This window comes from Chelmon rostratus, chromosome 19 (genome assembly GCF_017976325.1).
Source record: "Chelmon rostratus isolate fCheRos1 chromosome 19, fCheRos1.pri, whole genome shotgun sequence".
NCBI lineage: Eukaryota > Metazoa > Chordata > Actinopteri > Chaetodontiformes > Chaetodontidae > Chelmon > Chelmon rostratus.
Window position 1 is genome coordinate 6,269,308 of NC_055676.1, and position 144,179 is coordinate 6,413,486.

At 42.7% G+C, this 144,179-nt stretch overlaps 1 protein-coding gene across 1 annotated transcript; it reads right to left on the reverse strand.

Moving 5' to 3' along the window:
* Positions 1–16,710: 16,710 nt before the first annotated feature.
* Positions 16,711–109,390, reverse strand: LOC121623392 (leucine-rich repeat transmembrane neuronal protein 4). Its single transcript, XM_041960664.1, has 3 exons — positions 109,336–109,390; positions 107,089–108,650; positions 16,711–17,034 (listed from the first exon to the last, which is right to left on the reverse strand). Exons 1-3 carry the CDS (start codon positions 109,388–109,390, stop codon positions 16,711–16,713), a joined length of 1,941 nt encoding a protein of 646 aa, XP_041816598.1.
* Positions 109,391–144,179: the final 34,789 nt, after the last annotated feature.

Genomic DNA, 144,179 nt, shown 5'->3' on the forward strand with positions numbered 1-144,179 from the left:
AATACGGGAGGGAAGAAGCCGAACCCAACGGCTTCAAAAGACCCAGTGACATACTTTCAATCGTCTGTCAAAGGGAAAGAGACAAATATTAAGGACACGTCTAAATGCACCACTTCCTCCCTTTCTACAGACGTATTCTGAATGCAATTCTTGTGCCGAGCTGACTGTCTCTGGTAAGAGTGAATACAGGGATTCGGTCTGAACTCTGCAAAAGTCAACAGGTCAGGAGCTATGCAGGTTCCTTGTGGTCTTTTTTGATGATTTTCTCCCATCCGGCTATTAGACCCCCACCAGCACAGTCCCTGCCCTGCAGAGACCAACGTGCCTTCATAAATCTTGCCTATTATGCAGATAAATTTGTAGCCTGTTGCAGCTCTGCACTGCACTATTTTGCTGGCAGCTGAGAGCAAGATGTCTGTCATCACCCTGCCTGAATGCCATTTTATAAGCCTATCGTCTCTTCACGTAGTGAAAAAAAAAAAAAAAACAAGATCAACAACAAAAAACAAAACAAGTGACAATGGAAATGACAAAGCTGCAGGTAAATTAGACTGACCCTCAGGATTGTGTGCAGACGTTGTATTTAACCGCACTGTACGTATGAGAGTGTGCAAAGATTTGCACTTTGTATGTGTTCATTATCGGACTTGTTCACAGCGTCATAGCTCAGTGTTCCAGCTTGATTACTATTCAAGACTGCTGTGCTGTTTGTGAGATTCATTCACTCATCTTCGTACTTGGCTTTTACCCAGCAGAGCCTATCTTTATTGGCCCTTTGAGAAAAATAAGATTGTGTGATAGTGTCTGCGATAGAAATGAAACATACAGTAAATAGAGCATAAATAAGGATTTCCTGTTTTAGTGGGGTGTTTTGCTGCTATTCAATATTCAGTATTTATCACATTATGCTTACAAATTGCTCACACAGGGCTACAGTCCATAATATTCCAACAGATATTATTCCTCCAGGAAATAAACAAATACACCGCTTGGCTCCCGTAGAAGTATTTTTGTCTGTCACAACGCCACTGTTTTGCACTCGTGCACATTTGTTAAATTTTGCAGCTGCAAATGTGCATGGGAGGGTGCAGCTCGGGTTTTGGGGCTAAACCCTGAGCTCTCTTTAAGGGTAACGCTGCAGCGACAGAGCCCTCTGGCTGCCATAAGAATCATGATGGGAGCAGAGGAGGAAGTCAAGTGATGTTACTGCAGAGCAACAAAGTCCACATGGGGAGATGGGAACGCCTTTATTCATTTTTCAACGTGTAGGGTAGTCGGCAATAACTAGCAAAAACAAAACAAAGCTTGACTATACAAATTATAATAAAAGGAAAACTCACAAGGAACACGGCACGGACATGAACACAGACAAACCAAGGGACAACTCAGACATGAACCGAAACACGGACATGAACAAAGACAAAGTAACAAAAAACACTTACTGAAGGACTATGACAATGACTATGAAAAGGGAATGCAGACAGCAAGGAAACACAGACACGGACATGAACAAAGGTAACGCAGCAAGAGACACTTACATGAAACACGACAAACACTCACTAAGGGGGCTAAGGCTAGGACTATGACTGTGACTGTGACTAACGGCAAGGGAACTTACAGACAAGGTAACGCAGACAACACTAAGGACGGTGGAACACTAGATAAAACAAGACAGGAACATGAACAAAGACAGGAACAGGACAATAAACACACTTACTAGAACTGTGGCAAATAAAAGACAAAGACGAACCAAGGAGACAATCACATAAATCACGGCGTGGACGTGAACAAAGAAAACACAACAAAGAACACTCACTTACAGGACTATGGCTATGGCTATGACTGTGGCAAGGGAACGTGGGACAAGGAATCACCGATAACAAGGTAGCGCAGACAACGACCCAACAAGGACAGGGGGGAAGACACAGACTTAAATACATAAGGAGGGATCGCTAATGACTCACATGTGGAAACAATCAGACAATCACACGGGAGGGAAAACACAGGAAGTAAAGTAAACCAAAGACACATAACATGAACCTTCAAAATAAAACAGGATGTGACAAAACCTAGACAAAGACAACACACAATGGGAAACTTAACAAATTTCAGTCAAAATTTTTAAAAAAGAGTCAAATTTTCATGCCCATGCAGAACCTTAGCAGAAGACAGGTCAAGGCCAAATGTTCCAACATCAAATACCTGAGAACAAGACAGGGAGGGTAGAACTACAAAGTCGAAGGCATTGTGTGTTGCTGAGCATTATATGGAGAAAAAAAAAAAGTCCCATTCACACACAATTCCTTGTAGGCCTATTAAAATCCATAATTGCACTTTACCAAACTTGAAAAGACTGGTTTAGGTGCATCTCTGGACTGTGGCGTTCAGGGAAAAGCCAACCCACACATGTTGTTGCACAAGAGGCACTTAATGCCAAGGATAAAACTGAAATCTGAATACAAACACCAGATAGGCCTCTCATTAAATTCCCAAACTGAGGACCCAACTGAACTCTGCAATGCAGCTTTAAAATATTCACCCCTCTCTTGGCAGCGCAGATAATTTAGTTTAAAACCAAGGTCATACATTTATCAAAAAGCCACATCGAAGTCTATCAAGTTGGGACTATCTGTGCCTTTGACCTCAATCATTTTACAATCTATAATGCAAGTCAAGTGCCCTGAAGACAACTTTAAACAAAGAGATTAGAATAGAGGCAATAGATATACAACAACACATTTAAATAAGCTCATGTTCTGGGCACACAACCGATTCAAATGACTCTTTTCAATTGTACTCTCATTTCCCATCACTTCCTTCTTCTTCTCTACTGCCTGTCCTAACCAGCACAGCCTGAGCTATGAAAGGTGAAAGCTCGGCACGCCAACAGTTTCGGACTGCAATTCACTCATACACCAAAAGCCGTGTTTCCTTCTATCGTCAAGCGGATTTTAGGGAAAATGTTGCAGAGAATAAACAAAGAAAAAGTGAATTAGGTGCATTTCCATAAACTGGTTTGGAGCGAATGAACCTGTCAGAAAATGGCAGAATAAACTATGTTATGCATGGCTATAATAAACAGAGTAGAAGAGTGTTGAAAAGCACAAACAACATGAGTTGCCTCAGCCTCCTGGGAGAATCTGCAAGAATTTGTTTCATTTGGTCAAGCAGTAATTGTTCTTTCATGTCAGCTAGTATTGGCCAGGTTTCATGCTGTCCTCCTGTCCTCTCTGTGGCATTTTGCAAGCCAGCAGTAAATTTTGACCCGTAAGTCATCCAGCGCCAGTTCAGTTGGACATTCGACTGTGTTATGTTAGCAACGGTTAATGTGCTTTGAGCTGCGAGCCTGCAGCAGGGATGAGGAGTGGGTTTCAGAGGTCTGGTCAGCTCACTTGTTTCTAACTCCACAACCCACTTTTTTAATTTTTATTTTCAAACGATTTCAACCTCAACCGATGCTGACTCAAAGTGACATCACTTAATAATAAGTAATTTGTCAGATTTTGAAGAGCTCTCGCTTGAACCACAAAAGGTTGAATGTAATTTACTACAATTACACTCTTATTTACTTAATAACAAGATATTTGGTTTAGTGCTGTCAATGGTTGGTCTAAGTTGAAGACTGCTTATGCCAATCCCCCAGTTTCTTCATCTAATTCATTTGTGACATGAATCAACATGTACAACTCACAGATTATGTGTTGAGGACAAAAGGGATTAAAGTTTTTAAGAAATGATTTAAAGAATGATTTAAACATTGGGGGAATTGGTTCCCTGATTGGATATGTACAATTACCTTGTGTTATCAGCTATTAAATTTGATTCAGGTTGGTAAATGGTTTTTCGTTGGTTGCTTCTGAAAAATGTGTTGAAATCACTTAAAATAGGAAAAAAGCTTTGTGTTATTATAGTTAAAGCCTCATGCATCAACCCAACCTCTTACACCCATTTACCCCACATTAGAAGGGTCTGATGATATACCATGTTTACACTTGGAAGATGCGCTGTTCATATTATCAGTACAAATTAAAAATTTCTTGCTGTTTTGGGGCTTCAGTGAAATCACTTACCACCTCACTCTTCTCTGATCTGCTCCACTTTGCTTTGTTACACTATAAATGAAGCCCATGCCTCCCTTTCAGTACTATGAAGGCCTTGCCCGGTGGTGGGTTTTAGTGCAGCCCTCCCTCAGAAAATTTTCAAATAATGCGCAAGTTGTGTGTGTATGTGTGTCCTGCCCTGAGAGGCTCCGCGTCAGGAAGAAGCACCAATTTAGACAAAAGTGCTCTGAGTCAGGTAAAAGAGGTTGGATTCTGTAGAGTGATTGCACCCCATGAGAGAGACTAAAACCTCCACGCGAGGGAGTTCAAGATGGTTTGTGGTGAAAAAAGCAAAAAGGCAGGCTGAAAACCCAGACATTGAAACCTCAGGTGAAATATCCAACTTGTTCACAGAGCAGCTGAAATGAAACCGTGGTTGGATCTCACTAGATTCCTGACGGCGTTTTGGTTGGAATTTGTCTTACATGGCAAAGATGAAGCTCAGTCTCCTGGATGAAAGTGTGCTTTTCCCATCCAACCACTTTCCTCCACAGGTGGACCTTTCTCGCTCTTTACACTACATCATTTAATGTGTTGGGAGTGAGAATGGACTGTCTGTAGAAATGTACCAGACTACCCTACACGTTGAAAAATGAATAAAGGCGTTCCCAGTGTCTTAAAAAGTTGCACCAAGGGGTCCTGACCAAGCTTCTGTACGTTACTGCAGTGAAGGCCTTCGTCCTCAGACACAAGAAAGCACTTGAGGATAGGATATCCTATATATCTGATAGTGAAGGCCAAGTCTCCGTACTTGCAGGTGGAGAAACTGCACCAGAGTCTTACCAAGCTGGACAGCACCATCGCTGCTGTCGGCCAGGTGCTAGATGGCCAGGGAGCGAATGCTCACTTTACAAGTTGGGAGTAAGAGCAGGTTGGCCAAATGACAGTTGAGTTTAAATCACTGCTGTACTGGAATACATTCCAAAAAAAAAAAAAAAAAAAAAAAGCATGGCCAAGGAGAGATAATCAAAGATTTGGTGAGGAGATGGACCTACAAATGATGGGCACAGTAGTTTTCCCTGTTTAGTCTGGATTTGAGGGCAAAAATCCATAAAAAGGAGAAAGGAAAGGAAGATGGAACCAAAGTGAATGAAGTTGTTATAATAGATTAGGGCTTTGGTTCTCAATGCAGTTTGGACAAACCTCATACACTGTAAAGATGCCAACTTATTATAGTTGGCATAAAAAAAATAGTGAAAATGTGTCAGAGCTTAGATACCTAGACGATAAACACTGTAAAAAATGTAAGCATGCAGCATTATATTAATATATAAATGAGGTAAACAAAAAAAAAACTTGAAACTTGACTTGACTTGACTTTGATATCATGTCACTCGAAGTTGGAGTGAGTTAACAAATGTAAAAACTCTAAGACGGATAAACTCAGTCTCAACTTTTTCCATTTGAATGAAGTTTGTTACCTCCGACGCATTTTCAGGGTAAGACACCTTCCCCCATCCTGTCATACAGAGACACCAGGCAAGTGATGGTTTTCATTACAGTTCCTCATGTCACAGCGTGCTCAAAGTATAGTGCCGCTTCCAGCAGTTGTGACTCCATCTTTTAATCTGTGCTTTTTCAGAGGGAGGGCTGTTGTCTTACTTTTCAAGCACAGAGCACTTTTTGCACATCAGTCATCCTCATTTCACAGCTTTTCATGAAGCCAAGCTATGAAGTCCGAGCTGACCTTGAGGTCAGTAGCTCTCGTCTGCACGCCGTGCAAGCTTTGTTCATCATGCAAAAAGCGTTCAATACCAACAGCGTCTTCGATGGAGCCTTCTGAGTTTCGGCATCTTCAACCGTCTTCTCTCTCACTATGTGACACTGTCGGCTGTTGATTAAGTGTAAGCTCATTGCCCTTCCATCAGGGGGCTGGGTGGCGTCCCTGCTTTCCCTCTACTGCACCCCGCTGCTCCAGCTTTCTGGTGGAAATAAACATCTGTTTGGTCAAAGCTGTCAGATTTTGTCCAGGAAACCCTGGTGATCCCGAATGTGCATCTTCAAATCTATCTGTGCCTGACACCCAGCAGCCAAGCTTTACCCTCCGCTGTCACGCGAGGGTGGACTCTCCTGTAACAGTGGGTTGCTGTGGTGGAAAAACCCCGCTTTAAGCTTCCCTGCCGGCGTCTAACACGCCGCTGTTGCTCCCCTCTCTGTTTGAAAAGAAAACCTTGAGTTACAACAACAAAGTGGGAAAGATGTTGTCTCAGCGCTCTTTAGTTACGAAGGAATTTGTGAAAACTGTGATTATGTTTGAAATTTGAACATGAATGCATAATCACGACTCTTTATTTTTCATGTTGGACGGATAATTCTGCATTCATTTGTAATCTGTTGTTGTACTTTTAATAATTATGTGGTTGTACTAATGCCATTTCAAAAGAGGTTACTCAGACTTCATTAGTACAATTTGGAGCTGTTCATAACATTTAAAATAAATATTGTTTTTGTCCTGAAATCCATTTACTATTTAACGTTTTTATACTGTCACAATTCTTCATTTTCCCCTGCCTGGTCGTTGATGTTTTCTGGACAATCTGTTGTATAAAGAGCATCTAAAAGAAAAGATATTGGGAAACATGCAAAGAAAAGACTGCGTGAAAGCAAAAGCCTAAAAGAGAGCAAATAGAGCAAAATGCAAACTATTTTTAAATGTTGGCTGCTCATTTCAGGTCAAGGGGAAGACACGGTACAGTGTGTAAAAGGAAAATGCCAAAGGGAACGGGGAAAGGGCTCTCTCTGGCTTTCCATGGAGGGCAACAATTGTGGATGAAATCTACTTAAGGTGGCTCCAGACTGTGGCCGTTGCTGAAAGCCAGTGCAGGTTGTGTGAGGACAAGACATTTTACATCCCCTAGGAGCTCCATTACTTACAGTGGATGTAGCGATACCAGTGCCATAGAAATAAAAAAAAAAAAGAGAAATATCGAGAGAGAGAGTTTGAGTTGCAAAACATTGAGAAACAACCTCAGAGTGTCTCAGACCCATGAATTTTCCACTCCCTTCCGGTCGAGAATTTCAGCCCAACACCACCATCACACTGCTTTAAAGGTCACTGAGACTCAGACACTGCGTACTTACCAAGCCACCTGACCTGGCCAATCAACCACCAGCCATGGGCTTTTTCACACAGCCTGAGATGCGGTGAGCTGTGTGCAATCAGCTGAAAGAGGCTGACCCCTCAGCCATGTCAGACCTTTTTTTTTAACCTTTCGGATAAGATGTGTATGCGGAGGAAAAGCTGGTACCCTTCCAAAGCATGGCAATTTGGTGTATTTTGATATGATGCTGCTCACAGCATTTCAGTATGTCTTGCACAGTGTCTTGTAATGGCTTCGATAAATATCCACACTGGGTTACGATAACCAGCGCTGAATTGAAACAGCCACTAACAGGATCCATCGGCAGTGAGCAAAAGGGTCGTGACCATTGTGTCACCTGACTGATACCTGGTACCTAGCATCAGGTTTAAACGTCTGATGAATAAGTACTAGGTAATTTCTTGACAATTGTGTTGCTGTTGCACCAGAGGATGTGTGATCGTCGGAGGAGAAAAGTGAAAGATAGCAGGACCTCATGTCCTGAAAACCGCTGTGAGCCGGACTGCGAGCGGGCCTGTCTTGTTCGCCCAAGGCGGTGAAGGCATGACGTGTGTATCTAAAGTGACAGCAGGCTGAGGCAGACGGATCCCCCATCTCTGTGACGCTGACGGTACTCTTTCGCTCAGGGTATTTGGTTCGCTCAGAACAAGTCAGCTGCATTCGTCGAGTTTACTTCCTGAGTGCTTGTATGACAGCGCAGTCTCCCGAAAGTTTGCCAAATGAACACAAACTCTGAAATGTAGGTTATGTGGCAGCTGCCTTTGCATCTTCTTCAGGTTTTTCTCCGTGCGTGTGCCTGTTCAGTATTTTGGTGACTTATCGTGCTCTTCAGATGGAGGAGATGCATGTTCAGCTGTAGTCGTAAGATCGACTGCATTTTGCGTCATCAATCCACTTTCTATTTGGGCATCTTAAAGCAGAACTGCACCGATTTTACACATCAAACTGTTTATAGGTCTTCAGGAGTGCGACTGCATCTGTGAAAAAAAGTTGCATCAAGCCTTTTGTTTCTCCAGACTCATAAATTGCCTCAAGTGATGTCACATGAGGCAGCGTTGGTTGGAACTGAAGACCGCAAGTTTGGAAATCTGTAAAACCTCTGTAGCCTGCTCCACATCTCTGCTTCAACAGTAACACACCCAAATCTCCAACTCAATTGTCGATGGTTGGGTTGCATTGTGGGTAGCGTAGGTATATGCCTGTGTCTGCTGCCTTAAAAAACAACAGACTGAAAATCCCTGTTTCATTGCCCTCTCTGAAAGTTTCACCCTTGCTGGTGCTGAGTTTCTTCTCTACGATGTGTTTTATTTTTCAGTCAATTTTGGATAAAAAATTTGAAATCGAGGCGGGTATGATTTGTGCATCATGGGGCTCATGAGTCCTGCGGTATTGAGAGCCATGCCAAACTGATGAGTGTGTACGACCCAGGTGGGGTGCACGTCTGCAGCTAAAAAAATCAAAATGAGGTTTACCAGATCTTTTTACTACTTGTGTGTAAAAAGATGTGGTAAATCCAGAGGACTGCAGAAAGGTTGAAGATGTTTTGTCCTTCTGGGTTTGTGACATTGTGGTGAGGAATAAAGGCCTCTCTACTGGTCCAACTGAAAAGCTTTGTTTCTTGTTCTCATATGTGCTCCTCACTGCACTTAACAGCATACACACTACAGCTCAGATGCGGTTTTGGGACTGAGACCATTGAAGAGCCTGAAGCACTGCTTCAGCCTGGTAGCAGGTTTCAAAAACACCAGCATGTTATGAGGAACTTCTGAGAAACTCAATCCACAAGGGAGGACAATCTTCCTCTCAGGGAATTGTCACAGTGTGATCACAGATCACAATGTGGCTCACATCGTGGTCTGTGTTTCTTGTTGTTTTGCTGCTCTTTGTGGATTGTGTTGCTATTTTGAGGAAACATCAGTGAGGCTAACCACAGGCTGCCAAAGCCTGCTGAGTGTGATTGTGTTCCCTCTCTTTGGACTCTGTGATTGCAGTCCTGCAGGTGGTGAAAGGTCCAGATTACACTCATTACTGTGAATTTGTTTAGATGTTTGGATGAGTGTTGAAATGTCTTTAACCTGTCAGCTACAGTCCAGCCCAGCAGAACTTGCATGTATTTTTGGACAAATTACCCTGACTAAAACAAATCTTCCCAGACACACTTGAGCCAATGAAATCCTTACATTAAAGCAAGGAATTGAGAAAACAATGAAGAAGCTCACAGATCCGCCTCAGCCATTACACATCTAAAACAGAGCCTTACCCCCAAACAGCCAGAGTCGGACTCTCTGTTAAAAAAAACAAAAAACACAGAGCTCGTAAAATCTTGCGCAACGGCGCAGAAACAACTGCAGGATGAGACAAGTTTATTTTACCATGAGTGTTTTCAGGGTAAATCATCAACAGCTTGCACCGAGAGCTGCCATTGTCAAGTACCTGGAGACACAGTGCAGAGGATAAAAAATGTAATTAAGCATGACTTATTCTGGTGGATTTTGCTTACCTTTCTTTGGACTTTTTCTTTATTTCTTCTTGCAAGCTTCTGCTCAGTGACATACTGCCATCAGGAATCATAATCACCATCCCAGTGGGTAGGGGGAAACAGCTATTCTGTCTCCTCCTTGAATCATTCTCATACAAATCATTGTCAAAGGTCATCTGTGTGAAATATCAAACGCGATTGAATGAAGTGAATAAGTCAATTATGATTCTCGCAGGACCGCTTGTATCTGGTTGTCTTGTCCATGTAATCCTTGTATTGAGGAACCATACGTCACGCTTCCAGCGCGATGCCGTGAATTGCGGAGGGTCAGCTGATTTTCAGACAACAACACAGATGGCAGAGTTGTGGATGGTTGCATCAGTCACTGTTAGCCCGCAAAAATCTCCCATTTGAAATGTGGGACAACTAGAATTCTTGTTGTGTTTGATGCTTGAGAATCTTGTTACCTATCTCCAATTGTGTTTTGGTATTGTCACGGTCAGAGGTTGTCATTTGTCAGTTTTGACAGGTTGCCAAGCTTTATATAGATAGTAGCCATTCTAAGGGAGGATGCCAGAAGGAGGAGAGTAGAGATGAATGCGTGAGAGTTGCTGATGATTGCAAGGAGCAACTTTTTAGCTAATACTGCAATAGACAACGAATGATACCCTCTTTCTGTTTGTGTCTATTTTTTTAACCCTAAATTAGCTCAACGGCGAGGTATGTGCAAGTTGCAAGAACAGGATGCCATGTTCGCCTCTCACCAGCCAGGTTAGTGATCGATGCTGCAGGGGATGAGTGAAGTGGCAGCAGAGAGCAAGCAGACCTCACAGGGGTACAGTAAGGGCCGTATTCATTTTTGGTGCAGCCAAAGGCATTTAGAGTATGTTGGATACTACCACTATTAATGTAGGGGATTCAATAACCCCAAAGCCTTTTGGCAATTGAATCCCCTTGACCAAGCATCAGCTCATTTTGCTAGTGCTACCTGCACTGTGACAGTACCCACCAATTCAGCACTGTGATGACCCTTCCACATGACACTGAGTTTGATTGCAAAATCATAAATACACTTTCATGAAGGTGAAAAGAATGACAATGCAGCAGAGGACGACATATACAAAGACACTGGATCTCACACTTCCCATATTGCCACTTGATAATGTGGCAATATGTCCTTAAAAAGTTTAACATGTACAGTCGTGTTTCCAGAAAAGTTGGGACACTGTCTGCAACAAACGAACAGGATGTGATAACTTGCTACTCCTTTTTGACGATATACTCAATGTTCTACCTCAACAACTTAATTGATTTTTGTAAATATCTGCTGATTGTGAATTTGACATGTTTCAAACTAGTTGGGACAGGAGCAACAAGAGACTGGGAAAGTTGTGGTACGCTCAAAAACACCTGTTTGGAACATTCCACGGGTAAACAGGTTGAATGGTAACAGGTGATAAAGGAGCATCCTGGAAAGCAAGGATGAGGGGAGGTTCACCACTTTTCCTCATAAGCAGAGAAAACATTGACAGTATAACTGTGTTGATCGCAGCTAGTCAACTATTGTTGACGTTTAAAATTGGTAGAATTGCCCCTTAAAATACAGTATATTCAGGTAAACAAGACACCACTACTCCCATCTTTAGATGTTTATTTCTGATATCATCATCAAAATTTTTACAAAACATTTTCTGACAATAATATACTCAAAGAAGAGCCATATTTTTGCGCTTGGACCAGGTCTCCACAAAAATGCTTTAGGTCTGAATACAGTAAAAAGAACAAAAAACAAAAAAAAAAAAAAAAAAAAAAAAAAAAAAATCAACAACAAACCAACTACCAAAGAAAACAATGCAGCGCATATTTACACCCTACAGAAGTCAGTGCCCTCTGCAGGAAATGGATGAGAAGGAGAAGGACAGCGGGGATCCCCTGGTTTATGTGGAAAGCGTTTAAGAGGCAGCAATTTGATTTGAGCCTACAAGGAACCAAAGACTAATTCTGATATTGCTTTCTATCAGTCCCTCTTTGCTTTCTCTCGCACTGCATGCTCGAGTCGACTGCAGGAGCAGAATGCAGGCCGTTTAAAATAAAAAAAACCTTCCTTTCTTCAGTGCTCACATTAAATCCAATTAGGGGCGTAAACGGGCTTTGTCAGACAAACGAAAAAGTGTGTTTCCCTGACAGAGGTTAATGATCATGCCTTCCCTTTTTGTGTCCCCTCTGACATGAGCAATGGCAGAAAAACAGAGTCAGGACAATGCCGGTCAGAGGTTAAAGACTTCCTGCTAATGTGAAACAGCATGGAACAATAACAATCAATGGGGACCGGGCTGGCCTGAACATCAGTAATGGTGACGTTGGTTCAGAGGAGGTAGAGGAGTAGGTGCTGCTATAGACACACACACACACACACACACACACACTCGCAATCACACACACACAGGCCATCTGGGTACATGCAGGGTAGCTAACTCACTAGCAATGCTTCCAGTCTGTCTTTATGCCTTGCATGACAAAGTTATTAATTCTTACCACTTTGCAGTCTGCACACACACTAATGACACACTAACGAAAATAGAAACTCAAATTTGGAGTCTGGAAGTGGCAGATGGGGAGCTTGCTTCTTCTTTTTTTTTTTTTTTTTCTTTTTTCTGCTCAGCCCCCTTATCTGTGTGTATACATACTGACTCTCCGGAGTCATGACTTTGTACTGTGTGTATGGCGGAGGAACAAATGCTGCAACTCCTCGTCCACCTCAGAATTCATTTTTCAAATCTATTTATCAGGTAATGGATTAGAGCCCACTGAACCGTCACCGATGGCCTTGGGTGAACTGCAATGGATGGGAGCGTCAAAAGCTGGAGTACTTCATTATCATTTATCAAGGCGTGTGCGTTCCCCGTGTTCGTGTATTTTTTTTTTCCACTCATATATGTGTATTTATGCGTAGATTGTTCTACAGTTAAACACAGACACGTTCAAATGGATTCTTAATGGAAATTATTAATGCAATTCAAATAGCATATGAGTGTGTTTATCGTCGTATGTGAGCATGCATAATACATACAGTTTAGAAGATGCGACTTGATTCGAGCGCGCCTCTTGTTTTGCCTGTGTGTGTCATATGTAACTCTACAGAGCACTCGCGTGTGACTTGCGCGTGTTTGAGCTTGCGGCTGAAGCAGTTTGTGTCATTTCGTACGGTGGCAATAAAGCTGACTGGGGCATTCAGAAACATCACAAAGCTTTCACTGTAACTGAATAAAATGTCCTTGCGCTTACCCATTTGTCCCTCTGTATCCTCCCTATTGTACAGCATCTCTGCCCCCCCACATCTCCTCTGCCCTCCCCCCCTTCCCGAGGAGATTTGCATTTAGCTTTTCTTCTGCGCATTAGCGCTGAAATATGAAAGTTTTCACTGCAGTTCTTCAGACCTTTATTCACCCCACCCAAAGCAAAAAGGAAAAACAGGGAGGGGGGGAGAAATGTTCCCAGTGGGGATGTGAGCCCAAACTCAAAGAGTGAAGGGGGGGGGGTTGGGGAGCTCAGGGTGTACAAAACCATAAACAAACAAAGCAGAAGAGAAAATAAAGCCTGTTGGCATTGCGGGGCTGGCGCAGACGGTCCTGGAGTTCAGCTCAAACATGCATCATTAGCATGCAGCGCCTGTGCTTCCAGCTCTCTAATGGCAAAGGAAACGGACAAAAGACTCAATAATTACTGGCAGCAGGATTCGAACATTCCGCTGAACATATCGGATTTTATCAGGGAGGTAGTCATGATTAATCAATCGCTTATTAGTAGCTGATTTAATTGTGAACATACAAAGATTTTATTAGCACTTTTCTAATTACACATGAAGGGCGAAGTAGCTTTGATCATTGTGTTAAGACTGAATTGAACCATTATCACTGTTCAGAAAACTGAAGTAATTACAACATATGGGGTACTGGGCCTCAGCAGGAGACTATTAAAGGGAAAGTCTGTCCCAGGAGTGAGTGCCCAACACAGGCCTATTCCTCTGTTTAACGGCCTGTGCAGTGCCAGGGAATTCTACCTTGGGCGAGACGGGGGCAGGAATGGGTCAGCAAACAAGTTGCTTTAAAAACAGTGAAGCTGTCCATGACACGTGCTGCTGGTTCTAGGGCACTCCACACAGAAAATGTCTCCCGCACTGTTTGTCTCTGGTTCAGCGCTCCTCCCTAACTGGGCATACTTTCCCAAAATATCGGCATGCGGACAGAAATAGAACATCATTAAACAGGTTCACCCGAGTCACCAAGAGGCAGACATGAAATTCAGGCCAAGGAGTTAGCAGGGGTGATATAGAGCAAGGCAAGACAATACATGGATAGAATCGAGAGAGCTCCCATTATAAAGACATTGGCACAGCTGCTATTACAAAGTAAACTCCACCAGCACTATTAAGCAACCGTACTGAGCGAATCAACTGCTTTTTATGCATTGTCCTGTACACGAAGGGGACCGAACCCTTCTTAGTCATGAAACCATGGAGACTTTTGGGTCGCTTGTTGTTTTGGGGCTGGTTTTTGGTAAAACATTTAACAAAATAATGGCACATCATAAAGAACATCCTTCACAAGTTAAACTCTTGGTATAAAGAATAGCGCACTTCTTCTCCCCGAGTAGACCTTGAAATGGCAGATGGTGTTCTCAAACAAGAGGAGCGGATTGGGTTGTCACTAGCGACGCATCGTGCGACCACCTCCTGCAAGATGGAACATGTCTGGAGTCAAAACAGAAAATATGGATCTCTATGAGGTTTTGACGCTTGAAGTGCATCACAACAACAGGGCTCCCAATCTTCCCTTCACCACGTGACTGAGTGAAATGATTGGATTTGAGAAATAACCCCAGTAAAGTAATTTGTGTTTAATGGTAGAGTAGTGAAGGGAGCAGATAGAAAAATATTTATCATTGAAACAACAGGAGCATTTCAGTAGGAACCTCTTCACCGAGTCATCTTGGTAACAGATTCCCACTGGAAAGTGAATAAGGCTCCTCTTCTGTTCACAAGCAGTTTGTGTTTCAGAAGAAGTCAAGTTCATACTTTTTTTTTCATCTTTAAAGATTCACTATTTACACGATAAATAAGTTCTATTCGATTTTGTCCTTTGATTAGTCTTATAGAATTTCTTGACATCATCTTTGAACACCTCAAAAACTGTCTCTTATTCTCCAAGCCAAAACAACAAAATAACAAAACAAAACAAACAAAAATTCCCTATTTTTTTTCTCTTAGCTTGAGGATACACCCACTTTCGTGGGAAATTTTGGCCCCTCGCAGTTTCATCTGTTAATCAATCAGCTGTGCTGCGGGCGGACCCAGCACAGTTTCCACAACTCCCGAGAGTATGACCACTGACATGTAGAACACAACCCCGGTGCACTGCTTGGATTAAGCCGGAGATGATATTTGAAAGGCCATCCCAGCCGTATTCCGTAGTCCTCATCAGCTCCTTGAGTCAGTGAGTAGCAGTGCTAGACACGGTGGCCAATGCAGTGCAATAAAGTCCTGCACTGCAGACACGCTTTCTGGAAAAAGAATGGAGATGTCAGGCAATATTTCCAGTACAGCCCATGGGTTCATACGCAGGTGAAAGAGAAGTCAACGTGCTGGTCCAACATGTCCCCACTAGGCACTGTTGTTCTCTGTGGTGGAGAAGAAACGGGAGCACATGGCCAGAGCTTTGCCAACCCAGCAAGATGGTGCTATCCAAATTGTCCAGAGTGATAAAAGTCAAACATTGGCTCAACAATGTTTCATATGACTGATTGGGGCAGTGAGAGTGGTTCGACCTTCCGTAAAGTGGAGACCTTTTTTTAAGAATATGTACAATACTTTGCATTTAAACGTACTTATTTTACCACATAAATTCCCCATGGTTACCTCTTTAAAGCATAGTGAGTCATTCAGCTGGGATATGATCATATACAAAGACCTGCCATTCTGCTGTGAAAAGGGCCCCTGCATGTTCAAGAAATGTGTGGAACATATCGCATCTCCTTTAAAGTGTTTCTGTGTTGCCGTTCATCGGATGAGTTCTCCGCTGACGACTGAACTGACGTCAGGCGGACCGGGTAAAATACATCGTCATGATAAATATCTTTAAAATTTCAGTCTCGCTGCTTCACACATACGCATCGCGTGGTTACTCTGCTAATCTGTAAAGACAAGCCCAGTTCATCTGGAACCATCAGGGGATTTGGTTGTATTTGTGAATGTGAGCTCGCAGAGGCTAGTTTAGTAGACCAACTGGCATTTTAAGAATGCCCTCAGCTAAAGCAGCTTATGTGCATTAACAGAAAAAAAAAATATATAACTCTTTGGTTTGACATGCACATTAATGGGAATCAGCAAGAGATCCCACATCTAAAGAAAGTGAAACAAAAGAATGAGAAATTCGATATAATTACTTGTATTGAGAAAATGACTCATCGTTATGAAATGATGGTATGGATTTGCTTTTGTTAACAACTGCAGACTAGATATTTTAATAATAATCACAGTAAGAAGCCAATTGCTCTTCGCACAATGTTCAGCCCCGTCTCTTAAATCTTTTTTGTTACTGCTCTTGCTTTCTGTGATTGAGAACTCGTGTTTTTTGCACTTTCCCTTTCACTCCTGTCTCAGCGCAAGTGGACTGCTGTCATGCTGTGAGCAGGCGCCCCATGGTGTTGTCGTGGGATATGGCAAAGACCAGATTTGGGAACATGGTAGTGCTTTTTGTCATATGCTGGATTACCTCCCATGATTCAGTAGTGAGGAGGTGCTTCGGAAAAAGAAATGAAAACGATCTGCAAGGATGTCTCCCCATTTATACAGGTGAGACTGTGTGTTTCAGACGCCAAATCCCTTCAGGCAGAATTAGAAAATTTTTATCCTCTGGTTCACATACTCATGTTCTGAAAACAAGGCCCCACTGAATAACCAGCTCACCTGCCCCTTCATTTCAAAGTCACGGTGAATCTGAGGCCCTTGCCCCACTTCCAACAACCAGGCCTGCTAGCGTCCAAATTTGAGTGTGCCGGTGCGCTCGGCGGGAGGAAAAGGACCGCCGCTGGGACCGTCAGGCGGTGGTCTGAGGGTTGCAGGAGGAGAGCGAGGCCCTGGCACAGGGGCACCTATGCTGGCAGCTGAGGGCACGGCAGGCAGCGCCACTGTCTGTATAGTGCCCCTATCACACGGCCCCAGGTCCTCCAGGCCCTCCAGGCCCTGTGGGGGTCCCTCATAGCCCATGTTGAGCCGCAGGGGCTGATGGGCCTGGCAGTAGTCTACGATAGGCTGTTCATAGCGGTAGAAGGTCAGCGCACCCAACTGGTGGGGGACCTGTTTAGACAGACAGAGTATAGAGGAAAAGACAGATGGAGAATGTGACGGAGAGGATAACGTTGGGGTAGATGACACATGGGCAGGATTGGACAAGAGTGAAGAAAACAGAGAAAAGAGAGGAGGGGACAAAAGGCAACAGAGAGAAAAAAAAACATTAGCAACAGAAATTCTCAGCAAACTGTGTCCATCAGATATACCAAAAACAGATTGTTAGAGATCAATTGATGTCCCCACACACCCAAAAGATGCTGTTTCCTTCCACAAGAGGATGCTGAACAACAATTTGCAGCAAACAAGGGCCTCTTGCAGAGAGGAAAGCTCAGAAATGTTGGTGTCTGATCAGTTCAAAGTGAAGTCAGTGTTTCAGTAACAGCATGCTTCATGCTACATTGTGAAGGCATTTTCAAAATCTGATTGTCACCCCAATTTCTGCATTTTTTTTTTTTTCAGTCATGAGTCACAAAAAAGATTTTCTACTTTCCCCCTGATTCAATTAAGGTATTTAATTTGTGGTTGCCATTGCATCGACAAATTGGATTAGAGAAGCTGGACTGCAAAACGTCCACCAGAAACCAGAAACAGTGTCTTATAATAAGCCAACAGTCCTGTATTTCAGTTTTTATTGGGACCATTACTTGGAGTGCAGTTCCTGTTGCTGTTATTTATTATGTGATCTTGGTGGACCGCCCTTTTCAGATAAAGAATAACTAATTGCTGGGTTAAAAAAAACAAAAAACAAAAAAACAAGCCCTGCATAAACTGCAGCTCAGACAGCCACAGCTGTTCACTTTTCAAATAAATAAAACATACTTTTGAATTATGTTTCGTTTTTCCAATGCACTTCATTTGTCACACAACATTTCATTGTGCCCGTGTGACTCCAAGCCTACAGCACAGTTACTTTGGCAGCTCACTGCTGGCCCTCTGTAATCATCCTCACATGGTGACCACCTGAGCCTCCAGCTTCCCAAAACCCATTTGCTGCAAACACCCTCCGAAATGTGTGCCGCCGAGCATCTGCGGCGACTGCTTTTTACAGATGTGTGAAGCATTTAATGCAGTCTGAGCTCGCTCCCTGCCTGCCGCTTGTACTGCGATGCTGAGCATGACTGTCAGAAGAACAAGAAGATGTGCATTTGCATGTTTAGATAGGCATGACACACAAACCACGCGACATATGACAAAACCACAGAGGCTTTTGTGCTCAACCTTTGGTATAAGAGCTGGAGCAAACAGGCCGCCTCTTCTGTGCCATGTCACATACGATGTCTGCTGTGTCACAGCCAGGAGCACACATCACATCTGGCTATGTGTCTGGTCTTGCGCTGCCTCCCCCAAACCTCAAAACGGCGCCAAACAAACAGATGAGCCTCTCGTGACACCCTGTCTCCCTAACTTTAAATCACACACTTATTCGCCTTAAAAAGGAGGCCAATTAAGAGATTTCTAACAGGCCGTGAAAACAGCAGGATAAGATGGCAGCTGACCTGGATTAAACACCGCAGCCTGGCAGAGCGACAGATCATCAGATCAGTACACACAGGCGATGAGAAACACACAACAACAGCAGGAGCTATGACACCAACACGGGAGGCATGAATAATACAACCCCTGACTCTTGAGGAGGCGTTGGGAGCAGAGCAAGTGTCACGACCGCACCATCTTTCATGCACATCCCTGACACTTTATTTTTAAACATAGCTGATGACGGAAACCAGATCTTGAGAGCGAGATCATAAGCGCTCAACAAAATGCAATAGAGCTCCGCTTCTGCAGAAAATCCCCCAGAATCAGTTCATTCAGTTTACATAAGGACGTATTTTTCCCACCTATCCATGTAGGTATCCGGCCATGTATCGGACATATCTTCCTTCCTTCCTTCATCTGTTGTGCTTTCCCTCCCATGCAATTATGATGAATTTCATTCATGGTTCCCCAAAGCATTCAAAAGAAACACGTTTAAAAAGCAGAACACCTCACCAGAAACAGCGTTCTAGTTGATTTGGAGAAATTTTTCTGTTCAATGACCCTTGAAGTGGAAATGCAAGGAAAGGGAAGCCAATGATATTCTATGAGTGATCCTCAATAAACAAAGTGGATTCAGAAATAAGAGAGTCCTCAGTACGAGTAACCAAAAAAACGTGTCCTCCAAATGTCCTTGTACATTTATTAAAATGATCAGATACAGTAATTCTGACTGGATGAATCATATATGAGGGAACAGATTTTTATAAAGAGGACCATCTATGTCAATGGAATGCAGATATATTCTGGCTGGGAAGGGGGACTGGGGTGTGTTTGTGAGTGTGTGTGTGTGTGTGTGTGTGTCTGTGAGCACAGATTTCAAAGTCAAATGGAAACAGTCCGGGCTAACGCAGCTTGGCAGTTCAAGAATTATCTTGAACCACGGGGCGAAGATAAAGCCACTCTGAAAGCATTAACACCAGTTCTGTTTTAGATAAAAATAGTCTCATTTGTAGCCTCGAGCTTCACTGTAACACACTTCCATGATGCAGTGCAACATTTAGCAACTGCACAAAGTTGTAGTCAGGTATTCGTGTAAAGCAGCTGCTGAAAGCATGTTTGTCTGGTGTTAATGCAGGTAGCAGCGTTTTCAGAAAATCCCCCCTCAGTCCTCCAGCCGAGCCTTTTTTTCAGCTACATTTATGCACCTCCAGACCACCACCTTCTTTCTCTCCATACCTCCTTCCTCCTCAAATAGACTCCATTAAGAGAGGCTGACTCATTACATTATAGGCACTCAGTGGATTACTCCCCTCATTCCCCTTTCAGTTTAAACCCTTCACCAACCCCGATGCTGCTGCCGCCACACCACCACCACCACCACCACCTCATCTCCTGACACCCACCCCGGTCCACCTCAGCTCTGCTCACAGCTCCCTGCCCAGGTCCAATGAATTAATTAACTGATAATAAGTCTGAAGCATTTCAGTGGATTCTGTCAAATTGTCAGGGCATAAATCTGGCCTCATGCAGAGTGCGGGTGAATGTGTGTCTTGTATTTGTGCACGTTTGCCTGTCTGTGAATGCACTCGACAGAAGAAGGGACGGAAAAACAGAGAAAATGCCAAAGACACAGCAAGATACGATTTCGTTTATACGAGTTTGACATTCTGCCTAAAAAATTCAGCAACATGCAATTCTGAAAGATGCAGAAATATCAGAGAGCCTGACTTGGCTTGTTGGACAAAGTCGTTGACCCCAAACGCTCTTTACATCAGTTTCCGTGAACAAAAGGTGCTATTGATATTCACCGGCCATCCGTGCAGTTGCAAGGTACAGCTCGCTCATTAGGAATGCTTTCCGCCTCTCTTTGTGCCCCTCAGCATTAGGAAATTATTAATTCCTCACACTGAATAGTCTGTTGACAGTGGAGACAGCCAAATATGTAAATGGATAACATCTGGTCAGAGTAACAAAAATACAAAATAGACACTTCAATTTATTTTCCAAATGCTCTAAAATATATGTGGTTTGGGTAGGAATGAATAATGTTAAGTTGGGGATCATCTAACAGGCCAAAACACTGCGGGGAAGTGAACACATCACAGGGCCAATTCTTTCGGTTTGTGGCCTCTCCACTACGAATCAAATAAAACACTTGAAATCAAATCTTGAATGTTTTGATCCTTTACCCACCAATGAAATCCTCCTCCTGCCTTTAACTTTAGTGCTTACCCCGTAAAAAACAAAAGAAACAAACAAAAAAAATAATCCTAAATTCAGGCTAAACTGTATACAGCAGCTGGTTTCTGCAGAAATTTGAGGAGAGATTCTGTCATCTGAGTTTTGAGAAGCGGCGCGTCATGAATGACTGCAAAGCTTCTCACCAGAACGTTTCACATCATTCAGCATCTTTGCACTGCATAGCTACACATTAGCACTGAGTTGGATATTTTGGTGATCAGCAACCAGGAAAGCCTTTGTTTGGACAAATTTTATTTCATTCCTTCTTCCTTTTTCAATCTTGCACTGATAAGCCCCTGTGAGTGGGACCCTCAGACATTCAGTTGCTATACAAGCATGTTCAGCTCTGAACGGGCATCCAATGAAGTTGTCACTATGTGCAAAAAGTAGCTCTGTCATAGTATTTTACTGGTGCTTGACAGTTACCACTGGCTGTCATGTTTTTTAAGCTGCTGTACCTTTACTTTGCAACATCCAACATTACTTAAACAGATGTGCGTAAGGGCTGCGCTTACCGCAAGGTGGAGCACAGAGTGCAGCACAGAGAGTCATGTCACGAAGGTAGCAGGTAGCAGGAAAGCAGGAAAGCACCGGGACATTTGAAAGGCAAAACAATGATCCAGTCTGGATGAATTATGTATTTCAGTTTAAGACAAAAGAAGGTCCTGGCAATTATCCTCCTTCTGAGGAGGGGACAGGTAAGAACCCGGCGCTGAAGAACAGTTCTTTATGGATATATTTAGGTCACGCCATGGACAGCTGGCATCTCGAGGGTACATTGAAAGGTCACCAACAAACAAGGTTAGAGTTGAAATTGATTGAACTCACAATCTGAGCAAGGTGCAATACCCAATGTCACACTACCCCCAGATTTGTCATCTCCTTTGGAAACCAATGGCTCACACACAAAGCAGCTCTGTTGCTGTCCATGTGCATCGGGCGTGACAGCCTTAATTGGTGCAGATGCATCCCATATTTTATGTCACAGTATAGAATTTTGTTATCATTGTACACTGCAGCTTCTACCTGTCAGAACGCATTTGCATCAAGAAAACAACACTCTCTAAACTCCCCAAGCTGCACTGCTGGATCAGTTTTTGCTCCTTTGGATCTCAGCCACGGGTACCTGCATGTGCTTCAAGTGACAATGACTGGCATCCTGCCTCTTCCTGGACCTTTATCTCTGTAAGCATGAGCACACAAGGGTGGCCAAAGCTTTGAAACAACCTGCCAAAGGACATTAAGCCAATCAAGCCAGAGTAGTGTTGGGCAAGTTACTTTGAACTTTATTTTCCTTTTAAAGTAATAAGTTACTTTCCAGTATCAACAATAACACCATCGCTACTATACCTGGTCTCTATGACAAGGTTAGCTTGCCTGGTGCTTTTGACAGGTACACTGCTGACGAGCTTTATCGGAAACTGCGACAGATAAGCTCTCATTTTAATCCATGCAGCCGTCTGCACCGGCTCCATGCAGGCTCATGTTTCTGCTCCGTCTCACGGGCGTAACCGCAACCCGTTTATTTACGCTTCAAGTCTACTTTTTCGACCAACGTGCACAGGCGCTAGGTTGATGCCCAATAAAAAGGCACTGAATAAATATATTTATCTCCATTTTGCATCCTGGGAGGGGCAGAGTGTGCTGCTCTCTGCACAGATTTACTGTAATAACATGACAGAAATCTTGTTAGTAATGCAGTATTACTTTGTTACAGCAATAGAGTCATGAATTACTGTAGCATCGTACTTTTGTAATGCGATTCCCCAGCACTGAGCCAGAGTTATCTTTGAAATCTTTGCTTTACCTGTCTCTTATCTCAGGCACTTTTGCTGCTTTTTATTTTGTGACTTTCATTTTTTGCATGTTTCAATATCAGCTGTTACATTTTGTTGTCAGGAAAATTTGATGATGATAAATTAAGTTATTGTTATACTACTGTTAGCATGTTTTTTTTTTTTTGTTAAATGACACCTCTGTGTGAACCACTGTGCACAAACACTCTAATCACCAGTGATTGTAAAAACCAGATCAGAGAATCACAAAACATTTCCTTCATCTGTCTGTGGATACTTAGTTTCAACACTACCTCCTCGCAACAGCTCTAATTTGTTAGAGGAGTACCTTAAAAAGCCCCAGATCCCATAAATTCATTTTTACGGTATTCCAGTGGGGCTCAGAAGTTGTGTTTCTTTTTGCATTCACGCTTTTATGAGCAGCTAAGGAGGCAGTAACTGTGCCACAGGCAGACAATGTTAATGCCTCCCTGGGCTTTAGGAGTATTATGGTTCAAAAGTCTGCTGCTCTCCCAGCCAAACATTTTGATCCTCTCAAGTCACCATATTGTGGCACACACAAGCATAACAACATGAAGAGGAGGTGCAATGGACCTTCTCTGAAACGTTGCCTAGGCTGTCACTTTTCTTATATTTTCATTAATGTTTCGTTTTTATGTCTGTGAAGTCATGAGTTATGTTGGCTATTACATCATATTGTTTTTTGTCTCCCATTGTGGATATCAGATAACAGATCTTAGTTCTTTTTCATTCGTTATGAAATAATCCTCCTGACAGCCAGCCTGGAATATTTTCATATGTGTTTGTCTATACTGTGCTATTACTCTCACTAAAAACGATTTGAAACAAACTCCGGCCGAGTTACTGAAAATAACTGTTTAATTACTCTATTCTTTGCCTATTCCATATCCCTCTAGTCCTCTTTGCAGAAGTCTAGAGATAAATTACCATAATTCATTTTGGTCCATCTATATTTAAAGCGGGCTGTGATACATATTTGATGTAAAGGTCCAGTGTTTATGCTGTTGAAACTCTTTCAGTATAACCACGTCCCACGGTTCTGTGTTGTTGTACAAAGTACTTAATGCCACTGAGAATAAATCGCAGCTTCGAGAAAGCTCTGTGTTTTGTGTTTGGTACTTTTGCCACCCACTACAACATTGTTTCCTTTGCCATTATATTAGATTTGATTTGATTAGTAATGAAACAATGAAAAGCATCTAAGCAAAAAAAGCAGTAAAGTGCAGAGCAACGTACATGGGGATATATAAATAGCAGTGAGGCGTATATGTGAATACGCTTAGACAGATACAATATTAACATTATTATTAGTTAATATTAGCATTAACAGTGTGAAAGATACAGCAGTGCAGCAGTTACAGCAGGTAATCACTTAAGTGTTAGCAGGTCCCTGATGAAGCTGCACGCCTCAATGGTGGCTTATCTTTTCACTGGCATGTAGCTTAAAGCTGCAGAAGGCAACAATTGAACCACTTGTCGATACAAGCGCCATAGTATCGAACATAATGAGCCTAAAGCTCTGTGTGGAGCCGGTACACCCGTGTTTTGTTCTGCACGCCGTAGTCTGGAAAGGAGCTGTTGGGAATTTATCACAAGTTGCAGGATTCTCTGCCGTTGAATCATTCTTTTACTTTCACCCTCTCCAGGGCTGGCACGGCACTTTAACTACGTGCGGAGATATGTCTGGCGAGGCGAGACTCTTGCTTTCGCCATCTGAAGGGACGTGCACGCGCATCTGCACTTATAGGACAGCCAATAGAAAATCTCCCTGTCTGAAATCACCTGTGATTGGCCAAAGCCTCCTGGCACAGGCTGGATTTTCAAAAGCCTGAATACAGAGACAAGAGTAGGTAGAAGACTTTCTCTCACACCACTTGAATTTCAATATGCGAAAAGGTCATTATGGAAGTTTTGCCTAATGATGCTTAAAATAAACTGCCTACCACAGCTTTAATGACAAAGCAAGTACGTACTCACATTTGGTAATACATTTCCCATGAATTCACTGTGAACTGAACGTGTGATCAGAAGGTAGTGGTACAGACTAAAAATATTATGAAGACTGGAGTAATGAGTTACCCTGTTTTACTACTCTAAAGTCATCTAATGTAATTAACTTGACACAACTTTCTGTTCTAGAAGTTGTAGTAGTAGGGGTGGATGTGGTAGAGAAGCTAAAGCATTTTGCAAGTAGGATACAATCAAGTATAGCTTATTTGCTGGGACATACACAAACTCGACTGGCAAAATTTAGAAATATTAAGCACAAAATGAAAATGTTACCATGTCAAAAAGGGATTCCAGAAAAAGGCATTGCTCAGTTCCTGTGTCAGCAGGCTGCACTTCAGTAAAGCAGGAGATCAAACATGCAAAACAACAACAGTTCACAAAACACTGTAGTGTTAGCAGCACATTTGCAAGGCATGTAAATATGTACATACAGTCGGTGTATTAATCAGCCCACGGGGAGCCATCTATATACAGACATCACTCGCTCATCGGTGTTTTGTTATGTGCTGGAGCATGTGAAAGTGTGAACCATAAACCAAACAAATTAACTCTAAAAACCCTCCATTAATTCAAACAGCTAAACCGTAATCATGCGCCCTCTGCAAACTGTGACTCCTCGACACGTGCACGCCGGCGTGCCCGCGCAGGGCCGCCTGTGCTGTTCGCACATGTGTGCTCGCGCGTGTCTGCGCATCCCCGCGTGGGCGAGTGTTGTCTTTCAAATGCATGCCGCTCCAGCACGCGGGGGTAGTCGGCACAGATGTTGCTAGGCGGGCATCAATGACACGGAGCCCACCAGTCGGGTTTTCAGCAGAGCGGCGTGCATTGACGTGTCTGAGAGGGTGTGAAGCTAAACACCATCAGTTTGTTTTCAGACAGCACATCCCGAGAGGAAGACTTCCCAGCTGCACGGGTAAGTGTGTGTAATAGACTTATGCGTGTGTAGTGGCACACATCTGTCTGTGTGTTAACATCTGTGGTAATTAACATAATCGAAGGCTGCATGAAAGACTGCTGGCGCTCGGAAATGAGCATTTCCTCACAAAAGCATCCTCTTTTCAGATGAAGTGAAGTTAGAGGATACCAAGGAATCACTGTTGTTCTCCGCAGACACCCTGCCGACAAAATGACGCCCACTTTAAAGAGGTCAAATCAAGCCTGTTTAAATCTTTCCTGGAACTATACCCTACCATTATGTTCCATTTCACTTGGTATTTTGTCACATTACATAAGCTAAAGATGCCTTGACTGCTGTTTTACTGTGCCTTTAAGACCAACTCCCATTGACTGGGATGAAAGAGGCCTCCCAGGACTGTTTTAGTGGTAGAGTCATAAAGGGTCAGTTAACTTCAGAGGCAGAATGTACAACCTTGACATCCCCTCGTAGTGCCGTGTGTGAAAATGAGCCCACATGTCCACATTTTAAACTAATTGATTCTCTAAACAAGCCGTTAGCCTCCCACTAATTCCTTAATGACTGGAGGTCCCTTTATGTGCAGTGACTCTTGATTACAGGTCTCTGGCACAACACACACACTCACACACACAGAGATAGATACACCCTTACAAATACACGCAGAACTCAGTTCGGAAAGCCGGTTTGAACCGAGGAAAAGCGAGAGAGGAAACAGGGGAAAGACAGAGAAGGAGAGAACGGGATCGAGGCCCCCTGCACGCAACAATGAGTGCCCACCATCGGCTCTTCACAGCCTCCTCCCACTCTACGGTATGTACAGTAAAGGAGCTTCTGCAGACCACAGCAAATGGGCCATGAAATGTTACTCAATGCTCAACACATTCCTCAGCCCGGTTTGCTTTCACACACACACACGCACACACACACATCCAGCACAACATGCAATTACCACAGCTAATGAAGGCGGCGGCTGAGAATCTGCGGAACAACGGAAATGAGACAGAAAGCTTGCAGTGTACAGTCTGTGCTCACTGCTGTAAAGGTTTGTTTCAGAGCCTCACGTTGTCTCACTTCTGTCAGCGCAGATTAGGGCTGCAGCTCATGATTATCATCGTCGTTCATTATTTTTTTTCATCAGTTGTTTGTTTCACAAAATGTCAGAAAGCCGCGGAAAAATGCCACCACAATATCTGACAGCCTCAGGTCTTCAAACTCCAGTTCAAAACCCAAAGATATTCAATTTGTGATATAAACCAGCAAAGAAAATCAGCAAATTCTCATGCTGGAGAAGCTGGAAACAGGAAATGTCTGGCATTATTTTGTTTTGCATTGGAGATTAAATCAACCGATTAATTAACTAAATGAGTACTCAGGCAATCGTTTGAGCCAAGGGGGTTAGGACTTTTATTGCCCCGGGCTTTACCTCCCAGGCTACATACAGTATAATAATATGTACTGTATTCCTGCAGACATGCAGTAGCTTTTAATTCAAACCTAATCCGAACACCTATCAGTAAATGTGGGCGGTACAGTTACACAGTGACTTGCCCGCCTAAAACCATATAAAGTAGGTCCTTTTGTTTTTAGGACGTCTATATACATACAAATGATCAACGTCAGGGCACGCTGATGTTATTTAATGGCCTAACAAACAAAGTTAAATTGCCTCCAGCTCCGCTAACACAGTAAATCACCTGCACCCGTTGCCGAGTGCCCAAATGCATATTAAGAAGGCGGAATGACGGGTTGTGTCAAAGGAGAACAATTTGTGGTTTCATTTCTGCCGTCCTATATTGAATTCAAAGTTCCCAAATCTCTTGGCTGGCGATGTCTTGCATTATGTGCTGCTTCCAGTCATGGCGGCACTGGCAGTGTGTCTGAGTAATGAGCATGACCCAACATAAACGCTGCGCGGCCAACTTGGCTCAACACTGGGAGCGTCAGTCGCACTTTAATCAGGGATATTGGGGAGGAGTGTGCCTGGGAAGGCAGGCCGAGGCTTTTAAAGACCCGACTAATAAGACATGTCAAAGGGAGCTGGGCCGCGGCCAGAACTGATATGCAGACCTTCTCCCTATCTGCCTCCCATCCTGACTCACCATGCGCCGCCTCAACAGCATTCGGACACAGATGGCCTTTTAACAAAGCTAGATATTTACTGATACAAACAAACAACGCAGAAGCATCTCAAAGCAGCATGTGGCCTTCATGGTTAGTCATTTTCTGCCACTCTCCCTTGGCTCTCCTCCGATTTTTTTACCCTTGTCGGACTGTTTTAAAAGCTGAGATAAGGTCAGGAACATACGTTTTTTTCTCCCCTAACTTTTTTTTTTAACAGTTTCAGCTCTTGAAATGAACACTTTCTGTTTCCTCATGAAATGTGTGAAATGCCAGTTTGTTTACTGCTTGGCAAAATGCTACTTCTCACTCGCTTCTGGGCCTCTGCAGAATTGCATTACTCAGGCACACAGGGAGAGGCACTGCGTGTTCACTTCTGGCTGTTCTGTTATATAATACATACAGCACTAATCCTCAATTTAAAGAACAAACTTGGCATTAAATCATTTGAACATATATTTGAACAAACGATTGCTGATGCTATACAGTGGTGCAGGGTGGATTATGCTCGTATGACTGGCAGGCTTCTGATTAAACAATCAGATACAGTGAAGGGATATAATTTATTTCTAATGATAACTTACGAGCTGCTGCTCTCGGCCTTCATGTAGATAGATCTTATGTCTGAGAGTAAAAAGTAAAAAAAAACAAAATGAAACAATACATGTGAAAAAAGGGTAAGCTTATGTTAACCCCTTAACGCCGATTGTCTCAAATTCGCATCATACAGCTTTAATCCACATTGCAGCTGAATCGCACATGCATTCCTCTAATGCAGGTTTGTGCATATTCAACACACACCTAGAAACCTTTGCAAGCACTGGCTTCTCGTCGGACCGGTCAAGGTGAAAGAACCCCTGTTCTAATCGTTGTTACAATGTAATGGTTGTAAGCCAATTTTGTGGCTGTTTTGATGAAATGAATGAAATTTGAATACACAAAAAAGATGTTTTTACTGCATTTAAGCATTGAAAAAAGTGGACATATACTGTTTGTTTGAACCCTATTCTAGTTGGTGAACCTACCAAAATTTATATCTATTTTATGTGCTACAGAAAAAATGGACAAACTCCTCTTAATTTAGGATCAATTTGAAAGCAAAAACACAAATAATCAATATTTTTAATATAATTCTGAATAAATTTAGGCATCAAGGGGTTAAAGTGACAGTCTACTGTCTACTTATTAACTCCTGGCGGCACACCTTTTTTCTTGAGAGCTGGGAGTCTTTAAAACACACACACACATGAAAAATGCAAGAGCAACCAGTAGAGGTTTACATTCCCTTTGTTTTTTTGGTTTTTTTTTTTACCAATTTATTTTACTCGACAATGCACACATAGTACTGCACTTGAAAATTCTTTTTCAGGCAGAATCACAGCCACTAATTTAAATTAAAGTGATAACAACAACTTATTTGGCAGTAATTATGATAGATTGTGCAGTGTTGAATTAATGAGGAGGCGTATGTTTTCATCTGAAAAGGTAATTAGCCATAGGGCTTAAGTAATCGCGGGAAAATCCAGGTCGTTACAGGCAGCCCCTGGGGGGACGGTTTTGCATACACTCGCGGCAGAGCAAATCCCTCAAGAGAGAACCTATCCGCTGAGAAACCTTGACCAGACAGCTCCTTTGAGGCGAGAGCATCTCGAGTCTGAATTTCAATTCATGCAAATGGCACTGAACTCAGCAGCGCTAAGAAAGCTATTCATCTGGGATTCAGAGAATTTATGGCAAATAACCTCTTTGATCAATTTACCATTGTCTGACAAGAAGTGCAGTCTGGAGCCTTTGCTACCCCTCTTCATTTACTTTGATACAAGGAATGTAATTCTCCACCTTAGACTATAAATCCACACGTGTCTATTTTTCTATCTGTCTCGGATTTATCATCTGGTATTCAATTTACGGCATTGCAGCATCACCTAAATAATGTTAGAATGGAATCACGTTGTCTTTATTGTGTCCCATCAATCACATACCAGCACATCTTGTCATTTCCTTCAGCTTTGAGCTCCGGCTTCACCCGCAGTAGGTGGTTTTACTTTGTGGCGTCGCAACCTTGTGGTTAGTGGCTGAATATTGTCATTCTGCATTTCTGGCCTCTTGCAGAATTTGACCTCTAAATTCCCGTTTTATTTCTGTAATTCTACAAATGCTACTTCTGCCCGCTCTGTACACGACACCTGCTGCATGTTTGTCCTGGGGTCCGTTTCACAAAGCAGGTTCAACAAACTCTGAGTGTAACCCTGAACTCTGAGTTGATCTACTCTGAGATAGGAAACTCTGAGTTTTCGATTCCACAACAGCAGATTTGAGTTAGTTTGATTAACTCAGAGTAGGTTCACCTCCAGTCAAGCGCGTGCACCGCAACTTTAAAAAGACAGCATCAATGGAACCCTGATTTGAGGAGTCACCATGGCAACGGGGAAGGCTGCCTACTTCACGCCACTGGAAATTAGACATTTTAATGCGCTCATACTGCGAGTATGAACACGTTTTTAGACGTAAGTCCAACACCGCTGCAGCTGCGAAGGAGAGGGAGACGGCATGGGAGAACATTGCTGCTCGGGTCAATGCGTGAGTATAAATGTAGTCCTTTGAAATCACAATAATATTACAGGACAAAACTGCTTGAATGGTTGCCTATTAATTTACTTCATTTAGGTGCAATCCCGTGGGGGAGAAGCGCACTTGGCAGCAGCTTAAAGTGAAAAACATTGTTCAAACAGGTAAGACCTCTGCATGATCTCATGGAGGTAGCTACCTCATTTTGATCATGTTTTACATTGTAAAGTAAATATTAAGTGGCTCCCTTTCATTGTAAAATTGGTTATATTGTGTTCATATAATGTTTTGTTTTTTGTTAACGAATGAAATAAAATTTAAAAATGAAAAAAAAAGTGTTCTCATCTATATCATGTTATGTTAAATAATTAAGCCTATATTTAAACTAACACAGACTTTTACTCAGCTAACAGAAAGAAGGCAGATGCACGGAGAACGGGTGGTGGCTTAATGCCCATAACTGTCTGGAAAAGCAAGAACATCGTGGTCTGATAACTATCTCCCGACGAATATTTAATTCTCTGCGCAGTATCGCTGCACCTTCATCCACGGGATCGTGATCAAAAGACGTTAACATGCCGAAAAAGTCACCACCTGCTGTGCCTAATGGACTTCCCACTGACTGAAATTTTTAATAAATCTATTTTTTAATAACAGACGGCAGAACTTTGCCAAAACTCATCTGCCGACTGAATGAATGAATGAGGAAATGAAATACGGTGTGTGGTTGAAAGAGGGCGGAGACACAGAGAAACTCGAGGTTCCTTGAGTAAAACCTGGTCCCGACCAGGTTAGGTTCATAGAGTCAGTTACTGCGGTTACTGACTCAGAGTTTAACTTACCTCTGTCTGTGAAACAGGCTTGAGTTACCCCTCTTTCTCTGGTTTGACTTACCTTCCTATGTGAAACAGAAAACTCTTCATTTCAGGGTTAACATACTCGGAGTTTTCAGTAAACCTGCTTTGTGAAACGGACCTCTGGAAGAAGGTTGCCTTTGTGGATCGAGGTTCTAAAGATTAATGGTGTGAGATGCTCAGGATTGTGAGGCCTTTGGAGACATACTTATGAAACAAAGTGAAACTGGTGTCTGTTCCCTCCCTTTTTGACGAGTACGCTCCTGTGCGTCCTTCTGTCTCTTGTCTGCCTCTCCCCTGTCTGTCTTGTGTGTGCAGGTGTTTTGCTGCAGGGCGTGGCTGGCAGGTCTGGTCCGGCCTCCTCCTCTCCTTAGCACACCTGACCTCAATCATTCAATCAAGACAAGAAGATATAAGCACCGGTCTCCCCACCACTATTTGTCAAATTGTCTGTTCACCTATGTGGCAACCCAGTGATCGACCAAGAGAACTGTTTTGCCTGCCTGCCTCTCTCTCTGACCCAGTGCCACATGCCCCAGCCGACGCCCCATCGGTCTGCCTCATGAGCTAAAGTTTATAAGGATAAGGATTGAATCTCTCAATATTGACTGTGATATTCTGTGGAAAAGATTATTTAAAGAGTTTAAACCCTTCCCCTTCCGCCACCTCTTTGTCTGGGTTGCAGCGTTTGAGTCCGTATGCCTGCCTAAATCATAAAAGTTTTGCAAACAGATTCCAGAGAACAGATTGTCGTGCTGCAAGTTAGACAGTTTCACAAAAATAGAGACTGACTTAACCTGCTGTAAATACGCAGCACATCACCAGTGCCATCCTGAGCCTGACTGATGAGTTTATCAGAAGCACTGAGTCCTCCCACATTAGGAAGCCACAGCCCTTCAGCTCTGCCACAGGTCTGCATGTGCTAATGGAGGTTTTATTGTATGGCTGCATTGTATTGCTGTCTCCGCTGAATTTTCACAGGAAAATGTTCTTGTAACTGCCAGAGGGCAAACAGAGCTGAGCAGTTTGACATGTGGGACTTTTCTTTTTGTTTTAACGATAATACACAGTACCCAGAATTCATAGCAAATCAGGCCTACTGAAGATAGTCAGTTGGATTTAGACTTCTATCTGAGGTCTGAATATTAGTTTGATTCAAGCTGTAGTCTAATCTCTGGGCTTATGCATAGCCCTGTTGTACTATAAGATACAGTCTTATAAGCTACTATAAATGAAGGAAAGCCAAGCATTTGGCTGCAGACTGGTGGTTTAATGTCATGTTAGTTTATCATATTCCTGTACTCCTAATGCAGACCGAAAACAGAGCAAAACATGTCGCTGTAAACAGAGACAAGCAAGCGCTGAATGGCAGGACTGATGGCACCATAGTAAACCTTGTGAGACGCCTGTTTAGCAAATGGTAATTAAAACCGCCTGAATCCTCAAATCCCTGATAAATATTTCATCAGGTGGCTCTTGGTGATTGCTATTGTAATGGAGCAACAATATTCAAATTGCCTTTAGTGAAATTATTACAGCGCCTCTATCAGCACCCCCTCCTCCTTACGATCCGCCCACCCACTCTCCCTCACACACACTTAAACACACAGACGGCGCAAGCCACGAACACGAAGCTGGGCACACACGCACACACACACACGTACTGTACAGAAACGGCGCGTTTCGTGCTCATACACAAACGCAGATACACATTCGCAGGCACTGCTGGCTCCTGTTATAAAAGTAAATAATCACATTTGTGCTGTTTCTAGCGTCTTTTCAGCAACATGAAAATCTGAGCAAATGAATATTTAAATGCAACAATAAGCTACAAACATTGCCTAACAATGGTTTGACAAGTTCTACTTTGCGCTGTAAAATCTACAGTACAGTGTCGGTCTAACAATATGTTTTAATTCAATAACAGAATACATTTATTATGCAAAAAGATGCATGTTTTAAAGGACTGGAAGTTAAAACTGAGTCACTTCACACCAGGTTTGTGGGAATACATTAAAAAATCTGCACATCATTCATTCCTGGCTGTTTACCCAGTGCACGCGAGGACAATCGACTACTTTTCTATGACTAAATAATAAGAATCCCGTATGAAAAATGAATGGATCGATGCTTCTCACCCCAATATACAATATGAACCAAGTGTCAGTGGAAACAAAAACCTCAGCTCTTCTGTTGTCAGCGAATCAAAGACCTCCTATTTAAAATTCAGTTTGAGTGGCTGCCCTCTTAGTTCAGCATTGCTTTTTAATATTACAGTTACACTCTCAGTTCCAAACCGAAAAATGGCTCTTGCACCACCTGAGGAGTTTAAGGCAAGGCCACCGCAGGACTTCGGGGCACTTCTGTTAACAGATGAGGTTACACAACCAGAATAGGGTGGTCCAGGGGGGACCCAAACCTGACAGAATTTTTAACAGCAAAATACCCCAGTCTGGTGCACTTTGACCAGCAGTCTGTCCAAGCCTCCAGCGGTATGTTTCCATGCACTGTCAGGCTCCCTGTCACTGCCTCTCGCCCCCCTCCCGTGCCTCTGAGTTGCCCTGTTTCCTCATCTCATCTCTCTCTTCCCCTCATCTGTACCTGCCAGGGCCATCTCATCCCTTCTCTGGTTTAGCTCAGCCGCGGTAAAAGTGTGTGATCACCGCGTCACCCTCATTAGTCTCTTTGCTTTTCTCAAATGGATTAAAACTAATTAAAAATACGGAGGACAAAGACAGAAATCTGTCCTTTAACCTATTATGCGAATGGCAGATGGCTTCTTATGGCATTTCCATGTGCCATCAGAACCATGAGCCACCTAATCTACCCTTTGTTCCCTGCCTAACTAATCTTTTGATTGCGGAGAAATAAATGAATAAACCAATCAGACAAAATGTGCAGGTACAAAGAGCTGCTGATGGTGGATCCTTTGCAAGTGTGTTCTGTTAATGTTAAATCAAACTCCCTGCACCTGCCTCACAGTGCAACTTCCCAATCAAGAGAAATGGCTAACTGGGCAGCAGCGGTAGGATGACACCGGACACTGAGCTTGCAGCAAGGCAAGAAGTTGGCCTTAATTTATAGTTTATTGCATTTCAGATGATTTTGTTCTTGCATTATGCACCAGTTTTTACATCACGCTACACCTCTAACCCCCCTCAACACTTTTCTCAAACGCTTACGCAAGCTGGTTTCAAGATGAAAATATTGCGGGTGTTTCGTCTGAGGTAAATCATTGTCATGATTTAATTTTCTCGGCTCAGAGAAATGTCGGGACAAACCTGACAAGCCCGTCCTCCAGTGACTGGCTGAGTAATGAGCTGGCAGACTGCAGACAGCAACAGACATGTTGTTAAGAAGCGTCAGATATAATCGTGACTCAAGTAAAAACACTTTGTTCGATGTCATGTCTTTAAAAAAAAAGGAAAGAAAGAAAGAAAACGCCCTTTGTGCTTGGAAACAGCAAATAGTGGAGCTGTAGCTTGTAGGCATTTTACCACGATGCTCCCGGCCAAGTCAAGTGTCAGCCCAGACTAGCAGTCCAGAGTCCATCTGGCCGACAGCGACAGTCAGCTTGCCAGGGCACAACTGACTGGTTTTTGCTGCATTTGCAAATTTGACAATCAATCGCTCATTCAACCCAATGGACAAACCGATTTTCAGCCATTCCAGAAATAGAGTCATACACTGTAAATCCACATATTGTGCCTCGCATTTTTTGGTCCACAAACATCCTCCATATTCCCGTGCAGTGCGAATCTGCGGGAACACCGCGGGTGGCGGAAGGCGACAGGAACTCTCAGGGATCCCTCTTGTCCTTGGAAGAGCCCATTATCATTCTGCAATGGCACCACAGACGAATTCTGATGTTTTCGGATGTTGAAAAATAGATATTCATTAATACAGCCGCAGCTATCTTAGGGCATGATCGTACTGCACCACAATACTAATACCCAAACTCAGACTCCATTGAGACCCTGTCAGATTTTAATAGAGTGTGTTTGGATGTCCTTGTCTGAGCAGTTTATCTCTCAAACTCTAAAGGACAGACAAAAAAAAAAAAAAAAAGTTCCAGTGTTGTTTCTTTCCGTGTCGTTACAGCTGTATGGGATGATTTGAGGGTAATTTGGTTTAAGATTCATGCCTGTTTTTGTTTCTGTCCTACTTACATTTGTAGCACAAGTTAACATAGTAAAACTCTTTGTCTGGGTAATTAGACAGCAGCTTGTGCCTGTATGGGTATTTGTGGAAATATGGCTAAAGTGCTGTATTTTCATTGTTTTTTTTTCTCCTCAGTCACTTTATTTACAGGCTTATAGCACAGTTAATGCACGTCTTAGCTAAGCATACAATACTGCGCATTGCTTCATCAGGAAAAGTTAGGCTGCTCAGTAATACCACCTATTCACATGTGATTGGCACTATGCATGCAGACTGTTTCCATGAAAACAAAGAAAGAAAAACATTTGTTGATTCAGAATTACTTTGACATTGTTGCTGCTCTAGCTAACAGGTGCAGAGGGGTTAAGTCTGGTAGCAGCTGCTTAGCTTGCAGGTGGCATGTGATTGGTTGAAAGGCGAGAGGATGGTGAAATAAGTGTTATTGGGAAAATAATCATTTTGAGATAAAAACAGACTTTTGAAAAAAGGTATTTTCAAATAAAAATGTCTGTAATTAAATACAAAGGATTTCAAAGATAAATTATAAAAATATGAAAGAGTAATGAGTTGACTTTTAAAAATTTGTTGTTTCATTTATACATTTAACAACATTACATTTAATTTATTCATATGATTACTTATTTCATATTGTTGTCTTTATCTAATAATGAACACATTGGGGGTCCCTAATCCAGACATTTGAGAGTGCTGTTAATGGGTCATTCTGAACCTGAGCACTAAGGATACTGGTTCAGGATAAGGATCTATTGATACTGAAATCTATTGATTATAAAAACACAAAAAGCATCATCCAATTTCCTTTCTGATCTTTCTTTTTCTCATTTCAACGGGACATGAATCTGTCCTGAGAATCTGGCACCACAGCTCCAAAATCACGCTGCATGAGCCACAACCAGTTCCTGTATCTCATCCTGTAACCGTGGACGACAAAATGAGCCTGATTTCTTTTGACAGTGAAGAATAAAATTTGACTATCGCGACGCAAGATCTGAAGTAAAAAGGAGCGTGTTTATTTGAGATGATTTACCGGCATTTTGTCCTCATCAGACATCAAAGACATCTGGAACTATAAAGGGTAAATTCTGCTGATTTTGAACAGGGTTGAACAGTTTGTCTGTTGCAGTTTTACTGAGCACTGACATGAATGGGTCTGTTTTTTTCTTCCACAAAGTGTGTTAACCGCGTGCTAAATGTGAACATCACAACTTGCCACCATGATTTCACTGATACATATAAAATACAGGTTGAAGTGAAAGACAGATGTACAGTGAGAAGTTATAAAGGTCCAGTCTGTGATGTGAACGCTCCAAAGAAAAATCTGCTCCGAAAAATATCATCAGCTCGACATGTCTTCAGGTAGACGTATCTCTGTATTTGAATCAGCTCCTTATCAAATGCCAGACAGCACACGACATGCTGCCTGCTGATGATGCTACAAGACTCTTATCACGTCTAAAAGCCTCAAAATGCAGCAGATTGTGCTCGACGCAGAAGGAGAAAACAAAATGAAAAGAGGACGCTTTCTTCAGCCTGACGCGTAACACGGAGCCATTCCTCCGCTTCCTGCGTGTTAGTGTAGACATGCAAGTGGCCCGATGACTCTTGCTTTTTTACTGCCTTTCTCCCAGGGTAATTGCAGTTTCTTCCTTACTTTTAAAGCCCTGTCAGTCTGCCTGAACTAAATGACAGCCCAGTGGTAACTGAATTACAGGGAGGAGCGGGAGCCAAGAATCACCTTCCTCTGACTTGCTTGCTAAGTGGCCTGATTGCGTGGTCATGTCCTGCGCATTAAGACGACTGTTTCCATGGCGACCTCTCCAGACGCATTTAACAAAAAAAAAGTTCTTGCAAGTGTCTGATGCAAAGTCAACTCAATTAATACTTGGTATTTTCGTATGCCCGCATCTCAGGAGCAAGGGGTTATTTCAGAGAGGTGTAGAAATCACAACATCGAACAGCAACTACGGCTTATTACCTTTTCTTTTTTTTAAATTTACTTAAATGGCAGTAGGACTGGAAGCAGCATGTTCTTGCAAAACAGATGACAAAAACAATATGCTCATGTTGAGTGTCTTAGAAAAATATGCAAAATTGTTAAGAGGGTTTTCACTGCCATGTTACTGCGATGATTTGTCTCATTTGTGGCTGTGAAATGCTGTTTGAAATCACAGAATGTGGCACCCTGGAGTAGCTGTCATTATTACACTGTTTATGCATAGCAAGTCGTGTAAATGTTCAAATTTCTCTGCGGCGTGCTTCTGCAGCTAGGGTTTGCTGAATTTAATATGAGACACCGGGTCTGCGTTTTAGCACAATGATTTGGCTTTGTGTTTTGCTCAGAGAGGCGGCTCAGATGAGAACCACTCCACTTCAGCAGTAGGTTATTCAATCAAAGGACTTCAAAAAAACATGTTGTGACTGTCTGATCATTAAAGTTCCTTTACTAAATATGGGATAAACATAATACTTATCGAACACTATGGTGTAAGCTGTAGCTGTCGGTACATGGATGCAGCTTTCTGATGTTTTTAAAGGTTTTTATGAAGAGGGGCTGTGCAGGAAAATATGAAATAGACAGAAAATTCAACATAGCTGTGCAATAAAATGCCAAGAATCCTGTTTTCCCATCAAAACAAACATGCCCCACAGGCAATACTTAAATTCAGTGAATACTAATAGCACAGTAATAAAATAAGAAAGGGGCGGCCAATTTCATATATTCAACGATTAATAGAAGCCCGGGCACAGCTGCTGACTTCAAAAGTAAGATAAGTAAATTAAATGCATAAAACCATCAAATGCTACTGCAGGTCTTTCCACTTTGTTCTAGCTGTGGTCAGGCAAGGACCAACAAGACCTGGTACCACCATTCAATGAAAGGAAAACATCAGTCAAATATGTTGGCAGCCTTGCTGTAGTCTAACTCGCCAGATGTTTGACTCCAGATAATTCCACCATTGGTTACAGCAGGTTTTGGCTGGCTCCCTCTCCTTCTGCTCTGCGCTGGTGTGTTAACATTTTCAAAGTCCCCCTCCAATCTGCAGCAACAACAAAGCTAGCAGCACAGCTAGCTGCAGAATACTCGCACGTTTCTGATGGGAAACCGCAGCCAGCAGTTTGATCCAGCACTCGTGGCCTGTGCTGTTCAAACAGTTGCTAGCATAATTACAGTAGAAGGGCAGCTTGGCGGCTTACATGATGGCTCTTTACATTTCCTTCTGACGCTCTTGCATTCGGAGGGAGTGATTTGTCTTTCTTCACTCAAAAACAGGTTAATTTCTCAGTCCTGGTATTAGGAAACCAATGCAGCAATAATGCGGCTTTGGTGGCTAAATTATAATGAGCTTTATTTAAATAAAGTGCTTTTCAAAACCAAATTTACAAAGTGCTTTACAGAGACATATTAAGATTAAAACATTTTAAGACCAGGAGAAAATGCAAAACAGCCAATACTCATCAAATAGGAATACAATTACGACAAAGAGTATAACTTGTTCTGCAAAAAAGACCAAAAGCGTGATGATGAGATGCTAAAACAAGAGCAAATGAAAGCCAAATTTCACGGTAATCCCTTGTTGAGATATGTCACTCAAAACCACAAACGACCTGCTTGTGCCGCTCGAGGCAAAGTCAGGGGATCACCAGAGTCATCTGGATTCTCTCTATGGGGAAAATGAACGGCTGTGCAATATCTCAGGACAATCCATTGAATAATTGTTGAAATATTCTAGTCTGGACCGAAGTGTCCTGGAGGCATGGCGCATATGGATACAAACCACCATAAAATGAACTTGTGACTGGTAACAAAATGCCTTGCAGCTTGGGATCATAACATATTAACATTCTCCTTACATATTCCTTCAGTCGTGCAGTTCGTTGGAATATCCAAACCTCAGATACATGACACACAGTAGATATAACAATGCTTCCAGTCTGCATGCATCAACACTGCCTTAATGAAAAGGGTTAGATGGTACATTTCATAATCACGTTCAAGGACTACTAATTGCAGGGATCCAAATGGTTCTACCATTCCATTGGAGTGCAGCTTTTCTAGCCACGCAATAACCTGCATGAAAATTCAGGTCTGAAGTGGGAGGCGGCCTCCCTCTGCTGATTGGTGCATAATGGCAGATCTGACTGTTATCATGTCCATGTCTCTGTGTATCAAAGGTCATATTTAATCACAGTGGTTTAAGCTGAAAGGTTACACAGGGAGCATTTGTCCAGAGGAAGATTAGGGATGAAATTGTATCGGCGATGGTATGTTGTTGGCGTGAACCTTTTTCTTTGCTTGACAAGCTGATAAATGCAGAACCTTGGAGTGGCCAAAGAGAGAAGAAAATATGTTTTGAGACCGCATGCTGTACGTGCAGTACAGACAGTATACAGGATACAGTACATCTAACAGCGATGAATTAGGGGAAGGTAAATATAAATTAGCTTCTTCCTTCTCCTTTTTTGAACATGTAGAGACCTTTAATTTATTAATTTCAATGAGAAATGTCATGTGAAAATCAGCTTCCTTGCTGATTCTCATGTTCAAAAATAAATTTCATTTCATTTCATTCACTGTTCAGGAATTAGGTTGGAAAAGATGCGAAACAGGTGTGTCTGTGGACCAGGTCTCACTGATGATTGTACAAAAACACACAATTTCATTACTTTATTCATTGAATTGGGCCTAGCTGGATCAAATGGAGGAAATATTTTACGGTTTTCCTTCTGATGTAAAAGCTGTGATGGATAGCTCCCAGTCTGCGCAGTCAGGACAACTAACTGACCGCAACTACAGTCCATCGGGAAACTCCATAACTCCCCCAGAAACACTTCACTCTGGTGGCATCTATCATTTTCCTACTTCTTGTCTCATTTGTGGTCTGAGAAACAGAAAATTGATCAAATTCAGTTCCCCATTTTTGTTGTCCAAGCAACTGTAGCTGTAATATGCCGTTTATGTTGCGTTTCGTCGTGCTAAAGTGGCCGTGGTTTCAAATAAAAATGTGGAACGAATCCTCGTGTGCATTGGACGCCGTTTCGAGCACTCCATGCAGTAAAAGGCACTTCCTGGTGGTTATACTGAGATACGAGTAGTTCCCTATTAAAAAACAGTCACTGCACTCTGGCTTCCTGCTGCGTTTTGTTCCTGCTCTCTGAAAGACAGCTACCATGACATATCACTAAGCTTTGATGTGTCTTCATGAAATCCTGAACTGCATTTAAGTGTCACACTGTCACGCCACCCATTGGTCCCTGATGCTCTAACATGTCAGCAGTCACTTTCGCCCCCCCACCCTCCCTATTCTACTTCCCTGTCATTTCCATAGCCTGTATTTACACCAAGCTTTGAGAGCACAACTCTAGTTTACTGTTATACAGCACCTTAAAAGGATTTGGGTTTTTATTGGTATTTTAATATGCAGCACATATTGCACAAGACTGTAGAGAATCGAGCAAAATTATATGAGAAAGCCAAGGAAATTGCAGGTTAGACAAGCATGCCAAAAGCAACAAAATGTCAATTCCAAGAAGAGTTGATCATTTTGTTAACAGCTTTCTAGTATCCGTCGTATTCAGTTGCTAGTAATCTCCATTTTGCTGTGTTTTCCACTTAAGCTAAAGAGGCTCTGCTTAGCTGCATATAAACACAGGTCATACCATCTGTGAATTCATGGAAGCGTCACTTGTATGTGTCCTGAAATATCACATTTACTAAAGCAGTCCTGATAACCCTTTTTAATATCCGAACTGTACTCATATTCTGAGATACAGCGAACCTCACTTGCTTTCATGCTTCATTTAGCATGTAAAGGCATCTGGAAATATGAATAAAAATGAGGACAAACACATTTGTGCAGGAGGAAAAGACTGATATGCAGAGTAACACGTACAAATGAGAATGGAGATGGCGAGGGGGGGAAAAAAGAGCGAGGGGGATCGAATAAAGATAAATTGGGAAAGGTAAAAAGAGTGAGAAAGGGAGGAAATACAGGGAGAAGGAGACCAGGGAGAGAACGAGAGGACACATGAGAATACAGTCATGCGCCGACTGAGCTGTCGCGCTCATGGCTGGGCTGTGGCACTCATTATTGATGTAGTAGAAAATTTGTGCCGACAGGAAACAAAGCTGCCAGCTGTCCCCCCCCATTATGACATTATCTCGGAAGGATGGCCGACAGCAGCAGCGTGTCCTATCACCCGAGCCGCCCCCTGGCATGTCCAGAGGAGAGCGAGGCCCCACAGTGGACACGCACACTTACACATGTGTACGCATGCGTAGGGGCCACAAAATAGAAAATCAAACGGGCGTTCATTCACAGATGGACACACCACACAGACACACTGGCTAAAAAGCAATGCTTACCAACAGCAGGACTAGAGCAACGCCCCCAACATACACTCGGAGAGGAGCGTAATGACGCAAAAAAGTGAGCTGAAGAAAGCAGAACGGGAGATGCCGCATGCAGCAAATTTGTTACATCGGATGTGCTTAGTTTGTAATTTTCATCCCGTGTTCGATGGATATTCACTATGAATTTCATGATCGCAGCGTTGTGCAGGAGCAAAAGAGGCAAAGTCAGTGAGACTAAGTCCGTGCATTGGTCCCACAATAAAGGGTTGGTTCACCCAAATGACAAAACACATGCACTATATGGCCAAAAGTATGTGGACATGCCCATCCATATATTTTTGTGCATATTTAGTCAAAGGATGCTGCAGAATATAATAGCAAGAGTGTGCTTGTGACATTGCACCAGCAACAGGTTGGGAAAGGCCACTTCCTGTTTTAACATTAAAGCCCCCCAAAATGAGTTTGACGTGGAAGAACTTGACTGACTTCTGCAGAGCACTTGGCCCCGAACGCAAGGCTGGTTTCACAAACTTTCTCTTACCTGAACCAAACAGTTTTAGTGTTTGTGGGCAGTTCTGGAGGACACCGGCAAACAACCTACAGTGTCATTTGGGTAGGGGGGCTTGCAGAACAAAAAAAAAAAAAGCAGAGCTCGACATGCAGTAGAGCAAAATTGTTGCACTACGTCTAATGTTCTTGGTGGATAATAGTCCTCCAGTGTTCAAAGGATAATAACAGTGAATTCCATGGTTGCAGCACTTTAGAAATATGAAAGAGAAAAAGGCAAAATGAGAGAGAATAAGCCTGACACCCAGACATACGGTATAAGCCATATTAGGACATCCAAAAGAACCTCTGCCTCACTGTAAATATGCTGCCATGATGTTGGAAAGCTGTTTTACATGGACGGCCTCACAAGATGAGAGGGACTAAAGACAAATTTAGTCGGTTCACATACATTTGAACACTATACATTGAATATATTTCCAGAGAGAGGAATGATATGCACATAATAACACCAGCTCGGATGGAGGGACAGCATACCATTTGTACATCTCGCTGCCACCTTATGTTTTATGCACATACTAATGAGCTTCCTTGAGCAGAGGCAGCGCAGGTGATGTGTCTGTTTATGGGCCCGGATCATTAAAACAGAAGAACGGACTTTCCTGGTCTCGCCTTGGCAGCCCCTGTTACTTTCCTGTACACCCTTATAGGTACGGCTGACATCCTGCCGAGAAGGAGCCTCCCCAAAACGCGGCGCAAAAGACAGAAATAGATTTGAACTCTGCCCGGCAACCAGCCGGCACTGCAGCTCCCTGCACCAAGTGTGTGCCACGCTAGCGGGCAGACCCCCTCGGGGGCCAGGAGAGTCCACCAAGCGGGACAGATGGAAGAGGATGGGCGTGAGTAAGACCTCCTCCGCACCAGGTTTCCACTTGAACTCTGCAAGTGTCACAAAGATTAATGATTTTTTTTGGATTATTCTTGACTTTCTCCTGTGTTATAAGGCCAAAGAGGCTCGCACCCAGTTTAACCGAAATCTTTCCACTGTTTTCTGGAAAGAAATTGGGCACAGCAGCTTTCTCTTTACTTCCCTGCATAGTTTTTGTAGCCTTGACTGCCACTGAGTCATCACCGAGGGAGACAGGGAAGCATTTTTTTTCCCCTAATTAACATTTCTTGCTACAGCTATACAGTCATGTAGTATCCTCACTGCGCTGCCCGGTGAGACCTGAGAGTTGTGCTCTTAAGTGCAAAATCTCGTCATCACCGAAACAAGCGAAAGCAGTCGCTGACCTCTGTTGTGTGAACCCCTCCGGTAGAATACAAGGCTGTCAGCTTGGGTTATACCACAGGAAACACAGACACACAAACGCAAACTAAAACACCAGCACACGGGTCCCATTCATAAAAGAAAATGTGCAGGATATTTGAGGAAAGTTTGAAAAGTCACGATTATTACAAACTTTTGCACGTTGCAGTTTCTTCTAAATGCCAGAGCATCTCCAAAATGCATCTTTTACATCATGTTTCACTTTCATTGATGAGACTTGGCATGAAGCTGCGTATTAACTAATTGCTCTTACTGTCTCAGTTGTCTGGGCTTCTTTTCTTCTGTGATGATGAGAACCGTTGACTTCGTCTTTTTTAATCCTTACTGTCATCCTGTGATACAATCAAGACACCCAGACCCAGTATTGGCATTGTTAGAACTCTGTGATCGCACCCACCTATGTGTTTAAAACCAACTCTTTCTCTCATTGCATCTGAGGCATTTTAGTTTTTTGAGTGACAGTGACAGCTAACCTCTTCTTTTTCACTTTTTAACCGTGCTGCCGGCATGTCTTGATGATGGCGATGTCAGTCTCTCACTTTGATCCAGACTGAAATATCACAGCAACTACTGGATGAATTTCCACGAAAGTTTGCACAGATATTCATGGTCCCAAGAGGATTAACCCCAATGACTCTCCTGGCTTTTCCTCAGTGTGACGTTAACATTTGTGGTTTTGAGTGAAATGTCTAGACCACTGCTGGATGGATGTTCATGACATTTGCTACAGACATTCATGCCCCCCTCAGGATGAATTGTAATTGCAATCAAATTGTGAGGGAATGGATCCCTTATGTTTTCAGTTTGTGCTATCATCGAGCCAAATTTCAATTTGTCTTGTACTTCACTTTGCTTTCACCTGCAAAACCAAGAGCATTCCCATCAGCCTCAGCTGCACTTTGTGTCAGCATGCTAACATGCTCAACTAAGAACCATGAACGTGGCAAACATTATATCTGCTGAACATCAGCGCGTTAGCATTGTCATTGACAGCATGTTAGCATGCACAGCCTCAGAGATCGGCTTGCATGACTGCTGCCCTGTTCCAATGTACTTTGCTCTGGAAGAGAGGCATTGTGGGTGTTCTCCACGGCATGCCATTTCTGAGGTGGCACTGTTATGTAAATTCATACTACATTTCTGTAACCTTTTCCTCTCCCCTTTCATCCTGTAAATTACACGTGCAGGGTTCTTGGTTCTCTACTCACTTCTTTTCAAGGGTATTAGCTGCTTTGTTTGGCATGAAATGGTACATCAATATGTTGCACGTGCGCCGATTCCCAAGCACTCTCCACTCGTGTTACAGTGTGTTTTCGGAGTGCACCCCTGAATAAGGCACTGAGTCCTGCAGCAAACAAATATGTGTTTTATTGCAGGGAACCACTCGGCTTAATGTATATATTTTCCAGTTTTGCAGGATCACATTTGATAAGATCCCGGCTCCATTTTATAGGAAAAAAACAAAAGGCAGACACAACTAATTTTATGTGCTTCAGGACGGCATTGAATTTCCTTGTTACTTTGCTTGTTTGAGGTAAATGCCACATCACATGTCCTGCAGACGCGTTTAATGGAGAAAAAAAGGGTCACATGGTTGTTCAGCAAATAGGTAATGCAACATGCTCTTTCAGCCACTCGCATGAGTATTTACGGCTTGCCTCTAATGGGATCTTCGAGCTCTCTTGTAAAAAGAAACATTTCTCACTTTTTCACCGTTGTGCTGTCTGGGGAGTTTCACATGGACTGTTTTTGACTCTCTTTCACCCGCACGTTGCACAAGAGTGCATTCTGGTGGTCCAATGAATAAAAATGCCATGTCAACGAGGAAGCAAGAAAGAAAATCTCCACTCAGAGCTGTCAGTGATTTTCCCTCCTTGCCTTTGCCATGGAAAGATAGTAAAAAGTTCACCTTCCTCACATAAATTGGCTGGGAGATTTATTTCTCGCCTGACATTCTCTCTGGAGGTGCCACCGGGAACCTGGGCATCTGCTCTTTGGAGGGAGATGACAGGGCTATTGTTAGGGGCGGCGGTAGTGGAAAGCTATTCTCTTGCTTCATCCCCACTGTCCCTTTCCTATTTCTCCCCCTCTCTCTCGCTCACTCTCTTCCTTTCTCCTTATGAAGCCTTTCAAAAAGTGATGACAGCCACTTAAAAGGCAAAGGCCAAGGCTCACATCTATCTATTTCACCTTATTAATTTCAATATCATTCACTTTATCATACTCAAATTCCCGTGAGACAATCCAGCCAAATCACTGGTGTCAGGTAAGAATGCGTATTATGACAGCCGCAAAGTGTGACCCTCCCTTGGGTTTAAAAATACACTGAATACTAATTATCTCACTCTATCACCACCCCTCTTTTTTGTGAAGTCAAAAGAAGAAGAGTGATGTATGGATCAAATATAAGAGAAGAAATAAGAGGATATTTAACAATCGCTCCATGACGGCTATAGTTCAGGAATGCAGAGAGATACGTGCCAGGCATTCACCGACATTCACCGACTCTAAGCCGCTCATGCTATTGTATTCAGGAATCCGGCTGACTGGGTCAAATCACGACCGCTGCTCCTCCGAGGCAGCAGGGGCCTCTGGAAAGGCGGCGTGGGTGTCACAGCAACCGGGACTCGCAAACATACGTCACTGGGGCCAGATTAGGGGAGTATGACAGGGCAGACCCCTAATCCATCATCTGGGAGATTACAGGAACATGACACAGCGCGCCACCAAATCCCTTTAATCATCCAAATATTCCATTCTCAGAAAATGGTGCTGTTGGAAGAACAATAAGGGCTCAGGGGACAGGAGCTGTCGCAGAATATTCCTCCCCGGGCCTTACTGGCTTGCCTCATGACACTCACAAGCAGCTTAGGTTTCAGTAATATGGAGGAGCTACTCTGGATGGGGCCAAGTCAATTAAGCCAGACCAGTGTTTTTATAAGAAGGGATATTAAAGAGACGGGGGATGCAGGGATGAGCAGACGATGCTTGTCTTGGATGTCCCATGGGTTCTTACAAATCCCTCCGTGGCATAGTTGCGAGAAAGGGCAATTAGTCTGATGAAGCGGGTGTGTCATCCGAGTCAATCTTATTACACCCTGAGAAAACAGACTGTCTCAATTATTTTCCTTCAAAAAAAGATAAGATTTGTGTCTTACTTCAAAGTAGTGGGATGCGTTCCACATGATGTAAAGGGATACAAAGGGAATATGGAGACAAAGGCAAAGACTGAGGTTCAAAGCAAGTTTTCAAACGCGGACGATAAAACACTGAAGGTAGTTTGCTGGCGCCTTCCAAAATGACTCATATGACTCACACAGTGCGAGCATTTTGTTATCTGCCACCCCATAGTTAGAGTTTTGGAAACTGGAACAAAAAAGTTTTTCGAATATTGCCATCATCAGGAATTATTCAGATAAGTTTGAATGCTAATAACAGTAAAAATTACAACTGAGCAAAAGCCACATGACGGGGCAGCCGCAAACTGGGACAACTCTGTCTACGACAAATTGTTGGAATATTAATACGTATATTCCTGACTGGATTTTTAAAAGCAAAGAGTTTGTAGGGAAGTCGTGAAGATGAGTAGCAGCCAATCAAAATGTAGACCGGGTTTTGCATCCTAAGATCTGCATGTTTTTCGGGTCAAGCATTAAGGTTCAGGAAAGGTTGTGGTTTTGGTTAAAAACATACAAATAAACATGCTGTGTTCTGTTTCCACTGTATACTTAAGGATCACCATTCTTCCTTCCTTATTTTAGTGCCTAAACATAACAATAAAAAACAAAATGCAGGTACATTCAGTGTTAACATTTTGCAGCTAACTAATTAGCTGCAAAATGCTAGCAATAATAATAAGCAATATTATTACTTTACATGTCTTTTGCTGTTGTTGTTGCTGTAGTGTATAAATGTAGTGTCTCAGAGACAGGGTTGGCTGGGTAAACCCGATGCACCTTCTCCAATTCCTTAGCTCGGGGAAATATATGTTCTACAAACTTGGTTCTTCTTTTTCTTTTTCCAGATCTGCCAAGCAAAAATTGAACTTAGCTGGGTCCCAGTACCCTTGCTGCAGGCAGCGTGGATTAGCACTGGACCATGACCATAAACCCACTGGCCTTGTCCATACATCCAAGCTTGTCTGGGAAAGTGTTTAATTGCAAAGATATTGGGTTTGGACTGGTTATACGTCACCTCCCTCTGCCTGTGTTTCTTATTTCTGCGTGATAATGATACGCATCTTTTAAAGATCTTTATAGCTGCGAGCTCAAAAGCTATCACTAAATGGTGGCTCCAGAGAACCCCTCCAACAATGGGCTTTTTCATAGACACTATCTAGGCTCAGTGGAAAAGATGACTGATACCCTCCAGCTACAGAAGGAAAATGGTCATAAATACTGAATGAAATAGAATCCTTATAACTTTCCTGGAAGCATAAAAGACTTATTTAATGTTTATCATTGCTTAATTCTAGTTTGTGAATGCTATTTTCGTCATGCGTTAGTAGTATTTAGTAATGAAGGTGCTGCATGTGTTAATGCCAAGTGATCAGCCTGCCCTAGATCTCCTGTTCGTTCTTCGTTACAGTTGTAACGTTGGCACAGAATACAACCACCCTGCAGCACCCTGTTTTCTGAGCATTTCCAAGGACGAGACTGCTGTCACTTTTTGCAGGATCACTGTATATTTTATGACTCCACATGCATTGGACACTCCGCTCTCTCATGTTCTTACTCTGTGTACGAAATAGGAAGTATAAGCATATCTCCAAAAAAACTGTGCTCCAAATGCAACCTGTATTTTCTGAATTTTTTAGCTCACTTCAAACGACTGCAGTTATCAAAAGCCTTCCTCTCAATCGCTCTTCACTTTGAAATGCTACTTTTTCAAGATACTGAAGACAAGGTAATATACAGATAGATGGCTTTTCGTTCTTATCAAAAAGTACCTAATTTTTATTGATCTACTGCTATTTCCGAATGTGCACATAACGAACTTCATTCACAGTCTTTCATATTTCAAGCTTATTTCGAATTCTACACCCATTATGCCCTCAGCTTTCCTAAGAATGATTTGAATCATGCATTGGTGAAGCTGTGAGGTACTAGATATGTCATAAGGTTAGCCAAATTAGCAGCTAATGCTTGAATATCATTACTCCTATAGTAGGAATTTGGGCTCCTTTCAGTTAGTTGCTTGCCTTGGAAACATTTATAACTTGACAAATAAATTGATAATACTGCATTGTGTATTGATCAGAATAGGAATAACACAAGAATGATTGCTGATGCTAGACTAAACACACACTACCAAGATGATTTTAAATTCAAATGGACTGAAATTGAACAACGTCCAGGAGAGTCAACAAGTGATCAACTTTTCAACCAATAATCAACACAAAATCCATCAAAACACCAAAGTGCGAAGCATGTTTTACTCTGTCTGTGGAGACTATGAGGAGGGTTCGTCAGTATGAAACTTCATTTGCAAATTACATATTCTGCTCCTGTGTCCCCCGTTTTTTATAGCGCATCCAAATTGACCGTAATTCAAAAATCATATTCTTTTTGTTTTTCCGGTTAAGTACAAGCTCATGTAAATTCATGCACTTTACTGCTCAGAGACAGAACAATCTATTTAGTCTGAAAACCACATGGGCAACATCACAGCACAAACGCTGCAGCAGCAGTCAGTGGAACCCTCATTTCGAGCTGCACACACACCAGAATATACACAGATGCACACACACCTAAACACACACACTGTACAGGGAAAATACGAATAAATAAGTCAGCTCCTTGTGTTCACTCAAACATGTTTGGACAAGCTCAAAGAACAGTGCCCTGTTCTTTGAGCTTGTCATGGATGGCACTTCTTTGAAGCTATGTTGCAGGAAAATAACGTGTTTACCTTCACGTACTTCTTTTTCTGAGTGATGAAAGAAAACCCTGCGTGAAGTAAACGCTTGGTACAAAATGCACTGTGTGGAAAAGAGAAAAAAAAAACTGACACAGTCAAAATGACTGCAGTCCCTCAAGCAAACATAAGCAAAGTAATAAAAAAATAAAAAATAAAAAAAAACAGAGCCTGACTGATCCTTGATTTTTGGGGCCAATATGGTCATACTGATACAGATTATAGGGAGCATATATATGTATATATTGTAATATAAATTGTCTAATATGACACCAGTGCACTAAAACAGTGAACTTCACTGGGAATTTAATCACTAAAAAATACCCCAAGCACCTTTTTTTTAATCAATTTCTGGTCAAAATGTCATCAGCTGTGCTTAAAATATGAAATAGGAGGATGAGCTCTGGGAAACATAACACCAGTGCGTGATGATTGTCTCCATTAGATCTGTTCATGTTCGTTACTCAGCAGCTGAATGGGACATCCTTTTCTGAAAATACATATAGTACTGGCGTTGTATCATAAAACTTCTTAACTGATTAACAATTTTTAAGCCTGTGTCACTTTTTGTTGTTTTTCATTGGTTTTAACAGCCCTTGTGTGGCGTCGCAGTAACCATTTATAACAGTTGCCGGCAGTAATTTAATCCGCACTGGTGCCAAATCACGTTTCTGTTCTGGATTTTCCTTTACACAAACTCATCAACCTCAAAATAAATATTTGTAGGAACTGTACATCCACTGCTTTGAAGACGCCGGGCTCCTTGGCTGAGTCACTGCTTGTTACGGGCTAAATTTGCTGCTGAGGAGATCATCTTGACATTGCAAATTACTTCAAACACATGCTAAAAATTCAATAGCTCTACATAAATCTTTAACAGACAAAATCAAAGACAGCAATGAAGCATTTATGTTGCTGGTAAATGCATTATAGCTGACCTTTTGCTCCCCATCATGCAGACGTTTGTGATGTCCACATGTTGCCTTGAGCAGCTGAATGTCTGAACTCATCATCTATAAGTGATTATAATGCTCTGCAAAACAGAAAACTGTGTTGCACTCGCTCAAGTCAATAACGATGTCAGTGTGAAAATCCTGCTGGTTGTATCCATAAAATTTTCCTCATGCATTTCTACTCTCCTCTTGTCTATAGAAAGATGTTTTTCAGCTTCAATCCAGAACCACACGGCGGAGTCAGTTTTTTTTTTTAAACACAGCAGGTGTTTGGGTGTCCAGCTGCGAGTCAAACTGCCTTGATGTGTTTTTCTTCGAACTGTCCGCTGAGACCAACATGCTGTATCTGCTTCCAGGAGCTGCAGTGCATGAGGAGAAATGCAAGATATATACGGCACCATTTACATTTATTTCCCAGCAGAACGGCACTCTCAGCTGAATAATTGCCCAAATGACACATCCATGTTGTGATGCAGTTTTGGCTCTGAGTTATATGTTACGGGGCGTCATTAATCGGCTTATACCAGCCAGTCAGATCAGCTTGTTGTGGATTTGTTTTATTTTAACTTAAGACGCAGGCAAACACTTTTTCATTCCCATCTGAAAAACATATTTTGCATTTAACTTCCCATCTCTCACCTGCCGTGTGCCACGGCTGTGTCAAATGAAGGGTGTTAGAGGATAATTCTACTTTATTAAAACTTAAGGCTCATTATAATAGATTTGGCTGTCTGTTCTCCCAGTTATGATAACACTGCACTCACCACAGTAACTGCTGAGATCTGGGAACATGGTGTCTATCATAGTGTGAAAGAAACAATGGCTAAAACTACTCCAATAAGAACTGGGTTATAATGGACTGAAATTACTCTTTCAAAGGCAGATTTAGTAACTTTCACCCATGTTCTACCTTTGATATACAGCAACATACTGTGAGATTCTTTAAACACTAATTTCTTGCTTCCATTGGAGCCAGTTCCAAAAATGTAAGAAAATTTTGTTGACTTGGTTTCAGGCTGAGGTCGATCAGAGCAGACCTGAAATGAGGTTAAATTTGGCTCGGTCTTAAAACGCAAAAAGCTGCTGCAGCTAGTGAGGGAGAACAAAGTGTAGCCAGTGAAGCAGCCTGACCTGCTGACAGAGTCGGGCATGCGCGGCTGTGATAGCAGCTGAGTCCGTCTGCCGCGTCCGGGGGCAGCTGGGGCGGCTCGTTCCCATCGCCGGTCATCGCCGTTTCCCCTCTCCTCTCCCCCGCTGTGTTTGCGCTAGACAATGTGGTTATGTAGGCACATGAGAGAGTGTGGGTGTGTGTGAGAGAGAGAGAGACACAAGGAGGGAGTATGAAAGCAAGTGGGAGAGAAAGATAAAGAAAGGTACAGTGCATGTCTTCTCCTGATGGTGCGATTTTGCGACACGTTTCCACGCTTTAGTGGGGACATGCTGCACACGCGTCATGTGAAAAACAGCCATTCAAAGCTCCTGAAGTAACCATCGCCCTAACTGTAGTGGAGGAAACACATAAATATGTTAAATATATATACTGTCGCATGTGTTAATGTCAGAGTATATATTAGTGGCCCGGCAGTGGGTTGACTAATGGAGAATGGCGTGTGTGGGCCCTGCAGTGCCATGTGACAGGGGACAATCTGCACACCTGTGTTCTCATCTGCTCCGCCGTGGGTGGACTGATATTAAGTCATTACTGCAGGCGCTGCCAGCACACTCCGACTGCGCACATGGCTGCCAAGGGTGAGTGTGCTGCCATTGGATCATGCAGGCTGCGTTTTTCATCAGCCCGGCCTCCTGAGCAAACAATAAAGAAAACAAAAACTGCTGTCGTGGGCACTTGCGAAACACCTTTGGTAGTGGAATAGTCTAGTCTAAAGAAAAGTATAGGATGCTATATTATTTATTTTTTACTCCCTTTTTCTTGCATGAATGGGGAATCATAAGGGGCCCAGGAAATGGGAAGCAGCTGAAATGTAAGATGGCTGAATTTGAGAATAAAGCATCCACGCAGCGTCTCGAACAAACGGGCAAACAGCAGCTTATTACAATCACTTGATTTCGACCGACTGACTCACCCCACAACCGGTTGTACTCTGGATCTAACAGGATTTTCAGTCCGCAAAGGGCGCACACAAAAAGGGAATCGTTATTTGGTGAGCTGAGAGAACAGCACATGCCACCCAACAGTGGTGGAATAAGTACCAAGATCTTTTACTTCAGGGGAAGTCGCAATACCACATTGTAGAAAGTCCTGCATTTGAAATGTTCAAAGTGAAAAAAATATGAAGTAACAAAGGTAAAACTACTTGTTCTGCAGAATGGCCCATTTCAGAATCATGTATACTATGCTATAGAATTTTAATTAGTCTTGCATTAATATGTTCACCACTTTAATGTTGCCACTGGCAAAGGTCTAGCTAATTTGAAATGCTTTATATACCACTGGGTAGCTGGTGCATATCCCCCGGGGGAAATTAACTGACAATAACACATTATCATTTATTTGTTGATTATATTTTCTTCTGTCTGCAATGTAACTATTGGCTAAAGGTATTTAATACATGTTGTGGAGTAAAAAAAAAAAAGGCAGCGCGTGGGTGGAGCTGAGGCTGGACAAATGAAGCCTAGTTGCTGAACCTAGTGGGTAGCTGCCACTCAATGCCGCCATGCTCATAATTATTTATAACTTGAAGATTTAATATAATTTAAATAAGTGCGTTATGTAACAATGGACCCAGGTACAACTGTTGTGAACAGGGAAATTAGAAATGAACAGAATGTTTATAGCTTTCTCCACCTGTTTTAAAATAGGCATTTTAATACGGGGGTCTATGGATACTGACTCGCTATTGGAGCCAGCCTCAAGTGGCCATTCGAGGAACTGTAGTGTCTGGCACTTCTGTGCTGGCTTCATTTTTCAGCCCACGAGGCTGCCGCTTGTTTCCACCGCCGCCATCGCAGCAAAGGCAATACCACCCACTTGGTGCTCTGTGCAATGTGTCGTATGTTCACTACACTGGAAGGCACACTCCCCCTCCGCAAAAACACTGCAACACAGCAAGTACCATGTGCTGCCCTGAGGCGAAAGATTTCAAGGATCATGATGACACCATGACGCCATTCCTCTCCTCTCACGAAGCATTACACCACGAACCACGGAAAAGGAAACATAAAGAGATAACCCAAACACTTGTTTAGAAATAATATTTCTAATGGGGGTTTAAAAGCAAGCAGACAGACGCATGCCCATGCACACACCCATAGTGATGAAATGCATCTGCCACTGCCCCCATCCTCCCTTCAGAGAGGTGTACGTAGAGTTTACAATAATTGTGTTTCCTGTTTCCAAGAATCAACCTCCGGCTATTCTGTTGGTTTATTCATGAGACGGAAGGGGGATTGGGGGAGGGATGAAAGAGAGAACATGAGACATGAGACGTAGGAAGAATTCCTAACTAGATAGGATGAAAAAGTAAACACAATCTCCTGCAATTTGACTATCAATCAGGCCAGTCTCTGGGAGAGGGGGCCTAATTACGGCCCAAATGAACATTGACTGTTTTCTAATGGAATTATTCAGACAGCCTGTGTTTGTATATGCCAGTCCCTCATTTGCTATTCCCATTCATTAGGGCTGCACGCTACACTTTGGTGGTCTTTGGCAAATGATATTTTTTCATCAAGTTCAGAAGCGCGAATTCTCAAAGAGAATTCGCCTCCTCATCTCATTGTCTCCTCCTACCCAGACCCAAACATGTCAATGCCCTCGCTTTCTCTTTTTTCTCTGGGTGACTACCATTATAAGCAGCCTGATGAGTTGGGCAGAGGATTACGACTCTGTGGCCAGGCGGTAACCATGCGTAAAAAAGGGAAACATTCGTAGATGAGTGGGTTTTCCTGATGCTGCGCGTAACGGGGCCGGGGTAACTGAGGGTAATGTGAGACAGTGGGACATGCTAGGCCTACGGAGAAGGATTTAGCCGTGGGAAATGGGGTTGAAAATAGGCTGAGCAAGAGTCAGGGACGTGTTGGTGGGGGAGAGGGAAGCTGGGACAGGAACTACGTTGCCTGCACGTTAACGAGCTGCAATTTGTGGACTCCTGCCACCGTCGCTGTGAATTGTTCTGAGAACCAAACCTGGAAGAGAGAGAAAGAGAAATGCAGAGAGACAGCATGTTGTGCATGTGTGCAAAAACGACAGAGAGAGGAGGAAGAGGGGGAGATTGGAATATAATACAGCAGGCCTCATTTATGCTCTCAGACTCCTCGGGCCATCGCTGCAGACTGAGTACATCCATTGTGCTTACAGTAACTTCACTCTGCAAAATGACCTCCATTTGAGTTATTTGAGGAGCAGTGGTATAGTTCAAGGTGGCTCGAGGCCATGCTCCAGTAAGCCTTTTGGGAGCGATGCTCTTCTTGTTGCAGCTCGCACTCTTGGATCGTGGACTTGGGCTGGAGAGACATCGCACAGCGAGCGACGCGGCATCCTCGTTTGGAGTCGGCGAGGCTTTGTGAAGCTTGATGAAAGTCATCATTAAAGTTGCATAATGCCTCTTGACTGCCAACGACAATAACTTATGACATCTGTCTCGCTGTTTCATGTTGGCTGTCACAAGCAGTTAAGAGCCAGTTCTCGCCGTAATCACTAAGAAGATGGATTGCTGGGGATTTTGGAAGCCACTCCTACATTGTTTGCTGTCATACGGCAGGAAGATTTAAATGTTATGAATAGACAGGTAACACTGTCAGCTTAGTCAGACACTAATGATGGCAGAGTGTGCCAATGCATTTTTAAACAGGCTATTTTCACACATTTTCATTTGATGCATACATAAGTTTGGTATCGCAACATATTTTCGGCTTGTTTGTTTTGCCTTCTAATGAAATAGAAGGAGACACACAATTGACTAGACACAGATAAAACAATACGTCAGGCTTCAGCGCTTAATGGTGTAGAAATATAAATGGAACCCAACTTAATGGCAGAATTGAGATGCTAGAGGGGGGCTGTTATTAACGTGACACCTTGAATCAGTCTGTCCCCTCAGTTTAGTCTCAAGTTAAGAAGAAAGAGTCAGATAGTCTGGGATGAAAGGCTCGGTCGGGGAGGGAAAACATATGCAGGAAGGACTTTGCTATGGGGAAAGGTAAATCTATTTACAGCGGCAATGTCTTGGGAAATAGGAGAGGAAGAGAGTGGGGGGGGGGCTTTAAGAAAGATTTCACCAATGTACAAGGCAAACAAACAAAACAAAGAACATGAAATGGAGCGAGAAGTAGAGCTTCAAAGCTTGCAGGTTGATTTTCAAAAAGAATCCCATTAGCATATTGTCGACTGAAGGACGTCGCTTAAAAAAAAAAAAAAATAAAATAAACAGCGAAGCCATTGGACCGCATGATAAAGCCAATTATAGCAATAGCAACGGTAGTAATACAATTACCGCATACGCTAACGATAATGATAATTAAACAGGAGCCAGAGAATCATATAGCTATCTGTGAGAATATGCTGGGATTGAAGCAGAATTCATATGCAGATAAAGCACATGAGAGGCACTTAGTTAAATCATTAACACCAGCTGAAGAAAAGGCCCGTAGCTCATCGACTGAAATACAAATCACTCAGCCTCCCCTGGAAATAATTAAGGTCTGTCATATCCATGAAGACAAATGCTACATAGTGATGCTGTCAGGGTTGTGGCCTCAGACAGCAGCGCTTCTGTCTTTCCTCTCGGAATCAGCAGCTTCTCGGCTCCCTTGCTCTCCATGTCCGGGTTTTACAGGCCCTTATGTCTCGTTTTAGCACCTGTCAGATGTGTTGCAGCGAGTGTCGTGGATATAGCGGAGTTGTCCTCTTCTGCTGGATACACATCCTCTTAACCCACATGGCTCGGTAAATTAGGAGGAAGGGGGTGAGCGCGGTTGTATGCAATCTTGCTATGTTGCACCGATAAGAAGCGGAACAATTGCAACTTCTAGCATTTCCAATCTTGGAATCAAATAGTTTTTCTGCTCTCCTGTGAAGCACCTATGCAGGAAGCGACTCTCCAAGCATTTGGCAGATGTCTTATTCAGAATCTATCAGCGAGTAATATCCCAGGGCAACTACTGTATATCTGATAACTGATGGTGCACAACCCCTCACTTCCTCTTCCATTTCCTGAGAGGAAGCCTTCAGAGGGAGCATTGCAGCGCTGATAAAACTCACACAGCCCTTTATTTGTCGGCTAAAAGATTACCGGAGCAAAGAAGCATTGTATAAGCTGATGGCTTCTCTGGTGCGGCGGCGGATGTGAGATTTTGTTGCTCACCTGAGAGCACACTGGACGCAAGCCAGGTTGAAAATAAGGGGATCAGATCCATCCCACTGCCACAGTTTAATGGGCAGGAACTCACTCTTTACACACTGCGGAGTGCCACAACCAAGAGTAAAATGTAGAGAGGCGCGCATGCAAAAACACAACCACCCAGACACGGGAACATCTTTTGTATGTCATGCTTTTGAGTTCACGAGGCGCCTGAACATTAACAGATTTAATATGCATCCACTTGAATTGTCATCGCCGCCTGCTGCTGTTAACCATTCTTTGAGAGAGGGAGAAAGGTCTCTTGCAGAATGGATGGCAGCCGTCCGAGTGCACAGTGCACAGGAACCAATTTTAGATGAGAACCCACACAGGGGCAAGGAGTTTTCTTTTTCTGTGCGCTACATTTCCCTTTGACATCTTAAAAGCCATTAGTTCAGCAATGCACACCAATGCTTTACACAATAGGACTTGGAATGGTGCCTTTTAGACATTATATGGGGACAAGCGACAGAGCACTTGCATAGAGGGACATAGAGGGATGCGCAGAAAAGACTATAAAGCAGAAATACAGTAATTCAGAGTGGAGTGATTCAGGCAGGGTGGTGCAAGGGAGAAAAGAGCAAAGTCCAGTTAAAAAAGAAAATTTTTGGAAGCACGAAAACCATTGAGATTCGTCTGAGCCAGTCAAATCCATTAAGTTTTAATAAAAAGACCATCACGAGGGCAGTACACTTCTTAGAGTCTGTAAACCTTGACATGACTCACTTTGTTTTTTTTATGCTTTAACAAAGTGTGTTGAGCTACACACAAGATAATCTTTAGACTCAAACTTCTAAATAAAAGATAATGATATATGTGAGCCTCCTGAAGAATATATAACGGCTGAAGAAACTGAAAAACCGACATGCTGTAAAGTGCAGATCCTTGTGTCTGTTGTGGTGCATTGTACAAAGGGCTGGTGTCGTTAATTTGCTAGGATTGGGTATCTGACGCTAGATTGCCTCCATATGCCCGAGACCATCAGCTACATTATCTTGCCGTATCCGCCATTACGGTCAGTCAGATGTCACGGCTTCCTTTGTCTGACCTAGATAGGAAACACGTTATCAGTCCCTCTGAAGTCTCCTGCACCACACTTAAAATTCACTTCCCTTTTGAGGTTTTTTTCTTCCTCTCCGCTCTCTGACTTTCAAATGAATAATTTTTGCTTATCTTTCCGTCTGTCAACTGTCTCTCTCTCTTTCCTGTCCTGTCCTTTTCTTGTCTGTATGTAAATGGGTGCCCCAGATAGGGGAGCGTTTGTTGTCGCGTTTACTGGTATCGGGTAAGTCAACACAACACAGTGGAAACAAGGCAAGAAGCTTCATGTTTGAGGCTTAATTTGGTAAGCAGTTATGAAATCCCTATTTCATAGTCAAACCATCTGTGATCAGCGCAGATGTAAACTGTTTGGAAATCGCAGCCTGAATCAGATCATACAACCACACATATACATAAATACAATGAAATGAACATATACATAAAGGAGCGACGCCACAAACAGCTAGGAGAGACAGTTTGGTATGGAATGCATTTGAAATCAGGGCATGCACAACTCAGCATTCAGCAACGTTTACCACCACTGACCGGGGAGCATCATTCGATCAGCACTTAATGACACTTAACGCAATCGCTTCAAGACAGCCCTGCTTATTAAGAGTGGAACAGATGTTTTACCAAAGCGATCTTGCAGTTTTAATTAGCCACTGATACTAAATGCATTAGCACCAGCAAACAGTGCTGTTTGAAACATCGCCATGTGCCACAGGAGCTGAACCCCGTGGAAAATGTGACGAAGAGCTGTGAAATGGAGGGGTGGGGATGAGTGAAGGAGAACCATCAATGGCGGTTGTTAAGAGAGCAGAGATTGTGGGGTGCTGTCACAAACAGTGATTTGACCATATACTCGTTCTGTCATTCAGGGCTTGAGCTGCCGTTAAGAAGATTCATAGCCAAATCTACAGCACCGAAACATCTGGCGGTTTATCTATGGAGTGTGCCCCATGCTGAGGCTGTCGAGAGCATCCCCAGGAAGGAAACAATCATCATTTCTTTCCCCATATGAAGCTGCTTAACAGCACAATATTGCACCAGCCATTATTCATTCAAACAGGTGCGCTCATGAGCCCAATTCAAAACTCAAGAGTACAGATGGCTGCAGCTGGAAGAATAAAATACAAGTATCGTCAACTTCAGGATTGGAGACCTATAGCTCAATGAAAAACAATTCCAGAGGCCCATGACACTATGAGGTGCAATGCACTCAAAACTATCAATTTACAGTGGAGAATTATTGAACGGTCTTATTCTTGACACCAGGACTTTATTCTAACCACAACAAATTCTGAGGGGATTTTCCAATAGATGTCTGCTGAGGCTGTAATACCAGTCCATCTACTGCAGCACACTCCAGCTCCCCTGAAAGCAATTCTCAATGCCATACACAATTCCATTCTCTGACTGATCCCCGTTTCACTTGTACAGGAGTGTCTGCATCGTACACACACACACACACACACACACACACAAACAAAGAGGGCACAGTGCTGATTGTCTTTTGTCCACCCCTGAAAGGCTGGCCACCTGGCTCCTGCTCACCTTCAATGGGGTTCATTATGGCGGCGGTGCACCCATCCAGCTGCTGCTTTACACTAAAAGACACGGATCTGTCTTTCTGCCTCCACCGCTGGCCCTCCTTCGCTCTCGCAGCCCTAAACCCTTCACCTTGTGTCGGCCTGTCACGCCACAAAAGGCCCCCGTGTTGTTTCCCAGCACTAACCGGCCTGCCTCTTGTCTCTACTCCTTGCCCCCAAGGCCACATCTTCAAGTCACATCACAACAATAACCATTCCTCCTCCTCTAAAGATCTCGAGCTCGGTGTCTGTAAATTACGTGCGGCTGACGTGAACGGCATTCCCCTTTAACGGTGACGGAAATGAATCCCGTTAGAGATTGCTGTGGCATGTAACAGCCCCTGAGCGGCTCGGTTTAGAGGGTTTAACAAGGTTAAATGAGTGCGCTGGGACAGTTAGAAACGGTGGGGTGCAATAGGGAAAGGGAGTGTCGGCAGTGAGATTTCATGTCTGAATTTCTAAAAGCACAATGATGCATCATGAGCCTTTATAAACTCATAAACACCCCCGCTCGCACCACAGGCAGTGAAGGCAATGCGACAGGGGAATGACAGTAAATGCAGCACAAACAGACTCCAGGCCGGTGGCTGCCTCTATGTAAAAGCAGAAATAATAGAAAGCTTGTAATAGGAAATGTCCTCACTTAGACTTTAATCTGCCCAAGCATTATTATTAACCAGACCTTGTAATGACTCAGAGGGAGTAATGCACATGGTGAAATCACAGCATGAACTGTGCAAAGGCTGCAAAGCTCCTCCTGTGGCTTCAGTCAGTGGTTGATCTTTCGCCCCCCCCCCCACACACACACACACCTTCTGCTTACAAGGATTATGTTAGACTTGACTGACAGAAAGAAAATCTGCAGATTTGAATTTGCATTTCCTCATGTGGTGTAAACAGACAAACATACCTCGGCTCTCCTGCGTGGCCTCGCTCCTCTCTTTTTACTCACTGTGTCTCATTCTTATGCACTCGCCGAAACACGCGCACATCCTCACAAAGCGAGAGACTTCCTGTCGTCTTCGCAGTTTCTTTAAACAAATCCCTGGGACACCCTAAAATATTAAGGGTGTTTTCACAGTCCTTTCTAGGAAAACCACACTCATTCACACACACACACACTCACTCAAACTTCCCTACAGGAGGACGGTGTGACATAAATTAGCCTCCACTTGCATTCACATTGCCACTTTCTCTGAAGTATTACAACAATACGTGGTAAATTTATGAAACATAATGGACTGAATTTGGTCAAGTTTGTTTGATTTTGGTCCTCTGGAAAGGCTTATAAGAACAAAACCACCAGGATCCAGTGACTACAGGTCCACAGACATGCAGCTTTTCATTAATTTCCGCTGCCTAAACAGCTGAGGTCAATGCCATTTTAAGCTCAAGTGCAAGCCAGTATAATAGCAGGTAAAAACATTGCTGGAGTCTTTGTGTGTGTGTGTGGGTGCATATAGCATGTGTGTTTTTCTCCACCAGAGTGAAGCTAAATGGAATCTGTGTGTGTGTGTGTGTGTGTGTGTGTGCGTGTGTGTTTGATGGGGACTGTGATTGTATTTTCCTTTCTCCTGTCCCCTGAGGAGGTGACATGGTTGGTATTGTAATTCCACTCTCATTTCCTACGTTGCAGTGGCGACTGCAGTCTTGTCACTCAGGAGGGGCAGAGAATAGGCCTGTCAATCAGTCAAGGACCCATTACCAGAGCAACGGCTGAAAAGGCTGCGTTTGCCCCGCACCTTGTTAGCATAACTAAATTCTTTGTCCATCCGCACACACAATGATTTGGGCAAGTGCAGGGAAATAATTGGGAGCAAAAGATGGTAGAGTGGAGCGCCTAATGGAAAAAATGTGTAAAAAAGCGTGCCATTAGATTACATTGTCTTTTCTGAAAGATTATAGTGCAGAGAGGGGAAGGTTGAACCGCTGAGAGGTTTTAGGAAATGTAAAAAAACCTGTGACTAAACACTAGACAGCAAACAGGTTTACTGAAGGAGACAGTGTTATTAAAGGGTATCACCTTATGCTAGAATGATGGCAAAATGCAAATGCGGGAAGAATCACAGTGCAAAGTATAAGACAATGATGGACCGTCTGCAGCAGACAGATACACAGCAGGAAGACAAATAGTGCCAGACGAGAGCGAAAAGCCAACAAATGGATGGAGAGCCACGGCAAGGCTGCTTTGAAAAGGAGAAGCGGTAAGAGAAAATCCTAAGTAATGCGGGGTGACGTGAGCAGGGTGCGGTGCGTGACAGGTAGAGTGGGAGGTGGCGGGGCGCCTCCGTCCCACTGTGTGCCTTAAACAGAGCAGAGCTCTAACCAGAATACCATCCATCACACAGTCAGTCACAAGTGTGACATGACAGGCGAAACCGCTGCCTGTCAAGGCAGAAAAATACGGAAAGAGAGCACGGGGAGGGGGCAAGCTAAAACAAAAATAATAAAATATGAGAAAAGAGATTGAAAGGAGTGGAGATGCTAAGAACGGGCAAGACAGAGGTTGAAATAGGAAATGTGACAGATCACTTTGGAATCAGGGCTGTATGAGGATTTGAGATAGAAGCCAGTGAAATTGTCAAAAGAAGTTGGGATGTATTCGTACCCCTTCTGAGATTTTTAGCCTCTTTAGCATGTTGTTTTTTGTTTTTTTTTTGCACATTAACTGGTTCAGTCCCAGCGCACTCATCAACCTCACCAGAGCTGCAGGGAGAATGAATATTGAACTCACATTCACTGTGGTCATGAAACATGATCCTGAACGAATGATGACGCTGCTTCATGTGTGCTGCATGTGTAGGTAACTGCTAACGCATCAGTCATAGCATTTCTATGAGGAAACAGCGTATCAGAGGTGTGTGCTTTCATCCTGTTGTCTCTGCATGTGATTGTGCCGCATCTAAAATGTGCTTTTTATTCTGTCTTGACTCCCCTGGAGAGTGTCAGACAATGTCTGCCCTCATTAGCTATTCAACCAAAACATAGTTTGTTTCAAGTGGTGTGAGCCAATGACCAACACTGTCATTTATTTCAAGAGCGGGCTCTGTTGGATACTATGTAGCATCTATTCTCACACACACCAGTGAGATATTAAACAGCCAAAATCCATTTATTGGTGGGTGTTTGGAATCCCTCACATAAGCCAGTGTGGACCCTGGAGAGAGGGATCATTCAGCCTTGTAAGATGGTTATACTTTGCATTTTATCTTATGTAATTCATTTCAAGGCCAACAGTTTTCTTTAATCTCTTTTTTATGCAAAGCACAACAAAACTCACTTTTTCTTACTGCCAGACCGCATATCGGAACAAAGCACACCGGCGAAAAAAAGCATTTATTGCTCAAAAGGCTGCAACAGTTGACTTCAGCGCCGCGATAAAGAGCAAGACAAATGTTGGTTCTATGAGTGCTGGACGGAATGAGGCCACATGTGTTAGAAAGTCCCAGTTTGTTTGTGCTGTAAAGAACAAACAAGCTGTTGTTGGGATGGGAAAAAAAAGGGAATCAAGTGTGTATCTCACAGGGTCTTCAGGGGATGTAGTACAAACTAGCCCTCTTGAGGAGAAGCCCCAGGAGCCATTAGGGTGAGGAACTGCAAAACACTTAACCCTTTCATCAGCTGGACCTCATTCATTCCCTCCATTCATTTTTGTATTCAGCTCCATCCCTGGTCCTCTCCCTTCACATCATGTCTCTCTTGAGGGTCAGTCCCTCCTCTTCTTCCCCTTTGTATGCTCTTTCCTGCTGTCTCTCTTTCATTTTTCATCTCTTCTTGTCCGTGTCACTCTATCTCTGTCTTCCTATCTCCCCTTCTCTGCTTTTCCTGGCGCACAGAGCAGAGGGCTCCACAGGGGACCAGTTATCGATTGAACTGAGTCAGCTATGTCCACTTTAATTCATTAAACCCCCGCTGTCAATGCCCATTGGGCAATTCCAGTAATGTAAAGGGACGAGCCAGAGCCTATACATGTTGGGGTTATGCATAGGTGTATGTATAAGGACCACATGGAAGAAATAATATCATGCATATTAAAAAGGACACCGTTTGTCTCCATAGCTCTTGGTGGGAAATGAAAATGAATACATCAAGATGTAGAGAGGAAATCCAACAATATTTTCTTCTAACTTAAGGGCATACTAATAATTGGACTGAAGTAATGCATATGGTAATTCACAGCTTTTCATGCATGTCCTTGCTTGCATGCATGGATTTCAATTCACACACCTATTTGCACACTCCAGCTGAACAAAAAAATAAAGAATTATCCTCAGGTGTTAGACAAACACAGCTCCGAATGTCTAGAAATCAGCTTTAGTTGAAAATGAGCCTCCGCAGAGCGAATCGCCACGCAAGCACGTCGCTGTCTTGCGACTTTACATTTCAGCTGGAGTGGCAACTACAAAAAGGGAGGAAGAGGAAAAGCAGGACTAGAAACAACAATGCAAGGAGCACAGCAAAGCTAATCAGAGTGGATTTATCTTCAATCGGGACCTTGCTCTCTTTCATCTCTCCCTTGCCTAAAAGGGGGCGAGTGGTATCACAGCCGCTCTGATCCCGCTCACAAACCGCTCGGCCCTCCGCGTGAAAGGCAGTCTCGAGAAAATAGAAACGGAGCTGCGTGCATGCAATCACATTACACACTTGTCAGCTTAAAAGGTCAACATATTAGTTTGGTTCCAACTCCATTTGCAAGCAGCTCCAGTCAAGTCATCATACAAACTCAGCACTCTTGTATTCACTCTTGCTGAAAAAAAAAAAAAGAATTCTATAGAAATGTATTTTCTATATGCAGCTGATGGCATTTCATATATTTCCTGGTGTTGATCAAAGCGGCCTCGGAGGACACAAGGAGAGAATTGCACTGCAGCCGGGCCGGGCCTCCATGCGGGGACGCATTACACACATTTTGACACAGGATGCCGCCGAGAGCAGACGGTGTGACAAGCAGCAATCCAGCGAGTGCATCACAGCAAGCCGCTTCCACGCTTCGGGATCGATCGCCGGAGCGGGCGCGGCATGTGTAAACATTATGTATGACTCCGCTTTCATTTGCATTGGTCAATATGAGGCAGCATTCATCCATCTGCATTACGCTTCGCAGATGAGTCTCCTCTGCCTGATGTGCCACCTCTGGATGTGTCACATCCTGCTGCAGTCGGCGGCTGATAGGAGCCCGGTGCGGCGATTCACCGCCGCCGCATCCTCCCTGTTCCCTCCCACTCCTCGTTGTCAGCGAGCCCTGTGCTCGACATGCGAAAATGTGAAAGCTCTGTTGTATTCAGGCGGCCCACCCTCACTGCTCTTGTATGGACAGTAATGGCATTACAAAGTGTGCAGTGGTCTCCCCGGTGGCTATCTCTGCCAGCTACTTAATTTACCATTTATAGATTTACTTTTGAAGTAATTTAATACCTAGAACACACTCACCAGCGTGCCTTTACGTCTTTATAATACATGGAGGTTTTTTATACACCAAGCATTATTCTGTGCATACACACCCACGCGTGATTTGTGCCTCCACCTCCCTCTGTATACTGCGCGCATGTGGCCGAAGATGTGTGAATGTGTGTGCTCGGCTTCCCCCGGGGATGAAGCAGTGGTATTCAGCAGCCCTTATTAAAATGCCAGTCTGGCCTAACAGAGTTAGGGAAGGCACAGGCGGCTGTCCTTGATTTTTCTCATCAACCCTCCAACCCCAACACACACACACATCTCCCCCCGCGCTCACTTCACAGTGGGGCCAAGACCTGATGAACTCAGTTGTTTTCTCTGTCCGTCCCTCTCCATCTCTCCCTTGCTCTTTTTGTCATTGTCTCTCCTTCAGCGCAACAACAAGGAGGTGAAAAGCTCGGAGGAGGGAATTGATGCATTATATAAGTGAGAGTCTGCTGGGATTTCGACACACTTAATTCATGTCAAAAATACTTAATTCAATCTCAACCCATCAGGGTGTTGTTATCTCTGTATTTACACGACAGTCAGAGGAGACAGTGGCTTCTTTTATATCGCCATTGATGTATTTAAAGAGTTACTTGCATTAAAATGCACTAACAATAGACATACAGACAGCAGAAAATCGGATTAACATACAGCATTTACGTTTTTATGTATGGGTGCGCTGTACCAATTACTGCTTTACTGGAACCAAATCTGTTGAAATGCAACTGGAAATCTAATTAGTTTTAACATGCTTCCTCTGCAGTTTTAGTCATAGCTAAGCATGATGACATTTTCTACCAGCTGTGGAGTAATGCCCGTGCTCAAACATGACCTTACTGCTGGCTGCAATCGTTCAAAACACATTATTGTTCTCATCCAGGAGCATATGCTGGTCTGACACTGTCAACTTAAAGCAACAACTGACGCTTATTTTCTGGCCTTTAGTTACTCTTAATATCGGTAGTTAGAAGCCATAATGTGATGTTTACAGCTCAAACTGTAAACCTTTAATTGATTTATACAAAAACTATTGTAGATTTCATTAAAAACAGACATAATCTGAGAGAGATCTTCAGACATACACCGATACTATCATTTAATTAAAGTCAAACTAATGTGTTTCGCCAGTTGGGATTGAACTCATTGTCCAGTACTGACCTCAAAACTAAAAAGAATCACTTGTGTATAAAATTTAATTGGGGTAATATGATTTACTAAGAAATGACCCACTTCTTCAAAACACCTTGATTCCCGCTTTGCATGAGGCTAAAAACAAACCTGGTAGGACAAATACACATAGGCAATAGGCAGTTATGGTGCTTGGAAGAATCATTGCCTACAGGTGTGTAAAGGTGCAATAAGCTTTTTTGTACCTCAGTTTTTAGGTCACAGCTCATTGTCTGTAATTCTTCTTGTTGTAATTAAGGCACTTAAATTCTGTCATATTGTCAATAAGAAAAAAATAAATATCAAATGTCAGAAATGCTCCTTCCTGAGACTGTGACCTGCTAATAATTCCAGCTGCAGCTTGGCTTGTTTCACAATGGCTCAATTAACATGCACATGCGAAGGCCCATTACAGCAGAGTACAAGCACTTTCACCATAAGCTTAATCCTGTGTTCTTCAGCCTGGCAGTGGTCACATATCTGCAGTGACAAACACTCAGGGCATGAGCTATTGCTTTGGTCTAAAGCAGCAGTGAGAGGCTGCTTGAGCACTGGAGAGGATCTGTTTTTGCCTGGTTCCACTGATTGACGCATTCGGGTGATGCCATAAATGATAGGTTTGAAGCGTTTCCACAGATACACCTCAGTTCTACATTGTTGGCACACAGGTTGACATTGCTGTGACGGCGACTGTGAAGGTTTGTGTCACAGTCTTGATTCCAGAAGTGTTTCACCCTGAACGCATTACAGAAGTAACATGTAGCAACAAGATATTACCTTTTCCCAGTAATGAAGTGACTGAATAAAATCCCTGTCATTCAGAGATTTAATTCATATCCACATAAACCACCATTCTGAACACACACATTACAAAAACCTAATGTTACGGAGTAATGTTTGCATCTTGATCAAAACAGCAAATTTAATAAACTGTTCAATCCAGCATGGCATAATGGGGGCTGCTGCTATAGCTCCAGCAAATTGTAGATAAATATATTTATTCAGTGCCTTTTTTTAGACATCAACCTGAAGTGTAAATAAATGTTTCAGATTGCATTTATGTCTGTGACACGGAGCTAAGATGCGAGCCTGCACAGTCGATGCAGACGGCTGCAGAGATTCAAAGGAGAGCGCACCCGACGCGCAAGTAGGAAAAGCGCGCCTGATAGAGCTTGTCAGCAAAAATCCTGTCAAAACCAGTCACAAGGTAAGCTAACCTTCGCTTAGAAGCCAGGTTATGTTGAGACTACAATAGCGACAGCATTATTTTTATGACGAACCATAATATAATCGTAATATATATGGCCGAATATCACTATTTTTAATGATTACAAAAGAGACTTAAAGCTGAGGAATGAAAATGACTTTTCACCCATCAAAGCAACAAGCAGGAGAAGGATGGTAGGACTGTTTGATTGATTTGTAACCACACGGAGGACTCACCTGAGTGACACTACACAGGGCTGCTATCAGTACTGTGCACAGACCGAACATGCTTCCCATTGAAGCACGTTTTCACAGTCTGGTATTTCGTTATCCCTGTGGACCTTGTGACTATTTACCTGCAGACTGTCTCTTTGAGGAAGCCATGGTTACTGATCTATTGTTTGCTCTGCTCATGAATCCTCAACAGCTGCCAAGACCATCTATTTAAAATATATTCATGTACAGTATAGCGTCTATGTATCTATATGCGTCTAGTACAGTGTAAATTGATCCATGTTGCCTGCTCATTGTGTTTTCGCAGTACTTTTTTATAAGCATGCACAACATGAATAACAGTACAACGGAATATTGTGCATTGAGTGAAAGCCTGTCCGAAAATGGGAGGCCTGCTCCACCTGCTCTTTCACACTTGTTCTGCATTCACTTCTGACACTCCATCTCTATTTGTCATTCACTTATACAGAGGAAGACAAGTCCCTCTAAAGCACCACATCCTCTCACAGAGAGCTCACCTTCAGAGCCTAATGAACACGTTGAAATTCAATGAATTTTAATTTGCCGTTATATTAGGGACAAGGGATAAAAGCGGGGAATTTATTAGGAGGGGAATTGAAAAGAAGGGGGCCACACTTCTTGATTTCCTGCACATTCTCCATGAAAAGTGTAAGTAGGATAGAAAAAAACAATTAGCTTTGAAACTATAATCTCCATCTTAATGGATGGAGAGGTACTTAAAGGGGAGTCTTAGCTTATCTTCCTTACTCAGTTTTTCTCATGCCCTCTAATAAGTCTCAGTTTGCCACAGAGTACGGTGCACACACAGAAAAAAAAAAAAGTAAAACAATAGAAAAGAAGACAACAAGGTGTTGACGTTTCATTTTCTCCCCTGCAGGTTTCTCCTCTTGAAAGAATGTTGTCGGAGGAAAAATAAGGTCATGGAACGCATCTACAAAAGGTGAGATTTGACAGGAAGCAGTTTGCCTCCTTTCTTATATTCCCCATACGAAATGAAATCTGTGTGTGTTTTGATTTTGGGCTTGTGACTCTTTCTGTATCCATTCTCTGTCTCCTTTTGCAAGGAATACCTCTCATTCTGGTGCTATTGCTAATGCTAGATTCTGGGAAACCTGAAAAAAAGTCAGTTATGTGCACCATGATGCTGACATGAGGTACACTTGCAAACATGCACAAAATATCTCTCAATCTACAAACACACACACACACACCCCACCCTCGCCTTTACTCACACACACGCTTCAAGCGCAGAGGTGCCCGAATGTACGCTTGTGCAATGCAGCGTAGTTATAATTAACAACTGGCCTAGTAATTCTTCCCTGTAAGACTGCCCACTAGGCACACTACTCCTCCAACACGGAGGGAGTCAAACCATGGGCTGACCCTGCCTGGGTATAAGACATTTTTAGAAACCACCCCGCTTTACCTCTACATGGTAGCACTTCTCAACAGCATCGTTGGCAGTGTGGCACAAGTGATTTTTACACTGCAGAGGATATCAAGCTGCATCCACAGAGAGGCCGGGCTGCAGGTAGTAGCCTGTTGGCCACTATAAAGCACGGCTTTGTCATTGGGGGTGTCAGCATGAATTGTCACCGGTGAGCCACATCCATCATGTGGAACTATCAGCCAGTCAGTGTCTCATCTCCCTCTGTAGCCTGCTTGCTGCGCTGCCCTACTGCTTCTCTGAAGATGAAAAGGAAAACCAAGTGAAGGTATGTACATGCACACATCTTTAGTGTGTGTTCTAGTGGTCACATTTTTTCATATATTACAAATCAATCGATTGGCAAAGTGTAAGGTGAAAAGGGGTCACCTGCAGTGAGACATGCAAGGAATAATCACCCAACTCTGCAGCTCCACGGAGCTTTTGATCTCTGATAAAGCCACTATATGCTGACTTCCTGGCTCTAAACAGAAGACAACGTCAGCCGGTGGAGAAAGTGGAACGTAGCAGCTATGAGCCAGATACTGAGGAAAAAATAGAGCTCAAAGGAGAGTGAATATTGGACTTACATTCATCAGAAACTTCAGGCGAATGCTGATGTTGCTGTGTCTCTGCTGGACGTGTAAATTGGCAATTGTTTGCTAACACGTAAGTCTTAACAGCTTCATACGGTGATCATCTGTCAGGGTTATGTGCCTGTAAGCTTGTTGTTAAGCTCTACTGCCCCTAGAGGCCAAAAAATCAATGATTGCAACTTTGAGCATAGTTGCAAAGCATTAGCACAGTCAGTATATTGTGTTGGTCTGGTCATCTGGCACATGTAGCTGCACCCTAAAGCATCTGCAACATATTATTGTGAAAGAAGCAAAATTATAACATACTACAAATCACTGCCTCCAAAATGAATGCATGGCATTTTTCTACACCTTATGGCAAAGAGTCTTTCTTTAAATACATTTTTTAAGTAGCACAGGGGCAGATACATTCCCCAGAGCCACCATATTGTCAAAGTTGAAACTTCTGGAAAAGCTAAATGCATGGATACTTTGGGACTCCAGCGGGTGTACTTGGTTTGCCGCTAGAGTCATAAATTAAAACATGAGTGGAGTGTGTACCCACAGCTACACCTGCACAGCTTCTTCACACTGTTCGTACGTTCCCCGTTAAAAACTGCATGGGTTATTTCACCAAAAGTGTGAAGTAAATTTGGAGAGCACCTGTGCGGTATTAACACATGTGTCTTCTTAATAACAAACCCTCAGTGGATAAAACATTATTTTCTTCACTTACAGCAGCTGGCAGCACATGAAGCGGCTCTCTCTGTGTGAGGGCTGCGTCATAATATTCTCAATGCTGTCATTTTATTGCAACATATACTGTATATTGTCACTTAGCACTACTTATGCACACCAGGGGATTGCAGTAGCAAGAGAAAAAAAGATGAATGAACTCTTTAATCTCTCAGCATAGCAACTCCACCAATGCATCAAATTGAACTATTAAAAGCTTCTGTGGCAGAATAAACAAAGAGTCAAAATACATAATGCATCGGTAGCTCTTATTTCTTACATTCTTACGAGCTAATCCCCAGTTAGCATATATATTCTCAAAATGTCAAAAAGGTGGAAACAGAAGAGGCCAGTAAAGAAATTGTTCTAGTAGAGGAAAGAGGTTCATTAGGCTCATTAGAAAAAGAAAAAAAATATATATAAAATACATATTTCACATGAGTGGAAAGCAGATTGGTGTAAATCACATAATACTATATCATCACGTGTATTCAAGGCTGACATGTCAGATCCCACATTACTAAAATTAATTGCAAATAACTGGTAACTCCTCATAATAAGCAACAGAGAAATTAATCAAAAAACTCAGAACAATTAATGGCCCCTTGTGCCTTTAAAAACAATTATTTCTCCAAGCTGTCATTTTTCATTCTCCGGCAGTAAATATCCAGGACTGTTTCTGTGGCAACTCCATTTCAAAGCATCAGCGCTGAATGCCAGACTTCACTGGGTAGATGAAGGTTATGTAAGTCTGATTCCCGGAAATGATTGCAAATTGAAGACTGGTGGGCAGAAAACAGACATGTAAAGTGGGAGAAATGGAAAAAAAAAAAAACAGTCCAGTGACATAGAAGAAAAACAAAGTGGACCCGCACATCTGCAGAGATGTGGACATGACACACACACACACACATGCATGCATGCATAAAGAAAAAGACACAGTTCTAACTAACTTTGCGCCCACACTTGATTTATCTCAGTGGGGGTTGTACCCAGATGACATCAAACTCCACCTATATCTCATCCTCCTCCTCCTCCCTCTCCATCCCTCCTGTGGTAGGAGTGAACCAGTCCTCCCACACACACACACACACACACACACACACACACACACACCCATCCCGCCCTGTTTGTTCCTCGCCCACTGGTAAACATTTCATCACTCCTCAAGGAGAGTCATAAAACACAATCACTGCTCAGCGGATGATGCGCCAGGAATCCACCAGCACGTGGTTCTGCGTTTCGAGGGGAAGTCTGAATAGATGGGCACAAATTTAGGCACAAAAATATTACACATGAGTCTTTAATTTAAAAGTGAGACGAGGTGTTCCCTGGAGCAAACGAGATAAAGCGTTAGAGACAGAGCCGACGAGAGAGAAAGGGAAATGCTATGAGGTTTTCTTGTTGCCTAGATACAGGAAAAGGGGTGGTCATCTCATCTTATTGCTAGGTATCTAATGCTTACATTGGAATGCACACGCTTTTCACAGCCCAATTTTCTCACACAGACATTATAGTTATCTGCTCTCGTGGTTATACCCGTGCACGTTTCCTCGCAAAAACAGCCTGATGTCGCGCTTCTCATCAATGCAGAGGAGGAAGCAAAAATCTATCACGTCCCAGCTGTTGTGCTGTGGAAAGCTATATTTCTGTACCAGCTTTCTTGAGATGCTCATTGTTCATCAAAATGGAGTGTGAGTTGCTCAAACGGATTAACACAACTTCCCCAAACAAACAATCCAATCTTCTCAATAGTACACATTTAGAGTGGGAGTCTACTTGCATGCCGCTCTCACTCGTGTGTGAAGTGCTGATTTCTTGCTGCTGAGCCCAGAGGAGAAAGGAGCTCATTACAAACTCTGAAAGATTTACGAGCTATTACAGAACAACCCCAACTGTTCATTTACTTAGATGTGCTTTTATTTGTTTGCTTCTGTATTAAAGCACGGATTAAGTGATTAAAACTAAACATAATGAAGGTTGTTGTTCCTCTCGGTGGGGGAAGAGGACTGCTGTGTACCTCTGTACCTCGGCTTGTAAGGAAGCGGGATGTGAAGGCAGCGCGACAGCTTTATGGTGGGAGTAAAGCTTTACTGAGAAAGGGAAATCATGTGCTAAGCCGTTAAATTAGCATCTAAAGTGGCCGGCCTTAATTTCTCGCTGTCAGACGGAAATGTCAACAGTGATGAGGCACGTGGAGCCTCTCCGGAATTGACTTCCTACCTTGCCCACTTTGAACACTATAGAATTTGTTTGAATTCTTGTTAAGCCGATCACAGGCACCTGTGTAAGTGGGGACAAAATAACATTGTAATTTGCTGGTCCGAAATTAGAGTTTTTGATAAACTGCCTTTTGAGCGTCCGAGGGGATGTCCATTTTCATTTGCTGTAATTGTTTCTCAGTCATGTGTAAAGAAACCAACTTGTAACAGGCCTTGTGGGACACCTGATCAAGGACGGGCTGATTGGATACATATGCTTTTATAAAGGAGGTTCAACCCACAGAGGATGGATTTGGTTGTGAAGAAAATGGGAAAAGCTTATACAATTACGAACCTCTGCAGTCCCCCTTGCCACAGAAGGAACTGAGAACTGTCCCTTCCAATCAGCTCGCCAAAAATAGATACAGAGCCATCTGTCTAACATCACATCAAGATGATGCAACACCATTCGAGAAAATTCAAAAATCAATTCAAAATTTCATTAAACTTGCAAGAAAAATGAGGGCAAAAAAAAAAAAAAAAAAAAGCTGAAACATTCTTTTTTTCTAGAGCGTGGCACCCAACCAAAGTAGCTTGGGTCACAACCAATCAAAGCATTAATAGAGGTCAGGTGTGATAGTGGGGGTAAAGCAACGATACAGCATTAAGTGAACTGAATGTTGAAGACAGTGAGGCGATGAATTGAAAGATGGGATAATTCTCGTTATTTCTTTTTCTTTCAGTTAGTTTTTTTTTTTTTTTTTTTTTTTGGCCATCACCTCTGATGGCGTCGCACTCGCCCAGGTCTGACGAGGGGTAAACAAAATCACAGTGGGAAAAGAAGAAAGATGGAGAGGCTGGGAGGTGGGCGGAGGGAAGAGGAAGGAGCGAGAGGGGAGGAAGGGCGGGTTGAGAGAAATGTTATAACTCAGACCCGCTCTCTGGGGTAAGGTCTCTAAATTACAGTGAGATGTGGACAGCTTGTCAATGCCGAGGCCTGAGCCAGAGCTGTGGAGCAACACCACACACACACTACACTCTTTTTATGCGCCCAATGCTTTCATACAGTGAGTCAGGGCCTCTATCTATCTATCTATCTATCTATCTATCTATCTATCTATCTATCCTTTAGTTGTTTAGTTCTGTATTTTCTTTGCTGACTCTAACCTGAGGTCTCCACATGTTGCCACCAAAGCATGGCCTCACATACGTACAGCTAACACCCACAGACATCTACTGAAGCAGAAAATTGGATGGCCCATCCAAATTCCACGCCGGCCACTTTCCCTTTCTGCAAAGAAGCATTCTCAGTGCATTAGCAAAGGTCCTCCCGCCTCTCAACTCTGTCGTTGCAATGACAAGTGGCTTGCATAAGAGTTGACTAGGACGTTTTTATGGTTCATCAAGCCTTCACCTTCACAATCAATCTCGCGCAGCCACAGTTAAATAAAACGCATTAATTTGTCTTAAAGATTCCATAGCTGGGGTGTACAGAAACGTTACAGTGACTGTGCCTTCCTGCAAAATCAATTTCAACCCTCTGTGTATGGCTTCAATGAACGCCATTTTTCCCATTGAAGTGTCTCACATTTAATCAATAGGATGACCTCAGTGCAGATGTTGTGTATCTACTGCAAATTAAAATGGATATTAGCTTTGGATCAGATATTGTTTATCAGCATTACTCAAGAGGATGTTTAAAATATACTGAAATGGTGTCCTGGCTATAATCCTCTGGCTCAGAAAGTTTGCTTTAGAGTTCCACACAGAGAATGGAAGGGAGACGGTCCTGAAGCGGGACGAGAAAATAAATTACTTCTGCTAATATTGTTGCTGCACGACTTCTATGTAATTAACAAAACAAACTGCTCTGCAGAAGCTGCTGGAGTGGACGGCAGCAAAAGTGAACGTATGTTATTCGGTTCTTAAACATATGAAAGAAGCCAAAGTGGGTTTTTCTATTTGGTGGATAAGATGATGATCCAGCATATATAATGTGTATCCACCATTTTTCAATATGAAACCCTTTTTTTTGCACCACTGTGGCCAACTACACCAGATTTTATAATAATTGTCTCTTATTTCATTCTCCAAGGCTTCTGTCTTCTCTTTCAGTGCATGTGTATGTTCCGTGTGCAATATTAATTATTTACTAATCATGGACTTGTGGAAAAAAAAACCTCCTAGTCCAATGTTGTAGGCTGGAGCAAATAATTGGAACACATAATTTAATACTTGACTGATTCTGCTGCTGTGTTCCAGCAAGACTATCAGGCCCTGCTGTCTTGCTGCAGGTATACATCTCTATTTGTTCAATAATTCAACCACTGAAATGCTTTATTTAGTAGACCCCCTCGGCTCCATCTAATTCTAATTTCTGCCTTTGGAGTGTGGAGACAGTATTTATAACGGCAAAGAAAACTCCCCAAACCCAGAGTGGTGATGCTGGTGGTGGTGGTGGTGACTCACAACATTCACATAGTTATGGAAAAGACAAAGTGAGAATCATCGAGCCGAGTTCGTGCATCTCTGCCAAAGCATTGCAGCAGGATTCATCATTTCCAGTCTATCTGCAGAGAAAAATGGTGGTGGGCTGCAGGCCTGCCGTTTCTTCCGAAGCCAGCCATCAACCAGCTGGAAGACAGTCAATTAGCCTGGCGCCCCCCCCTCTCAGCGGGCTGCTAGTTCCCTCAGTGTCAATCAATGTAGATAGCTGTCAGTCACAGGGAGAGTCAATGAGGAAAAAAAAAATCCTGAAGAATCCCATAACACCCCCGCTGTGGCTCAAGGCAGTGTGAATGATTGGATATGTTGAATCGGAGCGTCTGGTCTGAGGCCTCTTGGCTCCTTGCCTCACCCAACCGCCATTCCGTGCCCGCCCCACCCCCCGCTGCCTGCTCCCATGCTCATTTACAGTCAGCTTGTGTTGTTTTTTTATGTGATCCATTTTCTCCAGCCCTGCCACAGGCTTCCGTCTGCCTGGTGTCCAGCTCCCTCTGAGAGGAGGAGTTGGAGACGGATACCTGCTGAGTCGAGCAAAGCTGCTCCATCACCAGCCTGATGCACCATAAAGGACCACGAAGGACGCCCAGAACCTATTAGCAGTCTCTGAGGGATCAGGCTATTGTTTTGACTAACAGGGAGGGACAGGATGGAAACATTTAAAGTGCGAAGATCTGGAAACAGTCTCACTTTGCAAGGTGTGTCTTTGAAGAATTTTTGAGCTTTAGAAAAAAGGATGCAGTGGATGAGAAGTGTTTGATCATGTGTAACGTGCAAACTAGGTTTAGTCATGTTAGACAGTAATGCATAAAGTTATGAAATAATCTTCAAACCCTCCTGGAAATAAGAAATATCTGTGCCCATGGATGCACTTTGGCATGAGCTAACTGGAAAAAGGACAAGAAATTTGAATGGGCATGCTTGTTCTTTTCCGAACAGCTATAAAGTGCATTGTTGAACCTCTGATGCATAAGTGCTGCCCAGTTTAACCACTGTCTTCTATTCCTGGTTCCTGAATAGCTCTAAAACCAGCAATACTCTAAAGTGAGTGCCTTGCACTTCAGTAGCTGCCTGGGGTGGTGAAACTGTTATCCATTCATCCCGCCTCCTACATTTACCCAGAGACAGAAACATAGTGTTTAATTGCATTATGTGTTGAATACACCATCCCCAAAATCATCTCAAACCTGGCATGTGAACCATGTTATATAACGTATATTTACCGTCATGACCCCTGGTGTCACCTTGGAGTCTGAAGTCGTACCTTTCTTTGCTCTGCAGGTAGCTGATTGATGTGATCAGGAACACCCGTGGCGCTTGGTTACATAAGCCGTGGCTGCAGACTAATCACGCTCCCTCTGCGCTCCTCCACAGACACACTCCACAAGCTGTCTGGTTATCTTGCCTTATTTCCCCTTGAGGTTTCGTTTTGCACCATGCACCCGCATCCTTCACTCACTGACTTTACTGATTTCCACACCGCGTGTTTGGTTGTTTAGTGTGGCACTTCAAGTTGGTTCAATTTGGTTTCAGTTGAGTTCATAAGATGTACTTGGATAACTTTTACAATCAGTGTGTCTGCCTTTTTTCATGGCCACTTGAGCCAGCAAATAACATGATGTCTTCCTTCTTTCCTATAAAAATGGCCACTTTAACATGGATAAAAAGAGTATGATTCAAACACATTATGTATTATTTACTTTTGAAATAGTCTGGGCCCCAAAAGAGGAACTGAATTATTTAAACTTCGATTTCGTTGATGGCCCCACAGAGGAGAATACTGTTGGAACCATTTCCCAAAGCACCCTTCGATTGTGAATTTATTAACCTGTCCAAAAAAGCTTAAGTGACCCTAGATCATTATTGAACCAAAACGGTGCTGTTGGGCTCTAAATATTTTGGGAACCTGCTTTTCTGTGGGCCCTCTGGAGTCTGCAGAGTGGTTAGATTGAATAGGTTTAAACTGTGATTTGCCAGTCCATGGTATGTTCAGCTGATATTCTCTGATCCATTTCCAATAATGTTAACCACTCTAACCTTTTCTATTTTTAAGTTTTAAGAGCAGCTCTGCGACGTGGAATTATTGTGCACTTGACTCTGAGGCAGGAACCTGTTCCTAGTTAAAGGTCCAGTGTGTCGGATTTAGGGGTTCTGCTGGCGGAAATCGACTATAATATGCATAGTTGCGTTTTAATTAGTGTATAATCACCTGAAAGTCAGAGTCATTGTGTTTTCATTACCTCAGAATGAGCCCTTTATATCTACAGAGACAGTGGGTCCTCTTCCACAGAGTCTGCCATGTTTTTACAGCAGCCCAGAGCAGACAAACACATTTTTTGCAACTACTCACACGCTTGAAAGGTCCTCCACACTGGTCCTTTGGATCTGAGAAGGCTTTAACACCAACCTTCCAATGTCTTTAACCAATGACTGGTAATTTCTTATACGCTTATTTACCTGTTCAGAGGCAACTTTGTCTAATTCTGCCCTTTCATTTGTCAGTCTGGTAAAACCATTGTACAGCCTTTTGTTCTCCATGGACATGCACTTTTTTTTTCAAACCCTTCATTGAAAACAACAACTATTTGTAAAGAGGACTCTCAATAACCCAAATACACAAAAGACTATTCAAAAAAATAAAGTAGTCCTCTCAGCCATGTGACTGTGCTGAATCAAGCTTTTGTGGCAGGCTGTTGAATGGTTATGTATATTTAACGGGCATTGTGCATAAATTGCACATAAATCTGAACATTATGTTTGTTTTCATTTTTCATTCCCCAGGAGACAAGCCACAAGCTATGTCTTTACATTCAGTCCCCTGCGGTGTAATGTTTCCGTGTACACCATGCTAACTGCGTGGACAGTTTGTTTATATTTACCTAACAGCTACACATATGTCGTGGATGTAGATATAGAGAGATGAACACACACATGACTTCTCACTAGCTACGTTGCTGTTATTGCATTTTTCTTAAAATGGTAAGTACAATACAATAAGGCGATGAAAGTATAACCAAGAAGGCAATACAAAACGAAGGTTGGTGCAACTATACAGGTAGATCATGAACAGGTGCGTAAGCCTGACAAAGTTGAAAAAGGAAGAGTGTAGGCCGTAGTTGCCATGCTCTTGTAAACTTGGAGCATTTCACTTTCTGGTGTGGTCCTGGCTGTCCCACATTTAGCACAATGTACACTATTAATAATGTATGGCTTCACCCAGTATGAAGCAGGCAGAGGACCGAGGCTCGCACTGTTGTAGCAGACAGCGACAGGTAGACAGATATTTAGAAAATGTGCACTTGAAGGCACTTTAAACACAAATGCTCCTTTAAGTTAGAGTGTGTAAATAGAAGAGAACACATAGTATGCCAATAGTCCTTTAGATGCATCGATTAATCTGTTTCCCTCTCCTCCCTCAACAACTCTTTTTAAAAGAAATAAAACCCAAATTTCCCAGCTCTGCTTCCATCAGGCAATTTCCAGGAAAATATGCAGGGATTTGTTCAGCTTAGCCGCGATGAAACGTGGCAGGAAACCTAAACAAGCTTAGAGAGAAAGATGGGAGACGGAGGAAGAGGAGGAGAAAGGAGGGATGTGGGACGAGCCGCGGATAATGGAGGGAGCGGCAAACTCCCCCCAAACTCCTTGAAGCATTTGAGCACCCACTCAGGAGAGGGGCTCAGCGCCTCCCGTGCAGTTACAGTGAGTACACCTGGAGAATAAGAGCGCCGCTGAGAGCGCGAGTGAGCTGAATGGCACGCCGAGACTCTCCTCGCACAGCAGATGACATGAGGGAGGAGGGAAGGAGGCAAGGAGAAGGAGGCTTGAGAAGGAAAGTCATTAAAAAGATGGCAAATCAGGATCCTGACTCCTTCGCAGTCAGGAAGGCGAGATGAAAGGGAGGCTGTTTGTCATTCTGATGTTCCCAGATCTTGATTTTATGTATTTTAAATGCAGAATCCAGCATTCACCACTTGACTCTGGAGTTCATGTACAGCAAGCTGTCTGGCATTGTTATCACTGTAAACTGATCACTTTTTACCAGTTTACAGCCAACAATTGTACGTCAACATCGTGACATTCGACCAGAAAACAAAACAGATTTACTGTATATTGATTCAAGGATGTGCTAAATTATGAGTTTCATCGGAATTTGTGAGTGAAGGATTACTCTGTACCCTGTAGAATTGCTTATCCCACTCAAATCCCACTCAGAACAATGGAGTTTGATTGAGAAACTAGAGTACATGACAAACTCAATTTGTAGCTGGTTAGAAGGCAAGACGATGAGTTCAGAAACACAGTCTAGACTTGTCAGATCAGTTAATGGTCCCAGCGGCGTGGAATCTGCCTGTAGCGGCGGTGATCTTGCCATTTTCTCCGGAAGGTAAAGAAGGGAGGCGCCGCGCACACGGGCGCAATTTACCAGGGGGCTCGTTAGATGCACATCAAGTTTGAGCCTGTCATAACCAAGCAGCGTACACCTCTGTGGCACCAGGGGCCCGGAGCCTATGCTGTTCACCTCATGCCTCGCTAATGGCCATCTGTGGTCATTATAGCCCACCAATGAGTCATAGGCACGCTCCTGAATGGAGCCTCTGCTCCTGCAGGGCCGCCGCTGTGGGTTTCTCAACAACACTGCCGCACTGCCACCGCTGCTGTATGTTGTTGCTTACTGTGGCTGTTGTTATTGATGTTTGTTCTCTCCTTCTACCCCCTCAAACACACCATACTGACCCACCAGTATGCCTGCAGTCATGCAAGGCGTTGTTTATCTGCCAGCGAGATGGGTGAGATACAGACGCACACTCACACACACACGCGCACGTACACATGCCAAATATGGACTCTCTAATGGAGGATCCTCTCACGCTGTTTCTCCTCGCCGAGTATATCCTTTTCATTCTGGTTCAATCCCCCGCTCTTACTCCACATCTCTTCTGTTCAGCTCCTTCAATCTCTCTCTGTCTCTCTGCACTAGTATATCAGCCGGTGTCTGGGCCCAGCTGTGGATTAGATCACTGTGGGTAAACCCATAGCGGTGTTCCATCAGGCCTGAGAACGGTGGGCCGTTTCATCAAAAAACTCATTCCTCATGTGGGAACGAATGCACTGTAGGCGAAGTCCTGGCTGTGCCAAGGCCAGGATATGCGGATTCAGCTACTGCTGCCCCCAGATAAAACCCCAGCAGCAAAATAAAAAGCACAACCCATAAAGGGATGTGGGGGGAAATTTATCGGCCCGCAGCCCGGGCCAGTGGCGACTTTATCTGTTTGTGTGCAGGGGCGGACAGCTACATTTCCACAAAGTGTGTCTACATGCCCTGCTGTGTGAGCGCGCATTTATATGAGTGTTTTTCAGTGTGTGTTGTGTGCATGGATGATAGTGTCCAATCTTGTCTCCACATCAGTGCGTGTACATGCATCTTTTTTTTTTTTTTCCCATCAAATTTGGTGTTTTATTGGCTGTCGCACGCTGGATGATGAGGTTAAAGACAGGTGTCATGTATTTCTCTTCCTCCCCGCTAGTGGGCAGCTCCCAGCAGGCTTTTCACTAACTATAAAATACAGCCACTTCCCTGTGGCTTCAGTAATTACACCACCCATCAGGACAAAGAATGAAGAGGAATACCAATGAGTGCACAGAGTGAGGACAACAAAGCTGCTATAACAGCATGGACGCTCATTTATATGTGCCCGGACAAACACTCGTTATGAGCGAGGGGCCAATTCCAAAGGATGAAACCGCTCATAGCCAGTGGAATATAACAGCTATTCCATACAAATAAAATTACACATTATTCAGCTGTGGGAGGTGGGCAAGGCAAAAGACCCCTGCAAGGAGAAAACTGGACGTCAAATTAAATTTGACAGTAGGAACTATTTCTTTAACTCATTTCCTCTGTGCTGATTTCTCATTCCAGCTCCCAAACTGACAATTGTGGGATCTGGCCAGTTTTCGGCAGTTGAAGATATGGAGCGATGCTGCATGCGGGGTTACTGCGAGGATTTATTCTGTCAGTCATTGCGGTTCAGAGGGGAACTATCTCCTGTTTCAGGGGGTAGCTGCAGAAGAAGCCAGAGGAGGATGATGAGGCAGCAATCATACAGAACGTCCATCTGGCTGTGCCAACTCCAAGCGCCAAGGCCTTTTGGGAGAATGAAGAGACTCAGCTGAAGTCCTCTTAGACAGGCTATTATCTGGACCAGATTCCCTAACCTTCAGGGCAGCGCAGTGATAGCCCCATCCCGAGGGGAGATAAGAAGTTAGACAGAAACGGAGACATATAAAACCGAGACAGAAATGAGAAATCTGCATCCTTCTTTGGCAGAGTCTATATGGAGAACAAGTCCTGTGTTTTCATTGATAAATGGCTGCGGAGAGAGTGAGTGGGCATTGTGCCTCACTCTATCATCCAAACAACAGTATCTCTCTCAGGGAGTCCTTCCGCTTCCAAACCACCCCTACTGGCTTTGGCTTCGGACAGATCTGCCAAGCCTTCTCGCCTGTAGCCGCCAAACACAGAATTATCCATTGCTTGCCTGCTCCCTCGCTCATTTCCTCCCCTTCTTCCCCTTTCCTATCTCTGTTCTTCAGTGGAACGAAGCCACTGACAGGCAGATGGGCAGATGGGGATCGACAGTGTTCCCCGGGCCGAAAGCTAATTGGGAGAGACTGGGAAAGGATTTGCGCCGCTGAATGGTCCTGACATGATGGGAAAATCAATGCACACTTCCAGTGTATTTGCATCATGCTGAAGTGAGAGACCACAGCCTAATGTTGTCTCTGCTGGGAGTCATTAGGAGTTTTGTTTCAACTCTGACCCCTCGATCTGAGGATCCGGCCCAAGACTGATTGAATCGAGCATGGCTGGTCTTGTGGGAGTCGGAGAGGTGATGCACCCACAGGGTTCATGCATTCCTCAAGACAGCCAAGTGCCTGCACTGACGGCACTTACAGTAGATTGAGCTTCTGGACATCTCCCCAGACCGACGTCAGAAAATGGCTAGAAGTATAATAAATAATTTTCACTGCATCTACATGAGCAGCTGGTTGTCTTTCAGCTCTTTTTATGCTTGTGTTAAGTTTAATAGGGAGGACAGGAGAAGTGAAGTAATGTAATTGTGTTGACGTACTAAAAGTACATCTACCTAATTTACAGAGTTAAACTATTTACATATTTAGAAGTTTAAATATTTTACCAGCAGCTTAGACAGGCCTCTTAAAGTGCCGCATGTCCTGTACCTCTGTGTTCTTCATCATCATTTAGTCGTGAAACCAGGAAGTAACGCTAATGCGGAGCTGGTAAAAGTGCGGGGAACAGAAACGCAGCAATCCACTGCAAGCCAGTCGGTTTTCCCCGACTTCCGATCCAAACGCGCCCCGGTGCATCTGCTCTGGAAGACATGGACGCCTGCAGCAAACTGATGATTGTATGGCAAGTCTCTGAACGGCACACTATAAAGGAGACGGGAAAAGTAGGCTAGTGCAGCATACTCACAGAGCCTTCTGTCAGGCACAAGCAAACTGAATGGAAATGGCCACTAGATAGTTGTTAAAGCACGTTTTACAACACAAACACAACATAAAGTGAGACTTGATGAAAAGGTTTGTGTTAACTGTTTCCTGTGTGTCTCCCTCTGTATCGCTGTGATGTTTCCGACTTGGATTTCTGACTTGTATGACTGTTCAGGTGCACTTTTCTGCTTTGGAGGCCATTTTTTCCCTCCAGTTCCGATTACAATCGATTGCACCATAAACGCTGCTTCAAACATAACCCTCTCCATCCATATTAGTCTCACTGTTAATGGTGATTCGAGCACCTAAACCTAAGCCTTCCCTAAACCAATATTATTTCTGACTAAACGTGAGATTATATGGAATAATTAATGACATGGACAGCAACCATGCACCCAACATTATCTACATGGCTTTAGTTAAAAATCTGTGGATGTAATAATGATAGTAAGAGAAAAATCTCAGCATGGATGTTTGAATTCCAGATAATCAATGACGTGACATTCTTTTAAATAGAAATCCATGCATGTGTTGATTGAAAGGCAAACTGATCCATGAGCAACGGGAATGACGTTGAATGACCAAGTTGATGTCTCAGTATGGATAAATCAGACTTGAGAACCAGATACTGGAGACACTTAAAAGAAGCCTGAGATTTGCATAATTATAAAATTGCACTTTGTCTGAATGTTAATGAAGCTCTGTGGTCAAGATCTGGATCACAGATGATTAATAATGTGCGGCTCAGATGGGAATCAATATGTAGCATGCATAAGTGCTTCGCCTCACGTCTCCATTTGTTCCAGCCGTCTTGTTTTCCACAACGGCTGCACTCTGAGACTGAAGCATCTCTGAGGCGAGAGAACTTGGAGATGTCATTCATCACTGGATTCATATTATTAAATCCACCGTTATTTGATGGCCTCACTGACACCTAGAAATGTGATCCATTATTGAAAATAAATATATGGTATATATGTAATACCCATGAAATGATTCTGAAACCAAAATGTAATATACTGATATAGCACATAATAATCTGCTTCACTGAAGGTGAAATTGACCTCAAGTATAACTGTTGCCCAAAGTAAATACATCTTGAAACACTGCATGCTGCTGTAGGTCTGTCAGTGCCTTGGGAAGAGACTCAAAGCCTGGATGAGAAGGGGAGTTCGAATCTGTGCTCCAGAAAAAAAAAAAAAGGCCCACCTGCAGCTCCCAAAATGAGAGATGGTGGAACATAAACGTACTGCCTTAAAATCAGTGAGCCTACAGGGGACTGTTTCTCTCGGCATGGAACAGATTGGCCTCATCATTTTCCGACTGCGTGACAATGGAAAAGTGGCCTCTGATTCTGCTCTAACTCCTCTCTTCTTTCTACATCAGATCTGACTGTGCACAAGCCAACAATGCCTCGACGATGCAACCACAAAACACTTTATGTGGTGTTTTATGGGAGATCTTATCTGAATCAGTACCATCGCTTCGTCTTCTCCTAATAGAACGGCCTCACACAGATGCTGACTAAACTGTTGCTGATAAAGTGTTGGTTCACCGAAATCACAAAGGAGAACTTTTATTTTTTTACTTCCATCTAGTGGTATCTAGGCACGCAGACAGATTTTGATTTTATCTGCTGAGGTTTTATGATTTTGCTTCTTTTGTCTTTTTCCACAGAAGAAAAAAAAAGAATTTGTCTTTTCATAAATAATGTCTCGGCTGCCCTGGAGAATCGAGACTTTTCACTGGAGCTACTTTCTACTGAAGAAATAGTCCCTATAAACACTGCATTCAGCATGTTTGTTGTCCATAACTTACGCATTGATTCTGATTTTTAGTGTTCTTTCTAATGTATTTTCTCAAAGCACAAAGAAATATGAGTTGCATTAATTGTACTGGGTAGTGGTATGAGCCTGGGCAAATAAAGTCAACACTATCTGCATGGCCAGACACCGCAGGTGAGTGAGAATTCAACACAGTGATAACAGTGAGCTCAAGTTTCGGATGCTCCCTTTTTTTTCCGCAGCACTTATTAACCCAACAAGATGAACTGAATCGCTGCTTTGTGTTCCTATGCCGCATCGCCTTATCTTGGATCACAGTGCAGATACATTTCATTCTGGGGATTTCAAGGGGAGCAAAGGAAACGTCCTAAGCCCGACGGGTTGTTGTTATCTTCATAGTCAGCCTCTGGTTCTTACCCTGTGCACTATTTGTTCTGCTGGACAGAGCGCCTCTTCTTCCAACTCTCACCAAAACACACTTGGCAGAATCCGGAGCGTCTCAGGATCTGAGAATGACAACTTGGTTGTTTTGACTTTCGCCAAGATGTTAAAAGCAGATGTAAGACATTAGTGGCTCCACAGCGCAACAGACTATAATTTCACTCTCACCGCCAGCGCTTGATGGAGAGCAAGCCGAGTGACGATCAAAAGGCACAGCTTGATACGAGCAGAATTAAACAGCAGCTCGGAGGAAAAGATCTGAGGAGCAACGTGACAGTGAAAAGAGAGAAACATTGCTGTCACGGCGTGGACAGAACAAGTGTTCCTCTCATTTGCGCTCTGCGTAGGGGAAGCACGTCCCTGCTTAAAGACCTTATCCCATGCAACAGCTCAACACAAATCAGAAAGACGGGGGAAAATTTCCGGGTTGTCATGGAAACATCGTCTGTCCTGGTGACATTGCCCTCATTGTGACAGGCGCTTCCTTTACAACGACAGGTGAAATGAAAAACAGCCAATTCTCATTCTCTGCCAGTCAGCCATTATATATGAACCCTGCTCTCCCCTCTCTATCTCTCATCCATTTCCCATCTTTTATTTGCCGCTCCCATCTTAGGAAGACAAACCTCCATGTCTGTCTCCTGTTCTCTCTCAAAGACACCCCAACACTAACTCTGAGAAGTTGTTTGTAGTGTACAGGCAGCTTCCTCCTGGGGTTGTGGTGTCCCAGAAAGCCTTGCAAATGCAGTGGGAGATTAGCTTTCTGATTTTTTTTTTTTTCCATTTATTCTCCCCTTAAATAGGGAAGAGATGCATGCATGCATATGTGAATGCTGCTGATAATTTGCTATGAAGATCTGTATTTGACACTTATGGATCTCTTTTCTTTTCTATCTCTGCAGGGAACATTTTAAGGAGAAATACTGAAGTACCCTGAAGGTATAAAAAGAATAGCACTCAAGTTGACAGGTTGACTTTTTCTCTCTTTTTTTTTTCTAATATATACACTAGATATCTGCTTTTTTAGTTACATGAGATATATGTGCATGTGTGTGAATGTAACTGCATGTTTATATGAGAGGAGATGGCTGGCTCGAAACTAATATGGAAGGAATATGGTGTCAGAAAATCTACGGAACAGGGAGCAACCGCAAATCATCTCACACAAATGTGTTTTGAGGAACCCTAACTTCATAATGAGCACAGAGGAAAACAAATCATGGATTTGCAAGCAGGAGCACAGGTTCCTCTCAAGAGGCACAGCTGTCTGGTCTTGACTAGATTCAGCTGTTGTGCACATCTGAAACTCAACTCGGTGGGGACAGTGACAGGTAGAAATAATCACGCCACTCTTTGTCGAAGTGACTGTTCTGAGATGTTCAAGAACCTGGACATACTGCATGTCAAAATTTAGTGCGCAGTCCCCTGCTGGAAAGCCGTTGGGTAGGATCAATAACCTTAATTAGCAGCAGAAGCCTTGGAGGTTTTTTTTTTTTTTTTTCCTTTTCCCTGTGTACTTTGATAAATCCTGTGCTCTGTTAGTCTTGCAATGCTTATTAGGTTCACTCCCCATCTCTCTGAACTTCTGAATTGCTACAAAAGGTTTTCATTATATTCTGATAAGATGGCTCAGATTCCACATCAGTATTTTGACTTCTTACTCTTCTATGTGATGACAAGATTGAGGCTCTAAAATTAGTAGCACTAGCAGGCATGTAAGAATAGCAGTGTGGTCATTATAGAATATAGATTATTGGTCACACTTTATGCTGAGTTGCACATATTCACCATTGACTAGTTATGTATCAGCATGCATATAAGTAGCATATTGTTATTAGAAAGAATTTATTAATGCTTTATTCTGGGGGTTAGGGTTGTTAAGGGTTAGGGTGAGGCTATTGAGATTGTCATTCATGTATAAAGACTTCCTTACTTATCAATAAGCAGTAATGCAAGGTTATAGAGGGAAAACCATGCAGAATAAGGCAGTAATAAGTGTTTTATAATGTCTGATAAAAAGCCAATATGCTCGTCATATGCATGCTAGTAAGTTAATGGTGAATGTGTGTACCAGAATATAAAGTGTTGCCATCTTATTTTTGTGTTATTGTTTATTACTAAGAGGTACTGAGTCAATATCATCATTGTATTATGTGTCCCTCTTTTAGAAAGAAATGCATTCAGCTGACCCTGCAGAGTGTGTGATTGATTGGTCAAGATCCTGAGGGGAAGCGTGGTCCTGGATGGTATACCAAGCATTATAGAGATCAAGTCTTAAGTGGATCAGTTCATTCAGAAAGCCCACTGGTAGTCACGGCACAGGAAGTGTTTACTGCTCAAGTGTCTACTTGTGGGTATTAACCAAACCCCGTACAGAAAGTAGGCCATGCAAATGATGCCGAGGAGGCCCTGGGAAAAAGAGAGAGCGCTATAGAAATAAAAGCACAAAGAGAACCAAAAACCCACACAGAAGAAATGGGCCACAGTGAAGAGGCCAAAAAAACAATTTTGCACCAAAAAATATTCCGATATTCTCAAAGAGGAGATGCAAAGCTGGTGAATCACACCGTCAAAGAAACAAGAAATGTGGGAGAAAGAAACATTAAACTGGAGCAGACTAAATAGATTTACGCTTGGTGCTCGGGGACTGTGATGGTTAAATCTGCAGACTGCAGTGTTGTGGTGACTCACTATACACACCAGTTAGAGTGCAGAACCTTGAAAGCTCCCAGATTTCAGACCCACACAGCCTGGGAGTAACCTGGGATTACAGGCTGGGGCAAGAAGTTAGACACAAACTCACCGTGCTGTTACACAGAAACCAGAGAAAGCTTGTGTTCTGGCCGTGTTCTTTCTTAGAAGGATCACTCTATCCATGGCTTGCCCAGAGCTGAGCTGCATGATACGCCCGAAATTACAACAAGCTAAAGTACACCGCTGAAAATGTTCACGTCTCAATCTCATAAACCTTTCAGTTTCCACCTGAAAACTAAAGAAATGCCATCTGAAGTAATCTGCAGGATTTTTAGCTCATCTGAAACCAGGTTCTCTGCGAAATGCCACCAAAGCCTCATCTAATATGGTGAAGGCAATCACGACTGAGACTTGACATTTGAATCATTATTGCAGGCGAGCTTGGAGGAAAAGGGATTTTTAGCTCCTGGAGTGTAAAAGACAACGTCACCTCAACCCTCTTCTGGTCTCGATCTCAGATTGTACCCCCGTGGAAATAAGAGGTCAGACGTGGAAGAAAAAAAAATATATAGTATATATTTAGAGGGTGAGGATGAAAGAAAGAGAAAGAGAGAACGGATAAAAAAAAACTGGCAAGTGTTCTGCGGAAATGCAGCAGGGATGCAATATGACCTTGATTCACAAATAGCCCATCTTTACAGGCAAAAAAAGGGAAAAGATGAAAAATTTTACCTTAAGATATTTATCAAGTTATGGTCTACTGGCAGATCTGATTCAGGTAATTATCACCTTCTAACATAGTTTTCCTCAGCATTTTTTTTTTTTTTTACTTGATGAAAGGTTAAGGTGGAGTAGAAGCTGACTCAAATCCCATCATATTTAACTCAGTGGCAGTGCATTAATGTGCTTTAAATGTATCTAGTGTATATAATGTAATGTTGCTTCAGAGAAATGTTTGACATTTTGACAAATAAGATCATTCCCTTTCTTGCCAGGAGTTAGATGAGACGACTGAAACCGCTCTTGTACCTTAACTGGAAATATTTAGCTCCAGCTAGTTTTCTTATCTTAACATAAAGACATTATCACCTTATACATTTGTTCTGGCTGTCATGCTAAGGAGCATTTGCCTGCGTATACAGACACAGAGCAACATGAGCATTCATTAGGAGTCATGTTTCTCTCCACCTGATGAATGAAAGCTGAATATTTCCTCACATTTTAGATCCAGTTTTGGTCTCCATCAAGAAAAATGTCTGACATTGCAACAACATTCACCTGCTGGTGAATAACTATGAGCTCAAACTAAATATAAGGTGGTGGTAATTCTCATGACTGCATTACCTGTAGTCATTTCACTAAATGGCAATGTAAAGACAAATAAGACTACATTGATTAATGCAGCTTTAGGATCATTTCAAATGCAAATGATAAATGCCTGAAAGCACCTTTTTTAAAATATTTTTTATCTTAACATGTCACTAATAAATTGGGTACTTTTTGATTGCACTCTACTGTACTGTCTTAATTTTTTTTTTTTTTTAATGTATATGGGACTGCGGATGGAAATTAGCGTCAAGCTACAATCTGGCATCTTTACATGTTTTAACATGTTCATCAATATGCACTGTCCCATTCAAATAAACAAATAAACAAATGAATAAATAATCTACACCACTAATCTCTACATTTCAAGTGGAGTATATTACCTTTCCTGCAAGAAAGACAAGCAAACCCTGATGAGTTAATCATGCGGCTCATTACAAAACCAGCATGGTGCGTGGGAATGTCAACAGTTAGTCTTGATCAGTATTCACAGTGCAGTCATTTTGAATGGTCATGGCCACTGGTGGAATAACTGCCTCATTATTCTGGGCACAGAGTGAGTGGGCCGGGCCTCGGCATTGCGCAGCGTCATTAAAGTCTGCATCTTTCAGCACAGCAGCCTTGGCCCTGGTTCCAGTTACTGCCATGGCCTGTTGTCCCGCCACGCTGGAGGGATGCATCCAGTGTTTTCCTGTGCCAGTGTGTGCAGATTACCGCCGTGATCCGCACGCAGGAGGTGCAGTTCTCGGGGCACGGTGCCATCCAACCGCACAGTGACCACCTGCATTGTGAGACGCACCGCATATCTCTAAAGACAATGTGGTGCAGGCAATCTCTGCCACCTACAGCTGGGCTTTTGTCTGGTCCTCTAGTGGCAGCACAGGCAACAGCACAGACAAGCATAGCTTTGCCTAAGCTGCCCTCTGCAGCAGCGTGTGCTTGTTTATCACCTTGGAACATATTGTCACCGTTCGGTCAAGCTTAGAAAGATGGCAGGCCAGACAGAGCAGGAGAGAAACGGGGAAAGAGACAGGGAAATATGGCTGGAGGAAAAAGCGAGAGAGAGCATATCAGGAAGAGAGGAAGAGCAGAGGAGGGAAAGGGAGCATCAGAAGATTGGCGAACGCGTCATGGACGGGAGAGAGACTAATTAAGGAAGGCTGGATTAATTAGGCTTCCAGTCTGCCTGCCTCTCATACTCCCACTGAGCTTCATGCCAGTACAGGCCCAAAACAAACTCCCAAAAGCCAGCCCATCTATTGTTCCCCAGATTTTCCATTCATTCACTGGAATGTGTTTTCACTGTCAATGCATCCGCCATAGGGTTTAATGCTATGCTGTAAATTCAGTAAATTACAGTAAATATCTGAAAAGGACAGGCATAACCTTGCACGGATAGATGATGCTTACCTGTGCGCATGAAATTTACTGGGAGCCACATTTGGTTAATGATGCTTAAATTTGCAATAAGGTGAAATATGCCCCCAGTTAAGGGACGTGGCCTTTACTTTGTAATACAGCGCCCGTGATGCTACCAACTCAGCTTTTACTGTGCACTGCAAGAACACTTTTTTTTTTTTGCTTTAAAAAACACAAAAAACAAAAAACTTACAGGAGTCAATCACAGACAAAAATGACTTAGAGGTTTCTGGGAAGCCGTTGAACTCCAAATCAGCTGACATTTGCTATTTATTTCACATCGTGACTCAGAACAAAAGGATAAAGCTAGTGGTCTTTACACAGCCTTCTCGAGCTACATCTTCACCTTTGTTCCTCCTCCCACTCACCCATTTTTGCCCTGAGTAAATGTATTCAACACCAGTCCATGATGACGAAGAGGCTACAGTAGGTGAAGAGGGTTCTTGGTCTCGGACAGACACAATAAAAGCTTCGCCGCATTATTCAAGATGATGCTTTCGACGGCTCTTTCCTTCTTCTGTGTGATCAAAATGGAATGAAAAAGGCTGAGCAGATGATGAGAGATCAGCGTCTTAATTTCAGTCGCTACAAAAACAGCAAAAGAGACAAGTGTCCCCTTTACCCGGTGTTTAAATTAAGCAGGGTTGGGGGTAGCGCTCAGCCAGAAAACCATACAACTAAATACTGGAAATATATGAAAGAGTAGCAGTGGGGTGAAGTTATAAAAATGATAGCTGATGAATAATTAATTGTATTAAGAGCAATGCTATGAAGATACTAAGAGGATATTAAGAGATAAAACTAACATTTTGCTGTAGTCATCATCCGAAAGAAGGAAGAAAAGCTGCCAACCTAAATTAGTTTCTACTTTTTTATGTGTAGGATTTTTTATATATCTTGGCTGGAGGAGGGACACGTGAATTGCCGCTATAGTTTTTGGTTCTGCTAATGAATCCAAAGAAAATCCTTCCCCTCGCTGTTGATGAGAGAGACCCCCCCTCCAGTCCAGAATGTAATTTAAACCTGCCTTTAGCTCTCCTTCACCTCATATCCTTGGCCTCATCTAGGGTGGAATATGATGGGATGAATATTTATAGTGGGCCCTGGCTTTGATAGGCTGCGTGGAAAGGTTGGAGAAAAAACAAAGTGGGGAAAAAGCTGGTGTCGCCATTTCTGGCCCTGATTGACACTCCAGCTCGCAGCGAGTAATTCATTCCGAGAGGGAGGCACAAGTGCCCCTGCTCCTTCTCCCAGCACAAGTTTATGATAATCCTAATAAATTATGATGCGCTGCACAGACATTAAAAACTCTGATTGGCACTAAATCAAACAGGCTGCGCCTCTCAGGTCAGAGAGAGCTGAGAGAGGGGCTGTGTGTGTGCTCTTTGTCGCTCTCCCTTCCAAATATCAATTTCTTTCTGTCCTCAAATCCTACATCACTCCAGGTCCACCTGCCCATTTTCTCTCCCTCCTCTCCTTTTGTCTGCTCCTATCTTTTGGCTCAACTTGTGATTTTCCATTTTCAGCACTGTTTCTGTCCCACACCTTCCCTTGCACCTGACTTGATAAATTCTTAAAAACTTCATAACATGTCCCCTTAAAAAAAAAAACAAAACTGACACATGGAGTTAGGTCCTCAGTAACCTTGAAGTATGTGTTATTGTACATGTGCTGTATTTGTAACGGTTCCCTGCATTGCTCTGCATGCATTTTTAACCCTTTTGCAGGTGATTTAATTCACAGTTGAAAGGATAACCAGATTGACACCCACCACTTTAATCTTGCTTGAGCACCCATGTGCTCTGTGCAGATTATTCTCCATCATCAGCTATAGCGGTCAAAGGTCCAAAACATCAATTCGTTAACCCAAAGCTGGCTAGCCTGATGTTGATTACTGCTCTGCACTGGCCCCTTATTATGAGAAAATCAGAAAAAAAAAACCCACCTGCCCTGATTAAAAAGAGTGGGAGAAAAAAAATCTGCTTAACCGTTTAATTTGTGCGCAGCTCTTCTGTCTAGAAAAATATGAGACTGCAGAATTTCAATTATCATTGGTCAAGTACTACTTCAGCGTTCGTTCTCCACTCTGAAAATAGCCTGAAAGGCTGGAACCTTTTTTTGGACACAGAGGGGCTCGGGTTATGTCAGAGGCTGCGTTGTCGCATTGCATTGGCAGCAGCAGTGAACAATCCAATAGATCACGACAGAGCTGAAGGACTTGACTGCGGTGATTAAAATTTTCCGCTCGCCTTGATTGTGATGCACGTTGGAACGCATCCCATTTAAATGTCCATGTTACAAAGAGCATATCCTCCCACTTGGTGAGAGCACCCAGTAAATCACGTTCCCTGATGAATGTTTTAATGCTGAGGGTGGCGACCCCATTCATTGACACACAGACTGCCTGTTAATGGTTATAATCAGTGGCAAAATGGCAGCGGGGATCGTATCTCAAAAGCAGCATATCAGATATGATGAATGAATTAAATATCAGACACATTGTAGATGAAAGTCTCTTGATGGTTTCCACCTACTGAATCCACTTTACATGTTAGATGAAGGACAGACAGGCCGAGGATGAACCACTGGGACAGTTGTAACAATTATTTTCACTATTGATTCATATCTTTTTTCCAACTACCAGTCTCAAAAACAGTTGTGCAACAGTCACAAAGCACTGGACATGCTTGTTGTTAATGATTTTCAGTTTCCCTTTTAATTCTGCAGCACAAAGAAGACTCCGAACTGCCCTTTTAAGACTCTTAGAGTGTAACAGTCTTTTACTGCGTGAGTCATTACGAGGGGAACCAGAGGCAACATGGAGTTCAATACACTGTATACCTTTAAGTGTAACTGTTTTCTTCTTTTGGATGTACAATAAATTGAGTAAGCCTCTCAGATGGTGCGTGATCCACTGGCAACTACTGCACAAAATATATGATACACTTAAGGATCTTACTTTAAAGAAGTCCCCTTTTAAAGGAAATGTATTCCTGCAATGTACTGCAGTATTGCCAAACATCTGATGTATCCTGGGCTGATTACCAACCAGGCAAAGAGGGAAGCTGCCCAGGGACACAGACCCCTAATGGCCCCAGGTTCAAGACAGACAATCCTTGAACAAAGGATTGAGATCAATGCCGGCAACTGCCGGCAAAATTACAATGTATCTTGAGTGTTTGTTCAGAGGTTCAGGGTTTGTTATGTTAGGAGCGCTAGGAAGCTAACGTAGCCTTGCGCTGCTCGTCTCCAACAGATATGAGGAGCAAGATAGAGAGTTAGCAAGCTCACCTCTTTCCAACTCCACAACCGAATGATTTTTTTTTTTCATTTTCAGACTTCCTACAATCTTCAGCCCCAATCGCATCGATCACATCACTTGAGGCAATTCATCAGAGTTTGTGCAGCTACGTTTTTAGCCCAAAAAAAATTTTTTTTAGAACTTTTCTTTGTTTGACATACGCAGCAGTACTCCTCGAGTGTCGGAAATATGGAACACAGTAGTACAAAACTAGCCAATCAATCAAACCTCAGGAAGCCCTGTACAAAAATCTAGATTTAATACCCGGTGCTGTGTCGACATGGCATGAACATGTGTTCAGTTACATTATTACAAACTAACTGATACAGCAAACTGGGAGGAGGGAGCATTTCTGGGCAAAATCTAAAAAACTGCTTTGTGGAATGCTCCAACACAGACAACTCAAGTGTATTTTGAGCTGCGAACACATTCATGCATGCTGCATGGGTTACAGTCCATCACGCTGACACTTCACAGAAATTAAATGCTGTTTTGGAGGCTAAAAGTGGAGTTAAACACCCTGACCCGCTGTAGAAATGCAACCAGCGCTGCACTGGCTCCACTCGGTCGGATGATGTAATACTGGAATTTTTAGGGAAAGCTGACCTAAGGGGGCAAACAATGTTAACACCCCCAGAAGGGTTTGACTCTCTGTGTCATTCTCCACAGCGTGGGCAAGCCAACTGGTAATGATATATGATATGTATTATATACTGTTACTGAGCTGGTCCTTCACATAACCTTCCCCCCAGACACCCAAAAAGAGAACATAGTCAAATCCTGAGCATGACGCCAATTTGATCATTAAAATTATTTAAAATGATGTGAATGTCATTATTTTCAATTAATATTTGTGTTATTGCATTTTTTTGAAGGCGTAACAGATGTCATGATTTCGAACAGACTCAAGGCTCAGGTGGGTTTTTGCGCTCTCCCTCATTTCGTCTCTTTATGATCATCATTATCTGTGATCTTTTCAGCATTCGGAGAGACGGTCGATGGATACAGAGAGGGGGTCCTGGTCCATAAGTAGCCTCGCTGGCTTCATGGCACAATCAATCCCAATGCATCCATTGTCAGTTTCGTCAATGCGGAGCTTTTTATTACCTTGCTAATTCAATCGATAAAAGGGACCATTATATTTTACTGTCAGCCCCGGCCTGTAAATATATGACATTTGTTGCATGGAGCGTGTTGCCTCGTAGGGCAGAAATTGCTTGAGACTGTATTGGACAGCTGTAACACTCTATTCACTTCATCTCTCCTTCACTTTCTCTCTTCACAAATGTCCAGGGATGTCGTTCTGTTTGTGTTGGAACACCATACAAGATTAAAAAAAAAGAAAAGGAAAAAAAAAGTGGACCACAGGTTGGGACTTATTCTTGCAGCATGCGTTTATATCCTGGTAGCTTGGATATGGTGAGGCTGAGAATACTAAAGTGAAGCTGTGGGAGAACAGAAGTCATCAATCATGAGAGGTGTACATTTTCCTGCAGTGGAAGACAACCCGCATTCAGACTGATGCAGCGAGGCCGCAGAGTGGGATGCTGGAGGTTGACAGAGACAGGTAATTAACTAAAAATAATATGTGCTTGACACAGCAGAGAAGGGGGCTTTAGAAGGAACGGGAGACACAACGGAACGAAGCCTCTGAGAATTTCCTAGCTGGGGAGATGAAGGTTACTTTGTACGCCGGCATGAGTGCATGCGGCACATGCAGTCAGCCTGCTCCGACACCTACACGCTACAGAAGGATCAAACTTGAAAGGCATGGGAAATTTCATTAGATTTTCAACGTCAATATATTTCACTCACCCACTCCCCTTCATGTGAGCTCTTTATATGTACTGCATAAAAGACTGGCAGCACATCACAGCGGTATTGGAAATGTGATGTCTGATTGCTTTTGCTGCTGCGTTACGATTCTTGTTGGAGTGGTGTAACTTGTGGAAATGTCAGGAGTGGCACCCTCACTTGGCGCCCTTTGATTTGAATCATGCATGATACATGATTTGTTCATATGCGGCATGAAACTCAAGCTGCTAAATCGTGCATGCTAATTAGAATTTTTTTTAACCACTAAAAATGGTTAAGATACAGGGCAAAAAGCTGAGAGCAGACACACAGTTTAACTATCACTAACAAAATCGCAATATCCTCATTTAAAGAGGTGAAACTATTCAATGGCTGGACAGTGTTTCTCTTGTTGATTTCAACATGGACGTGATAATCGTGCCTTGCAAACATGATTCTGCTTGGTTGGTTGTATGTTCTGATCAACACTCCAAATATAGTCCAAATATATTCGATCTCCATTGTTGCTAATTCTTCTTAGAAATTTTTGTCTCTATTTAATTCATCAACTATTTGCTTCAGCACTACAGTAAACGTGAAAGGACAATAACAGTATTTCTACTGCGTCCAGTCCTGAAAAGCATCATTTATCTGCTCTCGCATAGATTCTGTTCATAGTGTCACTTACACACAAATACGTTTGTACTCTTGTGTTTTCATCTCAGCTGTCATTTTCAATCCAAGCCTCATAATTAACCAAACAGGTTCGATGCAGTTTTGATCAAAAGTGCTTTTTATTTCTGAGGACACGAACACACAAACACACACCATCCTCGGTGCATAGCAGTTTTGATCTGACCACTGAGGAAAACATGCCAATCTGCTGGGCCTAGCCTCGGACTTATTATCTTACTTCAGAAAAGCTTTGAGCCATCACCGATCAGAGGATGGACAGCTGTCCGTGGACAAAGGCCTGTGTGTCTTTGCGGACGGACGCCTGCCAATCTAGCTGTCGAGTCTGGATGACTGCCCGATTTCTCCGGCTTTCTAACTGCTTCTCCTGTCCGCCCGTCGGCTGCTCCGTCCTGTTGAACGTGCTGCTCTGCCAGCTCCTCTTGCCTACCTGTCCAACTCAACCCCCGAGCGCCAGTCTATCTTTCCTGCCTGTTGAATCTGCTGAACAGGGTGGCTTAAATGTTGTCAATAAAAAAAGCACAAACATTATTCTAACAGTGTGCCGCCACGTTTTTTTTTTTTTTTTTTTTTTTTTTTATATAGGGACACTACAGGACAGCTACATTGCTCAGTATCTATCTATTACCTTAATCTGACCACCATTACTACCATAACAAATAACAATCAAGTCAATGTTCACATGCAAACAGATGCAAGAAATCCAACAGGAGATTCAGGACGATGTCAATCACGCAGAGCATGCACACGCCCACGCAGTGCTGGGAAGAGGAGTAATAGGTTAGGTGAGAACACCTGAGGGGGTGCACCAAGGACACAAACCCCTACAATGGGTCTAGACATGACTTCTGGGTTAGGAGGGGGAAAAAAAGCACAAAGCAAGAAGGCACTGTTGCAAGAGAAATAAGAACAATTGTGTGCTTTGTTTTTTTTTTTTGTGGTTAGGAACATATTGGGAAAAAAAGAGAAAGAAAGAAAAACAGGCCAGATAACAGAATGACTTTGGGAGATATGTGGTCTCTTTATACTCTGTCCACCCACAGAGAACTGCAAAGACAAGGCCTCTATCCTCGCTTTTTGGAGAGTTCCTCTTAATTACAGTAGTTACTTAATTAGGACCAGCAATAGAATGAGATACCAACTCTTCCTTGCAGTAATGAATTGAGAGTTTAGTTCCTTGAAAGATGCAGTCTTTAATTCAAAGTAAGTTTCTTGACACTAGGCCCCATGAAACCTATTAAATAGAAATATAAAATTGACTTTGGAAAGCTAAAATATTTTCATCTGACAGCCGCGTTATGAAAGGACGACAGGCTAATTATGCTAGACTCATTGTCAATTCATTAAATCGCCCATCATTCTGTGGTAAGAGTGAGCAAGTCTGCACAACTTCAGCAGAAGTGCTTCATTCAACAGTGAGTCTTCCTAAGATTGAAAAAAAGGGATTTAAAATGCCTATCATAGGGACGCCTTTTACTATTTCATTTTATAGCACTTTAACCGTGAGCAGATGTACTGCTGCAGGTACTTAGCGGTGTATTCACATGCAGATCCATGAATGACTCATCCTCCTCTATCCTCAGACTTACTGACTTGCACGTATTTGAATTTAGTGACTAATGGGCAAGGTGAAATTAAGGCTGTCCAACCTTACTGAAAGCGATCATATAGTTAATGAGAAAAAATGAGTGCTTCATTGAGCTGGATTCACACGGATGTCCTGGAACCTTTGTCTAATCCCACACAACTGCAACACATTCAATATTACAAAGAAGGCACCTGCAACTGTATAATTAACCAGGCGAAAAGTTAAATTGTTTTATGAAAAGCCAGAAATTACATGAGCAGTGTCCAAAAATCACAAAAGACATGTTGCTATAGTTACACACTTTACAAATTCTTCTGCTTATCTTTTTTTTTTTTTCTCTCTCTCTGAATGAGTGATTAAGTCTCATTTTCACTACAGGTCCATTGTGTAGGATTTTGGGCGATTTATTGGCAGAAATGGAAAAGCAAAAAATGAAAATTATGTTTTCATTAGTGTACAATCACCTGAAAGTCATTCTGTTTTTGTTACCTTCAAATGAGCCCTTTTATATCTACATATGTGAGGGTCCTCGTCCACCGAGCCTGTCATGTTTCTACAGGAGCCCAGAATGGACAAACCAAACACTGGCTCTAGAGGGCGACTTTCATGTTTTTTTTTGTTTGTTTGTTTTTTTTGCATTTTAAGCAGCCACCATAGGGAAGGATGAGGTGAGGGGATTCAGCTGCTTGCAATCTGCAACCTCACCACTAGATGCCACTAAATCCTTCACAGTAGACCCTTAAGTAAAAGTTAAGATTTTGTTTTTGTATTGTAATTAAACGACCTCCCTTACTCCTTCTTGTTTTCAGACACAGTTGTGGAACATCCACAAAAGGGAAGATTCATGCAGGAAAAATTCTGACTCTACAGGTGGGTTGGTTCACTTTTTTTTAAATAAGGCTTTCAGGAAGAACTAGCTCGATAGGATGGAGATGTTTGCTGTGTGCTTGGTGCACCTCTGCTACACAGTTTCTCTAACAGGGAGATTTTTATATTATATGCTGCAATAAATGTAGTGGAAGGATAGATACTAGTCGAGGAACATTTTTGATTGTGGCTGCTGCACCTAAATGCAGTGTCAAAAATGGGAAGGCTGAAGACAGATCACTCTGGAGCAAGCAAATTGTGGCTCTGTGATATTACCCTTTCAGCATTTGTTCTTTGTCAGTAGTCTGGGCTTCTTGTGTTATATCCGATTTATATAAAAAACAGGCCATTCTTTCCATTTTTTTTTTTTTTTTTTGTCCATTCAAACAATCAAACAATCTGCCATTCTTGTTTTATGTGGGGGGTCTGAAAAGAACAAGCTGTGTAAAGCACCAGTACTTGTATCAGTCAGTCGTGATGCAAGTAAAAAGGGCAAGAGCCTGGTGTGAAACAAATCACATCAAAAACTGCTTTGAAAGTGAACAAACCAGGAGGGGAAAAATAACAATAATTGCTGAGCAAGTAGGTGCAAAATAAGTACATCAGATGTAAATTGTAAAGGTTTTAAGATGGGTATGAGTAAAAAGGATAACAGAGGCAGTGCATCAGGAAGCTTAGCATTAATGATGCTCTTGGGTTGCATTGTGAAGGCTGGGAGGAAAAGAAAAGAGTCTTGCCTCTTTTCCAGGTAATGTAATTGCTGTATTGGTGATCTAACACCCTCATTAAGCATGGATCAAACGGCGGTGCAGAAAGCAGCAGCATGGAACCAGAGTGTGAAACAGACAGGATTAGCGGATGAGAGAGATGTTCTCTTATGCGTGGTGCATGTTTTGAAGTCTCCCACATGGCTAATTGTCGACTGAAGACACTAGCATCGAGAAGTTCAGCCTCCCCACTGAATTACAGATAGCTTACTTGCCCTTGGCTAGCCTCCCAGTGTTTGTGTTGATTTTTTTCTGAGCAATTAACAATCTGACATCCTGACCTTGGACTGTAGAGAGAGGGAGAGAGAAACAGGGAGACAGGGAAAGTGCCTCATACCTAAAGAGATAGCAAACCCACTACTGTACAATGTTGCAGGACGATGCTTTTAACTTTAACCTTTGACATCTTCCAAAAATGTGTGCACCTTTTTGTTGCAGAGTCTGATATGAAAAAATGCTTTCTCAAATAGGGACTTTAACAAAACAGCAGTTTGGAAGCAGAGGTGCAGACCTCAATTTGAGACTGTCCCAGCCAGAAAAAAAGACAATGTATGGACTCGTATGAAAGCAGTCCTTCTCAATCATGATGCATGGCCCACCAGAGGGGTGTGGCGGTGTCTGTATCTGCAGAGACTCTTCCCTCTGTCTGTATTTCCTTATTTTTTGGGGTTTGGGACCTTTCTGAGCATCAACCTCTTGGCAGTGGGTGTGTAGCCCTTGGCCAATAACAACATGCCGGGTGTGAGGGCGGGATTCTATACGAAAACATCAGTCAGTCAAACAGTCAGTGTGGCATCATAATCTGTTTTTTTTAACAATAAAGGCATTCATTTCCTTGTGACTCAACATTTTTTCAAGCAGAAAGTTGCTCCTCAGACCCAAGTCAGACCCCTCCTGTTAGGGTGGGGGCTGTTCTGCAGGGGTTCTGACCTGCATCGGGCCTTCAACCTCCTACAGGTCTGAGAGCCACTTAAGAAAAAAGAAAGAAAGGGAGAACGTAAAACACAAATAAATTCAAAATAGACACTCAGATGGACAGAAGGACGGGAGAGTAAATTAAATCATTAATAAATTAATAAAACTCGGGCCTGACCCAGCTGTCCTGACATGTGCTGATTCTTTCCCGACGCCTCTTCGTCCTCGGGGCCCCGACCAGAGATTTTTCCTCAATCTTCTGTCTCTGTCTTGTTGTACATCCATCCTTACACACACACACATACATCTACTCTCATGCTGGTACAAAAATAAAATCTAAATGTATCTATTCAGATTTACTCAGTTTCCTCCTTGTTATTCTCTTTTTTTTTCTTGCTATTTTTGCTGTTTTCCTAGTCCTACTCTGTATAAGATATTTTGCTGAATTTCTTTCCAGGATGGAATATAAAAGCAGAGTTAAATCAGTCATCAGCAGAAGAAAAATTGGTAGTGGGGGAACCAATAGATTTAATACAGTGAAGTTTAAGCATTATGGCTACAACTAACAATTATCTTCATTGTGGATCAGCTGTCAGGAAGCCTCCTTCCTCCTCCCTTTAACTGTGTTTCCCCTACACCTCTGTGTCCTGTCAGTCTCTCCCTGTGTTTGTCTTTGTGCGTGCGTGCGTGTGTGTGTGTGTGTGTCTGGACTGGGCGGTTCCTTGCAATCTCGGCTCACCTACACCTGCTCCCACAGCTGCAGCCAATCCACACTCGTCAACCACAGGGTAAAAACCAAGATCTCCGGACTGTTGTTCTCTTTAACCTGGATCATGTCTTTGCTACTTCTGCCCAGCGCCAATCTATGACTTAAAGAAAACGCTGACTCACTTCACCTACCTGCCTGCTCCTCACCTGGATCCCTGTGAACATTATCTAAACTTCTGGTGACAATAAATCCCTTCTGCTCTTCCAATACTCCTGTCTGTGTTGTGCATTCGGAGTTCAATTACATCAATTTGTAACATTAAATGTTTTTTTTATGAATTATTTATATTATAAATGTACAAAAAGATGAAACTGCAATCATAATTTCCCAGAGCCAATGATGTTCTCATTTTTTTTTTTGGATGACCAACACTTCAGAATCGCTTCAATCAATTGATATTCTTGATTTAATTGATTCATCAGAAAATTTGTTTTAGCGCAATGAATACAATGTCTTTTTTTTTTTTTCATTTTGAGAGACATTCCTGTAAGAGTGCACTCAAGTGAATGCAAGGCCTCAGGTCAGCAATTGAAGAACTTGTACTGATTCCCACGTTAAAGGCAGCAGGCAGGTGGGAAGAATCTGGTTAATTTATCCAATGCTGCTCCGTCAGACCTATTCAGAAACTTGGTTAAAGGGCAGCACATTTAGAAAAAGTAGAAGCCGTATAAATTGTCTCGCATTTAGCATCAGATGAGTTGGGGATTCTTAAAAAATAGGAACAACATTAATTAATTAAAAGACAGCTGGTATGCGGTGTGACATTATAGTAAGTGGATGACTGCAGTTTGGAAAAGGTCAGCAGCACTATCAGAAGAAGGGACGAGGAGGTAGAGTCAAGAGGGCTGCCGGCAGAAATGAGTTTCAGGACTTTTCAGGACAAGCTGGGTAAAGATGAGAAGGTAGTGAGTGCATCAGAGGTAGCACTGCTGGGTAGTTGGCAGAGCAGGCCTGGCATATCATTAAAATGCTTATCAAAGAGCGAGGTTTGAGCCACTTTGTGTCGGCTGCAAAAAGCGATGTCCGCTTAGCTCGCTCGCCTGCTGACCGCCATGGGGCAGGATACAACAAATGAGCAGATCATGGTGGAGGGAGGCAGAGGTCAAGGGATGATGATAGGATTGCTGGACAGATGGAAATTGTATGAAGTGAAAGGAGATGAGAGGAGAGAAGGAATTATGAAAAATAAATGTTCTTGTGTGGTGTGCCACACCAAAATAAGTTAGAAAGAAAAACAACAAAGGATGCCAAGTGTTGTTCTGATACACAAAGTGGCACCGACACTACAACTAGAAAGAAAAAGATCAAAGGAGGATAGAAATAAAATGACAGAAATAATCCTTTTTGTAGGAAGGTTGAAGTGACATAGGGAGAAGAGGACTGCACCATCTTCAGGCAATTCACAAAAAAAAAAGGCTGCCAAACTCACATTCGTGTCAGGTGGATCTGGGGACTGATAAAAGACAATCATGTGAAGAGGTCCGGGGTGAGTTATGGTGATGGCACAGCATCTGAATGATAGGAATTGTAGGGGCGACGCAGGAAGAATAAGCAATTCCCGCTCCACAGGGATGAGCAGACCTGAGCCCAGAGCCCGAGGCAAGGCAGCGAGGCCGCGAGGTGGGGAGAGTGCAGCAGGTGCTGCCGCGTTCTGCCGAGTGATTTATGTCCACGCGAGAGCAACAAAATGTAGAAACAAGATCGGAGCACATTCTGAGATGAACTCAGGACTTTGTGGACTGCTGACTGATCGTTCCTGTCTCCCCTTTACAATGTTTTAAGATGAGACAGAAGGACAGATAAGGCTGGAGAGAATGCATTTTCAAGGATATCTGAAGAAACAAAATGGAGGAGAGCTGGGACAGGACAAAGGAAGCTCGTGGAAACAGAACTGCAGATGTGACAGGAATAAGTAGAGAGCTGGGACTTCACTCAGTTTTCCTCCATGTGTTTGCACGGGTCCACATTCATGAAATACGGCTTCATAATATGGCTGGAGCTAGCTGTAAGAAACCTGAGGCCAAAGTGTAGAACTGTTGACACTGACAGTCCCGACGGGTGGAGCGAGTTAATTAGCAGTTTGCAGAAAGCAGGGGAACGAGGGGACAGAGAATGCCTTAAAGTTTTGTTAAAAAAGCAGCCTAATCTGCCGTTGTGCTTTGCACCAACGTGCACATCAACACCTGACCAAGAAAAACGCAGACATCACCAGACAAGCATGTTTCCAGGGAACAGAACAGAAGCAAAACAAGCTGCAAAGTGTTCATGAAACTAAAGGGCTCACCAGAGGGGGCAAAAAGAAATTAAACTGTCATTTGCACTTGAACATAAGGACTGCTCCTTACCAGCTTAACCTGTGACTAACATTAATTATATGTCATGATGATGATGACAGATGTCAGTTATTTCCTGCTTGTGACTCAACCTACGAGAGTTTCTACTAACACTGATGACACTAACACTTAAACCTGCACTGGTCATATTTTCACTAACATGCATAAGTTGTGTTCACAGGCATTATCGGTAGCAGTAGGTTGTATGCATCGTAAGTAATGAAACATGTAGTTCTGCATTGATTGTTCTGATTGATGTGTCTTTAAGATGATACATCTCCTGGAAAAAAGCAGACTTACTGGCTCAAATTTTACACCTGTTGGTACACTCTGCTGAGTGAGATACTTGAGAAGATAATTGTCAACTAAATGCTGAATTATTTAATCACTAATTACATTAGCACAGCATGGTTATGGACTGTACTATCACTGCATTGTTACATGTGACTGACTAATGGTCAACACATATGGATAACAGGAAATGAGTTGAGTATGTGCTCTTGATTTCTACAGCAGTTTTTTTTTGTCATTGACCACAACAACAACTGTAATTGGCAACCTCCAGCGTCACGGTTTTTCAACTTTAACTCCTGTCCTGATAAAAAGTCATTTCTCTGTTTTTCAATGGCAGCTGTTCCGACAGAAAGTATCCTGCGGCGTCCCACAAGGGAGTTGTCTGGGTCCTTTTTGATTTCTGTTTTCAGGCACCTGACACCTGGAGTACTGCCCAGCCATCTGGTCAAATGATGCTGATAAACATCTAAAAAAAAGTATATACCGGTTTTGTAATGGGTATAGGACACTACAAGTGAGTTCGGATTAGCTGGCAGTACCTCATACAAATGACATGATGAAAACTGTTCTGCATTGGCCTAGCGAACACTCTGTGGAAGCTTATGGGGTTCCAGTAAAGAATAAAGAATTTATCACATTCCTTTACTTACTTCATCTATTCCTGTTTGGCTCTAAATTATTCAAGACAGCTCTGCTTTTCTTCTGGCTCTTATTTCTTTGTTGACAATTTTCTTCATAGAAGTGCTAGTTGATGAATCACAAATATTTCCAGTACCTTTTTTGTCCCCAGAGTTGTCACAGTCTGCTGGCACTGTAATGTTGATTTGGCCCTTGGCCCTCTCTGTATGGGTTAATTCCTGCTTTATTTGGCTCACAGGATGAAAGAGTCAGCTAAATTGCCAAGTTCAGTCAAGTCAAGATAAAGGGCTAATGATAGGTGCAATGATTCCAATAGTAAATGACAGGCCCGCGTCGAGCTTACACTTATGGAGAGGCTGTGAGGTGTTTTTTGTGGGGTCCTTTAAAATTGAAGTGTAACATAGATAAGGTCTCTCATGGGACTGGACTGTGCAGTATGATTTTGATTCAACTGGCATGGGGCATCAGGAATGGAATTCAGTGTTGGGAATGACAATCAGCTTTTTTAGCCCTTGTTATATGACATACTGGAAGGAAACCAATATATATATTTTTTTCCTTTTTTTTTTGTTTGCCTTCACCTAGTGTGACAGCATCCTCTCCTCTCTGCAGCCGTTAATTCTTCTTGATCCACAGTGCAATGGCCATCCATTGTTGGCCTAATATTATATTACTGTTGGCATGAACAATTCTATAACAAACACTGGTAATATATACGGTTATGATTTAAAGGTCTCACATTTAAAAAGTCAATGTGTACTGCAGGTCACATGAGTGTGAGCTAATTTTAAGACCCCTGAGACAATTTTAGAATTTTGGGCCATATGCAGATTAAGTAACTAATGACAACATATCTGACATAAACACAGTGATCCAGGGCCCTTACTGAAGGCATAACCACTATATTCAAAATACTTTGCTCGTGTCAGAGCACAATTTATACTTAGATTGAATCAAAATAAACAGAGCATGATGATTTTATTATCACATTTTCTAAAATTACAACTACCCCCCTTGTAAAAGACTAACTAAATAAATATTTAGCCTTTTGTCATTTTAATTAAGAATATAATTTCTTGGCATCACAACCTCTTTTAAAATAGAATAATCTTTATTGCAAATATCATTATGTCTTTTTCATGTTAGTCTGATTCCTGTGGGCAGCTGTCTCCTGCTATGTACTTAGAAAATTAACTACCTAATTAATTAACTAATCACTTACATTATGGTGGGCAGCCACAAGAACACCTAAAGAAGTCCAAAACACCCTTTCAACAATGAATACTTCTGTGAGGCTCCTCTTAAATTTTTGTACGGACTGCATTGAAAAGATTCATTGCGTCTGTATAATATTGTCGAGGCACAATTGTGATGTTATTGTACTGGATTATGCACTGCGATCAGGTCTATCTTCTGCACACACATGCTGGCTAGAGATCATACTGTGTCTAGATGTGAAAATAAGATGACATTGCACGTATTTTGTTGGCTTGAAGACAGCATGGCGTGTTGGGTTGAAGCCATGAAAGAGGTCAAAAAAGAGGTCATGTGAAAACCGCATAATTCAAACTGAAGTTTGCTTGGCAATGTATAGAATGAAGGGAGGGCAGGGCAAACAACAACAACAGCAGCTGTAATTTGTGGTCCCTCTTTGCTCATAAACCAGTGTTAGCAAACTGCACATATTACATATTATCAAATAACCTGCCTCCAGGAAAGCCAGACAGTCAGTAACAGAAATGGAAAAGAATGTGGAGGATCGAGCCCTCCTCCTCCTCCTCCTCCTCCTCACTGTTTAAACCTCTGCATCTATAGTCATTCCTCCAGAGAGAGCCTGCTAGAATTTCATGCCATGGAAATGCTGAGAAATCTAAGATGTAGACCGAGAATGAGTGGGCTGGCAAATATATAGAGAGCTCAACCAAAATATGTCTAACACCTTTGGGTTACAGTTTCGGAGAGTGGGCTGCCTGATCATCCAGGTGGGCTCAGTCCATCCTTCACCCCCTGTTATACCAGGGCCAGTTAATCCGTGATGAGAAATACATTTCTACAGAAGCTTTGCTGAGCTGTAGCTGGTAAACTTGTAGAAACTCAGCAGCAGAATAAAAGGTTTAACCAAGAATGGTACAGTATGTCAGGTACACAAGAGTGTAGCAACTGAAAGCAAGGGGAGAAAAGTGGTATTCCCACATTGCTGTCGTCTGTGAATACTGTTTTGAAGAAATTCACTTGCCTGTGTACGCAACATTTCAAAGAATTCCCACTCCTTTTGGGACTATCAAACACTACTTCTTTCTGTGTGTGTGTGTGTGTGTGTGTGTGTGTGTGTGTGTGTGTGTGTGTTTTTCACCAAATGTGCACTTTTTTCAATCTCTGTGCGACTTTAAGCGTGGATGGCCAGCGAAAGTATGCATTCTGGTTAATGTGTGACAAATCAATTAAGCCAGTGAGTAAGCAAGTGAGTAACTTCAGCAAGGCAGTGTGCAAAGGAAGGAAAATCATCAGAAAGGAAGTGCTGATGTTGTATTTTCCAACAACTATCTTGAGTCATACCTATGTCAAGAAACGTGTGAAGTCATCAGCTCAGGGGAAGCTCTATTCATCGACATGAGTCTCTATTTGCATTCACACCCAGTGTCCAGAAGTGAATCTTGCCATCATTCTCCTATTTTTCCCATACAATACTGCTCATCAAAAACTGGATAGCAGTACAGCAAACACACAAAGCACAAAGCCTGTGATATGCAAGCAAAAAAACAAAAACAAAACAAAACAAACGAGTACCTAAACAATCACAAATGTGTTATCACAAACAGCATATCTTAAGCTGAAGATTATGCAGAATAGGGAACGTAATCAGTCTCATTTATCTGTATTTCTGTACAATTCTGCCGCAAAACAAACATTTGCATCTCAACAGAGATTAGGGTGTAAGCGAATATACAAACACCCATCTGAAAGCAAGATATATCTTATTATACACAAAGTGGTGCTTAAACCACCTCTGCTTCATTCAATAATAATCCATACACGGTATTTACCTAACCTGCTGTGTACGGCTAAGTAATCAAGTAGCAGATTTAGCATCTTTAAAGCAGAGTAAATAATTACCTCTGGTCGTCTCGCTGTGGACAGAGTTTTGTTTAGGAGGAGTGGCGGTGGTGTGGGTCATACCTCGCATTCTCGGGAGCCTGAGATCGTATAGGTGCAGGGTCCGGTCCCATTGACAAGCACATCCATGGCCTCAGAATTGGTGGGCTTGTAGTCCACATAGTACTCCTGCAGTGGAGAGCTCAGGGTGCGCTCCGTCTCTCTAGCTTTCTTGCGGCGTTTGCGGGCTGCTGCAGAGTGCTCCTGTAGCTGCTTGACACTGCTAGGATAGCGTTTCCAAGACACGTAGATTACCAACAGGATCATTGCAACAGACAGAAAAAGGGCAACGCTTCCAGCCACAATCTTGTGGAAGGACACAGGCTCCAAGTCTTGCTCTGGGGGAAGGGCCACAGGTGGGGTAACAGCTGATGACGTGGTGCCTCTGATAGGTCCCTCTCCTCTCTTTCCAGAACCAGTAGGTGAAGCCAGAATGGCTGGGTGACGTTCAGTCTGCACAGGGACGTTGGATGGTGTTGGAGGAATACTCACAGTGAGAGTTGTTGCTGGGTTTGATTGACAAACACCAAAAGCTTCAACAGCATCCATCACTTTCTCCCCCTGGGCTTTCTTGGGGGAGGCGCAGATCATGGTGGTCTCCTTTGCCCCTCTGAAATTTCTCAGCCAGGCCACCAGAGGACAGATGGCAGGGCCACAGTCCCAGACATTCCCAGCTAAACTAATCGTAGACAAGGAGATCCAGGCATCAACAACTTCCTGGGAGACGTTGGTCAGCTTGTTGGAGTCCAGATTGAGGGTCTGCAGGTTTGGTAGGCATTGGTAAACTACAGCGTCAACTTCCGTCAGATCATTCCCAGACAGATCCAGTTTCTGGATGGAGGCCCAGGTCCAGGTGAGGCCCTGGTTCATTGAGCGAATTCGATTCCATTGCAGGTAAAGTGCCCGCAGATTGTAGAGACGAGGAAAGTGAGAAAAATTAATCTTTGAGAACTGGTTATGCTCCAGATGCAGCTCGGTGAGCTTGACCAAGCCTGAAAATGCATTCCGAGTGATACTGCGCAGACGGTTGTAACCCAGATCCAGGAATTCAAGATTTCTACAATCTTGGAACAGGCGCACTGGGATTATTTTTAGAGAGTTTGAGCGTATGTGAAGGCTGAGAAGCTTCCGTAGGCCCTGGAACTGCCCAGGCTGCAAGGCTTGCAATTTGTTGTACGACAGGTCTAGATTACGCAAGTTAGGGACAGGGTGGAATGTGGTGTTGTGGAGCGATGTGATCTTGTTGGAACTCAGGATCAGCTCTTTGAGCCTGCGGACCCCCTGAAATGCCATTCCATCCACAGAGGCAATGTAATTGTGGTCCAAGTAGAGCCAGATGAGGTGGTTGAGGCCTACGAACTGGCCTGCACGAAGACTGGCGAGGCTGTTGTACCGTAAAGACAGGCCTTCGCAGCCTCCTGAGAGGTTCTTGGGGACATCGCGGAAGGCGCTTGACTCACAGTAGACAATTTTTCCATCACAGCGACAGCTCTTGGGGCATGGGCGCTCACTCAAAGATGGATTTGCTGCCAGCCACACCTGCATCAGGAGTTGGACCACTAGCCAGCGACGCCGCAGAGCAGAGCCTGTAGGGAGGGGAAGGGAAAGACAGAAACAAGAAAGGAAAAATAAGTTAACAGATGAGTTTATTACAATCTCCAAAAAAAAAATTTAGGTAACCAAATGCATGCTACACACCAAGTGACTCCTTTTACTCTTGTTCAGTATTAGAAATGATGGTGTCCCCCAACTTATGTGCCCTAATTCATCTATTTTTCTTGACATAAAATGACAGCATATATTGATACACACCCAAACCTGACCTACTGCACAGGAAGAGATCCAAGCGACCCAACAATCTTGGCAGTTTTTCTTACAATTTGTGAAGAGTTATCTTGAGGCAAACATCAAGCATCTAACCATGATTTGGATGGTTTTGTTTTTACTTATCAAGTAACAGTCCTGCTGCAAAAAGCAAACTCTTCTGTGGTTTTAGCTCATGTTCTTTGAATCTGAATGGGAAGGACACTAACACCTTTGCTAAAACATAAAAAAAATGAAAAGCAAAGTCTACAAACAACATAACATTACGGTGTGAAAGTCAAGAAAATTCGAAATAGCTGCTGCTATATCCTAAATGAAGGAAGCCTGTTCTACATCCTGCTTGATGCAGTGATGCCAGAACATAGAAACAAGGGCCAGTTATCATTCATTCAGGATTTTCTTCTAACCTCCAAAACGGACTGGCTTCTTTTCAGAGATCTTACCAACCAGTGCAGTCGATCAGTAGTCCTTGAGATTCATACTCCATATTCCTCCATACCATTTCTACATCTTCCTTCCTCCACCTTACATACCAGGTCTATTCTCATCCAGAGTTGTCAGATTCACCCACAAATATGATGCCCTTCCAGTTCCAGGTTTCCAGGTTGTATTTTTCTTCAGCAATCTTGTGATTCATCCTTCATTTCCAGTCTCCAAGGTCCACTTCCCCTGACACTTAAAATGTTCACCATCCCTTCAACACACCTATTTACACCTACGTATGTCCTGTCACATCACATCATACAACCTGGTGTTTTCCAACCAGCATTATCTGCAGCTGTATTTATTTCTACAACACTCCGCAGTGCAAGTTCTACATGGGTTGTAGCAAAGGAAGACCTGCCTAATAAAGATGAATGCATCCTCAGCTTCAAAACACGCAAACCAAAGTACATCTCATGAGTTTAGTCTTTACTATTGGATTCAAGTGTGCAGCTTTCTAGAAAACTCACCACCCGCCAAGGCTCCCGGACCATGTGAGCTATTTAATCTACTGATCAATCAGTTGAAGATGGCAGGATTCTGTAAAAGCATATCTTAGTTTTCACATACATTTACATGCAACACACTGTAAATGTATTTCCAGCTTAAGAAATAAGAATCCATAAGACACATGACAGTCTGGTAAGTTTGATGTAGAGAAATCAAAAAAGAATGTAATCTCGTACTGTATAAAGCCTACTTTTATGAAGAATCTTATGGAGGCCCGATGGGAGGGAAGAAAATGTTTTTGGGGTTCAGCATGACTTGTTTAGAACTCAAAGTAGGGTCATGATGTCTGGCTCAACATTAATTAGTAATTGAATTAATTTCGAATAGATGATTGTATTAAAATTTGATTAATCATAGTTATAAATGTTTTATGCTACTTATTATTGCTTGTTTTGATCAATTAACGGGTTTGTGTGGTCATTGAGAAGTATAATTTGCTGTATTATTATAATTGCAAAAACATTTTCTATTCAGATGTAAAGAAGAGTTCACATTGTGCGGACTCATTACCCAAATGACATGGTCTTAGCTGTTTGGATTGATGTCATTTGTGCTGTATGTTTAGAATGAATACACACTGACAACCCATGTTGAAGCAAAGCGACTTGCAATTTTACTCAATCATATCTTTATCTGCATTTGTATTCAGTCATTTTCACAAGCCACCATCGCACTAGTGGCAGTGACAGATAAGTCGTGAAAGGCAGTCTGTACAGAGCAAATTAACAGTCAAGAGCTGATGGTTGTGTATACAATCCCGGAGGCGTTTCAATTTAGACTCCAGCCATTTCATATTTAACCAAACCAAGGCAGTCCAGGTTCGGCATGAATCATCACATCTGTTTTCCACACAAAACAAACAAACAAACAAAAAAAAAAAAAAACACCATAAACCCTATAGAGTTACACAACTCATCTCTGCTAGAGAAAAGGGCTGCCTGCTGAATGCCAAATCTGGCATGTCCTGTCTGTGGAGAATGGCTACATATGTATGAAGTGCATTTCTTAAATTTTTAGGGAAGAACCTCTGTTTCAAAAAAAAAAAAAAAAAAAAGATTTGAAAAGTGAAGAAAAGTGGTCAGTAGCTTCCCGTGATATCACTCCTCGTTCGGAGGTGAGACAGAGTTGTTTCCATTAAAATCGTTCCCCTTTACAGAGCCACTAATGATCTGTCATTAAGATACATTGATTTCCCCTTGAGGAGGTGGTATGGGGGGATTCACTCCTTATGTGTGTTTCTCAAGGCAATATAATCAAGCATGGACTTATTACCATTATTATAGTGAGATAAAATTGATATGTCTGGATAGAAGTAGTCCATATTTGAATTAGCTTGCAATATGTATGATGTGTTGGCAGATCCCATGCTGAATTCACCGACTTATTAAAATGAATGTTATATGTATGTATGTATGTATGTATGTATGTGTTACACTGATGGTGAACTGCAGCTAAACATGAATTCTCTGGCCTTTAAGGATACTTGTGGTGCAGTTGAGGCAATAACCATGATTACAGTTTTCTAGCTTTTTCCATAATCTTTGCAGGATTTGTCAGAAATAATTCCCTGACATAGAGTGGCTGAGAGGCATCATACAGCATATGCTATCTAACATAGCCATTTCGCTCCTTGCCAAGCATCTGCTGATCCCATATGGGTATTGTATGCGTGTGTTTGTGTGTGCCTAAGAGTGTGGCTGAGACAGAGGCACACTTACTGTTTGTTTTCACAGGAATCTTTCATCATTCCTTACAGATGGAGGGAACCATGGAACTGTACAGATAATTTGTGCTGGCTATTGATTATACCAGCAGATACATCAATCATGTTTCTTCATCTTGGATCCCGCAATTGTGATGCTTTCACATAAATACGGCGGAGAGAAAGACGGTGATCACAAGATGCAGTATTTCTGAGAGCAGCCAATTTGTTTTTCTCAGGTTTCTGAACGTAACTTTAACTAATTTGCCAACAACAGTGTGCCTCAAAGGCTTACAATAAAGTAACAGACAGGTACAGCAGAAGAATACTGATATAGAACAATGCCCATGTGTAAAGTTCTACGTGCACTGAAATAAATTGCAGCAGACACTTTTGACTGGGGAACAAACTGTGTGGGCTGTTAAACATGAATGCATGTTTTCTACATTTTGTGTTTTACTCTTATCCCAGGAGGATGCAGAAACAGCCCCCCATTGTTTTTATTTCCCCTGTGCATAATAGGCTTGCTTTATTAGAAGTGACTTCGCCATCTCTTTCAGATTGAACCTGCCTCACAAGACACCTCTCTCCCCTTACTGACACCGTATGTGGTTTAATGAGCGCTCTGCGCGCTAATGCCTCTGTAAGCCATCTCCTTCACCACTACTCCTCTAATCTTATTCACAAAGGAGCACAACTCACCCTCTGAGGTGTCACTCAGGGCGGTTTGTGACTCTATTACCTCTTACCTTATGTACCTCTCACCATTACTGTTCTTATGCCATATCTACAAAGATGAACAATTTCATTTCTCATATCCAACTGAAAATATGCTAGTTATGCATGTCCTTGAACCCTGAAGCCATCAGGATGTTTTATAATGTGAAGTCTATTTTTATGCATGTGGTCAAAAAATCTCCTTAGCCCTTTCACTTCCCTTGTTGATTTCCATTTTCGCTCCCCGACCATTTTTTTTTTCCCTCTTGCTAGCATTCCGATCCAACTTTTAGGAACATTTTTCTTGCTTTCATTTTATTGTTTGGAATGATGATATATCGCTTTGTGCTTCTCATTTTTCTTTGTCACCCTCTGCAGTTATCTGTCTAAATCTAATATGGCTGGATAGGTCGAAGCTGAAGTTTGTCTAAAGGGATGTGCGTAATGCTTAGTTATGCAGCAGACAGCCCTGCTGTCCTCAGCACGAGAAGATAGCTATTTCTGCCTCTCAACCCTAACACATAGAGAGAGTAAGTGCACTTTACTGCTGACCTAAAATAAAACCAAATGTAGCTTAATAACTTGGCAAATGGACTCGCTAACTGGTGCACTTTGAGTGCACACAAGTGGCTCATTGCTATTTGCTGCCTGTCATTGACAAAATGCTACCAACCTCAGCCTTGACTGCACATAGAGACTGGACAGCAGCCGAATACATAGGGAAGGACGTCCCCAGACCAGCCCAAGCCATCCTATTAGTCTCCAATTATCTTTGAGATGATAGCAAGGCCTGCCAAGTTAGACCCATTTCAACAGTGGTTGGAAAACACTGTGTCCTGGTGTGCCCGTCTTGTATTTGTAGCATTGATTAAGAAGAACATAGAAAAGCACCACAGGGAGTGTTGCCCTACACACCTACACAGGTGCATGCATGCACACACACACACACACACGTATGTACATGTATGTATGTATGTATGAGCCTCTTGAATTTGCACCCAAAGTGCTTTAATTTATACCCACATGACTACTATCACCACAACCTCTGTGTTTGGTGAAATGTGGTAGCTAATTTAACTACCACATTTCTTTGCATAACTTTACAAAACATGACAGATTTACATGGGATGAAAATCACAGACAGCCTCCATGAGAGGTCCCCAGGCAATACTACTCCTGTGTGAACAAGGCTTTAAGTGACACATTGCTGAAGGAAATGTGGTTCAGGTAGCAAGGTTAAATACACATTGGGCTGTAACCTCAGAAGTCCTTGTAGACTGTGTGTGTTTCTTCAACAAATTCAGCCTCGATAGGCAGCAAAAGACCAGCGTCCTGGTCAAGCTGACCAAAAGGTTTGTCGGTGGGCAACGCAGCTCTGATGAAAGGTTGCAAAACACCAGTCCTTCTGAAAGTAGACAGAAGACACACTGTGTCTCCAGGGGGATATTTTTTTTTTTCACATTTGAGTTTTAGATCTTGAAAGTGTGACAGTTTTTGAAAAGTGAAGATATTCTGATCACTCCACACCTCTTCACAGAGCTGTTTGAGGGTTCAGATTTGGCTTTATTAGGGTTAGAATCGGGCTTAATACATTGCAGAGACCATATATCATCAATAACAATTCAGCTGTTCTGAGGGCCATCCTCTTAACCTACCAGAAGGAACTACGATAAGCTCACCTGTGGTATGTAACCTCCTACTTCTTCCATGCCACATTTTTATTTTATGTCTAGCTTTCTTTGACTGGGGCTACTGTCTAACATTGCTGAACATTGGATTGTTTTAGTGCATCCAAACAAGTGTTACTGGCACACCTTTCCACGGTGCACTCCACAGCCTGTAGCTCTATGCATCCAGCCCTTACAAATCTGAACTATAAATAAGCATACACTGTATATAATGGATGCTGGATCCCAGGTGCTTCACAAGCTATTGATTTGTTTTTTTTCTTTCAAAATAAGCAAATGTAAACAACAAATGCCAAGATATTGCACTCAAGGGGCCTGTTGATCCAGCCCCCTTCACCTACTTCACCTGACATTTCGACAATGCTGCCTGTTGGATGCTGTAAGGCCAGCAGAAGGTCATCTGTTGCCTATACTAAGCAACTGTGCACTAGCAGAAGAGCCAGTGAGACTGGCATCACCCTGATTTTCATTTAAACAAAGCAACATTGCATCTATGACAGGTGCCTGTAATTTTTTCACAGCAAAGACATGTTTTAGATGAAGGGAAGGTGTGTGAAATGTCATTGTGGGGTTTCTAAATTCATCTTAAAGCCCTGCAGCTGCATCCCTGGCTGTGGATTTTTATCATCTCTACCCTACTGTCCTCTTTCTGCAAAGCAGCTCTCTAATAATATGGTCCATGAAACGTAAGTGCTGTTGCACGCTGTTAATGAAGAGCATCTCAGTCAGCCACACTGGTGGATAACTGGGACTGCAGCGCCATGTAATCGTCAAATAATTGTGGGCGACAGCATGGAGCTTATATGGTTGACAAAAGTTGAGATTTTGGGCTGGCGCGTGCACCTGAACACAAATGTGTTTGTAGGCACGTGTGCCCACCTGCATGTGCGTGTGAGTCTCAGTCAAAGTCGCCGCGCCTCAAGTATGCAGGCTTTTCTGACACGCTCTGACATTAAATTAAGAAACAGGCCCATAAACCAGACTTTTTTTTTGACTATCCATGTATGGTTGCTTTGCAGCACACATAAATTGAGCTCCCACAGCCTGTACTGTATGGCTTTGTGTGCTGTTGTAGCTTATATTGATGTGGTGCAGTAACCCACTGTGGGTCGATATATCATGCGGCCTCACAATTAATGGCACAGCACCACTAGTGAACTTGGCCATCTGTATACCAGTTAAGAATGGCTGAGGAGATTAGGCTTCATTGGACGATAGTATCAAGCCAAGGAAATGCAAGCGATGGAGAACAAGCCCGAATTGTTTGAAATTTCTGGGGGAGGGAGTGAAATAGTGCAAAACAGAAAGCAGTTCAATTCCAAGAGGGGGGCAGAGTGAAAGGGGCCCAGGAAGGTGAAGGGGGTGGGTTAGGAGAGTGCAACTGAAACATAATGGGGCAAAATGGGAAATTCAGATTATATATAACTGAGAATGAGATGGAGAAACACATGCACACGCACAGAAATTTAATCATGCATTACTGAAGGAGAGGGGTGCTGAGAGAGAGACACACTACGGAGTATTGATAGATGGACGCACAGTTTTATGCTCGATTCCGAGAGTCCCTCTTGATAGCAGGTGCAGAACATGACGGCTTTCTTGAATAAGAATCAGTCTGCTAAGCAAAACCTGCACGACCGATGCCTTCAGCCCACGAGAGTTTTGAGGAGGCGTTTGCACTGATCTGAAACTGGACAATAGGCTTCGTGCGTACAGATTAAGGACAGTCAATGATTATGCAGGGCCACGCTTTATAAAGTTGACTGGCTTCCAACATTTACCGTGATTAGCATTTCAGTCCATGTCAATGAGGCAGGCAGTCTAACTAGTCAAGGAAAAAAAAAAAAAAAAAAAAGGTTAGTCCTCACTCAGACAGACAGGCTTGTTCGTTTTGGTCGTGATTTTGAACCAAATCTTTGAGTAACATGGAAGGAAAAAAAACTCTCCTTAGTCTCTACGAAGCCATACCGCCAGGAAATGGAGGAAAAACACATTGCTGCTCTGCGACTAACAGGCTACAGCACAGGCTTCAGCCACATTCCTCAAGCTTCCAGGAGCACTTAGCAAAACGCACAAAACCCCTCATTAGATGCCACAACCGCGCATTTGAAAAGACGACCATTTTTCTTTTTTGATGCGAGCATCTGATTTAAACCCGGTTCTGCTCGGAGGAGGCGAGAGGTTCTGTGGTGCGTTATGACAAAGGAGGACAACTGGAGAGCATTCTGCAACAGCCCACGCTATCAAAAAAAAAGATGGTAACAGAAACAGAACTTACCCATATCCGCTTATCTGTCAGCTCCAGCCTACAGGTTTTAATGGCTTCTAGTGCGCGACGTCCGAATCCGCATGACGCGCTCTCCACAGACAGGTACCGTCCTAATCCACTAGCCCGGTCTCTCCGCGCAGCCGCCGACTCCAAAGCGCACCTGCCCTTTACTCTCCCGGACCTGGATGTGCTATCCGGTTTAGTTCTGCGTCTATAACCGTACAGCTGAACCGGGGCGAATGTCATTTACTTCCAACTCCAGATTAAACTCGTTTTAAAAAAAAAAAAAAAAAAAAAAACGAAGAAAAAAAATCCGCTTTCAGAAGTCCCTATCCATGTTTTCGCTGGAAAAGAATCGTTCTCTCTTTTTTTTTTCAAGTTACAGCCAAAAAGAGCACTGCAGCAGGCGCAGACAGTAGCGGAGCCACATCCAAGTGATTCATGTCAGTCTCACATGCGCAAGGAGATTCCGAAAATCCTGCCGCAAAACTTCACAAATACGCGGGCACAATGCAAAAAAGAGAAAAGAAAAAAAAATAGCACGTAATTTTCCAAAGGAGTCAAGCAGCCCTTAGATCCCTTCTCCCGAGTAAACCCCGGCGCCTCTGTTCTCGGGGATGCTCAGTCTGATCCGCGCATGGCGCACAGAGGAAAGTAGCGCTCGGTTATCCACAAGTCTCCGTGAAACGCCGCCAGCGAGCCTCGCGAAGCGGTCAGATATCCAAACATCCACCGTTTCGCCCAAACGCTCCTTTCACTGTCGCCGCTGCTCGGCTCGAAAATGCAGCACGACGCTGCCGTTAATCACGTCTGCGTGTCAAGGCAACTTTGTCAGGCAGAAGCGGAATGCCCTCTTCTGGCGAGAGTGCGACCCGTGAGCTCGTCCGAGGGTGCGCCGCGAGTTAAATGTTCCGGTGGCGCGATTTTAAGGAAGGTCGCCACGGACGGACCCCGAATGTCGCCGCAGTGGAGCCAAACATCGCAAACCGAGCCCCACCATCGTTCGAACCGCTTCAGTATGGGCTCGATGGGAAGGAAATTATGTTTTCTTGAAGAAATGTTATCACAGTTCACTGTTGCGCATTTATGAATACAAGATACGCATTTGTAGATAATTAGGAAATCGTGTGTGTGTGTGCGTGTGTGCTGTAGTGTTTTAAGGAAATTATTATTATTTCTGAGGGATCTTTAAAGTTGCTTGAGGAATAGTAGCTGGTTGGGTCGAGGTTGAGTTAGGTTTGGAGCTACAAGTGCATTATGTTGTGAGAGTCATCACAAGTAGCCCATACACACACACACATACAGAAGCCGACGTGTGTGAGAATGAAGGCCATTGTGAGAGCAGCCATCACCACATACTGTGAGCCAATACAAAGGGCCACAGGACGCTGTCCATGGTGCTGAAAAGGTGCATTTGAGTGGCTGAATACAAGCGGCCTGATTCCGGGAACTGCCCAGGGACTGATTCCTGGCTTTTGGGTAAACAGGTTATGAGAAATGACTGAACCCAAAGTCATAAACAGAATTATACTCGACATTCCACAGCAGCCCGCATTGGAAATGCAACGGTGCTTAATCGACAGCGGCCTCCCTCTGCGTCACCCCGGCCGCCTTTTAAAGCTTAGGTGTATTTAAGGAGGAAATAGGCAGCTGAATTTTTAATGTGCATTGCCTCTGCGCTGGGTTACTAATATATGTTGCCCCTTTCTTTCACACTTGAACAAAGCCGGTATGGCGACTGAACGAGTTGTTTGTGGAATGCCTTGTTGGCCGGAGTGCTGGCATTCGCTTGGGTTTTTCCGTTTGCTTTCACTCCATCATATTTCAGTCATGAAATGCTTATTTCTGCACTATCTTTGCAGGTAGAGTTCTTCCATTCAGAGCATATAAGCTCACTGTTGAGAGGTTTAAGTTCAAGTCAACTACAAAATTCAAATGCAATTTACTGAAATTCTAATTTAATGTTCTAAATAGCCACAATGACTACTTTTGCGGCTGTACTTTCATGCTTTCAGTAAGTACATTTCTGAATGCAGGTCTTTCACTGGTAATGGAGTAGTTTTTCCTCATAGGATTTTAAATGTCACTTCAGTTAAGGGTCTGGAAACCACCACAAATCTTTGATTATAGTCAACATAATGGCCTTGAAGCCCTGTTGAAGCTAAATAGAACATGATTCTAAGTAGGCTGTATGTCTTTCACTGACATCTCGCACTTACTCTCAGATAATCAACATGATTGGCACCGAATGCCCCCTCTTCACCTGATCTGATGATATAAGGTGTTCGCGAATGCTGAGCAGTACTGTAAATCAGCGCTGGTTAGAGCGTGTGCCACGTGAATATCAACAGCGGCCGCACCTTTGACAACTCTATCACATCTTTATGTAGTAATCCTGTCCTGATGAATTAGCACTCTGTCACGATACCAGCCCACAGAGTATTTTGTGTCCCACCCGCTTATCTGCTCACTGGTGGTTACCTGTTCTCAGTGCACCTCTCCAAAGCCGGGACCTTCTCCAGCACCATCTTAAAATTCAGCATCTTGCACCGAGGCTCAGCCCCGCTATCAGCTCCCATGCAATTTGGCTGATGACTTTACTTCTGGATTTGGTTCAACAAGCAGAGGCCATTCTGCTGACGGCGCTGAAACAATTAATACCCTGTGAAGTTATGGAGATACAGACAGTGCCAGCCTACAGGCTAGAAGTGATTTCTCTCCTCGAGAAATATAACCGTATCGTTTACCCTCACCTTTTTACTCCACCAATGAATTGCCTCTGCTTGTTGGTTTAAGTGTCTGTCAGGTAGGTAGTGTTCAACATTTGCAGGGGGAAAAAGGAGAATAGAATAATATGTTAAAGGCTTTGAACAGAAGACTGCAGAACTCTTTTGCTCTGCTCTGCTCTCATGTCAAATGTTTTGTCTTTGTTTTGACAATGTGTAGCAAACTGTAGTTGTTTTAATATAGTTTTAAAGGTAATATTTACCGAAACCCTTCCCTTGTTGGAACTGTGTTTGTTGCCCGGCAACGTTCACATGTTGAATAATCTTTCAGGTCACAAATGTTGAAGCCTTCGGTGATTTCAATAGCACTTCTTTTTCAGCTCTCTCTTAAGCTATTGATAGAATCAAATGGAACAAACATCCTGCACATGCTTTCTGAAAATGTGCACATTAAATTCAACAAATACTGGGCGATATGGCGGCCGTGAATGCAACACAAAACACAGAACAAACATGGATATTCTAATGAGAATATACACAGGAACAGCATTAAATCTAATACATGTCTGATTGCATGACTCAGTGACTGAAAATAGAGGTAATCTTTATTCCCCGAAAGCAATTCATGAGCTTATAAGTAAAGCTGCTGGGAACCAAATAAATAGAAAAATGTGTATGGGCTCGTCTATCCTTCTTAATGTCAGCAACAAAGCTCCATTTTGATAAATAAAAATTTAATATAAAATGTATTAAAAATTCTGGATTTTGGGAGTTTAAGAGATACAAGTTAGGTTTTTTTTAAAAAAATGGAGATTCAAGATAGATACAAAGATCAGGCTGTGGCTGGTTCAATGACCGACTTGTATTTTGTAAATGTACGGCCTTTCACGGTGCATGTGTCCTGCCTAAGTGATTCTGACAACAGAAGATATTTTTCAGGCTATCTCCGGGGTGAGAGACAGCTCAGTTCTGTCCTTCCCATGTTCACATTAGACTGGGACTTGTTCTCTCTAGTGTTCTTTTCTTTTTCCATTTCCTCTGATCTTAAGCCTGGCAGAATCATCTTAACCTGCCTCAAGGCAATTTTCAACCTGACACTGAGTTTGTCGAGTTCACCTATGAATGTGAATCATCGAGCAAATATCCAGGGACAGCTTATACAGCCAACACTGTGCCGTGCGAAAATAAAACATTTTCTTGTTCCCCTTTGCTTTTTTTCTCCCCCCCTCTTTAAAAAGTTGTTTTTTGGTACAAAGGATCTTATGATGCCAAGGTTGCCACAGCAGATGCAGTAGCTGTAAATCTCTGTTTTGCAGGTCGCTTCCATTAACCTTTACCCCAAGCTGGGTTCCAATCTGGAGGGCTGTGTTCCACACGTTGCAGCTCAGGTTGGGGCTGAGGTGTTTGGGCTTGGACGTACATGATACCAGACATATACAAAGTGATCGAGACGTGTTAAACAAGCAGGATAAAGCGCACTCTTTGTATCGATCGCAGAGGTGGGAGGAGAGTTCCAATATGGCGTGAAAGGGCTCCACCAGTGGTTTTGCATGTTTTAGCTCTCTGGCTACACATCCCATGCATTAAATTGAGGAAAGGCATTTAACCAAACATTGTGCTGTGTTTTAGAAATGTATTCCATCTAGCATTCCAGCTATCCAGTAGTTTCGTTTGCTTTCTGTAAAAAAGGGAAATACATGAGTAGACTCTGGATACCTGCTTCGGTTGTTTAAATCCATCATGTTTCTGTGTTTCAGTTAGCAGTGCTGTAATGCATTGCTTAGTAATGCATCACACTAATGTGATTACTTTTCCAGGGACATACTGCAATGCTTTGTTACTTCATAAATTTGGGGGTGGGCTTGTTCGTTGATTTATCGGGGGATGGTTGACGTCCAATGTTCCATCGTCCAATGGAGGGACTGGAGCTGGATTTCTTAGCTCTGCAAAGGAGCTGGAGGTTTCCCCTTCGAGCAGAAGAGAGGAAATGTGACGCCTGGTCTTATTAGCTGGCTCGCTAATGCCAACAGGAATCACCTGGTTTTATTCAAAGGTGGACGGGGCTTCACTGTGAGGATCGCAGCCACCCGGGCTAATGTTGAGGTGGCTGTTGATCGTGAAAGCGCTGCTGCTTGTTAAACCTTTGATGGAGCTCTGTAGAATAGTAGTAGTATCAGCTCTAGAGTCCAGTAGTCTATAGATTTGGCTGATTACAATGTGTGCATCATCCAGTTGGGTGTTTATCTACTGGACGAAGTGTTTTGACCTGCATGTCCTGTTGTCACACAGGTAATAATGATTTCCTCCTTCCAGTTCCTGCCCCGTAGTCCAACAGCACCAACCTGCTGCTTCACTGATGTCGCGGCAATTTTTGCGCATGTTTATTTATTCAATAGAGCATGCATATCAACTGTGGGTTTAAAGATCATTTGGCCAGTGTGTCCACGTCCTCATTACCTTCCACACCTACAGAATATGGTGTTTATATGAAGACTTTGCAGGCTTGGTTCCTCACTACTCTTGATGTCTGTGTATCAGTTTAGTTCTCTTTCTTTTCACTTTATGGATGACATCTTAAGGTAGGTACAGCTGATAATGGAATTGAGGGACAGTATTGCAAATTACACAAGCCTATATAAGAAAAGGCATTTCTTCCCCTCCACATTCACACAAGCCTTCTGAAACGGTATACATACATTCAGAAGCAGGCCAGTGAAAAGCTATGGTAGACATGAAACTTGAAAACAAAGTGGCCCTTTCTATTTTTCAGACACACATGAAGCTCATTCTGTACCTTTATGTTAGTAGATTTGTTCTTTTCATTTCTAGTTGTAAATTTTCATAAACACACTGCTGAACACAGAAAAATAATTAGCCTTGTGTGTCTGCGCCAGACACGACAACACTGAAGATAAGAGTTTTTTGCTGATTAGACGCATTTTATCTTGGTCGTGTAAGAGTTTCATCCTCCCTTTTCGCCTCCCTTCCTTGAGCATTTCTCCCCAGCTTTCTGTTCCCCCAACTGCTTGATTCCATGCCTGCTTCATGTGTTTTGTCTTGGCAAAGATGTGCGAGATAAGAGGTGGGCATCTGTGTATGGCAGTGCCTTGCCATCTGTCAACTGCCCATGGGGTCTCTGTGGACATAAGCTCACATGGGTAGAACATGGGTAGGCAGATAGTTTCCAGTTTAGTTCAGGGGACATTCAACACACATTTTTAAGATTTAATTCTAGGGGAAAATGTACATATATAAAAAAGACAAAAGGAAAGTGTAATCACTGTGATGTGATCTCATGTTGGCACTATCGGATAGAAGGAATACCAGCACCAAACATAATATGCTCGTACAATATTTCTTCCGTTCAGAGAACCCTTTACAACCATGTGGGGTCAAAAGAAAAGACAAAGGGATGTCTGCTAATGCTCTTGCGATATGGAAGAATTTACATAATGTACGATGATAAGGATCTATAAACGCAGCAGATCAATGAGGTCCAATTACAGGCCACTGGAGTTTCTTATCTGCTTCAGTTTAACTTTGTGCTGCCTGTGGTCCTCCACTTTCATTAAATCCCCAATGTGATTAGGCCGGGTGATTGGCACAAGTTGAAGATTATCACCGAACGCAATCGCTGTTTGCCTGCTTACTTTTGTGTTCAAAGACACAAGAAAAGCATCCTCAAGGACACATTTTATGTAGTTGGTGACAAATAGTATTTGGTGTTTCTGTGGCGGCGATATCATTCAGCTGCCGTCATACTGTACCTCATTATTTGCTATAATTCCAGCAGTGTTAATGACTTTCACTCGCGACCTCTGCTAAATGAACACATGCAATAGCCATGAAATACGGGGTCGTTGCTGTGTTTTTGGTTTTTTCCCCATCTTGCAGTTTTTGGGGGGCCTTTGGGAGGGCTGTGAGCTGCGGGGCTGCACCTTTGTTAAAGTGCATTCACCTGTGAGAGAGTCAGAGCCATCCAAGGTTATAGCCAGGAGGGGTTGGGGGAGGAAACAGACTCTTTTTGCAAACATGTACACACACACACACACACACACACACACACATACTGCCACAGATTTCCTCAAAAGTCCAAAACACATTTTTCCATACCATTCTTTCATGTGTATTTGTTATTCTAAGACTCATGCAGAGCTTCATTTTTGACTTTCACCTGAGCTGAATGAATAGTGAAAGGAAAAAAAAAATCTGATCCCTCATCCTTTCCACCGACTTTATTGTTGACATGTGGATCACCGGCTTGTCGCGGGCATCTCTTTCTTGTGCTGAAGAGGAAGGGGAAAGGGATTCCTGCACACAGTGTTTATGGTGTCATGGTGACACACTGGAGGCGCGCAGATTAGCAAGGCTCTGAAGAGCACTTCCATGTGACTCAGCATGTTTGGCCAATTACTCAGCATGCTCCCCACTCCCTTTTCCTCAACACACCCACTTCACGCCACATCCCGACAGTGGCGGTAGCTCGTCTGACTCTGTCCCCTCATCCTGCTCGCTCCCCTCGTTCCTCTATTTTTGGCATCAGACATTCTGGGCACGTAGACCTCAGCACAATGTAAATTATTCAGCCTGGCTTGCCAGAGGCTGGGAGCGAATCATAAATCGCAGATGGTCTCAGGCTATTTCATACGGGTGACCGTGGTTAAACACCAATGCACAGAATCATTTTCAAACTCACACAAATATAAGGTTTCATTACTTGTAGCGTGGTGAGAGAGCATTTGATTTTGAACTCGTGCGATATGGCCCTTTTGGTTGTAGTCAAACGTGCACTGTGTGCTTGTACCATGTGACATGTACAGCACCTCTGATTTCTGGCTCAGCATCAAAGAAGACTCCTGCAGAGGTTAATTAACCGTCAATGAAAGCAGGTTTCTTTTTTTATCTATCTATCTATCTATCTATCTATCTATCTATCTATCTATCTATGTGTTAAAAATATGTCACTGTCAGTCAACAGAAACATATAAGTAGTAATAGAAATCTTTTACAAGATTCCTAGCACTTGGACTGAAGTGCTTTTGTGCAAGCTGATAAGAATAAGGTCAGCACGAGCAGGCAAAATAGTTAATTTGCAGGACCACCAATAAAAGAAGCAAAATATGTATATTTTAAATATTTTATTTACACCTAAATTAGTGTTGCAAAATACATGAAATAAGCAGATTTATTTCATTTCCAGATGTCTCAATATCAACCTTAAGTTGGCATTTAGCTCGGACAGTGTAAGGTAAAGGAGCTGAGAGAACCGAGTGAATACCACTTCCTCTTCCAGTGCTGTTGTCTTTGACATTTCACAACATTTTTTTTCTAAAGAATACATAAACCTCATCTTCAAAGTGTGCTCTTTGCTGCTCTCTAATAAATGGCACCTCAGCGTTTTGGGATATGCGGCATAATGAGGCACTTTGAGATGTGTTACTTCAGGTGAAGCAAAGTTTTCTTTGTGTTTTCCAAAGTTCCTGACTTATAACCCACGGGGCTGATGGCAAGGCGCAGCTCTTTTCTCCCCTGGCTTGCTTGTTGACTTCTTTGACTGCGTGAAGTGTGCCATGAAAAATGGGCGAAGGAAGCCGGTCTGGTGTCGGGCACAGATGCCAGAGCAAGGAGGCGCTCAGTAGGGCAGCGTCCATGTTTAGTGAGGCAGTTTGCTGTTTAATTACACACTGTGGGAGTCACCTTCCTCAGACCTCGGGGTTCACACGCTTAGGCCAAGGGCACAGCACACTGGCTTATGTGACCTAGATTTGGATGGTATGGGAATACACACACATATGCACACACACACACACACACACACACACACCAGTTTAGCATACTTTAGAGGACACTTAATTGACTTTTACTCATTCACTGGAGGCTACTTTAACCTTTAACCATGCCTAAACCTAACCTTTACTTGAAACCTGCGTTTTCAGGTCTCTTGGAGCCAGAGGGAAGAAGCCATACTCTCGCTTGCATATCATCACCTTGAGAGTTTGGATGAGAAATTGTCACCAGCACTTGCTCATTTACACATTCAGCAGACACGGAGCCATCTTATTCCATCTGGTGAATAAGTCCACTATCCCTTTCTTTTAGCTCTGTTTTTGGTCTCCACCAACTCCAAAGGGAAATATCTGACTCTTTAGCTGCTAACCAGTCCACTATGTTCACCAGCTAGTCACTCAATGTGTCACTGTCAGCAGTGAGTCTGGATCAAAACACTAATGTTACCAACTGCAAAGCCAAACCATGAGTGTAAAGACTCTAAAATGCTGACAGGAAGTGCCAAGCTGGGTGATAATTATCAATAGATTCATGACTATGAGCTACCCCTTTCACATTACATGCAGGCGTGATTTATTGGCAATTAAATGCAAAGATATTGATTAAAACAGGCATGTATGCACTGTGTACATGCTAACGAAAAATGGTCCGTTCTTCTTACAAATGAAAAGTTGAATTTGTAAGTATAAGTAACTCTGAACTGTACCCTCAGGGATTTTGCTGCTCCATCCTGACATGTTAGCTGATGGACTTTCTGAATTCCTGAGCAAGTTTGCGTGTTTGGGCATATCATCAAATAATTCAATCGACAAGAACAAGTAGGATTAGAAGAATACCTCATCGGAAGTTGCGCTTGTGATTTCCTGTTTTTGCTCCCCTTTGATTGGCTCTCATAATCACATGACATCACAGCAATGTAAAATGACTGGGAAATATTGGGAAATTTGCCAGAGTGACAGATCTGAAGTGACTGTGGTTGACATAGTGGCCACAATCAGTCTTTAGGGACAAGAAGCCCATCTTCCCAAAAAAGCTTCTTCTCGTACGCTGAGCCAATGATTCAGTAGTGACAAGGTTTCAGAAAGCCATGGCGATAAGTGACTTTCATGCTATGAATGTGTGCCAGCTCAGCCAGTAAAGGGTTGCACTGCACATGGCCAAAACTGCAGATGCCTCAAAACCTTTGTGGCTTATTCGCCTGGTGAGCAACTTTTAATACATCCAATTTGACAGCATTCACAGCCCATTACACAATCGTGTATTTCCGTGCGTAAGTCAGACAAACAAAGAAGTCTAAAAAGAAGCTTCAGGTTTGCTCTGCTGGGTGGACCATGAGGCGGACCGCTGAAAAATGCACCTGAAAGGCAACCTGTGTAACAAACCCCAATCAAGTGAAAAGTTAAATTAATGTGGTGACAGTGTATTAGTTGTAGTCTTTGAAAAGCTGCTCTCAATCAAAAATATTCCTTTCAAATCTTTGTCCTCAAATGGAGCCATAGACATGGAAACACACACGCACCGACACCGACGGCAGAAAGATACACATAATGCACACACATGTTTGTCTGTTCGGCTTTTCTTTCCCTCCACACTCAATGGGCTGCCTTGTCCTTGGCCTCTCATTGTCATACGTGCCTCATTTGTTATGGGCAGTACCCATCCACTCTGTAAGTACCTTTCACTTTTCACATTTCTCCTCGCACGGCATCCACACTCACTCCATCCCCGTTCACGCTAATTTCCACTAATGATTAGTCAAGGATAAAGAAACGATGGGGCTCCTCACACGTTGCTAACAAGTCGAAGTCTCTCACCTCACAAAGATTAAAGGCAGGCTCTTTTGTGCACCGTGGAGCGAAGACCAATAAATCCTTATTGATGCTCTCACAGGGTAATTATCACAGGGCCCAGAGGCAGAGATCAAATCACTGTGTGCTATTGACAGTATAGCTTGATACAAACAGGTATGTTGGATCAGGCCACCAGAGGAACCACTGTGGGGTTAATCAGTTTGACTTATCAGTCCTTGATAGCTTAAAAACCTCGCACAACCTCTTTTATCTATCTCTGCAGGGTTTTGGCATATCCAGTGTGGCCAATTGAAATATGTGATTTCTGAATGCGGAAGAGGCTCAATGTGTACACTAATACCGCAGGGACAACGTTAGCTGAGAATAAAAGAAAACCAAATGCGCTGGTAATAGCAGCACAAATGATGATGAAAAACTTGATTCATAAAAAATGGGACCATTAAAATAAAACGTGTCAGTCATAAAAAAGCCAGAGGTGTATTGGAATATCGACTGCTCCTGATGCAAGACACTTGCAACTCTAAACTCACACCGTTTCTGAATAATATCTTCTCTCTTCTTTACTACTTCCATGCAGCATGCACGTAATAATCTCAGCTATTCCCCTTTAATGCTATAGATTATTGGTAAAAACACGGCTGAGAGGTTTTGAATGGCAGCTTTCCGCACAAATCCCAGCTTGATGGGGTTCGTGGCCGTGGAAGTGGAGGAAAACAAGATAATCTCTGAATAGCGCGAAGTATTGAGGGGTGGGAGAGGCAGGGAAGAGATAAACAGCCGGAGAAAAAGAGAACGAGAGGCCGAAAGAAACAGAGAGAGAGATTCAATTCTTTCCTCCTCTCAGTCTCGGGGTGTGCGGTGCGTCTGCTCTGTGTGTGTTTCCCTTCCTCCAGAAGGACCGGTGTTTGTGTGCACACGCTGATGATTCTGACAGCCAGGCTGCATCAGCAGAAACAAGGCCTATAAATTGCACTGGTTTCAGACGCTTCATGCAAGTATTGACTGCTAATATCTTGGCTGGGCCCCCGTGGAAAAGCACAAGAACAAACCAGACACACAGAAATATTTGTTATATCTGAAAAGCACAGTAATTCTCCAGGAAGACATGCGTGAACATAGTTGAGCACCATATTCATGTATATATTTGGATGCACACGTGCATGCTGACATGCACATTTTACATATAAGCCCATGCTCTCTGATGCTTGCTTCCACTCTATATGAAGGAAAGTGCTGAATGTGACACCTTTTTTCTGCTCTTTTACTAAATATTCACCACTCCTGCACATTCACCAAGGCTACTCTGACTCTGCAAAACAGGACAACTTTGGGGAATGCTTAATAATAAGCATGTTTGGTAGGTTCATTGAACCACTTATGCAGTATTTTAAATGCACAACAAAAAAATCAATCATAATTAAAAGAGCAACACAACAGCTGTTTAGCCAAAAGTACATGTCAGTACAGCTCCAGTCTGCTGTACAGTTTGAGGATTAATTTTATTACAGAGGTCTCGGTCAACCCAAAATGTGAATGAATCTCAAACCTGAATATTTAAGAAAGTAAGTGAGATTTTGGCTATTTTAGGAGAATATCTGTGTGCACAATTATTGGGCAACTATTAGTGTGTAGAATTATGATGCAACTAAATGAAAATGATGAAAAAAACATTTTTCCATCTCACTTGTTTATTTTCATCTGTTAAAGTGAGAATAATAAACAACTCAAAAATAACAAATAAACATTTTTTGACCATTAAAAAAAATGGATTTAGGGCTGCACACTGCCCTCCTTGGAGTGTTCTTTGACGCGCCTGGAGTATGTTGTTGAGATTAATAAAATGTTGGCATTGTGGCCTTGCATGTGTCTGCAAACCACGGATGTGTTAAATATGCACGTCAGACATGTGATTTCAACTTTTGTCCAACAAATATCAAAGCGAGATAGTTCAGATTACTGCTACATGTGCATGAGCTGAATTCTCATCAGGAGGAGGAGGGGATGATGGCGGCCGCATGACAGCTAGATGAGATGATTGCCAAGCAGCAGAATAACGTTTGAGCCGTGTTTGTGGCAACAAAACTGGATATTTTAAGCCAAAACATCTTTTCCTAACCCTGACCAAGTGGTTTTTGTGCCTATACCTAACCAGACGTTAACCACAGCACTGTCACATCATACAATTAAAAATTTAGACATGAATAAAAGTTTCAACATATCCGTGGTTTGCAGAAATGTAGAATGCCAACATTTTTTCTGCTGATAAGGTTGGAAGAATCATTCCTCCAAAGGACGACACCATCTAACCAGGTTTGTATTGAAGTGAAATATGTGAACAGAACAGCAATGTCAATGTGACCTTTCTAAAATAGAAATAGCTGGATCACAGAGGTGAGATGCAGCATAACCAGTGTTATTTGATCAAGCTGGGATGGACGGAAGACGCTCACCACATAAACAACACGGACTGTTCAACTACTGCCCTCCAACACACACAGTGAATAGTTAAGCGGTCTTAGCTAGTCTGCCATGCATATGCCAGCGTCCAGTCCACATGGATGTGTGAGACGCCAAAAAATACTGTTTCAGTGGTGAAACTTTTGTCTGCAATATAATGTATGAAGTTATGTTGATGTCGGACAAAGAGCTCTGTCTCCTGTCAGATGCTCTACAGATTAAATGTAGAGCTCAAGATCCTCGTCATCATTCATCCAGAAGAGCTCATCAGAAATGAGGAACATTTTACTAAAAAGAACAGCTCTTAAATCACCACACAATGAGCTATAAAACAGGGATTGGACTTGTCTAAATCACAGAGCAAACAAAGTCTTTTCTCTTCAGGAAGACCAGTAAACCTGCCTGTTTTTATGGGAATGTACCAGCACAGAGATCTTTGGGCTTTTGGTAAATCTCTACTTCACGTAAGGTGTCTTTATTTGTTTGAATATAATTCAAATGAAATAAAGACTTCACCATTGTTCAGGCATATTCACAAGTCTGATTCACAGCCAAGTCTGACTTTTGTCGGTTCCCATCCTAAACCCCACTAATGGCCAAAGCTGGTGTAAGCCTGCGAACTCACAAAAATGATCAGATTGTTCTGTAATGAACTGTGTTACAATGCGCTTCTTCACAGAACCCCAAAATACCAGAAGCACAACGCTGACACAGAATCCCAGATTTCTACATCGTTTGACTGATCCCAGATCTGCGCCTTAACCAGATCACTAATTCTCTCCTGAAAAGAGAGAAACAGCATCATAAAATCAAAATAGCGAGGACAGCAGTCTGAACAACAGGTTGACATTGTGTCGCTAGGCAACCGTGCAAAATCAGCAAGTACATGCATGCCTGACTTTGCAAAAAACAGACACAAACATCGATCCAAAACAATGTAGTAATGCCAAAGTTATGTAGGCGGCAAAAGCAAAAAGGCAAATTTGGACGAGATGGTGGACGGAGCAACGTGGGCAACGAGGACTGTAAACTCTGCAGGGACGGTTGGAGATGAAGGAACGTTTTAAGAGCGAGGCGAACTCTGGCTCAGCACTGAAACCTGGATGACCTCATGGCATACTACACACGGTTCACATTTTTCCACATTTTGCTGTATTATCTTTAGGCCAGCAGGTGATGTCAACATCCCTGATTCATCACAAACCAAACAATCATTAAACAGCACACACTCTACGACACCTGTTTACTGAGTCACTACGTACTCCCTGTCCAAGAAAGTGACAGACAAGCTGCCTGCCTGCGCACAATGACGGCCACGAAGTCTCAACGACAGCAAGCGTGTGTCTATCTGTAAATCCAGTAAGGCCTAATCTTTGCGACTCAGTCAGGTTAAGAGGCTGTAGATCCCGTCCATGTTGCGGGGATCACGGCATTCCAAGACATCCATTAATACTCATTAATGGGATTCTCACAGGCTTAAGGCTGCGGCTGATCTCTTCGAGCCGGTGTTGCTTTCTCAGCCGCAGCCAGCTGGGCCGACCGATGAATGGATGATGAAGCACGAATAGTGCCAAGGTAGTTCATCAGAGGCTTGGCCAGGATCTGAAATTTGTTATTATTAGACAGAAATACATCCTGGAGTTCATTTCATCAAGTAAATTTGGGGTATTAGAGTGGGGCAGTTTGATTTATTTTGAATAGGGACACACTGGCAAGGGCTACAAACATGCTGATAAGATTTTGTAAACTCCCAGCAGCCCCCCCATCTATCTATATCCATCCATGTATCTGTCTAAATTCGCTGTGGTCGGCCTCTGAATATGGGATCTTGAAGCAAAACACAGTTGCCGCCCTATTTGTGTGCACGGCCTTCCAAAGCTGGTCATTAATTTTCATTAAGTGCTGTCAGTAAGGACCATTAACCAGGCTAGAGAATAATCACCTCCCCAGAGCGGTGACCCGTTTACGGCACAGGTAAGGGTTAACAGAAACGGCCCACCTTTGATGTACCAACACAACACTCACGGCACGTAACACAGTAAGCATTCTGCGATGAACCATTTTGTGTCAATAACACCAAAGGATAAAACGCTCCTCTGAAAAGGGTAACAAGGGGGGAAAAAAAAAAAAAAAATGAAGCCCATATTTTTTTGGATGCTTTGACTTATGTTGAGGCTTAAAAGTTCAGAGGAGAATTTTCCTTATCAGACAAATGAAAGGATTATATACTTAAGTCCCACTTATCAAAGATTATAATGTTTACATTTGTGATTTCCAGGAACATTATTTGCATTGGATAAATGTGTCTCTGTTGGAATACCCACTTTAGCATGTTGGCACATGTTAACGCCTATAGTCTGACCTTAATCTACTGGATAAGAGCATTATCGCCTGTATTTCACACTGCAGCTGTGATCACTGGGATTACAGAGAGCATTACGTGAGGGTTTTTTTTATTATTATTATCAAATACATCTTTCGAGATTAAAATGTGTGTGTTCGGTGATGGTTTAGAGGGGCTGATGGTGTGACAGTTTTATCAGCATCATATTGTCAAGTCGGCTAAATCTTTTAGAATACTAAAGCAGCAGCATTTTTTTTTATTACTCTTTTGTCCTGTTTAACAAATGATGGGAGGGTCCAGACCTTGATCTGAAATCTGAGAGTGATCATGTCCTGAGACCTGACACAGAAGCAACATACTGGTAGCATTTCATCTCATGCAACCAGTATGCACAGTCTTCCAATGTGGTCCTACAACTTTTAGCACGCTAACATAAGACAAACACCCCGTGCTTGTTATGTTCCAGGGAAGGATTGTGGTTTGGGATTAAAGTAAGTACTTAGTTAGCCTGAGAAAAACAAAGTGATTATGGTTACAGGAACCTTTGTTGTCATTGGGGCATAAATGTAAATGCTTGAAAATGGTAAACACATAACATTAAAGTCAAATGTTTTGTTGAGCCATCTATCTACCCCGACCAGCTGAAGAGGCCTTTCTGAAACTAATGAAATGCTGTTGAGGCTGATGAAGTACAGCTGATGCTGAAAAATAAGAGGCGAGGCTGCTGGAGTATTGCTGAAGAGGCGAAGCACAGGTTGAGAAAATGTAGCTGAAGATGACAACGGTTCCCTGAGTCTGATTCTGATGAATGGTGAGTTATGTGAGACAAAGTGCAGCTCGGACTGGAGAAAGTCAAGCATGACAAGCTGAGTCTGAGGCGTCCTGAAGTAGCTTGTGTGCAGTGCATGCAAACAGTAGGTTTGACTTATGTAAATATATGTGCTTGGTACTCCTAAGCTTGTAAATCTGTATCTGCATGACATCAGCTGTAGTGGCTTACACTCGCATGAAAACACCTTGTACAGCGGGAATGCTTCTGACAACTTTTAAACTCCGACCTTTCGGAAACAAACCTGTCATACGAACCTGACCGCCAACGCTCTGCGTGGAGTGGCTGCGATAACTGTGGGAATATTTATCTGGAGGGTTTGAAAGCATGCAATCTCCAGCCGGGGTAATGGAAAATTCTGGCCGGAGCCCGGAAAGGTCAGTTCTCGGTGTGAAGAGAGGAGCGTTTCCCAGTCACAACTGAAAACTTCCACCTTTCAACATGTCAAGAGTGTTACCTGGTCTAAGAGAGTGGAAATGAGCGTAAAGATCACTTCACAGACCCTACTGCGATTTAAAAAGGGAAACCGCACCTTTGAAGAAAGACAGATGAAACACAGAGTACATGTACATGATATAACAAAGGTGCAAAACATGATTTTAAATCTTTTTTTTTTTCATATATTTGCAACTATTGTTTCCTATAGTGCCCATAATGCCCATCGAGACTGTAACTCTGGTTACAAGCTCTAAAAATAACAATTTTAATAACATCTTTCTGAATGAAAACATGGATTACAGGATGTCATGTTACATTCCTTTGAGCTGGGCCACAAATAACACAAGTCTTCCTATGTCTGCGTAGATTACTGGACATTAAAACCATCGACCATAGAGGCATAAATCTCCTCCCAAGATTGCGCTCTGGTATAAGCAGCTGCTTTTCAGTTGTTAGCGTGGCACTGCATTGAAACCCTCGGGTGTATTAGTAATTATAGGCTTTTTAAAATCACTCCAAATCCGACAGCCCCCAGAACAGCGACTTTTACAAGAGGAAAAAGAAACAGAGTGAGAGCAAGACACAGGGATAATTTCTTATAGCGTTTATAGGATGTTCATAAATGCAACTCATATTTTAAAAGAGTTTCATAAATGACTTTTTCCAGATGGTGAAAGTTTTTATTGACTGTAAAGGCTCACATACGTCATCCGCAACAACTCTGAAGAGAATAATAGACACAGAAAGGAATGAGTGAATTCCACTAACAGTTTTACAGCACAGAATAGACTGTAGGTTGAATCAACAATGGACTGCACTGTCCCTCATCACTGAAAACAGGAAATGAATACGCCGCACCCGCCCACTCTTTGAAGGCACATTATGAGCAATCGACCATTTCCACACCGGGCCTGAAATGCGACAAGCTTCTTTATAAAGTCTTTGAAAAAAAAAAGCCAGAGAAAGAGAGAGAGAGAGAGAGAGAGAGCAAGGAAAGCTCAAGCAGCCAGTGGGAGCGAGCAGCAGATGTTTCACACCCAAGAGGGTAAACAGCATTTGTAGGGCATGAAATTGATTCAAAGCTTTTTGATGGGGAAAAAAAGAGGAAAGGAAGAGGAAAGAAACACAAGGTAGAAGAAAATCCACTGTAAGTTCATTTCAGGCTAATTGAAAAGAAAATGGGATAGATATGGAAAAACATCGATGTCTTTATTTACACGCGGACGGTTTTCCTCTGAAGATTCAGCTCGCCGAGGATGGCGATTGCAGTGATGTAAGGTGATCCCAGCAGGCATCTCACCTCCTCGTATAAAGACCCGAGGCAAGCTGTATGACACACATATTGTGCAATTTTTCTTATAACACCTTTGGTTTGAGGGGAGGTGACATCTCCTCTAAGTACAGTGAGCTGTTGAGCCCGAGGCTGTGTGAGGATGGGTGCTACATCTGTTTCAGTGCTTTTCCCCACTGAATCCCTTTAATGGACCTGAACCGCAGGGCAGTGAACAGGACTTTTATTTTTCCTTTTCCACGACAGATTTAATACTGATTGACAGTAGATGATTAATATTAATTACTGTCATGTTGTAAAATATCCATTAGCACTAAGACAGTTCTGAGGAGGAGGGCATCTTGAAACTGACCGTCATTGCCTGATGTATGCAATATTTCATATATTTGTAGCTGAGAAAAACAAAATAAACTGCTCTTTTTCTAGCAAAACAAAAGTATTTTGAGCTAAAGCCTCAAACATTCCACACAATCTAAATCTTGAAAGAAAAGGCAACGTTCCTGATGATTTAAACCGCCAGTATGAAATGGCTCTCTGAATATTTTGTTCACTTAACTTCGATAAGTTCAGTAGATTCAGCCGCAGCATTGACTTCAGAGGCCTGGACTACCTCAGGCTGCACCACGAGCGCTCCCAGGCCAAACACTTCGTTCTCTCCTCAGCAGTCCCTGTGTAATCCCAGATCAAAGGTCTCAGAAATTCAAGACAGGCTCTCTTGGGTAACAGCCATGAGTGATATGAAATCATTTTTTTTTTCTTTTTTTTAATATGGCTCCTGCAGGTTACCTCCTGGTAGGCTTGCAAATTGCTATTGCAGTTTGTCTTTTTTTTTGTTTTTGTTTTTTTTATATTACTTTACTCCCAAGCTTTTTGGCACACAGCCAAATCAAAATACAGTTTTAGTAGATATTGCTAAATTTACTTCTTTGATATTTTTCCCATTTGATCAGAGATTTGAAGACTTTTTTAAAAAATGAAATCTTTCCATCTGTAAAACAACATTAATCCAAGTCTGCAGCCATGCTAGCAGCTCTCTGAGGCTGTCCCTGGGCACAGCGGCGCTTTGAAGCAAATGCTAACGTCAGCATGCTGACTTAAAATGACAATGGGAACAAGCTAATGCTAAGCATGTATAATGTTCACCAGCTTAGTTTAGCGTGTTAGCATGCTAAGATTTCCCAATAGCACAAACCACAAAGTACAACTGGGGTTGATAAGACTGTCATTATTTTTTGCCAGTGTCAGGGGTCACCAATGACATTACAATTCATCCTAAGGGGCATGTGAAAGACTGAACCAAATGACATCACAATAAATATATGGGTGTTTGAGAGGTTTCTCTCAAAACCACAAATGTCGCCCTAATGGTGTTAATAGAGGAAAAGTCAGCGGCTCACCATGAGGATTCATCATCTGGGTACCATGAATACCTGTACTAAATTGTGAGCCAATCAATCTAGTATGTCCATATGTCCCCTCAAACTAATCCTCTGACCCCTCTGACTTATGTTGCGATGCAGTGTAGTGGTCTGAACCAACATGTTAGGAATGACATTGTGAGAAAACAGATTTGAGAACAGCTATTGCAATGTTGGTAAAATGGGTAAAATTCCCATCTCTGTGCATTTGGAGCCTTCACACATCAAATCCAGCCCCCAGTCACTCCACAGACTGTAGTGTCACTTTCATTTGGATTTGCTGTCAGTTTTTAGGTGTGGATTGGATTAAGGTATGAACAGTGAGTAGTTTGTGGACAGTTGGAAATGCGTGAGTGGGTGGAGAGCCGCAGCTGAGCAGACAGCCTCATTTGGTTTCTCGCCGGGTCTTTCCGTGGCTCTGAGCAGATGTGCTGTGCACAAGCTGTATTTCCTAACTCAGGAAAAGTAATGTGACGTCCTGCACAGGAAAATCCTGAGCTTGCCAAACACACAAACATGTAGCAAATACACACACACACACACACAGCACCAACCTACCACCAAAGCTTGTTGTGTTGTAAATCATTGCCCTCTCGCTGGTCTATTAAGATATGGAAAGCTCCACATAGGATTTATACAGTCAATCTATTTTTCTGGTCTTTGGTCTCAGTGCTGCCATCAGGTTTGTTCCTTAAGTGCCTTATCAGTTAAATGCAGCTGTGATGGACCATGTATTCAGCTGCAAATGTGAGTATGACCTTAGTATGAATAGAGAGCTACAAAATACTTATGGCATATACGACATGTGTGCATACGTAGAATATATACTGTATGTCACAGTAAAAAATGTCTGTTGTAGATTGTTAATACATATTTATACCATTAAGTGACACTCTAAACACTTTGAGATCTTTCCTTAAATTAATATTATGATTAATATTTAGCGTAACCATTATCTTATCTAGACCAGTGCTGTCAAAAAAATATTCTGGAGAGAATTAGGTCTACTATCAGGCTGCAAAACTTTGAAAAAAATATTCAAATTTGCACAACTTCAGGACTTTAAGGAGGTTAAGGTTGCATATCAGGGAAGTAAGTATCTTAATTTATCTTGAACAACCAGTCATAGACCCTGCCATTGCCATGCAACTAATTTGAAATACATTTATGATGTCTAAGGAGTCAATATTACTGTTAGATGACTAAAAAATGTAAATTTTTAGATTAGAAATACAGTCAGAAGCGAATGGCTTCACCTTTCTTCCTCTGTTAGAAAGCTGATATTTCCCACGCTGCATCACACTGTGGCTGCAGTAATAAAGATTATGCCATGGCCTGGGTGAAAAGCCTATTACACTCTGCTGTGCATTAGTGAAATATACAATAAAAGCGAATAAAAAGGTACCAAAGCTAAATCTCATTTCGTGAAAGGGCGTCGCATCGCCGGATTGTGCATTCATAGGACCCGTAGGTTCCCAAATTAACTGAGAAAATCCAATAGAGCAGAAGTGAGTGCCCCGGATCGGTTAGAATTGAAGATTACTTTAAATAGATTAAACACCTGGGCACAAATATAACACCAGAGTGTTTGACTTCCCCAAATTATGAGCCGTCATGTCCTAAGCAGCAGCTGGATGAGGAAAGAGATGGAGGTCGATTCCCATTTTACTCATTGGAGGAACAAATACAGTAAAAGCGCTGCAATGTTATGGTTCGGAGAGGGATCTCAGCGTCCTTGGTGAACGTGAAGTTCCTCTTTTTGCACACAGTTGCACCATGGCTTTACTGAATAACCTACACCAGGTCATTGCCTCCTTCGATGTGGGATGAACGCACGACTACAAGCTGCCACGGACATTTTGAGGCATGCCTCCGTGCAGCACATTCTGAAGGTGAGCGTTTCACAAAATCTCGCAGACATCACTGATTCAACAAATAATGTTACCAGTGCTGCTCCTCTCGTCTCGTCCTCTGCTGACTGCTCTGACCACAGCAGCTTTACTGAAGCATGACATTACAGTCTGTTGGCTAACCACTCCCCCCCTCGACACACACACACACACACACACACACACACACACACACACACCATGCTCTGGTATTGTTCCCTGCTTTTTGGACATCTTTCTCATTTTCAACACTTTTTTTTTAACACGTTGGCAGCTGATGTGCATTCAAGATAGTTCTTTTTTTCTCTCTCTTGCTCTTTCTATTCAAAATGGTTGCCAGAGGAAACTAAGCACTTACCTTTATTACAGTGTGTTATATAACTGTATTAAACATGCCCTTACATAAACTCAGCTTCATCCACCAAAAAAAAAACATCACTGAGGACGTAACCAGCTAATCTATATAAATGGATGCACATTTTATAATCCTATGTAGTGCCACTTGCAGGATGGAGATCTTTCATGTACTGCTAGTACTGTGAAAATGAGCATGGACATGTTGATATATGCATTACAGGATATACAGTACAGGTGAAAATCTGAGGTTTCCAGGGTGTGAGTATTAAAGGGTTATTAAACAATGGAGGGAGGGAGCCCACCTCTGAAGTTTAAAATTGATGTTTCATTTAGAGAGCGATTCTCTAAATGTATGCATGCAGCGTTCAGCAGAAACAAAGAGTGCTGGATGCGAGGATGGCCCGGACAAGACATCAGTATTTTATTGATGAACTTGCTGGCATCCAGGAGACTCTTTCTTATTGAACGTCCATCTGCTTAATAACTGGAGCTAAACTAAATAGCTTTGATGCGATTGAAGGCGCAGCACCTTGAAGGCAAGTGGCAGTCCAAGCTGGCATTCAGGCGTCAGCCACGCCACAGGGGCAACATCATGGACCAGGACAAGGCAAATGGAGGGAAAAACCTTGCAGCCGAAGGAACTGACAGAGGAGGGTATGAGGAGCAAAGAAGCTGAGGGCAGGTAGAACAGGAAAAACAGAAAACTGGGAATAAAGAGGCAGCAGCAGTGGTCGGTGAGGACACAGGGCGGAACGAAATGGGACACGGCCCTGGGCACAAAGGCAACACAACCACCTATAGATTATGTTTATTTCACATTTAATGCATGGTGGCAGGCAAGTTTTGAAATACATGTAACACCAAGCAGACTATATTATTAGCAATGATAATACATGTTCATAGGGACATGTGTGACCTTTGAACACAGCCAAACTGATTAACCTGTTAATCTCATTACCAAAGCAAACTGACAGTGAACTAAGGACTGAGCTGTGGCTGGCCTGCTGACTGCTTCAAGTCAGTGTTGACTTTGACTTTTTTGGGCATTATGTCTTCATTTGACAGCCAGCAGCTGAGGTAGACTGAAAATGTGGGGGTGGCACACAACAAAAGTCCCCCGCTGCAATCAGTTCAGGCTTTGTTTCCTCCAAAATGGTTTGCCGGTTCAAATTAGTTGTATACGAAGAGAAATTATTGGAGAGATGCAGTTGGCACACGACAAAAAGTCAGCCAGGGCTACATGTACTAAAGCTTCTGCACTGTGCTTTGTGAGGTGTAGTTATTACATCTGCATTTAAAGAGGTTCATGCAAATAATTGGTGGAGGCATGTCTGCAGAGGTTGGCTGTGTATGCCGCTGAATTCACTAAAGCTGCTGTCATCAATGTATTTATATAATCACAAATTACTGGGGCCGCTTGTAGTGACCAACATGTAATCATAACTAAGCATTGGCCTATATATAATTAAAAAAATGACATACAACACAACAGTGCTTGGTAATAAACACAAGATGTGATACGGTGACAGCAAATGAATAACAGCATGTGGGTCGCGTTGATTAAACTTGAATTTGAACTTGACGTTTGGTGAAGAGGGGAATCACTCCAGGTTAACTGCAGGTTAGCGGCTGCACCCTCCTTCGTTCTGACAAGGCATTTACCGTGAGTGTTTGCATTTAAGTCAGTGTGACCGTCAGCCATAGCAACACGCCGCTGAATTTGCCCCTCCGTTCCTCTCTCTAAGTCAGTGAAACTCGCACCGCACATTTGTGTTACTCTACATTTTCTTAGTAAATCTGGGCCTCAGTTTTGTCTTTTGTTGCATCTTCACACCTTTCTCTTTGGTGATTATGTCAACATTAAGTGTGTCCACATCCCTCCTTAGTTTTCTGCTAATTAGGTGACCTAATGAGGAATACAGATTTTAGCATTCCTAAATGTACTGAATGTAGAAGCAGATCATTGAAAACAACCACAAAAGGAGGAAAAAAAAAAACACTTCTGACTGGAGAACTAAGGGAAAGTAGGTATATTTTAGAAAAAAAGACTGAATCAATAGAGTAGAGTGGAGTTCAAACCCCATCACAAATGTGTAACAAACATCCTTCAGAGAACAGCACGTCATGTCGGAGCCATTGATCACATTCCCCCATGCCATGAAGTCAAACTTGTGCAAGTTTCCATTCCTGTTCTCTCCTCAGATGATGAACTGAGCGGAGGACAAACAGAACAGAGCGCGAATCGATAGCTCCATTTACAACATGAAAATTACCTGTGAAGAGAGAAGGAGAGGAGAAACAAACTGATAATCTTCCTTCTGTCATTCCCCTTGTGCAAGGGGAAATCAATCACAGGTTGTGTTTCATACAATGTGCACCTTGGAAATCACAGTCGTACATCACAATAGGTACATCCCAGTAATTGAGCGTGATGGTAAACATACAAGCAAAGACAGCATGCACACAATCATTCTGTTTTTTTGGGGGGGGTGGTCTTTATTGACTTTGTGAAATTGCACTTTTCCAAGGATAAACCCCAACCCCGAAACATGTACCCTTCCCCTGTGCGTTAAAAAAATTGGTCGAGTGCTCTGAATAAGAATCCCGAAGGATTTACGTCCTTTGGTTTTGCTCGTACAAACGCTTGGTTGTGCATGTACAGACAATAAACTGCAGAACTGTAATGTCACGGTGGAATTAACAAACAAATCTAACCAGACACATTGTTAAAACCCAGAATTCCATTACAACACATTTAATTTGCTTAATTTAAAAAGACAATTACGTGGCGCTGGACAGACTCTGTGTTTTTGTATTAATCTGTTATGTTGTGTTAACTCCGCACGTCTTAATCAGCCTCTCTACGCGGCAAATCCTCCACAGAGCCGACACTGTGCGGATCAACTGACCGACCGGCCGCGACATGGGTGCTGTCACTGAGCCCGTCCAGTGACGATTCCAATGAAGTTTATTCAAACAGGACGACTGCGTTCCTCAAAATGCAAACGGCAAACAGAAATAAGGCAGCATTGCTTTGTGCCATTTTACTGTGAACGGGAAAAAAAATATGGAGCAGCTGATGGCTGCTTCAGTTTTACATCACAGCAGTGTCAGCGTCAGTCAAGGCTGCAGCTTTGGCCACAATATTTTAGTTTAAACAGTTTAAACATTGCACTCAGTGTACTTGAGTAGGAAAAACAAGGACAAAAGACAAAAAAAGCAACAAAATACGGAAAAATCTAAAAAAGGAGCTAAAATCAGGCATAATCTGTCATGTATGTCTTGAAAAACAAACATTTGACATAATACTGATATATTTCACTGTGCTGCATTTCTACATACGGTTTACATATATTAGAAGCTATATGTTGCATATATTATCTGACGTTTAATTCACTACTAAACCCACTATTTCCTTGCTTGAAGATGGGAGATGTGTGTGTGAGTGTGTGTGTGGGTGGGTGTGTGTGAGATCTCATCTCACTGTGGCCCTTGTGCCCCATGACTCAGAGACGTCCAGTGTCAAGATTTTCGCCTCCGGGGCCGATGTCATCTGCAGAGTCGGGGGAGTGGATGTGGCACGCCAGCACCACACACCTCCCACTCATCGCGCTTCCATCGCTCCTCAGCTTGCGCACGGATCATGGCCACGCTTGCGTCTGCTCCATATGTGTAGAGTGAGGGAAAGGGAGACGGCGTACAGCGGAAGGAACGCTGCTTCCTTCAGAGGTCATCAGATTTAATGAGGAAAATGAGAAGAATAGGGAATGAATACTTAAAAATAAAAACAAATTAATAATATTCAAATTCCGTGTGTTATTCCTTGCCAGGGCGAAGGTGCAAAAAGGCATAAAAAAGCATGAATAACCAAGCCCCTGAGAGGCTTAAAAAACACACACATATAAAATAGAATTAAAAATACCCACCAAATTAAGATAGCAAAAACCTCGGATTAAAAAAGGCAGAAATATTTTGTACCGACTCTTATAAATATCCTTTCTCCACCATGTCATTATCCCTCCCTTGCAAATGCAGCCCATATTTATTTCGCATTACTTCGCAGAATGTTTCCCATTACCTTGTAAACCTGCATCAGCACAGATTAATCGTGGCGTTCATATGTAAATACCTTCTGTGACACTTCTTAAGAACGTCCAAACACAAACCACATCTCGCATGTGTTCCCTGAAAACGTAACGCGAAAATGCTGCGTGTTTTTTCGAAAACGTCCAAAAGGAGGAGAGCAAACACTGTCAGGAGTGCGTTTTTATATGCCAGAGCTGATCAAATTAAGCCACAGACTTGTCCCAGCTCCACCTGCCAATAACGTAATCCTCCAATCAACGATATACGGCTTCGGTTGGGGTTCTGTTTATTTGAACAGCCTGTTTGAACAGGCCACTGATGGCATGAGCGAGTTCTCCAGAAGTACATATATTTACGCTCAAGTGACAAAGCCCTCTGGTGGCCATGGTGATTATGGTGGGAGCATAGGTGGAAGTCACGTATAGAGCGTCAAAGTGACCACAATTGGCCTGTCACCTTAATGTGGTATCTTATTACTGCTACTGATGCTTTGATGTGTTGTTCCAGATTCCAGGCATCTATCTATCTATCTATCTATCTATCTATCTATCTATCTATCTATCTATCCATCTATCTGTCTATCTGTGTGTCTTGTTCCCTCCTGTTTCGCACACGGTCAGCGTCTCCTCTGCACAAACATGGATCTTCTTCCTGATGCTGTTTACTGAGCAAACACAGTGGCTCTGACACTCAGCCTCTCTGTGGCCCGTCTCCTATATTGTGTTTAACAAGGCAAGTTTGAGATATCCACCCCCCGCCACGCTCGGAAAGCTGGGCTGAGGAAACAGTTTGCAGAGGCTGAGGACGATAAGATGACATGCGGGATGGCAAAAAAAAAAAAAAAAAAAAGAAAGAAGAGATGACAGTGAAGATAGCGTGTGGTGTGACGGTGAATAATTACACACAAAGAGATGTCAGAGACTTGACAAAACTGGTTCGGTTTGCTCGTGTCTGTCATGGCCACGAGAGGTGTTATTAGATGGGTTTATCAGCGAGGGCATTGTGGATATAAAAAAGATAATTCTGTTTTTATTGTTGGTGTTCCTTTTTTTCTCAAGAGCACTTCAAGACAAATCAGCTATAAAACAGTCAAAAGACTTTAGAATGGCATTTCAAGTCACTGTGATATATGCAATCATACAGGACTGTTCTACAGCAGCAACGTGCACAGCAGAAGTGCTGGGCAAAGAGTCACGCCTAATGTTCAATTGGACATTTAATTTTTGATTTGAACTGAATAATCTGGTTATTGAAATACTGAAATAAAACGCTATGTTTTCAATATAAGACAATGTTTGCTTCTTCCCAACGAACTTCAGCTGGAATCATCAATAGTGCTTGCAGTTCAGAGGCATGCATATGCAGAAAAATACAACCACTCCTGTGCTGAATCCACTTCCCTGTTGTCCATTTCTACGGCATGCCCAGATGTTCAAAATTGTCCTTTTTTTTAAAATTGTGTCATAATATGGCTGTACACACAACTTCAGTGCGTCGCATGCCGCTACCCTGTTGCTAGCTCTTCATGTCTGGTGCTCTTGATCAATGTAAGCCAACATCACAGATATAAACGTGTACGTGTATATAGCAACAAATACTCACACCGTGGTGAGGTTGTCTTGTTTTGGATTTGTTGTCTTGTCATTTCCTGTTTTATTTTGAAGGTCTAACTCTCCTCTCGTTTCAGAGCACTTGCCCTTCCTCATGTGTCACCTGTGTGTCCACCCCGATCACCTGTTGTCTCCACCTGTTCCTGATTACCCTCCACGTGTTAAATTGTCCTGTGCCAGTGTGTCTTTGTCCCTTGGTCGACTTCACCCGTGCTTGTCATTTGATCCTCTTCGTGAGTGTTTTTCGTTGTAATTTCCATAGTCTAGTTTTGTTTGATTTTCTCGCTAGTTTACCCGATTTTTAGTTCTTTGTTAGATTGAGCTTTGTCGGCTTGACAATACTAGCAACAGATTTAAACTGTTAACGACGGCAGTGACAGACAGATTAAAGTTTCCATGTAATGCTTGGGAGCTGTTTTTCTATTTGTGGGACACTGATGCAGTCCGATGATGCGACACACAGTCCTGGCTATGGTTTTGTACTCTGAAACTTCTGATCTACAGGTGGCAGAACCAAGACATGATGTGCACCGATGCAGCAGCACAGGCAGAGAGGAAAAAGACTGCAAGCAGGCAAAACATGGATGTCAACAATATTGGAAAAGTACTTTAAAAACTCGACAAAAACACAACGGGGTTCGGTGAGTAACACTTAACGTAAACATAACTTTTGTTTGTTTAGAATAAAACTCCATAGGGGCCCTTGAAGTTATGTTTTAGTCATTGTGCGCTGGAATTTAATCTAAAGTTTTCAGTGTGTGGAACATTCTTAGCATTCAAACAGAGAAGTTTCTCCATATGTTTTCCTGCTTACTGCAGTGGAAATGGGAGTTGTGTTGTACAGCAACTGTTGTTTATCCAAGCCGACTGTCTTCCACA

What these genes read in the sequence shown, in the direction of transcription:
- LOC121623392 (XM_041960664.1), bottom strand. Translation starts at nt 109,390, where the DNA reads ATGGTATGGAGGAATATGGAGTATGAATCTCAAGGACTACTGATCGAC. An exon ending in ACTACTGATCGACTGCACTG is followed by an intron (nt 108,651 to 109,335) that starts GTTGGTAAGATC and finishes CCCTCCCTACAG; the next exon opens with GCTCTGCTCTGCGGCGTCGC. An exon ending in CAGGCTCCCGAGAATGCGAG is followed by an intron (nt 17,035 to 107,088) that starts GTATGACCCACA and finishes CTGTCTAAACAG; the next exon opens with GTCCCCCACCAGTTGGGTGC.